Raw genomic sequence first — 144,179 nt, forward strand, 5'->3', positions numbered from 1 at the left:
TTGGTCCTTGCGTCTTAAAAAATTAATTTGGCCACGATAACATCTCCTTTTTTAGGTCTTGTGTGCGATAGTTTTGAGTAGGCTTTTATCGATAGTTTCCTTTGAGAAGTTCTAAGGGGTCTAGTCATCCTGGCTGACCCGTCACCTCCCGGTACAAGTGACTTAGGTTCTCAATCCTCTGTTGCTCCTGAGGTACCAGTTGAAGGCGGTACTCTTCCCATTGTACCGAGTGTACAGCCTATTAACGTACGGTCCCCCAGCAACCCAGATTACTTGGAGGATTGGAATCCCGTCTGGGAAGAAGATTGGGATACCCCCCAAACCCCCCGTACCCCTTTAGGTATGTCATCTCCGATGGAGGGGGCAGCTTCCAGCACGGGTGAAACACCCGCGGTCACAGACACCGAGACCCCCGCGGTCACAGACATTGAGACTCCGATCCCCTCTTCATCTCCCCTCCCTCCGCGATATCAATCGCTAAGGGATAGGTATGATGCTAGAACAACTTCTACCACCATATGGGATCCTACTCTCGCGGCCTCGATCGGCCCTTTTGTTTCACAGCCTCTTTTCCCACCACTCACCTCAGAACTCAACCCGATCGTCACCTCAGTTCCCGCTCAACCTACTGTTTGTGTAGCACGTTCGACTCCGGTCGTCAGTGCTGCGCCGATTCCCTCGTCTGAAGTTCCTCAAGCTGGTTCTTTTGTTGGAGGCATTCCAGGATCAGGACCGTATGATGCTTATGGGGAACCTATAACAGACCCAGATTACGATGGTCCTGTTTTCTTCTTCGATGCAAATGGTGAGTTCCTTGAGGAAATCTCAGGTCTCCCTCGTCACCCTTTCGAAGAGAACGAGGAATCCTTGAATGTCATGTATGACAACGCTACTAAGTACTTTGGAAACCGAGACCCTCCTCGGCAGCCCATAGGACCACCCAATCAGGACCCGTCATTCTACGGGCAGCCCCCTCAAGGGCAACCGTTATATGGCCCGCCTGACCCAGGACAATCTGGGCATCCTCAAGGTCAACCTTACCAAGAACAACCTATGGACATGGGAGGTCCGCCGTACCCATATCAGAATCAACCTACTGGGCAGCCAGAGCAACCGTCTTTTCAAGACCAGCTTGGTTTCCAGCCAGGGTACCCCTCTGGACCAACTGGCTCAGTTTATAATCCCTCGAATCAACCAGCCGTCCAGCAAGGGTATCCTTATGGCCAGGGTGGACAACCCTATATTCAACAGGGCCCACCTACCCCTCGAAACGCAAACCCTTCTGGGCAAGGGGGGCTACCCTCTGCCCAGCCTATATACCCAAGAGGGCAGCCTGCCGTACAGCAAGCCCAACCCTCTTCCCAACCCGGTTACGGTGGAGGACAAACGGGCCAACCGTCTATACAGCCGAATCAACCCGGGGTCTACCCTCACCGTCAACCTGGACCAGCTGGCCAGCCTCGGCGTCAACCAGCTATCCAACCCATTCGACCACCCGTTCCGCGAAGACAACCCTTGATGGCACATGGGCCACCTGGCGTTCAGCAAGGCTATCCTGCTGGCCAACCAGGCCCATCTCGAATCCGACCAAGTCAACCTTCGGGACGTGTGGTCCAACCTCAACCGGTTCAAGGACAATACTCTGGGCCTCAGACTCAAACAGGTTATCAACCTCCATATCAAACGCAGCCTGCCTACCAGGCTCCGTATGCGACCCAGCAGTCACATGGCTACCAGCAACCCCAGGGGCAAAATCAGTATGCTCCTTACCAAAATTATCAGCGACCACAGGTCACTCCCTATCAAAATTATCAATATGGTCAACCTGGTGGGCAAGCTGCTAATTCATGGGGAGCTGGGGGGCAAACACAGGGACAGTCGTCCGCACACGGACAAAACTCCTACGGACAAACTCCCTATGTGCCAGGTCCTTTCGGACCAGGTCCATCGGGACAAAATTCCTATGCGGCCGGTCCTTTCGGGCCAGGTCCGTCTGGACAAAGTTCGTGGGGGCAACCCCAATCTGGGTGGAACCCTTATATCGCCTCGAACCCTCAGCCACAGATGTCCTTCAACCCGCAGCTTCCATTTTTGGCTACGTTGGAACTACCCGATGTGTCCAAGTTAACAAATGATCCTATTTTGCATAACTCATGGTGGCCGTCGGTTCCGACCAAAATACCAGGTGACTGTCCAAAGTTCGACGGCAAAGCCGGAGAGGATCCTCAAGCCCACGTAATGACATATCACCTTTGGTGTTCATCTAACTCATGGCTTGATGATTCCATCCGACTGCGCCTCTTCCAGAGGACCCTCACTGGTTCAGCCGCAAAATGGTACATCGAACTTAATCGCGGTATGTTTTCAGACTTTAACTCGTTGGCTATGGCCTTTCTTACTCATTTTCAGTTACCCATTCGGTACGAGACTGGGACCCATTTGCTCACGTCTCTGAAACAGGATACGGCAACGCACATCTCTGATCATATACATGAATGGAGAAGGCGCCGTCGTTTGATTAAATTTTGGATTCCCGATCAACTCCTGACCGACTGGTTTACCACGTCCTTTGTCCCTAAAATTGCCAAAGATATTGCAATGGGGGCGTGTGTAACTGAAGAGCAAGCGATTGCGCGAGCTCAATACCTTGACTTAGTATATTCTCAGTCAGGTACTTTGTATGACTATTTGCCAGATGCCCCGAGGCCCGGACAAGCCAAAACTCCACCGAAACCGTCTGTCGATGGAGTTATCGGCTCCGTGAATTCACCAAGTAAGAAATCAACCGCAAACTCTGGGAAGCAGAAACAAAGCACCTCTAACGAGAATGCTTCTCAAAGTCCATCTATTCCTGGGAATACCTCCGAGGTAAATGCCGTTCAGTCCACCGCGGCAGACAAATCCTCAAAAGGCAAAAAGAAAGGAAAGGCCAAAGAAAAATCCGGACAACCTAAGCAAAATTCTCCTAAACCTCCCACCGAGGACGGAGCCAAGCGGAAGCCTAAGTATCCCTGCCTCATTTGCGAGGAGGATCACTACACCAAGGACTGCCCCAGGCGGTCCGAGGTTAGTCGGCTTTTAAAAGGTGCTTCAGGGTCCCCCGCCGTGCTTAAAGAGCCTTTCCCATCCCAGCAGACGCATCAGGTGGCAGACCCTTCTCAATCCTCTTCCTCGTTCGGTTCTCAAGTTTTCATGGCAGGAACCGTCCCCGTCCACGTCACGACTCGAACGAAAGATTATCCATCTTCAGCCGGGAAGGAGCCGGAGGTCCCCTCCAGCGCTCCCGCGTCTAGTTCTGGCCCTCTTCACATTGAACGGCCCAGCACCGAGACGATCCCCCGACCCCCTCCCAAAGGTGTACTCAGGAAGTCATCTTATAACCCCAATGCTCGTGCCGCACAGCATTATAGCATTGTCGAGGACTTAGCTCAGGCTCCGTCTGCTATGTCCGCGTTAGAAGTCCTCCAGAGCTGCCCCTCCCAGAGGAAGTCCCTGCTATCAGCAATTGGTGGCATCGACCCGGCAGATTCGGATCTCATTTCTTTCGACCTCGAAGGTTTCACGCAGAGATTACCTCATCAGGTGGCCTTCCTTATACAAGTTCTCATCAAAGGCAAGACGATTCACCGTACTGTCATTGATGAGGGAGCCTCAACCTGCATCATGTCAGTTGCTTGTTGGAAGGCTCTTGGTTCGCCTGCTCTGAACCAGTCTCCCACCACCCTAGAGGCGTTCGATGGAAGAGAATCTCGTCCACTTGGTATCCTCCCGCGTTTACCTATCTCTTTAGAAGGGAAAACTGTAGAAGTCGAGGTTGAAGTCGTTGACGCTAACCTCACTTACAACCTCCTTCTAGGACGAAGCTGGACTTATGCCATGCAGGCCGTGGCTTCCTCTTTATTCCGTGTCGTTCGTTTTCCCCATCAAGGAAAAATCGTCACGGTGGACCAGCTGTCCTTTTTTGCTTCCTCTTCTGAAGGGAATGTACCATTCGTGGAGCATACCTTCAAATCGCTCGAGAGTGTGGGTGCCGGATTATTTAAAGATCCCTCCTTGATGGGAGTCTTTCCCCTCCCACCTCCAAATCTCGCCTCCGTTAACATGATCAGGACGCATTCTGATCCATGGGTTCTCCCTCCCGTGAATCAAGAAGACTCATGGGGCGAGATGATGCCGTTGAGCCCAGCCGAGCTCAACTACATCGAAATAGTTGCTGCATCGGCTTCACCCTCCGGACCTGCTTTTCCAGGCAGCGTTCCCGATTCACCTCAAACCTTCCCCTGGTTGGGAGAGAAGGCCACCTCGGACCCCCTGAAGGAATCATTCCCATCCGACGAGGCTATTATCGAGACTATGTCTCTCGAAGAGCTCCCTTGGTTTGATCACCACCATCGCTCTTCGTTCCTCCCTCCTTATTCGGAAATGGCCACGTGTCTCGGAAAGTTTGCTTCATGTCTCCCACATATCCCTCTCCAAACACCTATCCAGTTATATCAAGTGTCCTCGGAAGGGAACATGGGTAACATTACGCAGACTTTGGCTATCGACATCTCCGTCAAAACCGGAGTTGTCGAAAATATTCACATTGGAGTCACATGTACTCCTCAGGAAATTCAAATCTATACAGATCTATTTCGTGAATTTCGTGATGTTTTCGCATGGTCTTACGAAGAAATGCCCGGCATTGACCCCAGTATCGTGGAGCACGAAATTCCTACCTATCCTGGGGCTAAGCCTGTTCGTCAGCGTTTACGCCCGGTGCACCCTCGAAAGGCTGCAGCCATCAAGGCCGAAGTTGAAAAGCTTTTTCGAGCTGGTTTTATTTATGCCATTCCCCTCACGGAATGGGTATCTAATATAGTTCCTGTAAATAAAAAACAGGGCACTATTCGGGTTTGTGTTGACTATCGCGATATCAATCGCGCCTGTCCAAAAGATAACTTTCCTACGCCCTTTATTGATCAGCTTATCGATGATTGCGCAGGGAGCGAAATTTATTCGTTCATGGACGGCTTTTCTGGTTACAACCAGATCAACATAGCCCCCGCAGACCAGCACAAGACTGCTTTCATTTGTCCTTGGGGCACCTTCGCTTACAAGAAGCTACCTTTCGGTCTTAAAAATGCCGGCGCCACTTTCCAGCGTGCGATGTCGTATGCTTTTCATGATATCCGAAACATCGTACAACCTTACCTGGATGATCTACCCGCTCATTCAGCTAAACGTCAAGACCATCCATCTCATTTACGCGAAATCTTCCTTCGCTGTCGACACTACCGTATTCGACTCAATCCGCATAAGTGTGTCTTCTGCGTGGAATCTGGCCGACTACTCGGGTTTATCGTCTCCCGAGAAGGCATCCGTTTGGATCCCCTTAAAGTCGAGGCCATTGTGAATCTTCCTCCCCCTGCCACTCTACAGCAATTACAAAGCTTGCAGGGAAAAGCCAATTTTCTCAGACGATTCATCCCAAATTATGCCGAGGTGGCCAAGGGTTTCACGCGATTACTAAAGCGAGACACGCCCTTTCATTGGGACGCTATCGCTCAGCAATCTTTTGAGCATCTTAAAGACCTTCTGGTCTCAGCTCCGCTCCTAAGACCTCCAAATTACCACCGTGACTACACCCTTTATCTGGCCGCTACCGATACCACCATCGGCATGGTTTTAGTGCAAGATGATGACGATGGCTCAGAGCACGTTGTATACTATCTTAGTCGCAACCTCCTTGATACGGAGACTCGCTATGCATATGTCGAAAAGTTGGCATTGGCTGCTGTATGTGCCGTCCAACGTTTCCGTCATTACATCCTGTTGCGCACAACGACCGTGATCTCTGACTGCAACCCCATGACCTATATTTTATCACGTCAGTTGCTGGGGGCAAATACTCGAAGTGGATCGTAATCCTCCAAGAGTTCGACTTGGAATTTACTGCCGCCAAGTCCAAGAAATCACTGGTCTTTGCTGAACTGCTCTGTTCCTTACCATCTCAATCTGCACCATCTCATTTAGAGGAGCGAATTCCGGATGAAACACTCTTTCTCATCAGCACTCTCGACCCATGGTACGGGGACATCATTGTATATTTACAAACGTCTTCGTTTCGTCCTAATACATCAAAAGAAGCCCGACGACGGATACGTCATCAGGCTCAACCGTATCGCATTTTAGGCGACACCCTGTACCGCCTCGGCGTCGATTCCCTTCTTCGCCGATGCTTAACTCTCGAGGAAGCTGAGCGAGTCATGAATGACTGCCACTCCGGCGCTTGTGGCGGCCACATGTCCGGATACGCTACCGCTCAAAAGATCCTCCGCGCTGGTTATTTCTGGCCTTCTATATTCAAGGATTGTATCCTTGCTGTACGCGCATGCCATGAATGCCAGGTTTACCACCGGAAGATGCGTGCACCGGTTGCACCACTGCACCCTGTTGTAACCGTAGGTCCCTTTGCCAAATGGGGCATCGATTATACGTCCTGTAACCCTCGTTCGGCCGGGGGGCATGGGTACATTATCGTTGCCGTGGATTATTTCACCAAGTGGGCTGAAGCAATGCCTACATTAAACGAAGACGGTCACACAGCGGCGCAGTTTTTATTCAATCATATCATCACTCGCTTCGGAGTCCCTCAGGCTATCGTTACAGATCATGGAAAGCATTTCCGAAATCATATGATGACAGAGTTAACAAACCAGTTAGGCTTGCGTCAAGATGGTTCGTCACCCTACTATCCTCAATCTAACGGTCAAGTTGAAGCTGTGAACAAAGTTTTGATCACCATGCTTCAACGCACCGTCAATACGCACAAGTCAAACTGGCATCTAATGCTTTTCCCAGCCTTGTGGGCCTACCGGACTTCTGTGAAGGATGCCACCGGTTTCACCCCGTTTCAACTGGTCTATGGACTGGAGGCTACCCTTCCCGTCGAATGTGAAATTCCTTCATTAAAATTAGCTGTCGAGTTGCTTCCCAACACCACTTCGGTGGAGGAACGACTTCTTTACCTAGAACGGTTAGACGAGACTCGTCGTTTGGCCTCTCTGGCTATTGAAGCGCAGAAGAAGAGAGTCAAGGCTCACTTCGATCAGAATATTCATCCTCGTTCCTTTGTTGAGGGAGATTTAGTACTGCTCTACGATCAGGCTAAAGATAAGCTGGGGGCAGGAAAACTCGAATCCATGTGGTTAGGCCCCTACATCGTGAAACGTGTTTTACAAAAGGGCGCATATGAGTTGATTGATTATGAAGGGACTCCTCTTGACAAGCCCCGGAATGGGCTCTATCTGAAGAAGTACTATGCATAACTGCTCACAGTCACTTTGTATATACGTGTGTTTTGAGTTTTTATTGCATGAGTTTCTTTTGCTTTGGTGTGAAGGCGTGTTTTTGCCCCTTATTATGCTTTCTCTTTCCTGCGCAGATGTCTCGTACTCCTTATGTTGGTTTCGCTGATGGTGCCTGCCGTAGTACTTGTAATTTGTCTTCGGCAGCGTGGGTGATCTACGATCCTCACGGGGAGTTGATAAACCTACAGGGTGTGTGCCTAGGTCGTACCACTAACAATGTTGCCGAGTACAGTGCTGTAATAGAATTACTTGCCGAAGCAGTTGACCTCGGCATCCGAGAGCTAGTGGTGAACCTGGACTCCCAGTTGGTGGTCCATCAACTAAACAGGCAATATTCCGTCAGAGACCAGCGCATATTAAGGTTATACCTACGTGTGAGATTGTTAGAACGGAGTTTTGATTTCATTACTTATCAGCATATTCCGAGACGATTAAATACGTTGACTGATGCATTGGCAAATCGTGTATTAGACAGACATTTGCGAAACAGATAAACATCATACAAAGAAGGAAAGAACAGCATAGTAAGACCATAAGCATATGTAAATAAGTCATTCCAAGCATAGTTTGCACGTGTGTTTTCAAGCTTGCATTAAACATATAAAATCCATGAGTCGAGTGTCATGCAAATCCATACATAAGATCACAAATTGTACTGAACAAACGCATAATACAGATAACACATCATCACATGTAACAACGACTCATCCAAAAACCGGTATGTATATATATATATATCGTGTGGCGCACTGAGGCGCTCAAAAATAGAAGTACGTGTCCCAAAATCTCAGTACATCCGAGTCATAATGTCTCAAAATAAACAGTGGAAATAAAACCTAGGTGACTAATCGGCTGGGTGGTGCTCTCTGTAGTACACGGCCGTTCGTGCTACCCGCCTCAGAAGGCGGTGCACTCTGGGTTCCACACCCACTGTGTGGATCTGATGCTCCACAGGGACCTCCTCAACCCCCTGGAAATCCGGCACCCCCTCCAGCAACCCCTCAAGGTTGCGAGCCACAACCTCTGGCGTGTTGGCCTCTGGAGGGGCTAAGGCCAAAGCTCCGGCTCCTGGGCCCTCTCTCCGTGCCGTGACAGCCAGGCCAATCGGTCTAGTAGGCCCCACATCTGCGTGACAAGACATTTATTAGGACATGTACATAATAAAAAAATATACAAAACTCAAAAAGACAAAAAGTGTCATACCTGCATCATCCCACTGTTCACCCGGAGGCAGCACCAAGTCAGGATCATTGCGGAAATCCATCCCCGCATATGGCCAATCCTGTACGAAGATCTCCTGTTGGTCCAACCAGTCTCTGAAGTATACCCCCCAGCTATGTGGTCGGCCGCCACCCCCACGTGGCATAATCCGAGCCCATCGAGTGGCCCTCGTCTCTCGAGGATCTCTGGGGGCATCCACAGCCATAGACTGCAGCCGCATGGCTGGTACTCGCTCCAGAATAAGCGGGACCAGGATCGATCCATACCCAAACTGCTTCGTCTCTCCGCGACGGCAGTTGCTCAACTGCCTTTTCATATTGTTGCACACTGCAGTGCACCAGTCAAACACGGTAGGCTCGAGGCACTCGAGGGCTAGTAGGAGATGAGTCTTGGACGCCTCATGGTTCGCCATGCTGCCCGCTGCCCGGGTCACCATGAACAGGATGGTGCGCAGCACTATGTCTCTCACTGTGGGGATCGAGCACTTCCCACTCCGCGTCTTTACCGCCCCTGGGCAAACCTCAGCCATTAAGTCATCCAGGGTACCACCGCTAGGTCGCTGCCCCTCTAAGATGGGCCTCCCACCTCGGCGCGACAGCCCAGTCAAGAAGAAGATATCCATATGATCAAACTCGATGTCGTGACCGCGGATGGTGAATTTTTGGTCCACCGGGTTCCATGCCCTGATCAGCAGCTCCAGCAGATCATGTTGGGCCCTTAGACGCGGCGTCAGGAAGAATTTCATGAATCCACACGCCCGCATGGCGTTGCAACAATTTACGTCTCCCCAAGCAGCCACATCCTCCACATCGTGAACTCTCTCTTGCCATTGAAAAGCCATGATGTCCTGCATGAACAATAAAAACCGATCAGAAGTGCTTCCAGGTAAAAATTCACGTTCATTTTCAAAAAAAACAAAATTTTTCCGCGCCAGCGCGGCTGTTTTAGAAACAGCCGCGCTGACAATGGCAGCTCTTTGTTAAAAATGCGAGGTCAGCGCGGAAGAACACGCCTTTTCCGCGCTGACCCGAAGTTGGTTACATTGACTATTTTTCGATCAGCGCGACCCCGTGGGCAATTTCCGCGCTGACCGAGGGCGCACCCATGCAAATAAAAAGTGCCCAATTGGGCCTATTCGACCGTTAAAAAACTCCTCAAATAAACCAGAATGCAGGGCAACGGAATGGGAACCTACCTGGAAGAAGCAGATCTGGAAATGGTCTCCGGATGGGCTGCAAATCGCTCCGTCAACTTTTTGGTTTCTCCACGTTCTTCGCACTCCAAATAGTAAAATGGTGAAAATGATTTATTACCATTCTCTATTTATAGAAAATTCCTAAGTTATCATACTTTTTGGGTTTTTACCATTTTTAGCTATAAAACTAGCCTTGGTTTTGTTTGTTAAGCATGTTTTTGTACGCATATCGAATGGATTTATGCGGGTAATGCCCTTGTGCAGGTACAGGTATCGCAGCTTGGTCATGACAATTCACGGTTCATGTGATTCCCAAAGTGTCGTCTCTAAGCTCTTTTCCGACGCTAAACAAGAGAAGATGGCCGAGCTCCCTTTCAGCTCGTTAAAAGGAACGAAAGGCGGTCGTTTTTAAGCTCTTTTTCCGACCGTGAAACCAAAAAGATCGCCGGGTGTTTGTCGTTTCACACTCGATATTGGCTCTAAAACGACGTGTCTTCAACCACTTTTTTACTTTTTCCGGTCGGCGACACTATTTATGAAAAGTACTCCTCGGTTGTAATGGCCGGGCGGTTCTTTCGAGCACAGTTTTATACTTTTTCGGGCTCGAGAGACACAACTGTACGAAAAAGGACCCCCCTGGAGTCTCCTTTTCCGCCTTCTTTTCAGACTCTCTAAATAAGAAAAGACGCCGAGTTTTCCCTTTGTCAGGCTCGTTAAACACTTGATGACATCGGACATCGTCGGAATGACACTCTTCAAGCATATGCTATCCCCGTCAAGCTTGTCACCCAAAAATAATCGGGGTACCTGCCTGCAAAGGTGGGGAAAATGGAACTTTGATTACAGTCCTCTCGGCAGTACGTCACTCTTGAACATGGCACTCCGCTGTTTCGTGTCTGGGTGGGGTCATCTCATCTCGTTTTCACTAACCTCCATGGGTTTGGGACATCCTATTTGACCTCTCATCTGTTCATTGCCGTCATCATCCTACCCGCTGCTCATTTGATGTCAAGTACTGCCAAATCCGTTATAGTGCCGTTATGTGTTCAAGAGAAGTTGTCCTCTGCCACAAAGCAACCTCGTTCGCTATCTCATCACAAATTATTATACCTCTGTCTCGTGTCGCTGATGTGGGAATCATCATGGCCCACCTTCGATCAAGGCCACTTCTCGTCGACTTCAACTCATTATCCGAGAAAGTGACTTAGAGACTCCTTCCAGGTGCCTTGGAGCCTGCATGCCTCAATGGCAGGTTCCTCGTGTTCGACGCAAGGTTTACATCATTGACCTACGATCGAATGATTCCGTGGGTGTTCGACACCAACTCATTGATTCGCACGCTACGGATTGTACCTATAGTACCTTGAGGGCCATTGTCATTATTGGTGGTACCTCTCGCGTCTGTTAACGGTTCTCATCATTGACCGGTAATCAGGCGATGTTCATACATGTTCGACTCCAACCCCTGTATTCACATGTGTGGACTTGTACTCTGTTCGGGTCGAGATGGAGCGCAAGACCCTGGATCCTTGCTCACTGTGGTCCAGGTTGCGATTTTGTGGATAATCATTACATGACTCATTGATGGATGGCTGCGCCCATACCTGAGTCTTCATGGATGGCTGCGACCATACCTTATCATTATTATGGTCTCTTTAGCTGGGTGGCTGCGTCCATACCATAGACCGATCTTGCATGTCTTTTGGATGGCTGCGCCCATGCCTAGACTGCGTGTACATGATTGTCAGAGATTTTTCGGTACTTCCTGGTGGTGTTCCAGTTCGGCGTGTATTGTAAAGCATTTCACCCCTCCCACTCTCTCGGTCTTCATGCTTTAGGGGGCATCTGTTACACAGTAATTTATCACTGCCTTCCTGTCAGTCACCCTGCTGTGTCCAAGAAGTCACAATCACTAAGTGTTTGCTCCCTGAACTGGCTAAAAAACCATTTTTCCAAAGTTTTGTGCATCAGCGCGACTGTTCCTAAAATAACCGCGATGACCAGCGCCCCACAGTCTATTTCGTGCGCTGCCATCGCGGAAGAACATCACTTTTCTGCGATGACGCACAGCGCGGCTCTCACGTGTTCTTCCGCGCTGACATGGCTTGTTCAGTTATTGTCATGTGCTGACAGCGCGGCAGTCTCCATATAATCCGCGCTGATCCAGTTTGGGCGAATTTGTTCGAACAACCAGCCTTCCAGATCTCTCCAGGCTTGGTTGTTAGCTTTGTGAATGTCGACTCCCTTCTATGGCATGTCTGTTCGACCCTTTGCAACTACTCCCCTTGAAGATAAGCTCATCCTTCCACCTTTTTAGGAGACTCCTTCTCCTATATAAACTTCCACCATTACCATGAGCAGCTGGTTAGAAAATAGCTAGACTTAGCTTGGATTATACAAGAGCTTGTAGTGCTCAGATTGCTGCTATAGGTGTGGTGTGTTAGGAGTGGAAGTGATTGATTGCTTTGGGAAGTTTGTTTGTGACATTTGTGTGAGAGAGAGAGAGTAGTTTGTCTTGGGAGAACCATCCTCAAAGGTGAATGCTTGAGATACATGCTGACTGATCCCTTCTGAGAAGTTTATCGACGTCAGAACATTTGGTTGTACTCTTCTCTATTCTGATTAATAATAGATGACTGCTATTATTGTTCCATTCCCGTTTGTTTATGCAATGGATAAATGTGAATTATGTCTTTTCTGACTGGCATATAGTTACTTTTACTAGATTTCACGCTTGCGTTTGCTTTCTCTTCGTGTGTGCAGGTGTCCGTTCGCGGGGATCGCAGAGGACTGTGACCAGCTGAAGCGAAGGAGCAAGGGAAACATCTCCTCGACAAACGACAGCGCAGGAATCCAAGTAGGTGCTCTTTACTTCTTGTCTAATTGTAACTAGGAACATGCGTGGCAGCATTGTGTGATTGTTGCTAGACCCCTGTTGGGCTAGTAGGGATCGCCTCTATCCGTAGAGGGGATTTACCTTCTCAACACCCCCTTCCGGACCCGACGGAATTATCAACCCAAATACATTTATTTCAGGTCCAGAAACCATATCGCACATCGCCATTTGTAGGTCTAGGGCTTATATATATATATATATATATATATATATATATATATATATATATATATATATATATATATATATATATATATATATATATATATATATAGCGCACCACCCTTCCGGACCCGATGGCTTCATTAACCGCAATATATACATTATTGGGTCCAGAAACCATATCGCATATCGCAATCGGTGGGGTCTGGGGCCTATATATACGGCACACCCGCCGCTGATTATAGAGCTTGGCATATAACATTTCAGGTTCGGCCTAATGGCGGATGTGGGTTTTCCCATATATTCTTATGTTTTCCGGAAAACGTTGAAGTCGGGGTTTTTCAAAGGGAGGCTTACATTGCGGACACGCCGTGTTATTAAATATAACATATATATATATATATATATATATATATATATATATATATATATATATATATATATAGGGGATATTGGGTCCAACCTAATTACATATCGCAATCGGCGGAGCCCTAGGCTTGTGCAAATTGCGATATGCGATATGGCGGACCCGATAGGGTATAGGTTCCCACCTATAGTATTTCAAGTCCGGGTTTTGCATTCCGCTATGTGTTTTGCAAGGATTTTCCATGTAAATCAGATTTACATTCACGGGACTTAATCAGTGCATAAATTAAAAAGAAAGGGGGATTCTTTCACATTCGATGATATAAATGTAAGATTCATTTTTTGCAGGCATGTTCACCATATTTCTCATAGTCATAGCTGATATAAATTATTTTTGCAGAAAATCTAAGCACACCTGGTAACGCATAAATGTGAGTTATGTTAAGATGATACCTCTACTCCATCGGTGTCAGTATTGCAAAACACACTCTGCGAAAGGGAAGACAGACCATCATAGCGCATAATGGAGGCACTCCTTCAGTTCAGTGGAAGCATTCATGACTGCACCGATCCATCAAGATGTCATCACTGCCAAATACATCACAAAGAATGCCAGGTGTGGGATGAGGAGCGCAACATCTTTGGTTTCCTTCAGGAAATGACAGAGAATGATAGCCATTCCACACAGGTGCAAATAAATGATACGCAGTCCTTCTCTGTTCCCAAAGGCATCCATTCGTTCCCCCAGGAAGTAGAATGCTCCACCAAAGGTGACCTCGGCTTGTCATCAGTTTCACCAACCGTTCTCATCTGTATATGTTGATCTGTGTAATGAAAAGAGGGGAAATGAAAGGTCATGGAGGACCGAGGGTCATTCGGGAATTCATAACTAGTACCTCCGGATGGGAGAGAAGGGCTTTTTTGTTGGAAAAGGACAACTTTGATTTGTGAAAAAAGAAAGATTGTTTAGCTCAATAAGGAGCCTGTGTTTCAAATTGATTTTCCTCTTTTATTATGTGTTTTGATCAGAATGTTGTCGCTGGTATAAATGCAAATGCATATTTTTTTTTATGCATATTGATAACTTACAGTTCATGGTTATGACTGGTTATTTGAATATGATTCAATATCATGGTTAAATCATGAAAGGTTGCTGACTCAAAACTGTATTGGACATCAGTTGCAAGCTTTTCTCCCATAAAATGGAATGTGTATTCCTGTATGGATTATTGGATTGTAATTAAGAATTAATGTAGCCTTGTTCTTATGAGAACCATTTACTGATTCACTTAGACTTGGTATTCATATATGACGTTTAACCTCTCTTTGTTTTGCTCCTGCAGGATAGGTTAGGATAGTTAAGACATAGACTAGAGGAGTTAGAAATAACTTAGATAGGATTTGATACATATAGGTTAGTTGTTTTATTTTGTTGATTTAATTTTTATGGGGTCCCTTGAAACCTGTTGGAACTAGCCATTCCAAACGAAAGCAGGTATAATTGGGGCTTGCGATTGGGTTAGTTCCCCTTGTTGGTATAGCGAAATTTTGCCATGTCAACAATTTGGTGCTAGATGGAGGGCCTGAACTGCCGTCCACAAGTTTTCAAGGTTTCATCTATAAGTGCCACGCATGGATTCAAAAGGATTAATGTATGGATCGTAGAGGCCGAAAATACCTTTCTGCCCATTTGAAAGAGCCTCATTTTGAAGAAACAGAGACCCTCCTAAGCTCCGTTCCTGGGTCACCCAAGGAAGAGAGACTGTGGGAGTATCCTATCGCTCAGGAGCAACCAGTCAGAAGACTTACTCGGGCTTGCGCTTGTTCTCTAGCACAACTCCCTATCTTTCAGTCCTTACCTCCTACAGCAAAAAGAAATCCTAGGGTCTATCACATAAATGAAGAGACATCTGCAGCCCCTTCCCTTGAAGATATTGTGCTTGATTCTTTGCAAAGTATCAACTCGCCTTGGGAAGATATCCCTGAGGATTCCCCTTTGGAAGGCAATCCCTGGCTTGATTTGGAAAATCCTAATGAAGAAACCCTCAATCACAACCTCCATATCCATAACATGGCTAATGTTCCCCTTCCAGGTGGGAATCAACTTCCACCACCCCCTCCAAGGGGGAATCAACCACCACCTCCTCTAGGAGCACTCCCTCCCTCGCTTGCACAAGATGCCGTAGCGGTGCCTGGGAAACAATATCCCTTACCCAAAAATGCAGAAAGAGTATTGCCTAAATTCGAACCTGAGAGGGGGGACACTACTGATAACCATATTCACTCTTTCTTCCTAGCCATGCGCATGTTAGGGGTAGGCGATGAGGATTTGGTATGTCGGTTGTTCCCTTTTACTCTTATTGGTTTAGCTTCCACATGGTACTTCAACTTGAGAATAGGATCGATCACCTCATGGGCAGCTTTTTAGCAGGCCTTCTTAGACAAGTTTAGCGATGACAAAACACCTTCGGCCTTAGTTTTAGAACTATCCCATTTGAAAATGGACACCAAAGAAAGAGTCAAGGATTTTAACATCTGGTTCAATACTTTATTCAATAGAATCCCGGCTATTGCTATACCCACTGATGAGTTGCTCATGGAATTCTACATCTCTGCTCTCCTTATCCCTATGGTGATGTGGGTCAAGAGAAGTAACGCACAAACCTTACAAGGTGCTATCGATGAAGCAATAAAAGTCGAAAATGAAATGATCAGTCTCACAACATGTCATCAAATGACTGAAGGAAAGAAAGCCTCTCTGTCATCCAAGAAAGGTAGTGGGAATGCTAACAAAGGGGCTGAGGGCAAAGAAAGGGACACCATGGATGTGGAAGGTTTGCATCGGATCATTAAGAAACTAAAAAACACAGTCATCGATATGAAAAGGAATCATGGAGAGAGTACTAGTGGTAGTGGAGGAGACTATAACAACAGAAAGCCCTTCAAGCCTTTCTATCGTAAGAAAACAGAAGGTGGTCATGGTCAACTTGCGCTGCCTGCTCCACCCAATGAAGGGAATTTAAATATGGAAGAGCTGGCTCTTATTGGGTCGCTCCTTAACAAAGAAGAACCTATAGTGGAGCTGGAGCCAGAACAAGAAAATGAGGAAGAATATCAAGTAGAAGAGCCCATGGACGAAGAATCTCAGATCAATGTACTGTGGGATTTCTATACAAATGAAAATGATGATGACGAAGAAGATTGTATGGTAGAAATCCACACCAATGAAATCCACACACGAAGTAAAGGGCCACTTCCAGGTGCGATGAAGCCTGTTGACCAAACAAAGAAAGATGTCCACCCTTTGAAGGCACCCACTCCCAAAGTTCCTGTTGAGAAGGGTAGACCAAGTGGTCAGTCCAAGAATACCCCAGTGGCAAACCATCCAGAGAAAGAGAACACAGCTCCCACTGCAATGAAGGCGACTCCAAATGGTAAACTCCCACCTAAGAATAGAAAAACTGGTATGTTTACTCTACCCTATCCTGTTTATAACATTGATTACAATATTGTGGATGATCTTAAGAAATCTAGAGCCAACATCACATACTTTGATTTTATGAAATTAAGGCAACAAAGATATCTACTCCTGAAAGCTATGAATTAGCGAAATTCCAAAACTCCCACCATCCCAAGTAGCCAAACCAAGAAGTCAGTTTCCAGACCTGTCAACACCTCCAATACAACCCAAATACCATCAACTATAGAAGCCACTCTGTCTAAAATGAATAGAAACCCCCAAGATGTCAATGTATCCATGATAGGGAGGAAATAAAAATCCATGACTCCACCTTTCCTTATCACATTTGAAATCCTCAACATGAACGTACACAATTGCTTCATAGATTCCGATGCCTCATCCACTGTGATGCCTTATGTTGTTGCCAAAAGACTGCATCCTATACCTGAGAAAACTGGGACTCGAATTATGCAATTAGACAAGACAAATGTGAAAGTGATTGGGGAACTAAAAGATGTGTTGATTCAGATGGCTGCCAAAACAACAGTACACACAAGTCATTGATATAGTGGTAGTCGATATACCCGAGTCTTATGGAAGGCTACTTAGTAGGGATTGGTCAGAAAAACTCAATAGATATTTCTCAACTGATTGGTCCCATCTCTTGCTACCTTAGAAGGGAAAAGGTGATATGCTGAGAGTTGATCAAGAAAGATACATGAAGTATGTGGTAACGGAACTAAATTGTCCCAATGAACCTGTAATGTTTACCAACTCCATCCTGGGGAACTATAGTTTCAATTTTTATGCTACAGAAACCTGTTTTGGAGAATTCCATGCAAAAATAGTTGAAGAAACTTTGACATACACATGGTTGGAAGCTCCCTCCCATAATCCAACTGGTGAACTATCCTGTATTATAGTAGATGATAGGACTAATTTCTTAGATAGTAGTTCAATTGATGTAACATTAGATTCTTTATTTTGGACACTCTATTTTGATGGCTCTAACTTCCTTGAAGGTGCAGGTGTTGGGAGTATTCTCATTGACCCACAAGGGAACCAACATTTGATGGCCAGCTAGTTGGACTTTCCATGCACCAACAACACAACAGAATATAAAGGCTTGTTGTAAGGCCTGAAGAAAGCCATTGACATGAAGGTGAAAAATCTTAAAGTTTTTGGCGACTCATAGGTAATTGTGGATCAGGTAAGGAAAAGGATAAACTGCAATTCCCCACACCTGGTAAGGTACCAGCACGAGGTATGGAGCTTAATTGACAATTTTGATTCCTTTAATATCACATACATACCTCGAGGTCAAAACTAAGATGCTGATCTGATGGCTAGTGTGGCTGCTAAACTTTTGCCTGATTTCAGATTAAAGAAGAATAAATGTTATGTTGAATTAATTTCCATACCATCTGTACCTGATAACATCTCAAATTGGCAGGTGTTTGAAGATTATGAGCAAATCCTTGAGTTCTTGCATTGCGAGAAGACATTCAAGAATGCAGTCATTGATGATAAAGAACACGACAGGCTTATGAACGAGAGGGAAGATGAGGAAAAGGATCAGCCCAATGAGATTTCCAAATCAGTTGTTAAGATGGAGCACTTGTATGACTTTCATGATAAATTCAAGAAGCCGATTAACTGCAAAATGCATAGCTCATCCATGAAGTATGAAGCGGTCAACCTTGGGACCAAAGAAGACCCAAAAAATTTCAATCTGGGCCTGGGGTGCTCTCTATAGGAAAAGGCTGAATTTGTCAAGCTATTTAAAGAATACAAGGACGTCTTTGCATGCACATATGAAGACCTAAAAACCTTTGATACCAATGCTATGCAGCATTTAATCCCTTTGGAAAAGGAGGCTAAGCCCTACCAAACAAAAACTTCGCAAGATGCATCCAAGCCTGGAACCGTTGTTGAAGAAAGAATTGAACAAAATGTTGGATGCTAAAATCATTTTCTTGGTCAGACACACCCGCTGGGTAGCCAATCTCGTGCTAGTAAGGAATAAAAATGGAGATATTAGGCTATGTATCGATTTTAGAAACCTAAACAAAGCATCGCAAAAGGATAACTATCTTGTCCCCTCCATTGAACACATCCTTCAGTGCGTTTCTAGGTCTTAAATGTTGTCCCTATTAGATGGGTTTTCAAGATATAATCAAGTGTTGGTATCTAGTGGCGATTAGTTGAAGACAACCTTCAACACTAAATGGGGTACCTGCACATATCTTAAAATGCCTTTTGGACTTATTAATGCAGGCGCCACATTCCAGAGAGCTATGGACATAGCCTTCCGAGGGTTGATTAAAAAATCAGTAGTGGTTTACATGGATGACATCACTGTGTATTCATATCACAGAAGGGATCATATTTATCACATGAGATAGATTTTTGAAAGATGCAGAAGGTATGGAATATCATTGAATCCCAAGAAGAGCATATTCGCACTCATAGAGGGGAAACTACTAGGTCATATCCTCTCTAAAGAAGGGATTGTTATTGACCCTGAAAGAATAGAGACTATCATGAGAATACAACCCCCTGCAAATAAAGGGCAATACAATCTTTCTTTGGGAAGATCAATTTTGTCAGGAAATTTATCTTAGGTTTCGCTGAAATAGTGTGCCCTATGCATCTAATGATGAATAAAGACGTTATGTATAAGTGGAGCGCTGAAGCCAACAAAGCATTTCAGCGAATCAAGGAAGCCATCGCTGAAGCTCCTGCATTGGTGAGCCCTGATTTCGGAAAGGAATTCTTCTTGTACACTTTTGCTTCTGATGTTTCATATGCCGCAATACTCACTTAGAAAAATAACGAAGGCAACAAAGTCCCTATTTCTTATATGAGCTCCAATCTCTAAGGGGAAGAACTCAACTACCTGGATGTGGAGAAATAGGGCTTTGCAGTTTTCAAGGCCATAAAACATTTCCGCCCTTATTTACTAAAGGCCAGGACCAAAGTAATCATTCCCCATCCTGCTGTAAGAGTCCTCTTCGTGCAGAAGGAAATGGGTGAACGAAGAGGGAATCAGATAACTGCCCTTCAAGAGTTTGACCTCGAGATTAAGCCGACACAAATAGTTTGAGGGCAGGGACTTTGCAGGCTAGCAGCAGAATCCTTGGCTGATAAAGAAGGGGCGTCTGAAGAATTAGAAATGAAGAACATGCAATATGCACAAATGGAATTCAGGGAGGAAACCTTATGGATTAACAAAGTGCTAATCTATGAGTGAGAAACGTTGGAAGCATTTTTGGACCCTAAGCCATGGTACTATGACATACTCTTATATATGATATGGGGATCATGTCTTGAACACATGGAAGCATCACAAAGGAGAGCACTCAGATTGAAATCCAATCAGTATCATTTGGCCAATAACATATTATACAGAAAAAATTATGATGGAATCTGGCTAAGATGTTTGGAAAAAGATGAGGCCAACCATGTCTTGAAAGAAATGCATGACGACCCAGCAGATGGTCACTATGGCAGAGATACCACTGCTCACAAAATATTAAGAGCCAGATATTGTTGGCCCATAGTGTTTAGAGACTCGCATGCCTATGCTCGCAAATGCAGGGTGTGTCAAACCGCCGCAGGACGAGAAAGAAAGCCTGCTGTCCCCCTCAGGCCCGTTATGATTTGTCACCCATTCCAGCAGTGGGGCATAGATGTCATAGGCGAGATCACTCCAAACTCTTTGCAACATCATAAGTATATACTCACAACGACCGACTACTTCACCAAATGGACCGAAGCCATCCCGCTTCGGAAGGTAAATGAAAATGATGTAATATCATTTATTGAGAAATTCATTATCAACAGGTATGGCATCCTTGACGCTCTCATATTTGATAATGCTTCTTACTTTTGATCATTGAAATTGACTGAGTTTACTATTGATAAATAAATTCACATGAGGTATTCATCAAACTATTACCCCCAAGGAAACGGAGTTGCACAGTCTTAAAAAAAAAAACCTTATCTGCATAATCTGCAAGTCTGTCGCTGACAACTAGAGGAACTGGCACAATGCCCTAGCAAATTCCCTTTGGGCCAATAGGGTCACCCTAAAAGTGGCCTTAGGAAACTCCCCATACTTCCTCATCTATGGACAAGAAGAAATACTACCTCCCAACGTCATCATTCCCTCTTTACAGCTCTCCCAAGCTTCAAGAGGAACCCCTTCAGCCTTACTCCAAGAAAGGATCAACCAACTGGTGAAGTTGGAGGAAGTGAGAGAGAAAGCCAGAAATAAATTCAAAAATCACCAAATGATTGTGAAAAAATAGTTTGATCATCATCTGGCAGGGGATAAAGACTTCCAAATAGGAGAGCTAGTCCTGAAATGGGACAATCTGAGTGAGCCAAAGGGTAAACACACAAAATTCCAACACTTATGGCTCGGCCCTTTCCAAGTTGTGGAAAAAATTGGCCAAGGAACTTATAGGTTGAAAACTTTACATGGAGGGACTGAAAATGTACCTGTTAATGGCCAACACCTAAAGAGATACTTCCAATAGCCACCACATGGTGGTTACCTCTTGAGTAGGTTAGAATCCATTTTAGTTTTGCTGCTAGTTTAGTTGCACTTCTGTCCTTTCCTTTCTGTTTTCTGCAAATTTTATTTTCTTGCTATTTTGAATTGCAATCCTTTTCAGCCAATCGATTTCAGTCCTCCTATCTTGTTTCTTTTTCCTTTCTCAGATTTGCCCGCATTCACCACCTTCAGCCTTGCCCTTCCTCCTTAACTTGCTGATGAGTCTGTTAATCCTAAATCCATCATTACCTTGCAAATCAAACAAATTTTCAATCAGCCCATGAGAACTTGAAAATCAACTATGGAATTCAAACCAAAACCACTCATTGGCATCTGTTGGGAACTAGGTAAGATCTGTTGATAACTTGGATATCTGGAGCATGTAGGGGCATCTTTATAAAACAAAATGTGTAACTACAACTAGACTGGCATGGAGGAACGCTGCATTTTAAGTAAATCCCACTCAGACCTAGCCTATACTTGCTTATAAGGTTTACAGTCATTCTCCATTGGTCCCATCCACCACACTAAATTGTCCAATACTTGTTATCTACAAGTAAACCTCCTTTCATGGGCTAAGCTCACTGTCATATACCCTGTGGCAAATCCAATTGTGCTCTAGTCCTTGTGCCTGAAACTAGAAGGACTTATTTAAAAGAAAATGAAATGTCAAGTCCTTGTGCTAATCTGGAAGGACAGGTTGTTTGGGAAGCCAGTTAGAGTAAGGACTGTTGCTGGGCTCATAGTACTGGTTGATACAGCAAGCCCAACCTTGCTTAAAAGGTTTTAAAAAATGGCATGATCCATGATTGCGCCTCATCCAATCATATGAAAATATAGTACTAAAATTCTCATAAAAAGTGCAGATAAAAATATCTACATCAAGTTTGATGAACAATAAAGAGTTTAGGTACACACCTAAATAGGTATTGACAAATTAGTGATGGTCCCAAAAGGATTTTTGAAAGTGGGAAACAGGTAAAGGAAGGTTAATAAATCCCAAAACACTGCCATTGGAGAATGCCTGTCAAAATCCTATCAGTAAGTAGAAGCTATTTGTCTCTATCCCACCTGAAGCAGTTGATGTTGAAGTGGAACCCATGCTTTTCCATATATATAGTTTGCATTTCAAGTTTATCTTAACACCCTAATGTTTTATTGATCTGAGGTTTATTTGGAAACAGAGATAACTGGTTCGCCCAGCGGTTCGCCATTTGTTGTGGCCACAACTACCACCCTATCAAAACCTGCCTTGGTATAAATTTTGAATGGGTCCCCTAAAGTTGATCTTCCACCTCTCCGAATGATCTGTTCTATTCCAAGAGACTTTATATCGTTTCCGAGCCAAATCTCCAATTCCTACTGGTTAAACCCCCCTTTCTAAACTTTTCCACATGATTCATTTCTAGCCCTTCCAAACCCTCCAAAACCTTCTATCGCACCCTATTCCTGTTATAGCCCTTTTACAATGGAAATACTCCAAAATATGCATAAATCACCCCTCTTTTAGCCTATCACAATTAACATTATGCATTGCCCCCTTCCGGACCTGACGATATTATCAACCCAAATACATATATTTCGGGTTCGGAAACCATATCACACATCGCTATCGGCACGTCTAGGGCTTATATATATATAGCACGCCACCCTTCCGGACCCGATGACTTCATTAACCGTAATATATACATTATTGGGTGCAGAAACCATATCGCATATCGCAATCAGCGGGGTCCAGGGCCTATATATAAGGCACATCGTTATACCCTAGACTCGCTGATGATTATAGAGCCTGGCATATAACATTTCAGGTCTGGCCTAACGGAAAACATGAGTTTTCCCATATATCCTTATGTTTTCTGGAAAACATTGAAGTCGGGGTTTTTCAAAGGGAGCCTTACATTGCGGACCCGCCGTGTTATTAAATATATATATATATATATATATATATATATATATATATATATGTGCATATCGCAATATCGCAATATCGCAATCGGCGGAGCCCTAGGCTTGTGCATATTGCAATATGAGATATGGCGGACCCGCCAATCCAATTAAACGTAATATATATGCTATCGGGTCTGCCCTTCCCCCATCGCAAATCGCTATCAGTGGGGTCTAGCACTCATGCATAAGGTGTGACACCATACGGCGGACCCACCGATGATTATAGGCTCTGATATATAATTTTTGAAATCCGTTGTACGGCCGAACGCGGGTTTTTCCCGTATTTTCCTATGTATTCGATAAAATGCCATAATCGCGGTTTTTCAAAGGGAAAGCCCATTAAAGTGATGTGATGCGATATGGCAGACCCGATAGGGTATAGGTTCCCACCTATAGTATTTCAAGTCCAGGTTTTGCATTCCGCTATGTGTTTTGCAAGGATTTTCCATGTAAATCGGATTTACATTCACAGGACTTAATCAGTGCATAAATTAAAAAGAAGGGGGGATTCTTTCACATTCGATGATATAAACACAAGATTCATTTTTTGTAGGCATGTTTACCATATTTCTCACAGTCATAGCTGATATAAATTATTTTTGTAAGCAAATACGAGCACACCCGATAATGGATAAATGTGAGTTATGTTAAGATGACACCTCTGCTCCACCGGTGTCAGTATTGCAAAACACACTTTGCGAAAGGGAAGACGAACCACCATAGCGCATAATGGAGGCACTCCTTCAGTTCAGTGGAAGCATTCATGACTGCACCGACCCATCAAGATGTCATCACTACCAAATACATCACAAAGAATGCCAGGTGTGGGATGAGGAGCGCAGCATCTTTGGTTTCCTTCAGGAAATGACAGAGAATGATAGCCATTCCACACAGGTGCAAAGAAATGAGACGTAATCCTTTTCTGTTCCCAAAGGCATCCATTCATTCCCCCAAGAAGTAGAACGCTCCACCAAAGGTAACCTCGGCTTGTCAGCAGTTTCACCAACCGTTCTCATCTGTATATGTTGATCTGTGTAATGAAAAGAGGGGAAATGAAATGTCATGGAAGACTGAGGGTCATTCAGGACTGCATAAGTAGTACCTCCAGATGTGAGAGAAGGGTGTTTGGTTGAGGGGAAAGTACCCCGAGGGTCCTTTGGGTTAAGACTCTACCAGACTGAAAATTGCTTATTCAAAGAAACACACACACAGCCATTATCTTTACTGTAAGCAAATTCTAATGTTTAGTGTACGTACATAAGGTCCTACGTTCGAGAACGCCTTAAGGGTCCAAACCCTTCTTGGAGTTTCCTTCTTCTCCTTTGACCTGTAAAACAAACAAATCAAAGAACACAACAGTACATGGACAAATACTTATACACAAACCATCTTCATGCTATAAAGTTAGTTATAAAAATCTTTAAGTAACTACTTGCATAATAATTCAAGACAAGAATCTCATAAGCATAAAGAAAGATTGTTTCGGGAACCAAGACGTGTTTCTTTATATAAAGGCAAGTAAAGTACATATAACGGAAAGATTTCACCTGAAACACCTTCAGCAGGCTCCAAGCAAAGCTTCCTCCCGGATTCGTTCCAGCCTCAAGCCTCCAACAAGAGCTCCTTCCAAGTCTTACTCAATGATGATATAGAGGATGAATGATCACCAATACACATGGAAACAAGGGTTTCCTATGCAATATGGGGGAAGTGCAGAAAGCACCAAGGACTTCAGACCTGGTCTAAGGGAAAAATCTCAGCATAATAATCTTGCTCTCTTTTCTCTCTCCTTTGGCCTTCCCTTTGATGTCTTTTTATACCATCTCCAAAGTAGTTTTTTAGTTAGGAGTTGGTTGGGAACAGTTGGGCCACGGGCACTAACAGGTGATTAGTAGGTAAAACCCGCGATCTCCACCCGAAAATAAGGAATTATTTTTTTTTTTAAGTGTTTTAATACATACACGTGGGTTGGGTATACACAGACCCGCGTGTACACGCGTTTAACTCAGGGAAATTTCGCGTATAGGGAATAAAACACTATTTTTTTAATTTTAGGACCAGGTCTGGAAGGAGGGGTTGCCCTAGGCCATGAGTGCAGCATCACAAACCATAAGAGTGAGATTTGGAGCTATAACAAATGCCCCCTAATGTATGAGGTTAGAAGGGGAACATGATGGCCGAAATATATTATGTAAGTACATGGAAAGGAACTCTGTCGAGAAACCGAGGAGGAGTTCACCAGAATTTAGCCTGCCAAGCCACCAAAAGGAGATCAGAAAGAAACACTGTCTGAGGCGGGCATACCCATGCTCAGAAAAAGTAAACCATGTCCGCATATCAAGTACAAGCGGATCCACTAAGTACACAAGTATAAAGGACTGGGAGATACATAATGGATCATCTGATCATAATGAGTAAGTACATGTCTGAATATCACATATAAGACTGTCAATTATGCTGAAAGATGCAACGGATCACTGATATCAAAGACTAATCCCAAAAGGTACCAACTAAATATGATGGAATAGGATGGTACTACACTGCAAACTCAGGTGCCAGCATATAGAATGTCTCCATGACTGACTGCAACATATAAGGTGGAGTGGTATCAACTAGCAGCAACAGGAGCAACTGTCAAGTGAACCAATGAATGCTGATATAACATGAGGTCTTCACCGACCGCCGTGGTACATTTCTACACCATGGGAATAAATGATCTGAAGTCGACCGTGTGAGAAATCGTTTCATTACCGGTCATTGATGTATACCGTTAACAAACGCGAGACTACTCACCGATAATGATAATGAGCGTCAAGGTACCCAGTACAATCTAACAAGTGTGAATAGATGAGCTGAAGTCGAACACCTGTAAGAATCTATCGATCAGGAGACAATGATGGTTTCCCACTGTCGATAGCGAGGAATCTGCCACTAATGACTGCAAACCCCAAGGTACTACCAAATGGACTCTAGATCTTTGCCCCAGAGCAATGAGTCGGAGTCGATAGGGAAAGATCCGCTAGAAGGAAGGCATTAAGGCATCCTCCATCAATCTAGCGCGAGTGTAACCCGTAGGCCAATAATGTGGAAGGAATCAGATGAAAAAGATGTAGTAACCCAACCGAAGTACGTTTCCGGCGTACACAAGATGTGGCTAGCGGACGACAGAAACCCTCTGAACCAACCAATAATGAAAGCCGACACAGAGGTGAGGCATCCACCAATAGGGTCAAATAGAAACCAAGGTACCGCACGAATCCCAATGTGTGATAATGTATGCTGATGTCGAACACAAGGGAAACCACTCAGTCAAAGACCCATGATACTGATCGATGCTGAGCACAAGGTGACCTATCAATAATGAAAATAGGGCCAGGGTGCAGCTCTAGGCCTGTCCTCAGAGCAAGGTGTTGTCGTTGATAAGGACAAGACCCGCCAGCAAGAAGTCAATGGGGACCTTCTCAAACCGGCACGAGTAAAGGACCAATATAGCTGATGTGATGATAGACATGATACTGACAACCAAGGATGGCCGACTGAAAAATGAGTCAAGAGACACCGCAGAGAGGCCGACTCAGGCTAACTTCCCTTGAACAAAAGCACGACTCAATGTGACTATGTGGCAGCATATGATGACTCTGTATAAGTTCGCCATGCAGGAGGCACGAACGAACCCTCCATATGATTGGAAGAGATAACCAATCGGCGGAGAACTGACTCAATAACAAGGTTATGGCATACCTAAGTCAAACTAAATCCCACCCATGCGGAGGAGACTTTGTTTTGAGTGCTTTGTTCAAGGGCGACACGACTGATTCTAGCTGCCAATAATAAATGGAAATAATGTCCCTGTTCCCGCTCTTTTTTGGAATATTTAATTTTTTTGTCTTTTTCTATTAAGCCGGAAAAAGAATAAAAGAATGCTATGGTACAGTGGAAAGAACGAGTGTCGGTGAAACAGATGATCTAGTTCCTGGGAAAGGAACGTTCCTATGCTCAATGCAGGGAGGTGAAAACTGGTCAGTGACACTCAGAGGTATGTTCCTTCCACGGATCAGGGTATGTCAAGCTGTAGAAGTCAAAGGTATGCAAGGTTGATTTTGCAGACGTCATGGTCAAAATTTGGCTTAAACACGAGTCCAAGTGAAGCCGGCTCTAGGCCAAAAGGTGCAAATGGTCAACATGCAATGCAGAAGTACAACTCGACACACATAGGAGCCTCTAGGGTATAAGGCCAGAACGAAGCGAAGAAGTAAAGAGGAATGAGTCTTCAACGCATAAGTCATGGCGGGACTACAGAGGACTCCCGAGCCTACTCAAAACGAAGCAGCATGGGCAACAAATGTCAGTGAGGTGCTAACTACGATGCCCATGTAAAGGGATGGCTCTACCATCGTGTCATGATTTAAAGAATCGGCGAGTGAAAATGGCTTACGAACCATAACACGATGGGGTGGACCCTACGGCAGATGTATCGGTCATGTGGAGGCTAGTATGCATAATGCAACGGAAAAAATGGTGTCCCTAACCTATATGCCAGTGAAAACACGATACCTGCCATGATGGGTCAGCGGTCATGGAACCGTCTCGAACTGTCGAAAAATGTCCAAAATGTCCTGAAAAACAAACCAAACTCGGCATTCCAAGCTCCCAAGTTAAAAGTCACATGAGGTCAAACAAAATAAAATTTTGAAAAAATTTTGCATTTTCAAAACTTATAAAAGGCATTTTTGACTTACCATTATCACCATTTGACTTGGAGAGAAAAAATTGTGGAGCAAAAGGAGCAAACTTCCCTGTGACCAATTCAACCATTCAAACTTGCCGAAAACTTCCAGGTAAGCCTCAAACTTGTCTTGCAATTAATTGTGATAGTTTTTAGGAATTTTAGTTGATGTTTTACCGTTGGTTTTTTGCAAAAAATTCCTTTGCGCCATACACGCGGGTTGGCTATATAGAACTCGCGTATACGGCGGCCCTACACGCGACTGTATACAAAGGAACCTGCGTGTGCGCAGCAAACTAATTTTATACACAAAACTAACGGATGAAAATGATTTTTTCTTCCAGGATGACTCTCACATGGCATGAAAGAGAGCACTCAGCCGTGGATAACGAAGTTATGGGCAATGATGAGGCATTAGAGGCCTTACGGGGATGCGGGTTGCTAAAATTCTTCAAATTGCCAAATATGAAAGCGAACACGCGTCTGCTCGAGAGGCTCATTGAATATTGGGATGTCGATGAGGAAGCATTCATTATTGATCAGATGCCACTCAGGATAGAAGTGGAAGATATATATTTTATCACGGGCCTTTCCTGAAGGGGAGAGGTAGTACATTCCCGGGGCAGAACACGGAATAGCCTTAGTGTAGATGACTATGTACAGATTTACTGCCTGGGTCATCGGAAGGTTGGGATTCAGATCTCTATCCCACATGTGGCAAGTTTGTCACTCAGGATAATCTTGTTCACCATAGCTCGAGTGAACGGATCATCCTCACTACATCAGGCGTCACGAGTAACCATGAGCGTGGCAGTGGACTGTCTCACTACTGTGTTTGACTGGTGTACTCCTCTTCTTGCCAACATGAAGGAACAACTCACTTCTATCAGGACGGGACAGACCAAGAACTTTGGGTTCGGAACCATCTTGTGCACTTTCTTCTTCGAGAAGGTTCCCGCACTCCACCCCAGGGTAGTAGTTGCCATCAGCAGTCCACGTGATCCACGCATGGGCCGGTGGGCTGACTTGATGAAACGTCGGGGGGTGGGGAAGTCCCAATGAATGCATTCGACAATGACTTCTTTGCCTGGTGGGAGCAGCAGATCATCGTCGTAGATGACTACCCCTATGCTGGGTTGGATTTCCGAGGAGATCCTGATCTAGTGTTACCATCGGACGCAGCATGTTGCGAGATTGGTAAGAATTTTTTATGATTTTATGATTTTTTTTTGGATTTTTCAAATATAATGATAAATTTTGAAAAATATTTTTGGTGAGACTCAAATGACAAATATGATGATCATGTTCCAGACATCGGGCCCGTACGACCAGATGGATTCCCGCGGCATGGACGGCGTGGCCGAGGAGAAGAAGAGGCAGCTGCCGATACGGAACGGACCCTCAACAACGTCCAACGACACTTGGTGAGACTGAGCTGCCGAGTACCAATGGCCGAGATAGAGGACCTTCCTCCGGATATGCAGCGTCATGTGGTTGGCATGCCACGTGACTGGGTTTGTGTCTTTCGGCGCGTGGCCAATGCCATAGTTACATATTTAGATGCTCATCCTGAGCCGAGGCGCTAGATATGCCTGACATGATTATGGGCATTTGAGTCCCAATTTTGTATATTTTTGGACACACATATGTACACTCGAGGCGCTTTATGATATATATATATATATATACAGTTTGAATTTTTGATGCATGATTTTATGATGATGAATGATTGATATGCCAGTCTAATGCTTGATTAGCGATAGAATCAGCTAACCAATTTTGAGATCTTGGAATGTGCAAATAATTAATGTAAATGAATGATCTTTGCAACAACCTCACCCTTAAATATTGGCGATATAATAATGGATCCCTAACGCGATAAATGTTATTTAATTGAGACACTATCAATTGAGAATCAAGATATACTACCAACGAGTCGATCCCATGAGAGATTTCCTCGGATAATAAATTGATCACAGCTGTATACTCGGCCATATTGTTTGAAGCAAGACCGATACATACGCCTCTCGATACGATCAATTGACCAGTTGGATAATAAAGTACCCAAGCTGCGGAAGCAAGATTCCGAGTGTGCCGACTAGCACCATCGGCGAACCCAAAATAGACCAAATCATCCATCAGCACCTGCCACAGTAGACCGAAAAGCACTGATATCAGAAAACGCTCGACGATATATGTATAAATATATACATAAAGTACAAAGAAGTCATTACCCAGCCTAAACTAAGCAAAGTACTTCTTTAGGTAGAGCCCATTTCGGGGCTTCGCCAGCTTGTTCCCTCCAAAGTCGATTAACTCATACGACCCTTTTTCTAAGACTCGTTTAACAATGAAAGGACCGTACCACATAGGCTTAAATTTGCCTGCCCCCAAGGTGTCTTTATCTTGGTCGTAGACTAAGACAAGGTCACCTTCAGAAAATACTCGAGGATGGACAGACTTATCATACTGCATTTTAACCCTTTTCTTATGGGCCTCATTCATCGTGGCGGCGTCTTGATGCTGCTCATCGAGATGTTCCAAGTGAACTAGGCGCTCTTCGAGACTCGAAGTCTCTGGAAGGAGTTCAACAGCCAACTTAAGAGATGGAATTTCACATTCGACCGGGAAGATGGATTCCATCCCATAAACCAGCTGAAAAGGTGTAAAACCAGTAGCCGTTTTGATGGAGGTTCGGTATACCCATAGAGCCGGATACAACATAATGTGCCAATTGCACCGATTTTTATCGATTGTCCGTTGGAGTATCGTCTTAAGAGTTTTATTAACTGCCTCGACCTACCCATTGGCCTGAGGATAATAAGGGGACGAATGTTCCTGACGAAAGCCTAGTTTACGAGCCAACTCGGACATTAGTTGATTTTGGAAATGATTGCCATGGTCAGTGACAATCTCCCTTGGGATACCGAATCTTGAGATGATCTGATTGAAAAGAAACAAAGCTATCATGTCACTATCGTTCTTATAAGTAGGCATGGCCTCAGCCCACTTTGTGAAGTAGTCTACAACCACGATAATGTACTTGTGATTCGCCGCTGAAGGCAGATTACAAGTCGGAAAGTCAATGCCCCACTTAGTAAAGGGACCGACAGTGACAACGGGGAAAAGAGGAGCTGGATGTGCATGAATCTTGTGAGTAAAGATTTGACATGGGTGGCAGCGTTTGACCGCTTCCACACAGTCCTTAAAAAGTGAAGGCCAAAAATAGCCGGCACGTAAGATGCATTGGGCTGTAGCAAGCCCTGATAGATGACCACCACAAGCTCCACTGTGGCAATCATTGAGTACAGACTCTGCTTCCTCTAAGGTTAAACAACGCCGAAGGATTGAGTCAACCCATCGACGATATAATGTGTCACCAACAATAACATAGTTCTTTGCCAGGTGACGGAATTTGCGACGTTCATCCTTGGAGAAAGTAGAGGGGCACTTCGAAGTCTGGAGATAAACAATGATATCTCCATACCAAGGGTCTTGTGCAGAGATGAGGAATATATGTTCGTCGGGTAAACTTTCCTCATAAACAATATCATCTCCACAAGGTAGCTCCGAGATAAGTTCTGCGAAAACCATGGATTTCTTAGATTTGGCAGACAAGAACTCGAGATCAAATTCTTGCAAAATGACTATCCATCTATTATATTTGCCCCCAATCACTCGCCTACTGAGGACAAATTGAAATGGATTGACTGCCGCTAAGACAAAATTTTTACGTAGCAAAATATAATGATGGAGCCGTTGGACAGCATGGACAGCTGCCAAGGCCAACTTCTCAACCGGAGAATAGCGAAGCTCAGGGCCTATCAAGCCTCGGCTCAAATAATAAATGACGTGCTCGGCGAGAGCATCGTCCTCCTGAACTAGAACCATACCAATGGTTGATTCTGCTGCAGCGAGATATAAAAGGAAGTCTCTACCATAATCCGGTGGACTCAAAAGCGGGGTAGAGACTAATGCTTTTTTCAAAGCATCAAACGACCGCTGCGCAAAGTCATCCCATATAAATGGAGCTCCTTTCTGTAGTAGACGCATGAACCCTTTAGTGATCTCGGCGTAATTTGCTATAAACCGTCTTAAGAAGTTAGCCTTCCCTTGAAGACTTTGAGGTTGCTGAAGTGAAGAGGGGGGAGGCAACTGAATTATTGCCTCAACCTTGAAGGGATCAACCTGAATCCCTTCATTGGACACAATGAACCCTAACAGCCGACCGGACGTAACCGCGAAAACACACTTGTTGGGATTCAACCGGATTTTATAAAAACGACATCTCTCAAAGACTAATCGAAGATGACTAGGGTGATCTGTTCTCTTTCGAGAACGAGCAGCGAGATCATCTAAGTATGCCTCGATGACATGTTTGATGTCGTGGAAAGCGTATGACATGGCCCGCTGAAACGTGGCTCCAGCATTTTTAAGACCAAAAGGCATCTTTCGATATGCAAAGGTACCCCAGGGACATATGAAGGTTGTCTTATGCTGATCCTCAGGACGGATAGAGATTTGATTATAACCTGAAAAACCATCCATGAAGGAAAAAATCTCGTTACCCGCACACTCGTCAATAATTTGATCAATAAATGGCGTGGGGTAATTGTCTTTTGGACAAGCCTTATTTAGATCCCTAAAATCGATGCATACACGGATTGTTCCTTGCTTTTTATCTACAGGGACTGGATTAGAAACCCAATCAGTAAGAGGAACAGGTTATATAAAACCTGCCTTTAGTAGCTTCTGGACTTCAGCTTTGATAGCTGCTTCTTTCCTAGGGTTAACCGGACGAAGTCTTTGACGAACAAGTTTCGCGTTTTCATATGTCTTGATCTCATGTTGAACTATAGAAGGATCAATGTCAGGCATTTCTTCATAAGACCAAGCAAATACGTCACGATATTCTTTAAAGAGGTCAGTGTAGATTTGAATTTCTTCAGGGGAACACTCAATTCCGATGAAGATATTCTCAATGATGTTAGGGTCCCTAGAGATATTGATGGGTATCATTTTTGACATTACCGACATATTACCTTCGGCGCGAATGTGTGCTGGAGCCAAAGGGTTCGACACCATATGAAAATCACTAGTACAGAGCTCGGAAAACCTAGATTCTACTTCCTGCAAAGGAGGAAGAAAGTACGAACGATGGTGTAAGTCTTCCCAAGGTTGATCTATACCCATCATTGCTTCAAGGATTGCTTCTTCAGAAGGTAAAATTGAATCCAAGCAATCCAAGGTAGAGATAGTATCTAGGCTCCAGGCCGGGGCCACATGACCATCCAACTCTTCTTCAGAAAAAGGAGTGGAGTGGTTATCTGCAGAGTCTACGATAGACTGATATCTAAGCTCAGCTGCAGATATAGGAAACGCCATTCCATTTACTTGTCCTTCAACTAATGTGGTCGTAGGTGAAGGCAAGGTCCAAGGGTCGGAAAAATGATGAGTTCGGAAGAACTCTTCTCGAGGAGATTCCTTGGATGATGAAATAGCATTGATTTTTGCGAAAGGAGAGGGAAAATCAAACGTACCCATCAATGAGGAATACATCCCTACTCCTAAATTCTCAATCGGCGGGCGAGGATTATCCACCAAAGGAACAGTAGAGTCAGAGATTGCTTGAGGATCGATTGGAGAATAGTCCAATTGATCAACCTTAACGATTTTCCCCTCATGAGGAAAGCAAATGACACGAAACAGAGTCGATACGACGGCTTCCATTTCGTATACCCAGTTCCTTCCTAATAGGAGATTATAGTCTAGGTTAGCATCTATGACTTCAACTTCGATATTAACGACCTTCCCTCCAACACATATAGGAAAGGCCGGGATAATCCCATGCGGCTTGTGAGAATGACCATCAAATGCAGTTAAGACGGTTGGTGAAGGAACAGCCGAAGGTGAACCAATAGCCTTCCAACATGACATCGACATGACACATGTGGAAGCTCCTTCATCTATAACGGTGCGAAAAATATTGATTTTCCGGTATGTAGACTTTATCTGAAAAGCCATATGATGAGGGAGTCGCTTTTTGACATTTAACATGTCAAAAGTGAGCACTAAAGAGTTAGCTGGATCAACTGCTCCAATTGCGGAGAGTAAAGCACTTCTCTGAGCCGGACACGACTGGAGAACCTCTAAAGCGGACATAGCACACGGGCTTTGAGCCAGATCCTCCACAATGGAGTAATTCTGAGCGGCCCTAGCATTAGGGTTAATCGTCGCGCGTTTGGCAGAACCTTTCGGTATCCGAGGTATAGTCTCAACAGGGGGTCGCTCAATATGAAGGTCAGTACCTCCTGGAACAGTTTTATCCTTAGACATTTCGGCTTCACCATAATCACATGACCGAGTAGTCACATGGACATTTGAACCCATCATAAAAACATTTGATGCTTTTTCCCCTTCCTGGTTGCCCCCTTAGGAGGTCCCAGGATTTGAACTTGCGCCAGCAAGAAGTTGCTGCCCTTGGGGAAATGGGTTAGTTAACACAGCTTGTGAACTAGAAGTCCCTTGCTGTCCTAACAAGCGCTGAGCGTCTTCAATCCTAGGGCAGAGATGAGTTAGATGGTCTCCTTTACATAACTTGCAAGGAAACTTAACTTTCTTTCTCGACTCACCTTTACCACCACCAGCGTTGTTACCGGATTTATTTGCATCGGGCTTCCCATCCAAATTCTTCTTCTTACCACGTCCTTTCTTTTTCCCATCGGAACTTTGATTTCCTTTGGGGTTATCGGATTGGACGGCGTTAATTGAAGAAGTTTGGGAAGCGAGAGGATTAGACAATGTGACTTGGTTGTTAGAAGCAATTTGCAAAGACAACTGCTGCAATTGATTCAACAAGTTCACTGTAGATGTGTCTACTGACCCAACGATACCATCCACGTGCAGACCTAGCTTCGGCTTAGCTAAATCAACCTTAGGTCCAGGAGCATTTGGAAAGTACTTTTGTAGGATCCCAGACTGAGAGTAGATCAATTCTAATTGATGAGCCCTAAAAATGGCTTGCTCCTCAGAATAGACCCCAGACATGGAGACATCCTTGGAGATCTCGGGTTGTAAAGACTTCAAAAACCACTCGAGACGATATTCGGGAGGAATTTCGGCTTTAATGAGCCTCTTTCTCCGTCTCCATTCCTGAATGTGATCGGAAATGTGAGTAGCCTTATCCTGACGAAAGGTGGCCAGAAGTTTAGTTCCGGCGTCATAGCGGACAGGCAACTGAAAGTTATTTAAGAAGATGTTGGCTAAGTCGACGAAGGATGTGAAGCTGCCCCCTGGCAACTCTATATACCACTTGGCCGCATTACCAGTCAAGGTGCGCTGAAAGAGTCTCAACCTAATCGAATCATCGATGAGGGAGTTGGATGAGCACCACAGATGGAATGTGGTTACGTGGTCGCCCGGGTCCTCACCACTTTTTCCTTCGAATTTTGGAATGTCCAAAGGGAGTTTGGTTGGGACTGGAGGCCAGGCCGGATTATACCTGATTGGGTCATTCGTTAACTTAGTGAGATCTGGCAAGTTTAACGTTGCCAGAAACGGAAGCCTAGGAGGACCTAGGGGATTCCACCCAGACTGGGCAGAACTCCCTAAGCTCTGAAAAGATTGTCCTGGAATTTGGGAGGCACCAGGCTGCCCGAAGTGACCAGTAGAACCGGCTGAACCAAAAGGCAAGCCTTGTGGTCCAGCAAAATTCAGAGTTTGACCAACTCCTGCCGTATAACCTCCATAACCTGCAAAGTTTCCTCCTAAAGAATGGTAAGGAGTTGATAACCCCTGATATGGATTCCAAGCCGAAGCAAGGGGAGGAATACTTTGAAACATGCTAACCGTGGAGTACGGCCTATTCCCTTGTTGGCCGCTAAACGAATTCCCAGTTCCTGCGCTACTAACCCCAGGGTTATTCCAACCTTGGAAAGGATTGCTGCTTTGTCCTATAGAAGAAAAAGGCATGGATCCTACCGTTGGGTTGGAATGTGGTATATGACCACTTCCGAAAGGAAAACCTTGGAATGAAGCCGATCCGCCCATCATGGACGTAGCGGCACTAAACGGAACCGATGGAATACCCTGTGATTGGGTGCCAAAAGGGAAGAGTCCAGTACCAAAAGCATTGGTTTGGGCATTTCCACTCGTGGACGGAATGGAGGTAGATCCCACTAATGATGTGCTAGCAAAAGATCCGAACAAGGAAGCGGAGGGGATGGAAATGGTTCCTCCCCCTTGCACCGATGTAGGGGTTTGCATAGTCGTAGCACTCGTAGAAGCCATGCTTCCAGTAGTGGTCATGAATGGTAAGCGCGTAGCGTAACCTGGACTTGATGGTCTATGTGACGGAGTCCCAACGTATTGCAATACGTCTGGATGACTAGATGGTAGTGGAGAATTTGGAGCCACTAATGACTCTGAAAGTTCTTCTACCTCTACGTTATTCTCCGCTTGAAAGCGAAATCGAGAAAGGACTGGAGTGTCCCTCTCTTGCTTAGAAATGCCAGGCCTTGCTTGGCCGCTAATGTCCCCGAAAGGAGGATCAATCCCCGATGCGTCAACCGGCGTGGGACGGACCCCACCGGTAGTATTTCCTCTGCGCCTTCTAGGAGAAGGCTCTAAACTTGGTGGCGAGAGACCACGAAGTCTTCGAGACCGTCTTGGAGATCGGTCAGCCACTTTGAATTTTTTGTTATGATCTAACTAAAGACTCAAAAAATTAAAAGCTAGGCCAACTAGGCGCTTAGAGCACACACTATAAAGTCCCTATAGATATAGCCAGTCAAACAACTTCCAAGTATTTCCGCTTTGGGTGATTAGGACCGGACACCAAAATATGAGAAAGTGAATCAAGGGGCCTTCCGAAGATAGTCTGGGATGATGAGGGCCCAGTCCTATCAGCGAAGGTATCAGAGGAAGTTACGCTGACCTCCTAACAACAGCCTGTGTCGGTGCAAGCCCCCAAGCTTCGCAAGGGTGCCCTCCAGTAGTACTGTTGAGAGTGATACAACGTCAACCTCAGGTGCCACGGGATTCCCCTCCGCAGCCACCTGTGTAGATCCCTAGGAGAGGCAACTATGGGTACCAACTCGTCGTAGAAGCCAGGCGGAACAGTCGTGAGGTAAGTTCAGACAAGTAGGAGAGGGGGTATCTCTCTTCCCTGTCTTCACAGACCTTCGTGCTTAACTCCCAGATCCGGAGCTTTCCTGGTCTTCCTAATGCTATTGGATTTACTCTCGTTAATCAGACTCTTATGCTTGACGTTTTATGTGGCCTTGGAGAGTTAACTCTCCACTCGCCTAATCCAAGGCCCTAAAATCCTGAAGTTGTTGGTGTAACTGACTAAAACAAAAAATTCTAATGGATTTTAATTAGCGCTTGATTTTATTAGGCTGTTCTTTAAGTCACAAGGTAATGGAGATGAAACTTGTGGTGTTTTTATAGACACAAAAGAAGTTAATAAAACTTAGCTACATGCACATGCACTTTTTGTTTTCTATGAAGAGCAATTTCTATGAGGTCCAGAAGGTACCTCTAATATAAAGAAATTTTACTTTTCTTTTCAGACTCCACACTCACAAAAACTAACAAAACTATATATGCCTAAAAAGAGATGCAAATCTATCCTAATGCAAGAACTATATGTGGATGCAAGATTCAAAGACTACTCTAAAAACAAAGAAGGAAAGTTGCTCACTTATCAAATTTGTCTTGCCACTAAAATGCTTAGATAGAAGATGATGTGTTACCAATCATTTTGTCCAAACAATAAAAACAAGTTCTAAGATAAACACAAAGCACTTTCACTTCACAAAAAAGGAAATCAAATGAAAAGCAAGTTCAAGAAAGCGAAACTCAAAACTTTCAAAAGATTTTCTTTCAATCAAACCAAAAAGTCTTTTTCAAAGAAGGCTCTCAAAAATACTGACACCAATGATTGACGAATAAGCAACCAAACACTTTTGTGAATTCACACCTTTCAAATGATGAAAATCCAACAAAAATAAATGCGTTTGAAATCGCTCTTGACAATCAAAAGCAGCAATGAAAGTCCAAAGATCAAAAGACAAGTTTCAAGAAGATGTTAATTAACAACTTTCCCGAAACGAAGGAGAAAATAGTCACAAAATGATTTCGTTAAGCAAACAAGAGGGTCACCGAAACAAAATGGACACAAAGATTGAATCCAATCTTCCTACTCTGCCAAAACAGAGCAGTCAAGACTCTTAACCAGAAATCTTGTGTGTCAAAAACAATGACGCTTGCAATCAATGAAAACATGACTGATACTCCTTATAACTAGAGAGAGTTCAAAACAAGATGCCCCCTGTTAAATAGAGGACTGTTATTGGAAAATGACTGCTTCAAACTGACCCAAACCACCAGACAAACATTCAGCAAAAAGTTAAATTTATAAATCTTGAAAATTATATAATATATGTGCCTACAGTGGTGTGCAGAATGCGTGTACACACGACTGTAACTGAGGAAACTCGCGTATACGCGGGTTCACTTAGTACAACTTGTGTATATACGCTTTTGTAATCCAGAAAAATAGCGTATCTGAAGATTTTCAAGAAAAATAAAAAATACAGACTGAAAAAACTGGAAAAGCTTAGAGTTCAAGAACAGATCAGATAGTCAGAGCCAACAAACAGAGGGGCTGAGCCTTGATTGGCTTGAAGACTACCCAAACTAGGAACAAAAAGAGTGTTGTTCCCCAGTGGAGTCGCCAATTCTGGTTGAGGGGAAAGTACCCCGAGGGTCCTTTGGGTTAAGACTCTACCAGACTGAAAATTTCTTATTCAAAGAAACACACACACAACCATTATCTTTACTGTAAGCAAATTCTAATGTTTAGGGTACGTACCTAAGGTCCTACGTTCGAGAAGGCCTTTAGGGTCCAAACCCTTCTTGGAGTTCCCTTCTTCTCCTTTGACCTGTAAAACAAACAAATCAAAGAACACAACAGTACATGGACAAATACTTATACACAAACCATCTTCATGCTATAAAGTTAGTTATAAAAATCTTTAAGTAACTACTTGCATAATAATTCAAGACAAGAATCTCATAAGCATAAAGAAAGATTGTTTCGGGAACCAAGACGTGTTTCTTTATATAAAGGCAAGTAAAGTACATATAACGGAAAGATTTCACCTGAAACATCTTCAGCAGGCTCCAAGCAAAGCTTCCTCCCGGATTCGTTCCAGCCTCAAGCCTCCAACAAGAGCTCCTTCCAAGTTTTACTCAATGGTGATATAAAGGATGAATGATCACCAATACACATGGAAACAAGGGTTTCCTATGCAATATGGGAGAAGTGCAGAAAGCACCAAGGACTTCAGACCTGGTCTAAGGGAAAAATCTCAACATAATAATCTTGCTCTCTTTTCTCTCTCCTTTGGCCTTCCCTTTGATGTCTTTTTATACCATCTCCAAAGTAGTCTTTTAGTTAGGAGTTGGTTGGGAACAGTTGGGCCACGGGCACTAATAGGTGATCAGCAGGTAAAACTCGCGATCTCCGCCTGAAAATAAGGAATTATTTATTTTTTTAAGTGTTTTAATACATACATGTGGGTTGGGTATACACAGACCCGCGTGTACACGCGTTTAACTCAGGGCAATGTCGCGTATAGGGAATAAAACACTGTTTTTTAAATTTTAGGATCAGGTCTGGAAGGAGGGGTTGCCCTAGGCCATGAGTGCAGCATCACAAACCATAAGAGTGAGATTTGGAGCTATAACAGTGTTTTTGTTGGAAAAGGATAGCTTTGATTTGTGAAAAAAGAAAGATTGTTTAGCTCAATAAGGAGCCTGTGTTTCAGATTGATTTTCCTCTTTTATTATGTGTTTTGATCATAATGTTGTCACTGGTATAAATGCAAATGTATATATATATATATATATATATATATATATATATATATATATATAGATATATATATATATATATATATATATATATTTATCCATATTGATAACTTACAGTTCATGGTTATGACTGGTTATTTGAATATTATTCAATATCATGGTTAAATCATGAAAGGTTGCTGACTCGAAACTCTATTGGACATCAGTTGCAAGCTTTCTCCCATAAAATAGAATGTGTATTCCTGTATGGATTATTGGATTGTAATTAAGAATTAATGCAGCCTTGTTCTTATGTGAACCATTAACTGATTGACATAGACTTGGTATTCATATATGATGTTTAACCTCTCTTTGTTTTTCTCTTGCAGGATAGGTTAGGACATAGACTAGAGGAGTTAGAAATAGCTTAGATAGGATTTGATACATATAGATTAGATATTTTATTTTGTTGATTTAATTGAAGTCTTCTTCCTAGAAGCAATCTTTCAACTCATTTAATAGTTTACGGGGTCCCTTGAAACCCGTTGGAACTAGCCATTCCAAACGAAAGCAGGTCTAATTAGGGCTTGTGATAGGGTTAGTTCCCCTTGTTGGTATAGCGAAAATCCACCATGTCAACAGGGAGAAATCTACAATATCCATAATATTTTCCTCAATATCCTCCATAACCAACTCCATGTTATCCTTACCATCCACCTCCACCACAATGACAACCCCCACCACATCCACCTCAAATATCCACTCCCACTCAATTACCTATACCACCATTCCCAAACCCACAAAATGAAGTAGCTTAACCCACATACAATTCTAAGTTACTGTTATCACTCAGGTTGTCCTTTAAGCTCTGGAGAAGGATACGGCCGAGGTAACCACAAACCAACTTTGGACTGCAGGTTCTAGCATACCTGCAGTCAGAGAGGGCTCTCTCTTTTAGATTTAGCTTTGTTTGAAAGGATTTTAGGCTAGGTATGATGCACAGGGGTTTTATATTGTTTTTGGTGGGAAGGAAGACGCTTCAAGTAGAGAGGCAAGACATAGTCTGGTAAGTTTTCGAACCATTGGGCGTGGAGTCAAGGAGTGGGACTGCTGGTGTGTTTTCTTAGTCACAAGAGAAATAAGGAGCAAGGTAGCTGCTCATGAAACAACACTTGAAGCTTAAAAGGATGGGATGAGGGATAAGGAATGAGAGGCAACAAAGAATCTCTCATTAAGCTTAAAAGGGGGAAAGTGAATGAGCTCTATCTAGGAGCAGTTAAGAATTCCTAGACAACTGTCAAAGATGAATGGATTAGGGGAAATATGAGCTGAAGGGAATTCATATTTATGACTGATCCAGAGGAAAACATAAAGAAACAGCAGAAAATGAGCATAGAGGGAATTTAAACCAATTCTAGACTATTCTTTCTTTCTGCTATTTAGACAGTATATCAATGAAAAAACAGAGATAGGAAAACTTATTGAGTCACATTGCAGCACAAGAATTCCAAATTCACTTCTTCAAACCATTAGACACAGAGCAGACAGTCTTTCCTCCAAGCTTTTCAGTAGTCTTTGATTATAGAAAACATGTCAGGTATACAGTGCGAGTCCATACTGAAAAACTATCAACCAACCAACCCTTAAAGCAATACAGAGGGTAGTATATATAGGGAAGATTTATCTGGAACCATCTATTACAGCTGACCTAACAGGTCTGACAGAAAATTGATTACTCTAACCTAATCCTATCCAGAGGTAAATGCCAGAAAATATCTTTGAGCTACGCTGGGGGCAGCTATATCCAAATGAGTTAATATCTGTCCAAGTGGCTTTGTGCTTTTCATCTGTCATAATTGTGCATTGGTCTTTGCACCATTGTTGTTCGCTGGTATTGAATGCTTCTGACTGTGATTTGAGAGCTAAGGTGGGCTTACTCGTCTTGATTTGACGTTCTGGGGGGCTCATCAATGTTCAAGTGCATCGAGCCCCTAAAAAATCTTCGGCGGATACTGTTCAACTCTCCTCTGATACTCTTTGGCAATAGATTGATGCTGTTCTGCCGTGCTGTGGGTCTTATTCATAATTTAATGGCCGCTTTTCGGCCTCTGTTTCTTTTTAAAATTGTTTTCTGCTCCTTCCGGCCAGCTTTGCGAAGAAAAATGAGTCTTTCGACGCCTTTCGGGCTTGCTAGGGGCCGCAGAATAAAAAGATTCCCTGAAGATTCCCCATTCAGGCCAAAAAAATCTAGCGATGAGCGATTTGTGCATCAAAAATTGCCTCAGAATCAGATTCCTGGGCTCCGAAGTGCGATTTTCGCGCTTTTGCGCCCAAAAAGTGCTGATGACATCAGCATTGTACGGCAGGTGACGTCAGCATGACGTCAGCAGGTTGACGTGGCGAGATGACGTCAGCATGACGTCATCATGTACGGACGATGGCATGGCAGGGACACGTGGCAGTGATGTGGCAGGAGGTCACGCAGGCAGGTGACTCGACATGGTGACTGGGCAAAGGGAATGACGTAAGCGGTGACTGGGCAGAGGGTGACGTGGGATGTGACATCACAGGCGGTAAGCGGTTTTGTTGCGCATCGCTTTTTGAGGATGGTGGTTTCGTGAGGGGGCGCTCCGCCACAGCCCAGAGCCTGATGTGTGGTGGGAGTACGGAGGCAATACCGCCCATCTCCCGGACGCTAAAGCTCGGGCGGTTCGGGGATGGGGCGGCCCACCCACCGTTGATTAGCGAGGCGGGCGATCCAACGGTTGGCGGTCGGGGCAAGGCGGCGGGTAGTTAGGGCGGGGAATATTCACAGGAATATTCCAAATTTAATGATATGCACGTGGTGGATTAAAAACTATAGGAAAAGTGGGTTCAGGTTTTTTAAAATAGGCTCGATTAATATTTACAGGCGGGACTTAGGGTAAGGGGTAAAATATGGTTTTTTGAGCGCGGGTTTTAGCAATTTGCGCCTGAAAAACTTAGGATATGGGCAAAAAGTGGGTTTTTTGAGGTATTTAGGGCTAGGAGAGAGGTTATTAACCTGGCCAGGTGTCATATTAATCCCTGTTTGGACAGGGATGGGCCAAAGACAGCCCCAGATGGACTGTGATTCCCCGGACTTGTTTTAGGAAATATGGCTATATTGCCAGGGAGGGGGTATTTTGCATAGGGGAGTTTTATATACATGATTTTAATAGGGAAAGGGAAAAACTGATAGGGAGTTATATAATAAAGTTAGTAGTTAATATGGAGATGAAAAGAGGGCACTAAGGTATGAGACCTTAGGCTTTTTTGGGGAAAATAAGGCTCACAGATGATGAGTGAGCAATCCTTGAGTGAAGCAAATCCTCACCAAGGCGAATGTCATGGAGACGATGAAACTGAGAGGCTCAAGCAGATCTTGACCTCTTGGGGGATGTTAGAAAGTGACCTGGGGGAAATGAGAAGAAGGGGAGGTTAGTGAATACCAGCTTAAGTACCTCCTTTGTCTGCAAAACTGCTTGATAACTGTGATAAAAAATGGAATACAGCAGTGGCATTTGGACCAGGATACTTCCATAGCATCTTCATTGGTCTGTTCTGGAAATATGGAACACTGCAGCCTGCAAAGTATGACATATTTGGCATGTGAAAATGTCAATCATGAAAAATGAATACCTGCTGCAGTAGGAGGCTAACAGTGGCTCCACTTGGGGATGGCTTTTCTTTGTGAAAAGCCAAGAACAACAGGTCAGACTGCCTTGTATTCAATCACTGCTGTATTCTGCAAAATTTGCTTGGTCGGTTGCCTTATTAATCCTACCTACCTACCCTAACCAGTACTTTCTTTGTCGTTAGGTGAAATGAAACAGCCAATGCAACCACTTAAGCATTATAAATATGAAAGGTCCCTGTTGCTTATGCTTGTTGTTACCTGGAATGGAGATCTTGCAATCTGATAAGGCTTTATTAATCTTTGAGAAGATCAGGAAGCTACTGACCTTTTCTGCTGAAACAAGAAACTGTACAAAAGGGTCTTGTAGCATATATACATTAGTGCCAGACTGACTTGAAGAACTGTACAAAAGTTTGGGATAGCTATCATGCTTTGAACTTGGGGAATCATCAAGAACTTGATTTTGAGTTTTGCAGCTTGCTAGCGGAGAAGAGCAGTGACTTACCTCATCACACAACTTATCATCAGATGGGTTATGCAAAACATGGAATGGAACCTGTAATTCTTTGAAAGTCTGCTCAGATGGCAGCTGACAGATTTGTGCTGATTGTTCTCTTTCTTCTTCAAATATCCGAGATGGCTGAAAATCAACAGGCAGGGAATCCAGTTGGATCTTTTGGTCACATGCTGCTGCTTCTGAGTCTTCCTCAATATGATGCTCACCGGCACTTTGGGGCTGAAAATCTAGTGTTAATGCATTAAGTGCGGGGTCTGGACTTTCCTCTAGCCGGTCAATATCAAAATATGGTGACACTTGATTATAAATGGCATGATTATTTCCCCTAATAAACTGAAAAGACTTGAAACTAAATGGTAAATTTCCTTCGCTGAACTCGACACCCTCTGCGTTTTCCTCCCTTTCTTTGCAGCTAAACTGGGCCGGCTGATCATTGGGTTCAAGCAAATGAGCCTGAACTGTGCTTTCTTCCAAAATAGGCTCTGATCCCTCTGCGAGGCTGATCTGATCGTTAGGTTCGTAATCATCGTCATACTGATCATATTTGGGCAGACAGTTGAAATAAGAGAAGCTATTATATTCATATATTACATCAGGAGATTGCTCCATCATGTATGGCTGCATGAATATGTCATCTGTTTTGTAGCAGGTTTGTTCAGGAATACCATTACTTTCCCTTTGCAAAACAGATTCTTTGTGGTGCTCTAAACCTTCAACTTCTATTGTGAATGTCTGCTTTAATTTCTCTGCTTTCTTTACCCAGGTATCCAATTTACCCTCTTTTTCTGCTTTCAACTTCCTCTCCCTAACTTCCAGATTAACCTCTACATCTACTGCCACATTCTACATCTGTTGCATAGTAGAGGGGCTCCTTTCTCTCAGACGAAATTCTATTTTGGGATCAAATGCTGCTGGATAATGTAGTAGAGCCAAATCAGGGGGAGTTCATATATTCAATGGTAAAGAGTGATAAAACTGATTGAATCGCTCAGAAAATTGTTGAACGGATTCAGTTGGAATCCTTTTTAACTGTTGATATTCTTTTATAAGCATGAGGAAATTGACTTTGGTCATCCATCTATCAAGGAAGAGTTTGAATAGCTGCTGGAGATTTAAGATGCTTGCCTCAGGCAATGCTTTAAACCAAGTCCTAACTTCACTTTGCAAAGAAAGGGCAAACAGCCTAAAACTAACATCCTCATCTTCTACCTCAAAAATGTTTAAATAATCTTCAAAAGCCTGGATATGCTTTTGGGTAGTAACTCCATTCTCTCCATCAAATTTTGGGAGCTTCATGGGATGATTTTTGGGCAAAGGATTAAGCAGGGGAGGAAAAATGAGAGGCTTGTATCTATCAGGAACCTTACGAGGCACGGGATTGTGTACAGGGGCTAAATGATTCGGTTCGGTATGAACAGGGATAGGATGATTTGATTTGACAGTAGTGTCCCCTTTGACTATGAGGTGAGCATCGGCTGCATTTAGAGGCTGTCGTTCTGATGTACAAGGAGGGCTTTCTTCAACATTTTCTAAAGGAAAATCATAAAGGTTAAATTTAAACAATATGTACAGCAAAATTTTATGGAAGAGAAAGAACATGACCTCTTGGATCAAAATCCAGGTCAAAAGCCTGATCTGCTCATAAATTTCTTTTGGGTCTATTTCTCCAGTGGAGGCTTTATTATGAGGATGATGTGGAGTCGCCAGGTGGATATATTAACTTTGAGTGCCTGATCTCTGTCCACCATCAAAGATCAGAACTAGACTTGAAGAATGGCTGTGAAGGTTTGGTTCCTCCTAGCAGAGCTTTCCAACTTTCTTCGTGAAACTTTGTGAAATTATCTGAGGAAGGTCCCCATCGGAGTCGCCATTATGTTATCACTCAGGTTGTCCTTTAAGCTCTGGAAAAGGATACGGTCGAGGTAACCACAAACCAACTTTGGACTGCAGGTTCTAGCCTACCTGCAGTCAAAGAGGGTTCTCTCTTTTATATTTAGCTTTGTTTGAAAGGATTTTAGGCTAGGTATGATGCACAGGGGTTTTATATTGTTTTTTGGTGGGAAGGAAGACGTTTCAAGTAGAGAGGCAAGACATAGTCTGGTAAGTTTTCGAACCATTGGGCGTGGAGTCAAGGAGTGGGACTGCTGGTGCATTTTCTTGGTCACAAGAGAAATAAGGAGCAAGGTAGCTGCTCATGAAACAACACTTGAAGCTTAAAAGGATGGGATGATGGATAAGGAATGAGAGGCAACAAAGAATCTCTCATTAAGCTTAAAAGGGGGAAAGTGAATGAGCTCTATCTAGGAGCAGTTAAGAATTCCTAGACAACTGTCAAAGATGAATGGATTAGGGGAAATATGAGCAGAAGGGAATTCATATTCATGACTGATCCAGAGGAAAACATAAAGAAACAGCAGAAAATGAGCATAGAGGGCAGTTAAACCAATTCTAGACTATTCTTTCTTTCTGCTATTTAGACGGTATATCAATGAAAAAACAGAGATAGGAAAACTTATTGAGTCACGTTGCAGCACAAGAATTCCAAATTCAATTCTTCAAACCATTAGACACAGAGAAGACAGTCTTTCCTCCAAGCTTTTCAGCAGTCTTTGATTATAGAAAACATGTCAGGTATAGAGTGCGAGTCCATACTGAAAAACTATCAACCAACCAACCCTTAAAGCAATACAGAGGGTGGTATATATAGGGAAGATTTATCTGGAACCATCTATTACAGCTGACCTAACAGGTCTGACAAAAAATTGATTACTCTAACCTAATCCTATCCAGAAGTAAATGCCAGAAAATATCTTTGAGCTACGCTGGGGGCAGCTGTATCCAAATGAGTTAATATCTATCGAAGTGGCTCTGTGCTTTTCATCTGTCATAATTGTGCATTGGTCTTTGCACCATTGCTGTTCGGTGGTATTGAATGCTTCTGACTGTGATTTGAGAGCTAAGGTGGGCTTACTCCTCTTGATTTGACTTTCTGGGGGCTCATCAATGTTCAAGTGCATCGAGCCCCTGAAAAATCTTCGGCGGATACTCTTCGGCTCTCCTCTGATACTCTTTGGCAATAAATTGATGTTGTTCTGCCGTGCTATGGGTCTTATTCATAATTTAATGGCCGCTGTTCGGCCTCTGTTTCTTTTTAAAACTGTTTTCTGCTCCTTCTGGCCAGCTTTGCGTAGAAAAATGAGTCTTTCGGCGCCTTTCGGGCTTGCTGGGGGCCGCAGAATAAAAAGATTCCCTGAAGATTCCCCATTCAGGCCCAAAAAAAAATCGCTCATCAAAAACTGCCTCAGAATCGGATTCCGGGGCTCCGAAGTGTGATTTTCGCGCCTTTGCGCCCAAAAAATGCTAATGACGTCAGCATTGTACGGCGAGTGACGTCAGCATGACGTCAACAGGTTGATGTGGCGAGATGACGTCAGCATGACTTCATCATGTACGGATGATGGCGTGGCAGGGACACGTGGCAGTGATGTGGCAGGAGGCCACGCAGGCAAGTGACTTGACATGGTGACTGGGCAAAGGGAATGACGTAAGCAGTGACTGGGCAGAGGGTGACGTAAGCGGTGACTGGGCAGAGGGTGATGTGGGATGTGACGTCACGGGCAGTAAGCAGTTTTGTGGCGTACCGCTTTTTGAGGATGGTGGTTTCGTGAGGGGGCGCTTCGCCACAACCTAGAGCTTGACGCGTGGTGGGAGTACGGTGGCAATACCGCCCATCTCCCGGACGCTAAAGCTCGGGTGGTTCGGGGATGGGGCGGCCCGCCCACCGTTGATCAACGAGGCGGGTGATCCAACGGTTGGCGGTCGGGGCGAGGCGGTGGGTAGTTAGGGCAGGGAATATTCACAGGAATATTCCAAATTTAATGATATGCACGCAGTGGGTTAAAAACTATAGGAAAAGTGGGTTCGGGTTTTTTAAAATAGGCGCGATTAATATTTACAGGCGGGACTTAGGGTAAGGGGTAAAATATGGTTTTTTGAGCGTGGGTTTTAGCAATTTGCGCCCGAAAAACTTAGGATATGGGCAAAAATTGGGTTTTTTGAGGTCTTTAGGGCTAAGAGAGAGGTTATTAACCTGGCTAGGTGTCAGATTAATCCCTGTTTGGACACAGATGGGCCAAACACAGCCCTAGATGGACTGTGATTCCCTGGACTTGTTTTAGGAAATATGGCTATATTGCCAGGGAGGGGGTATTTTGCATAGGGGAGTTTTATATACATGATTTTAATAGGGAAAGGGAAAAACTGATAGGGAGTTATATAATAAATTTAGTAGTTAATATGGAGATGAAAATAGGGCACTAAGGTATGAGACCTTAGGCTTTGTTGGGGAAAAGAAGGCTCACAGATGATGAGTGAGCAGTCCTTGAGTGAAGCAAATCCTCACCAAGGAGAATGTCATGGAGACGATGAAACTGAGAGGCTCAAGCAGATCTTGACCTCTTGGGGGATGTTAGAAAGTGACCTGGGGGAAATGAGAAGAAGGGGAGGTTAGTGAATACCAGCTTAAGTACCTCCTTTGTCTGCAAAACTGCCTGATAACTGTGATAAAAAAATGGAATACAACAGTGGCATTTGGACCAGGATACTTCCATAGCATCTTCATTGGTCTGTTCTGGAAATATGGAACACTGCAGCCTGCAAAGTATTACATATTTGGCATGTGAAAATGTCAATCATGAAAAATGAATACCTGCTGCAACAGGAGGCTAATAGTTACAACACTTCCTAACATATCCTCTTGATATAAATGCTATTCATCTTAGATCGGGAAGAGTATTGAAAAAATATATTCTCTTGATGTCACTGAAGGAAAACATTTAGAAAAAAGAAGATTCAAATGAGAAGTTGTGGGTTGCACTTGATGAATAGTAGACACCAGAATCAGAGATTGAGAATGTTCCCTCATGTTTACCATCATAACCTCCATATGTTCAAGAGAATATTCTTCAAAAAGAGGAAGATTTGAATTTCATGTTATAATAAGACATGAAGAATGATCCAAATGAGTAAGAGAGCCAAGGGCATCAAATATATATTGAGGTTTGGTTCCAGAAAATCAACAAGATGGAGCATCCCTCTCTTCTTCAACTGTGCATGCTATCGTCAAAGTCAAAGCATTTTGTCTCTGAAATTCAGGTACATGTCAAAGCATATATTGTGAGCCTACACTTTAGTTTATACGTCAGCTTTATGTGCACATGGCTCCATTAGAAGTATTCCTATACTTGAAAGAAATTTTGATTTTTCAAGTAGAGTAGGATAGAAAAAAAAAGAAATAAAAGAATGAAAAAATATGAGGAAAAATAAAATCTAAGGTGAAAACCTCCTTTGAGACACCTAATATTGGCTCATTGATTGAAAACCTCCATGAGGTGGTCAATGGGTTGGAAAAAGAGAAAAAAGAGAAAAAGAAAAGATCCTAGGTGAAAACCTCCTTTGAGGCACCTAGGCAGACCTACTAGTTGAAAAACTCATTGAGGAAACTAGTAGGCCTAAAAGAAAAAAAATAAAATATAAAAAAATTATTTTCTCCATGTGTCTCTCTTTGATGAATGCAAGTGCTCTCCAACCTCTACAAGAAACAAAAAAAAGTTAGCTACCAAAAGAAAAGTTGATCAAAATCCTAGTCAAAGAAAGTCAAACTTGGCCTTTTTTCTCCTTTGATCAGGTGCTTCAATGGGATCAAGGCCATGATAATCCATCACTCTCATCCATTTCCAACATCCAACCATAATTTCCAATCCTTTCCCATTCATTTTCCTTGTATAGGAGGGCTCTATTTTGCTACAGGAGGCCAAAATACACAGAGCAGAAAATTGTTTTTATCATATATTGAAAACCATGCATCTGTTGGCCAATTTGTTTCATGGGGAGATGCATATGGATGATGGTAACATGCTCAAGCAATTTCAGCAAATTCGAATGAACAATTTTCGGTAAATCAACCTCAGTCAACTAAGACCATTTTTAATTTATCTCGATATTCGTGCATCCATTGGCCAAACATGTTTATGCAGAGGGGCATAAGGATGATGGAAACATGCTCAAAATATTCCAGGTCAATCCAGTCTACTGTTTGAGAGATATGGATAAAATTTTTTTGCTATAGGAGGTTGTTCTGAAATGCTACAAGAGGGACCAGAATTGCTACAAGAGGAAAATCCAATTGGAGAAAGAGGCCAAAAGGTCATGTATTCTTTAAGAAATGTTGAGATAGGTTCACCATAGCCTCATCATTCAATTTCCACACCACTTGAACTCTTGTGCACTCTCATTTTCATCCCCGTCCATGGAAAGAACCCATTTTCACCCCTTCCTCCATCCCTTCCACCACAAAAAAATCCTTTAATCATTGTCAAAAAATTACTCATGGATTATCAGTATTTTTAAAGGTATCGCCTGAAGGAAATAATGATCCTAGAAGCGTCTATCTTATTGCTACAGGAAGACACACAGTCCTGTAGCAGTTTGCACAAGCCCTCTAGAACCACAATCAAAAGCACTTAGAAGCACCAAAATGAAGAATTGACCAACATGAAGCATTGAGGGATCATCTCTTTGATCTTGGGAAGCCACAAAATTTCTGCAAGGCTACTATAGTGTCACTGGTCATCTCAAACAGCGGCAACTTGATCCACCATTAACAAGACCTATAGTGATAACTTCAATTAGTCAATTACATTTCAATAGAAAAATTTGAGTGCAAAGCCAATGCATGGATAAACAAGCATAAGAAGATGCCACCTCAAGAAGCTAACAAATCAGTGATTACCTTTTTTCATAAGTAGCATGCAAACATCAAAGGATCATTACTAGAATCTTTAGAACCACCAAAGGCAGCTTCAATAGTCATATCAACAACCTCAATATCATCTACAAAAATACATCAAGGGTAAGGACCAGGTATGCAATCCTCAAAACCTCTCCTATAGACTTATTTTATCTCAAAAAAATGTTGTAAGTGTACGAAGGAAAAGGTTTTATATAGCCAAACTTAGTAGCAGAGAATCCTTGGTCGTATCTAACAAATTAACTTCACCTTTCCACCAACACACCCACATGTGTAGGAGAGGAACAAGACAAGTGTTATGCAACTAGCTCACAAAATATAATAAAATATAGATCAACGACTTGAAAATAAGCCTCTTTGAGGGGGAAACCTTCTTTACATTACACAAATGAACAATTCTTGGATTATATAAATGACAAGACCTCCTTTCTATATATAGGAGTCTAAGGGGTCACAATATAATCAATTACGGCATAACAATAATAATGTAAGGGAACAACAATAACAATAGTGGGCTTCTATGTCACACAATAATAATAATATGGGGACTACATGGGCACAACAATACAATAAGGGGGTTTCACTAATAACAATAAGGGGCTACACTAGTAGTACAGGAACCTAACATGCCCCTCTCTTTCAAAAAAGTGTTTTCCTCAATGCTTGAGTAGTTCTGGATGCTTCAGTATAAAATTATCATCCTCCCATGCAAAATCTTCAGCGGTTAATTTCTTCCACTTGATGAGATACTATGAAATTGATCAATTTCGTAGCTGTCAGGTTCTTGATTATGTAACTACTTTAGGTTCCAATATTATTTTTACTTCCTCATCAAGTTCTGATAATATTGTTTGAACTAGGATCTTGTCACTTATAACCTTATTTAAGCATGAAACATGGAAAGCTCGACGCACTCAGGAAGATGTAGGAAGCTCCAATTTGTATGCCATAGTACCACTCTTTCACAACACCTTGTAAGGACCATAGTACTTTGGTGATAATTTATTATACTTCTTAGCTTGCTTGAGGGACATTTGTTTGTATGGTTGTAGCCGTAAAATACCGAGTCGCCTACATCAAAACTTATTTCGCTGCAATGTTGATCTGCCTGTTGTTTCTTTCAATTTTTCCCCAGAATGAGGTTATCCTTTAAGACTTGGATAACTTGTTGTTGATGCTCGATGTGATCTTCCACTATTTGAACCTTAGAATGATTGTCCAAGACTTTTTGTAGATCTATAGAAATGGATGATTTCACTATTTTAACCTCTAGTGGACATAATTGTGCAATTACACCCCATTTTTCTTTCTTTAGAAGCCTTGTCATGCCATTAGAGCTGATTATATTTCCTGGTTTCCCTGTGATACCACTTAATTCAACTTCCTTTCCTTCAGATTTTTTTTTTTTAAGAAAAGTTCTTTAAAATTAAAAGCTATCGTACCCAAAGATTGTAACCATTGGGCTGCTAGTACCACATCAGCACCACCCATTGGAATGGAAAGCATTGGACTATTCAATACACGTTCTCCCATGGATAGCTTGATATTATGGCACTTTCCAGAGCAATTTATGGTTCTGATGAGCCTCATCATTGGGTAATTATATGGGCCTTAATTCACCTCCTAGCTTAGTCAAACCAACTATTCTCATAACTTATTGCATACTTTTGATTATATTTTGTTTATGAGATGAGTTAGAGTTGGATATTTTGCTTTGTGGTCTAATGTGCATTTAATGCAAAATTAAAGGATAAAAGCAAGGAATTTTGGCAAATACCTTGGTCAAAACTTGAATGGGACAATGGAGAGGAATTATAGGAGGGAAATCCTCCTCATTTACTACCCCTCCATTCGAATATTCCTCCATTAGCTCAGAGTGCAAACAACCAAATCATGAGGACTAGAAGGTAGCCGAGCAAGTGAAAGACAAAGCACCAGTTTATCTTGAGCTTGGGAGCCGAGCCTCCCTAATTTTAAGGAATTCGTTAGAGACTTCATATGTATAAGTAGAGAGGCCTAGGACCTCAAGAGGATTGGGATTTTTTATTGTAAAACTCTATTCTATTTTCGAGTTGCAAGACTTGTGACATTTTTTGATGTAATCCATTGTTTTGATAATAAGAATGAGTTTTGTTTTGAGCCAGCACTGAGTTAACTCAGAGGGCTGAAGCTCTTGGGTTAGGGCCCAACCCTAGCAGCCAAGGATCCTCTTTATTGTACATGTATACTAGCATAGATTCATAGTTTAATTGTTCATTTGCTTAGTAGCTGCATTTCCATTATAGCAGTGTAGATTAGATTGGTTGTATGTTAGTTTGCTTCCATTTGTTCCTTCTTTCAATTAGCAGGTTAGCAAGGAGAAACATGATCACCATAAGGTTGTTAGCAGGTGTCTTAGCCACACTTCCTCCCTCTGGGACCATGACTTGAGGAAGAGACCCTTAAGAAGCCCCAAAAACACAAATTTCTAGTTTTTGCATGAGATTTGGAGTTTGTTGTCTTGATTCAGCATTTGGTTCATTTCATTGTCATCTTTTTCCATTACTCCATTTCTACAATAATATCTCACTCATGCTTTCATTCCCTTCATCACTTTCTTCATGCATAATATAGGCAATTGATTCATGCTTTTCTAGTTTACGAAAATGTATCTTGTTGCATAGTTCTTGGAAACACACACATGTTTTAAGAAAATTAGGTACTTTAGGAGGATGCCCAGACTTCATCACCAATAGCCACTTTCCAATTCATCCACCCTAGCCATCTTTTGTTCCACCATCACCCTCACTAGTTTTTTTTGTCATTTTTAATTAAACTTCCCCTAGATACATTGAGGGAATCTAGCCATCTCTGATATTGGATATTGACTCCTGAGTGTTCCTAGACCTTCTAACATCCCATCCCACTCATCAAACACCTTTTCCAAGCTTCACAACACCTCCAACACCTCACAATTAGCTCTCGCCCATATCCTGTAGGTTTCCTATAATTCCTACAAGACCATCCTGTAGATTTCTAGTACATCCTATAGGTTTTCCTGAAATGGCCTGTTTTGAGGCTAAATAGATGGGGAATCTATAGGAAGTCATAAAAATCCTCCTAGGACCCTTCCACACCATCCAACCACTCCATAAGCGTTTTAGCCATCCTCAATCACCTTCCATCCACCTGTCACATCCACAAGAACAATTAATTTTCATACTCAATTTTGCCGAAAAAACCAAAAAAGTGAAAACATATTTAGTTTAGTTTTCTTTCTTACACATTAGTATGGTTTGATGCTCTTTACTTCTATAACTTAGATAGCAACATTAGTTTAGTGATGAATTAGCAATTCTACTGAGCACAACTGTTTAAATGGTTAATTAGGATATGGTGCGATTTAGCATTACATGTTTCTTTCTTCATTACTACAGTAGTGTAGCTCTCTTAGAATAGATTTTCTCTTCTTCCATCAAGGAATCAAGCTTCTTATGACTCTATAGAAGTCTGGCTTGGAACCCCTAGGGTCTCTCGCTAGATGAATAGTGACAACAGGCATGACCTTCACTTTTACTTGTCCATATAACACTGTCACCTCCAAGTTTGTATGAACCCCGAGTTGATAAGTGAAGCTGGTAGCCTAGGAGTTGCAACATCCTTTTTGCAATACTGGTGCTCATCACTTTTTAGTGCCGTTGCTGGGGAGGTGTCTGAGTAGAATGTGATTATTGTTTTCTTTTCTTCCACTTCTTGTCTTCAATTTTCTGCCATGAGTTTATTTCTGCAAAAATAATCTAGTAGCTTCCTTCCTTTGATTTTTCATTATCTTCTTTCGTTTCCATTCTGCAAGTAGAAGTTCAATTCAGCAAGTGGTTTTTTCATTTTATCAATGATTTTCATTCAGTCAACACTTTCATTTATGCAAAGTACTTCCTGCTTAAAAAAAATTACAAAACCAACCCAAAAACATTTCCTTTCATGCCTCGTAGGAATATGGACAATTTAGGGAAATTTTGGCCAAATATCCCCACTACATCCAACAAACAATATTCTCTCTTGTTCGGTGGCTGTGAACTGGAGGAACCTTTAGGCGAGAAACCTGAAATATTTGAAGAACCTACACGGGAAGAAGAAGAAGAGGAACCCATTCCTACTGAAGCAATGGCTAAAAAATGAAATGACAAAGGGAATAGAGAGAGAGTTGAGGGTGTCTTCTCTGTCAGGGAAACAATGGGGACACTAAGATGAAGAATATAAGCCCCTCTACCCTACCTCCTTTCCATGGCCTGACCATAGAAGACCCCAACAATTTTGTATTTGAGTTTTCCGTTATATGCCAAACCTATGACTATACGGATGATGAGAAAAAGTTAAAACTATTTCCATCTACCCTCAAGGATGCAACATTGTGCTGGTTCATGGGCTTACCTAGAGATAGCATCACAACCTGGGCTCAGATGCAGCATGCTTTTAACAACAAATATCGGGACTACTGTAGGTCAAAGGATACTAAAGAATAAATTTTCAGGATGACCATAGGCCAGGATGAATCCTTAGAAGACTACAAAGAAATATTCTAGCTCAGTTACAAAAGGGCCAGGTGCACACTTGACCCTGAGTCACTAAAGCTGGTCCTGCTCAAGGGAGTAAGAGAAGACCTTCTGGATACCTTACACTTGTTAGCAGGAGGAGATATCTACCAATTACCCTATGAGGATATCAAGACTATCTTTAGAAACCATTCTAGGGAAGCCAGGAAAAAGGGTAGGGGTAGTCAACCTATGGCCAATACATCATCTTCCAACTCATCCATCAAGGGTGAAATTGGAAATATGCTGGAAGATTTCAAAATTGAGATGCTACAAACCCTTGCCTTGCAAATGGACACCATGAACATCAAAAGGAAGCAAGAGGAAGCAGAGAGAGCCTTGGCCATCTTTTGTCCTAGATGCACCAGGAGGCATCCTAGGAATGAATTTCCATTGAACTGTATTGAATTTTTCTCAGTCTGTGAAGATAACCACCCCATAGAAAAGTGCCCTTCGTTACCCACACTCAAAGCTATATATCAAGGAGCTAAAGGGGTCACTGAGCAACTTTGCTACATTAACCAAAGGAGGCCTCCTGGGCCTAGACCATACCAACAGGGCATGCAAGGGTCATCCCATGCATATTACAACCCCAACCAAAACACAACTATACCTTCTTGGGGACCCCCTGCTCATCCTTCCTAGTCTATACCCCCTCCTTGGTTCTATCCATCTCAGTATCATTCCTAGCCAGCCAGCCAGTCATTTCAACCTTATGCTTCGCCACAACCTCAGTGGAATACACCACTCTAGGGGTGGAGGCCACAATACAATAATGCTTCAGCTCTATTTCCTCCACCGCCTACCCAACCACAACTCCTACACTCTGCTCCACCGAAGCAACCCCAGATGCATGCCCGACCAAATCTGAAGCCGAACAATAGTCAGGCTCAACAAGTATACAATGCAGAGACATCATATCCAGCTTATGCTGTGGAAATCCAAGAGATTAACCTAAGATCTGGGAGAGTCCTCCAAGATAAACAAACTCCCCCTCCACATAGGGAGGTTGAGAAAGAAAGAGAGGAAAACAACCATAAAGTAAATCCACCCTTTCCTGAGAGATTAGCCCAACCACTCTAGCCTACCCCAGAAGAAACTGAACCTCTGGGAGAATTGAAAAATATCTGTGTAAAGATCCCCCTTCTCCAGGCCATAAAAGATGTTCCCATTTATAATAAGTTAATTAAGAAGCAATTATTCAAGCATCCAATAAGAATAAAAATGGATGCCTCTACCATTAATGTCATTGGGTAGTTTTCCAACTTAATGCTAGGGCAGGTAATATGTCTGACATATTTGGACCCTAGAAGCCCTGTAGTATATGTGCACATCAATGGCACCATTGTACCACACACTCTGATCAATCTTGGGGCTTCCATTAATGTGATGACCAAGGACACCATGCTCAAACTCAACCTCCAAGTGTCATTGAGGAAGACCACAACAGTTCTGTAACTTGTAGACCATTCCATAGTCACCCCTGAGGGAATTGTGGAGGATGTGATGGTCTCCATTGACTCCTGGGAGTACCTTGCAGATTTTCTAGTTCTCCAGCCTAAAGCTAAGCTCATTGGTTATCCTCTCATCCTTGGGAGGCCATGGTTGGCCACAACCGATGCTTACATTAGCTGTAGAGTTGGGAATATGACCATCAAGAACGGGCATATGTCCAAGCAGTTAGTCCTATACCCTCCTGCTCAACCTTCTCTAGAGCATGATTTACCTTTATGGTTGGAGGAGGAGGAAGAAGATGAGGTTTATTCCGCCCAACTTTATGCTTTAGAAGCAACCATGGGAGGAGGACAACAAGATGAGGATGACTTTATTGAACACTTGCTCCAAAGTCCAACTCCTGGTTCGTTACCATTAGAAGAAGAAGTAAGGGAAACCCAGAAAAATAATCCAATTGAATTATTCTTGGCCGATTCCAACCCACTCCATGTCAAAACCATAGAATTTGGCCCAAAGAAAACCTTGAAAATTAATCCATCCCTTTTTTCTCTCAAAGAGGAAAAGCTATGCAACATGTTAAAAGAAAACCTAGAAGCCTTCGCTTGGAGTTACAAGGAAATGAAGGGAGTACACCCCTTAGTGTGTACTCACCACATATACATCAAAGAAGGTTGTAAGCTGGTCCGACAACCACAAAGGAGGATGAATCCAGCTCTTAAAGATATAGTCAAAGAAGAACTGCAAAAACTGCTAGATGTAGGATTCATTTACCCTATATCCCACTGTGAGTGGGTCTTCCCTTTAGTGTTAGTTCGCAAGAAAAATGGTAAGTGGAGGATTTGTGTCGATTATAGGTAGTTGAACAAAGCCACAAAGAAAGATCATTTTCCCCTACCCTTCATTGACTAAGTGCTAGACAGCCTGGCAGGGAATTTTGTTTTTTCTTTCCTAGATGGATTCAGTGGGTACAACCAAATCTAAATCTGCCCATAAGACCAGGATAAGACCACATTCACCTATCCTTGGGGTAATTATTCCTATAGGGTCCTTCCTTTTGGCCTATGCAATGCTCCTGCCACTTTCTAGAGAGCAGTCTTGAGTCACTAGTACAAAATGGATAATTAATTACTAAAAAAATGACTAAAATCTGCATTTTTAAATGACCATTTTTCAATCGGTGACCAGTAGTAGCTAATTTACAGTATCTTATAATGCGACCAACTTTTAGTCGATTTTAACTTAGTCATTAATTTGGTCATTAATTTAGTCATTGATTTAGTCGTTAATTGCCACAATTAATGACCAAATAAAGAAATATGACCAAAATGTTGGTCGTGTTATAAGACACTGTAAATTAGCTACTAATAGTCATATATATGCAAATTTTAGTCATTGTTTAAAACCAATTAATCACCAGAGAAATATGACTAAATTTTGATCGTGTTATAAGATACTGTAAATTAGCTACTAATAGTCGTATATATGCAAAAATTTAGTCATCATTTGCAATCAAAAATTTATCATTTTCACTAGTCATTTATCTTCTTTTGGTAGTTTCATATTCATTATATAGACAACTAATTTAGTAGTTTATATTCATTTCATTTACTTTCATTAATAATCATTATAAATGACTAATTTAGTCGTATATTCATTTTATTTGTGTTCATTATTAATAAATATAAACTACTAATTTAGTAGTTTTAGATTAATTTTATGTGTTCATTATTAATCAACATAAATTAATTTGTATGATTTTGTGACTGAATTTAAAAAATATCATACACTGTACATGTTCGTCTAATATGAAAACGTTAAGTTGCATGTTAATTACAATACTAAACAATATCAAATGCAATTATAAATAATTTCAACTACAAATTATATTATATGAAATGTTAAAGTATTACAATATGAGTTTCCAACATAATATTGGTTGGACTACAATTTACACATGAAATGATGTTTGATCACTTCAAAACATTATCATTGTGTTGTCAAGGCATTGCAGGTGAATTCATCAAAGCTGAAGACTTGAACATTAGTCTCTATGTGTTTGTCTTATGTGGGATATTGACTCTAATGGTATCACAATACAGGCTCTCTTCTCTCTCTCTTTTTTCATTTGTTGCTCAATTGTTATTGCGCTCAGCCTCTTTCTTCAATTCCTGCTTCTTACCATCAATATTGAATTCCTTTTCTAAAAACAAAAAAAAAAAATATTGTGAAAAGTGTAAGACATGAACTACAATGAAAACTAGAATATAAACTAAAGTAGACTATAACGAGTTTATACGACATATACCTCAACATCAACAATGTCAAAGTCATTTTTCCCCATACAAGTAAGAAACTCGAACAAGTTTTCTTCAGTTGGGTGATAGTAGCCACTATAATGTGGCGAGATGACCTGTATAAATAAAGAAAATAAAATGTCACCTTATAAAATAACACCTTAGTAACTTAGTATTCAACCTTCAAGGAAAGCTTAGGCACAATCATGCCAACTAGGTTATATGCTAAAAAGCTCAAGTTGTAGATAACATATGAAAACAAATAATCTGAGGTGTGATGTTTAATCCTTGTCATTTTATTCGCAACAACATTTCATTTTCTAATGCATGAACTTGGTCAAGTATATAAACAACATGTGCTCAAATAACAACATGAAAGTAAACTTTTATGATAGTCATGAAAATATTTTAACACAAAATAGCTATAAGGATTTCAATCAATATCGTGTAATACTAATTTCAACTTCAAGATTTGGTTATTGTTTAAATGGACATGATACGAAGTATTTTCAATTTCCCAGTTAATAGATTACAAAATCAAAAGAAACATTCAAAATATAATCAAACAATAAAGAGAGGATATCATGGAATGGACATTGCAATTATAAAAAAAATTGTTTACTTGTCCACCAATGTCTTGTCTGGCATTCCTAAAACATTTTCTTTCCCAAAATAACCATGAGGTGAAAGAACCACAACATTAAAAACCATAGGAATCCCTACTAGAAACATTTCCAAAGTCGATGGCTCAGGTGCTTGAAGGATCTCTAACAACAAATGAATCATATCCAAGACATGCTTTGCATTGTCTCTCCATCCTTTTTCCAATCATATTTCCTGTAACCTACCCACAACAAAGTCAAGTTACAATCAAACGAAGGCATGGACATTTGTTTTATCTTTTATATCTTTAAAATTTGAATCTGATTTGTTTCAAGAACATATTAATTCATATTTAAAGTCTTCCTGACATATGAGAAGTTATCAATCAAGCATGACATTAGAAAAATTGACCTCAATGAGGTCCTAAAACTTGCGAGGAAATATTTGTTTTTCTCAAAAGGGAGGGATCCCTCTCTTTCAATTATATCAAGTTTCTCTACTATTTCCTCCTTGTTTTCTTGGATATTATTTGATCATCCATAACCTGCAACACAAGAAAATGCTAGTCAGTTCATTATATTGTAGTTCTTGCCAATGAAAATGACATATAATTCTTTACAAATGCAATGAAGACAGGCTTAAAATGAAAAATCCCAATATAAGTGAAGTGTTTTTTGTTTCTTAGCTTACAAATTGGAACATTTCCTAGGTAATTGTCAGAGAATCGAACATCGACTAAGAAGTTCCCTTACCAAGTTAAAATGAAAGATCTCAATGTAAGTGAAGTGTTTTTTTCTTTTTAGCTTACAAATTGGAACATTCCTTGGGTAATTGTCAGAGAATCAAAAATTGACTAGGAAGTTCCCTTACCAAGTGATAAAGTTTACTAGGATAAAAAGGCAAGGTTCTAAGAGTGGCTAAGATAATGGGGTCCTGAAAGGGTTTTAACTTCACCAAGGTATGTTCTTGAAAGATTATCAAAATTAGACTTGCATCTAGTTTTCGAAGTAAAAAGAGGGAGACCTAAAATACTTTTTGCAAGCAAAAATATGAAGGAATGGGTTTAAAATATACCCTTATATTGGATTTGACAGATCAAGATGACCTTTTGACAGTTTTGGGGGATGGGTGATGGAAAAATTGATATCTAAGGATGGAATGCAAATGCAGTCAGTAAAATAAAATCTTGGAAGGCCTAATAATAAAAACTAAACCAAGTAATCACAAACAAATCAATGATATCCAAAAGGTTTGTTACTAGGCCCTAAAGTAAGAACAAAATTGGGTTGTGATAAGAAAGTGTTAGTAAGTAGTCATGCAAACGTGAAGAGTATCTATATCTTTCTTAGCAATTTCATTCTTGGGTATCTAGGTAGTCAATGTCTTGAGAGGAACTCAAACAAGGAACCTTATAATTATAACAACTCATTTGTTCCATTTTAAAAGGAGATGCTTAGCTCTTTGACACTAGTTAAGGTGCAAGCTTGAGTAAAAAAGATTCAAATCTATTATTTAAAGTGACAAGTATAGAGAAAAGATGAATAGATACTTGGATCCTCTTGTGTAAGAACCTTTGTTTGAGCAAAATGAAAATCATAGTTGTGGTGACCAATTAGCTGGTAATAAGAATTCATTGCATGTGTAGCATGTGCCACAACAATATTTGGAGTAAAGCATGGACCACCTGCTTGAATGGCATTGCAGTCTACTCCCTGTCCACATGCATAATCTATATTGTCTTGGAGTACTTTGGGATCTTCATTTGGTTTAGCAACACACCAAGACTTATCTATTCTTGTAACTAGTGCAGGGGTGGTTGGTGTAGCATTGAATGTGCTCTAGCCACGAAAATTGGTGGAGAGGCTAAGGAACATGAGATATCCAATACCGAGAAAGGGTTTGGGTAGATTCTAAACAGTTTGGGAGATATTAAAATAATTAATATTTTTAATGGAGTCCCTATGTCTAAACTTAGGGAAATTAAAATATTAATGTGAATTAATATAAAACTATGTTAGAATGGTCCAAAAGTCATGGATCAAGACATATATAATAGTAGCCATTGATTAGGGATTTAATCTTGGCCATTGATTTGTCAACGAGAATAGTATAAGAGGAGGCTTGAGGGTCACTTGGAGAACACACAGAGTTGATCAAGACTTTTACTTTCTGGGGCAGGGTTTTCTAAGGAAGTCAGGGGAATGATCAGGGTTGCAGCTGAGGGGCATTGAATACAGAAGCAGAGAGGCAGAGATAGTGTTGGGAGGATCAGCGCAGTAGCGAGGATTGAGGGATGCAAAGCCAATCATAGGTTCACACAGAGCCAACCAGGGCTCATGTAGAGACATCAAGGAGTTGCGCAGTGCCTCAGAGAGCCAGTGTGGGTGACACAGAGGCTCTAAGGGCTGACGCAGTGCCTCCAGAGGCCGATGCAGGCTAAGCCAGAGTGACGCTAGGTAGACGCTGGGCCAGAAAGGGCTGACGCAATACCTAGACGTTGACACTGGGGTTTTCGTGGGGCAGATTAGAGCTGAGGCTCTGTTGGAGTGTTTATCGGGGTTTTAGCCAGAGAATCTGTCTCTGAAGGAGAGGTACTAATGCTGAGATTTTTCTCTGTTGGGTGAGCTGGATTTGGCACCAATATTGTATTCTGAAACTGATTAATAATTAAAAACCTCAGATAGTTGCACTAGTTATCTTGCATTGGGTTTTTTTGGGGACATTAGTCCAAAAACAATGGTGTCACTTGTGTGCTTGTTTTGTTTCTTTTAGTTGATGATCTGTAATTGGTTGAGCATGTACTTGTATTTATTTTCAGTATTTACATGGTAAATAACTTGTTAATTAATCAGAACAAGTACGCAGAAATAAATTAGAAAGTGCATGAAGGGTTTCTAATAGTTAGACTTAAAAATTCCAACAATGATGTCAAAATATTTCTCTTGATAACAAAAAGATATTCCTCCTTTCTGTTGATTTAGAGTTGGTTCTAGAAAGAAGTAGTGGCGAACAGTCAAAGATATGATATTAGAGACAAAAATGTGACTATCATTTCCATTGAAAAACAATTTTTTGAATATAACCCATACTTCTGAAGGCTACTTTTCCATGTAGGATAGGTCCATCACTTTTCTCAAAATTTGAGCAATCTCTTGACCCTATCTTTTGCTAGAATATGCTCAGAGATGATACAAGTTTCTACTGCAATATCTTTGTTATCATCTCTATATGCTCTATCCTTGGCTCTTTCATCTTTGTCAAATTCTAGAAAACTACAAATGTTACAGATTTTTTAATAAATTTAATGGAAAGTTTCATTTGGAATGATGAGTTGAGATTATCATTTATTTGTGGATGAAAAAGAGAAACAAAAAATGGCATAAAAAATAGCTACGATTTTTTTTTGATATAGACAATAATGTTACAGTGCCAAAGCGCAATGTTTCCTATACCCAGGTTTTTGATTTTGTTGAGAAGTATACAGCCCCGTTGGCTACCACCCCACCTCTAGACCTTTCTTTGCCTTTATGGAAAATCCATGTTTTGAATTACAAATCAGCAGAAGCTGAGGCCAATGTCATTCTTAAAATACATTACTGCATAGGAGACTGCATATCTCTCATGTCCCTATTATTAGATTTTACCAGAAAAAATTGGCAGTCTGAATCCATACCCTCTATACCATATATTACTGATACATTGGAAGCAACTTGCCCATATGGAATGTAACCGGAATTCTGCAGGCATTATGGGGTGTGATGTTTTTGGTTTGGTGTATAGTTTTGGATATTTTTCAATTTATGGTTATGTTCTTGTGGATGAAAGACAACAAAATGCTCATAGGTCCTCCAAGAGTAACTTAGCATCTAAAGACCCTTGCTCATGTCAAGATTGATCTTGAAGACACTACCATCATGAGAAAGGCTATTAACGAGGTTTTTATATGTGTTTCCATACTCAACTATTGCATTGCTTTTGCCCTTGCGTTTTGAAATCTTTTGGGTAATAATAGCATCTGATCTAATAATCAACGTTTCATTACTGTGCAGACAATTAATGATGGTTTTTATTGGGATTCTTAGTGCAATATTTGCACAATATTTATATGGTAAGTTGTCATTAATTTGGGGTTATTATTCACATGTCATTTTAATTTATCTGTAAACTGTGTTACCAAAAATGGGAAAATGAACGAGAAATGGGACTAGAGGGTTTCATGGGATAAATATGTCTCAACCTTGTTATGTATATAAAATGTTTAACAATATAAATAATAGTGTCAAGATAGGAAAGGAAACTAGAACAGAATGAAAAACAAGGTCTCTTGATCAAGTTTCTTGTACTATGATATGTTCATAAGTTTATACATTAATGTACCACTACCAAGCATTACATGCCCTTTTCATGTTGGGCATCCTTACTATAAGTGATCAAGAGTTACATTCCCTTTTTATACTTGTTTCCCTCCCCATATGGCTTAGCTAGCTACACGCCCTTTTCATCCTGGGTACCCTTATGTATTGTTGGGCTAGGAACATGCCCTTTTATACTGGGAAGTGGGAACCCTTGTGTATTATTGAGCTAAATGCATGCCCTTTTCAGGTTGGACACCCTCATTGTACAATTATGCTGCCACATGCCCATTTGAAGCTAGAAACTATGAACACACTGCTAAGCTACATGCCCTTTTCATACTAGGTAACCTTGCTAAGTTCCTTACCAATCAGCCACATTCCTCTTTCATGTCATGCATCCTTACCATACGATCATGCCCTTTTAATTCTAAGCACCCTTAATCTACCACTACCAGATTAGTTATATGTCATCCTTAATGGCAGTAACCGTTATAACAAAATCTAATTTTGTGCCAATTTCACACCAAATACCCATATGGTACCATGACCATTGAGATCCATGCCCGTTCATTGTTGAGTACCTTTCTATATGCCATTTTCATATAGGGCACCCTTACTATACCACTGAATATAACATGATAGATCAAAGTTTTATTAACATCCATGACACTGCTTGGTCTGTGGGACAGAAAGTTATTTCCTTTTGAGGCCAAACCTTTACAGAAGTATGAAAAGTTAAATGTAGGTATGTTATATTAAGGAAGTAGATAAAGTCTATAAAGCCCCTTTTTAAGTATTTTTGAATAAAAACATTTGACTACTTATCTGGGAAACCCCCTTGGGGTACGTCAACAACTCTATTTGGGTGCTCCTATACCAATTTGTTCATGACATGCATCACCATTGATGCCCTTCCTCCAATATCATCCATTTTGTTGTCATGAGATACCTTTTTCCCACCGATTATTTATGTTGGAAATCATACTGAGAGGGGGGGTGAATCAGTATTTACAAATCAATAAATTTTTCATTTCCATAATCATATTTCTATACGCCACTTTAGTGAAGAGAACTCGTGTGTGCATGCAATTGTTCTTAAGGCAACCATCGTATATCCAGTGAACTTATGATTTAGTTAATTCATCATATGTTGATCTTTAATCAATGCATCAATACTTTATTAAACATTAAACAATAACGATGTGCAGTAATAACAGAATAAACCATCACACATAAGCAACACACATGAACACCAAGATTTAAGGTGGAAACCCAATGTGGGTGAAAACCACATGTTGTTGTCGTCTTTGTCTTCTTTTAATAATAAGAAAATTTGTTTACAATCTTGTACTGGTGCAGACTCATACCAGTACGTATGCACCCACCTGTAGAAGGCTACAACCTTCTCTCATTTTCCAACTTCTACTGGAAGGGAGCTACGACCCCCTAGCTCTTTTATTAGCCGATATGTTTACTCATACATAGGCACCGGCCTACTGAAGGCTCCAACCTTCACTCATTTTCCAGCTACTACTGGAAGGGAGCTCCAAATCCCCGACTCTTGTACTAGCTAATATGTTTACTAGTACATAAGCATCGGCATGTAGAAGGCTATGACCTTCTCTCTTCCTCCAGGGACCACATTTCATAAATTTTCAGACTGGATGCTCCTGGTACACAGCAATACACATGAAGGCCTCGTTTCATCAAATTTTCATACGGGACCCATCAACAACATTGAAGCTCAAAATCATAACTAAAATACAACATCAAATACATTTGCATCAACCAATCACTGAAACTCAATCATCACTCTCTGAATCAGCCATAACTCAATCAATTACTGACAACCTCTGAACCTCTGGCACAACTGAATCATTCGATTATACTTAATCAACTTCAACCAATCAACTGGAACAGATAGATCACTATAACCAGTACACAGATCTAAACCCAAAACACTGCATCATCATTCATAACCAACAATAACCTCAAAACCATGAATCAAAGTGTATACACTACTTGGATGAATGCAAACTGCGTGTATATGCCACTTCCTTTAGCCCAACCTGCGTATATCTCTAAAGATATTGAATCATAAAACTTATGAACCACAAACTGTACCAATCAGTGACATTATGAAGATCTACTATCATATTACTGAGTTCTAAATAGATAGCAACAAGGATCACCCTTCCTTCTCAATCAATCAATCAATCAGACTCAATTTCCTTATATATTCAGTTCTACTTTTAGATCTAAGAAGACATCATTGACAAATAACAGTAAAACAGTAGTACTGATCTGATAGATCAATCATCCTTGAACATCAAACTTTTCTCTTGCATACGCTACTTGGAAGAGCCGAACCAGCGTGTATATGCAACTTCACCAAAGTGAACCAACGTATAGATCTGCAAATACTTACTTATAACTTCACTGCACTTCTGGACTTCAGACATACCCAGATCATCATATATAAAGGATAAAACATGTGTTAGCAATCAGATCTATCCCATCCATTATTAGATAACACAATTATAAGTCATTATGATCTTGATCCATCATTAGATCTCATCCATCATCACTGAAGCAAATCATAATCAATAAATATGAACATTCAGAACACTATCACCAGAATACAGTCACCAGAACACAGAGCAGAGCTCAGAACTCTGCAATAAATACCAGATCCAACTGCAACTTCAAATATCATACTTCATAATGTATACGCTACTTGGATGTGACTAACCAGCGTGTATAGTGCTTTTACCAAAGAGAAACAGTGTACAGATCTACAAATACTAACTTAAAACTTCACAACTATTCTAGACTTCAGCCATACCCAGATCATAACATTTACAGAATAAAACATGCGTCATTATTCAGATCTAGGCTATCCTTGATCAAACTACACAATGATACTCCATTTCAGGCCTTATGATCCTGATCCATTATCCATCATCAACCACATAGGTGCATCCTTCGTTCAGATCAAGCAAAGCATCAAAAACCCACCACTTGCATATTTGATCTAACACTTCATAAGATATTCAATACTTGCACACATTGGCCTAATGATCTTCTCCTCCTTATATAGTTTTAGGCCTTCTCAATACTTTCGACCAAAACCACTTAGGACCAATGCCTTGGACCAAATACCGAGGGCCAATACCTCAAAGAAAATACCTTGGATCAATACCTTGGACTAAATACCTCGGACCAAAACCTTGGTTTTCCAACATGTACGCGCTTTTCCACCTGTGAAAGTGAGTGTATACATATACTCTCCTTTTGTTCTGTTAACCCATGTGTATATGCTCTTTTTGTACAGTGATCCTGAGTATACAACTTAACATACATGAAATTGTCATTTTTATTCAACTTCTTGATTCTGATATGTAGTCCTTTATTCCTTCATCCTATTATTTTGTACCATGACTTTGTTACTTCTGAATAGATATGTTATAATGACATTTTCCATTGTACATTACTTCTGAACTGATTCCTTTGAACTGCCCTGCATTTTGTCACATCTGATATCTCTCCTATTGATTCATCTAGTTACGTAGATTCATCTAGTTACCATATACAAGTGAGTTGTTCTACTACAAGTGGGTTTCCATTAAGTACAACACATACATCATAATGCCAACAATCTCCCCCTTTGGACTTGATTGCAACCATGTTGGTATTGATTACTACAAGCTATAGAAACTGTTAGAGATAACAACCAACACCAAAATACTCTCCCCCTTCGACATCAAGGGCAAAGGGCAGACCAAGATATTCTCCCCCTTTGATATCAAGGGAAAAAAGGGCTGACCAAAGTGAAGTATTTCATATATGAACAACTGAATATAAACATTGATCATGCTCCCCCTAGGCACATGTTGAATTCGTTGATTAAACTCCCCCTTTGTACATGCTGTGATGCACTAAACCATCCATGCTCCCCCTAAGCACATGCAAAGTCTGCAAAAATATTTTCCAAAAGAATAACATGACTCTATGACTCACCTATGTGAGTTTGACCTTCCTATCACCAATGACTCATACATACATCAATCTCCCAACCAAGTGGGGATATACCAAATTTGACTCATCGACCCAACCCAGTGGGGATATACCAATTGTTTATACATGATTGAAATATAGCAATTATTACATCATTCTTCCCATGCGTAGTGGGGGTACAAATTACATCATATGACCAAAAAGGACTCATCAAAAGACTGTGACAGATAGGGACATACTATTACATCATGAGCCTTTACATGACCTTTACATCAAATGATATACATGGCATTTTTACCAAAGAACAAAGACCTAAAAAAGACCATGATAGTCATCAGCAACTATCATACACCATATATGATCTTCACCATAAGCATCTGTCAGCAGCATCCAGACCAACAACCTGTATATGTCCATCATGACAATGTAAATTTCATCAACCTGTGACAAAGTATGTCGTATATAGATATCAACTCATCCTCTTGATCTTATCAAGATCAACTTGCTCTGTTTCCTTAGTAGAAAGAGCCTTATCATAACCTTTCATGAATCAACTAAGAATATGTCATATCTCTAGGCAGTAACACAAAATCATTCACATCATATCTTATGTATGTGAAAACACCATAGTCATCATCTATGATCATAACATCATCATCAAGAACTGAATGATCTTTCCATAAGAGCCCTCAATATATCAACCATGTATCATCACTATGGAAAATCCCACATCTGATAAGCATCAACCATGATAATCAACATATGTGAATATCAAACTATCAATATGAAGCTTAAGTAATCATCCATGTATTCAATCATAATGTATATCCATCAATGAGATAGAAATATGTATCTAGCAAACCATGAGCTCATAGTCATGCGTCAAGCTTTCTTGATACCATCAACAACAACAATCCTCAACGATGTGACAGCCAAGAACTATAGGAATCCTGCATCATAACTACACCATATGAATTTTATGCATCTTTGAAGGTATGATGACACCAACATAAAAGAAATGAGTGGCTCATCATCAAATAATGAGGTTGTGTACTCAAGCTTTGTACTTCTCCTTGTCCTTATGAATATGTAAGAAACATATACGTACTATATGTATCATTAGAAATTCATCCACAATCATCCATAAATATGAATAACAACTATGTAACCCCAAGAAATATAAGTATCATCTGAGATTTCATCATGGGCAACTCATAACCGTAACATAGCATGATGTATCATTTTAACACTTTAGCCACATAAGCATCATCACCATTGATAAGAATCATTAGGTACCAAAGACTTCTAAACATAATGCCAACAATGCATTATTATAAGTATATGCTCCCCGTGAACCTGTACCAATTGTTCATTATTAGATCTAATCATTGCAAATATCAGTAAGAATCATCAAGGCATCATCATAAATCAGATATACATCAATTTTTTAATAGCTTATGAGGACCAACACATTTCCACATATCATAAGTATATTGTAACCATCATCAAACAGAGTAGATAGTTGACTGAACCATATCAGACCCCTTTTCCTAAGTCTATCCTGCTGCTTTTTCCTCAAACCAACATATACGCGATTGTGCAACTACAAACTCGCGTATATATGTGACTTGTCTTCATGAAAATTGTCTATGAGATTTAGAACACTAAAGTTTCACACTTCCAGCTTCCCCTGAGTCTGTTATGTCTGTACACTGTGCTATGCCACAACTTTCTTACTGTACTTCCTTCTTCTTCCATATCTTCGAGTGTGATGATGTTTTCTCCTTTTGGTATGGTGCCCAGAATTTTCTCTTGCAATCCTTTGCTATATGTCCAAACTTGTTACATGCATAACATCTTACATTATTCCTTAGATAGAAGCCAATGGCATTGTGCCCAAACATATTGCAAGAAAAACAATATCCATTAAAGTACCTGGAAGCTGATGATATTTCTGTGTGATGGTCTTGAACCATTCTACTTCTACATCTCGCTGCAACATGTCCAAAATTATGACATATAAAACATTCAACATTATTCATTGGAGGAAATAACCGACTATATTTTCTTTGAAAAATTTCTTTCCTTGGTTGTTGATGGGGTTGACCTCTCATCTCCTTGTTGAGCATTTCAAATTTTGCATTAGAGTTCCTTGCCTCACCTTGTGAGCTAGATTCACCTTCAATAGATTCATGAAAATCAAGACTAGATTTGATGGCAGGAGACCTTTGACTACTAAGAATATCATCCAAAACCTTAGTACTATCTTGAAATAATAATTTCTTATCCTTTTCTTCTAATTTACCTTTTAGGATATTTACCTCAACTTGATATTGCTCTTCCTTTTCAAGGTACTGCTTCTTCATGATTTCTTCAGCTTTTCTTCCTTCTTCCACTTGTTTCCTTAATTAGAGAACTTCATTTTCTTGTTCTTCAAGTGCTTGGAGTAGTTCTTCATTCTGGTTATTTGATTTATCAATTTCTTCTTTTAGAGAGAGGATCTTAGCTTCAAGACTTTCATATTAACTGGATCTATCTTTAAGTTTCTTGATTGTTGTACTCTTTTTGTTTACTCCATTTCTTAATGATGTCACTTCATCCTGTAGCTTTTGACATTGATCTTCCTTTTCCTTGTGTTTCTTCCTTACTTTTTTCCCTTCCCCCAGTTGAGCTTTTAGTCTGGTAGCTTCTTCTTTGAAGGCACATTCCCTTTTGTCTAATAGATCTTATTGATCTCTAATTTTGTCTGTGAGATTTTAAGTTCTGCCTCTATTTGATATCTTTCTCTTTCACCCATAAGAGAAAATTCAATTTTTCGCTATCACTTTCATCATCTTCAAATGAACAGAGAAATGTATCACCAGAGGACAACAAATTCATACCTGATAGTTCTTTTGCTTGTTCATCTTCATTCTAATGTGATTCTGAATCTGAAGAATCGCTTCCACATAATCCCTAATCATCTCTCCCACTATCATAGTTCCTTTGAGATGCCTTCTTCTTTTGAGGTGCTTTCTTCTTTAGCTTCTTTCCCATTGTTTCTCCGGATCTCCTTCAAGTGATCAAGCTTCTGCCAAAGGACCTGCTCTGATACCAATTGTTGGAAATAATACTGAGAGGGGGGTGAATCAATATTTACAAATCAATAACTTCTTCATTTCCATGATCAGATTTATTTACGCCACTTCAGTGAAGGGAACTCGTGTGTGCATGCAACTGTTCTCAAGGAAAACATTGTATATCTAGTGAACTTATGTTTCATTTAATTCATCATATGTTGATATTTAATTAGTGTATAAATACTTTATTAAAAATTAAACAACAACCATGTGCAGTAATAACAGAATAAACCATCACACATAAGCAACACACATGAACACCAATATTTAAGGTGGAAACCCAATGTGGGTGAAAACCACCTGCTGCTATCATCTCTATCTTCTTTTAATAATAAGAAAATCTACTTACAATCTTGTACTGGTGCAAACTCATACTAGTATGCAGGCACCCACCTGGAGAAGGCTAAAACCTTCTCTCGTTTTCCAGCTTCTACTGGAAGGGAGCTACAACCCCCTAGCTCTTGTACTAGTCAATATGTTTACTAGTATGTAGGCGTTGGCCTACTAAAGGATCCAACCTTCACTCGTTTTCCAACTACTACTGGAAGGGAGCTCCAACCTCCTAGATATTGTACTGGCTAATATGTTTACCAGTACGTAGGCGCCAGCCTACAGAAGGCTATGACCTTCTCCCTTCCTCCAGGGACCACGTTTCATAAATTTTCAGATTGGATGCTCCTAGTACACAACAATACACATGAAGGCCTCGTTTCATCAAAATTTCATACTGGACCCATCAACAACATTGAAGCTCAAAATCATAACTGCAATACAACATCAAATACATCTACATCAACCAATCATTGAAACTCAATCATCACTCTCTGAATCAGCCACAACTCAATCAATTACTGACAACCTCTGAACCTCTGGCACTATTGAATCATTCATTTATACTTAATCTACTTCAACCAATCAACTGGAACAGATAGATCACTATAACGAGTACATAGATCTGAACCCAGAACACTGCATCATCATTCAGAACCAGCTGTAACCTCAAAACCATGCATCAGAGTGTATATGCTACTTGGATGAACACAAACTACGTGTATATGCTACTTCCTTTAGCCCAACCTGCGTATATCTCTAAAGATACTGAATCATAAAACTTCTGAACCACAAACTGTACCAATCAGTGACATTCTGAAGATTTACTGTCATATTACTGAGTTCTAAACAGATAGCAACAAGGATCACTCTTCCTTCTCAATCAATCAATCAATCAAACTCAATTTCCTTATATATTTAGTTCTACTTTCAGATCTATGAAGACATCATTGACAAATAGTAGTAAAACAGTAGTACTGATCTAATAGATCAATCAACCTTGAACATCAAACTTTTTTCTTGCATACGCTACTTGGAAGAGCTGAACCAATGTGTATATGCAGCTTCACCAAAGTGAACTAGTGTATAGATCTGCAAATATTTACTTATAACTTCGTTGCACTTCCCGATTTCAGACATACCCAGATCATCATATTTAAAGGATAAAACATGTGTTAGCAATTAGATCTAGCCCATCCATTATTAGATCACATAATGATAAGCCATTATGATCCTGATCCATCATTAGATCTCATCCATCATCACTGAAGCAAATCACAATCAATAAATATGAACATTCAGAACACTGTCACCAAAACAAAGTCACCAGAACACAGAGCAGAACTTGGAACTCTGCAATAATAACCAAATCCAACTGCAACTTCAAATATCATACTTAATAATGTATATGCTACTTGGATGTGACTAACCAACGTGTATACACGCTTTTACCAAAGCGAAACAACGTACAGATCTGCAAATACTAACTTAAAACTTCACAGCTATTCCAGACTTTAGTCATACCCAGATCATAACATTTACAGAATAAAACATGCGTCAGTATTCAAATCTAGACTATCCTTGATCGAACCACATAATGATACTCCATTTCAGGCCTTATGATCCCGATCCATCATCCATCATCAACTACATAGGTGTATCCTTAGTTCAGATCAAGAAAAGCATCAGAAACCCATAACTTGCATATTTGATCTAACATTTCATAAGATATTCAATACTTGCACACATTGGCCTAATGATCTTCTCCTCCTTATATAGTTTTAGGCCTTTCTCAATACCTTGGACCAAAACCACTTAGGACCAATACCTTGGACCAAATACCTAGGGTCAATACCTCAGACCAAATACCTTTATCAATAACTTGGACCAAAATACCTTGGATTAAATACCTGGGACCAAAACCTTGGTTTTCCAACATGTACATGCTTTTCCTCCTGTGAAAGTGCGTCTATACATATATGCTCCTTTTGTTCTGTTAACCCTAGTGTATATGCTCTTTTTGTACAGTGAACTTGCGTATACAACTTAACATACTTGAAATTGTCCTTTTTATTCAATTTCTTGATTCTGATATGTAGTCCACTGTTCCTTCATCCTATTCTTTTGTACCATGACTTTGTTACTTCTGAATAGACCTATTATAATGAGATTTTCCGTTGTACATTACTTCTGAACTGCTTTGAACTACCCTGCATTTTGTCACATCTAATATCTATCCTGTAGATTCATCTAGTTACGTAGATTCATCTAGTTACCATATACAAGTGGGTTGCCATCAAGTACAACACATACATCATAATGCCAACAATTTCCAATATCATGCATTTTTTTATTGTGGTTATATGCCTTCAATTGGAGAAAACGATGTCATTTGATCTCTACTTCCCCCACTTGAGGAAACAAGTCGTGAAGTTTCCCAGTAAGAAGTTGAAGAACGAAAAAGTCACAAACCTAACAAATCCTATTGTCCCATTCCTCTTTGGGTTCGCTCTATCTACTTGTCTCAGACCGTAACTTTAACCTGTGAGCTTTTCCTCAATTTACCTAACACATGTTTTGCTCCCCATGGTATATTTAATTTAGATATCTTTGTATCTCAATATAGCATATTGCGGGGTTGAACTGGTTGATATGCTATTGTTACCTTTTCTATAGTTTAACTATCCTATGGCAGCGTTTCATGCAGTTTTTCATCTCCTTTTTGTAGTTGAGCATTCTCTCCTTTATGAACCAGATTTTGATCCATTTTTTGCATTGTATCTCCCATTTGTTTTTCATTCTATGAAGGAATTACTTGATGATCTTACATGGGAGATTATTTCTACGTGTATTATCCACTCTTTGTCTATAAAAAATCAATAGCTTTATTGCTTCCAGTGCAAGCGGGTATGAATTTAACAATGTTGGTTTATCTATATCGACTTCCCAAGCAGAAAGCTTCTAGTGCTATGAGGTGCTCTATTAAGCTTCAGAGTGTTCTTGCTGCTAAGATGGCATCATCTGCACACAATAATATTTTTAATATTACTGTGATGTTCAGCCCTTCCCCACTTTCTCATTGATCCATATCTCTAGTTGGTTGATGTATAGTTAGAACAATGTTGGGAAGAATAGGTACCCTTGCTTCACTCCTATAACATTGCTAAAACAGTGCAACACACCCTCCTTGGTTCAAATTTTGGCCTCATCCTTATCATGCAAATCGTGAACTGCTGCTTTCCCTATCGGCTAGGAAGCCTATCTTGGAAAGTTGATCCTATATCTCTAGGGACCACATTAAAAGATTTTCTAAAGTCTACTAAGTAACACCACAAGTCATCCTTTGCTGTCACTGAACTTAACTGGATTGCAGATTCTGAGAATATTATGGAATCTAATGGAAAGGAATGAGTCAATTCTTTGACCTCGCTCCTGTTCAGTAGATTCTGGAACATTTCCAGAATCTACAATCAAGATAAGGATGGTCCTCACCTGCCATGTCATCTCTATCATGTACCATCACCGCTGAGCTATACATCCTTTTCATGTCGGGTACCCTTGCCAGTTCAATGTAAAGGCTAGCAATAGAAAAAATATAAATTAGTAAATTGAAGAAAATTGGTTGAGTACTCTGCAGCTTTTGTTTTCTCAACAGTCCTAAATTGCATTACTTTGGATTCCAGAGCAGATGATGTTATGGAAATATTTGTTTTGATGTTCAGGAAATATATCTAACATCAAAACACTTGACTTTTTGTAAAATCAACAGCCAAGGATAGATCATCCTACCAAAAAGCATCAAACCTTCGAATCCAAGCACTCATTCTAGTGAATATGAGACCATCACCAGGACTCCATGTGAGAGCACACTGCATCATGAATACTCTGTTCAAATTCTTTTGCTTCTATCATTCACTTCATTCATGTTTTTGATTTTCTTTTAGCAGAAGCTTGAATACATGATGGAGAATCCCCAAGAAGAAAGATGGGGGAATGAATTTGCCTTTTGGATGCTCCTTGTTCAATTATAGAAGCACTAGTAGGAGGATGTCTTCCTCAAGTGTTGCCTTGTGGCGAGAGCCGAATTAAAGAGGAAGAAAGCATCTTACTAGCCTTGATTCAACTTGTTTCTCAAAGGCTTATTTCCCCACATTTTTGGAGTTGATGTATTCACTGACCATTGCATTAAATGTTATCCAATGCATTTTGTTCATTGATTTATGGATCAAATTTGATAAACTAATAAAATATTATCAATCTATTGATGATAGACTATAATGAAGGCACTATACAGAGTATTCCAGAACACGACTCTTCTATTTTCAAACATAATGGGCCCAGTGGGACCAGTTCAATTCCTTAACAACCCGGTAACTCATATCGTCACCATTGTCACTGGAATGCCTCAGGTGGATCTTTAAATCTGAGTTCCATACATAATTTTCAAGGTTTTAGGACAAATGATAATTATACATGGTGTATCTTTTTTAAAATTTTTGATAATTATATTGGTGTCTCTTTTTTCAAATTTTCCTTTCTAGTTTTAGGGCCTGATAGTACATTTTCAGAGTTATGCTAGGAAAGAAAAGCTTATATCAAAGGTTGCAGAGGATATTAGCACTTTGTTTCCTGTGGAAAGAATCTCATTTCCCACAGATATGGCGATTATATTTGTACCTGGAACGAAAGGAGCCACATTTTTCTACACCCAATCTTGTGCTGCAGACAATTTGTTAAGGCCACATGAGACCCCACGAAGTCGACACTCCAATAAGTAGTGATATATTGACAATATTTGGGCAGATCATACCTACTCCCACGTATGTTGTGCTCAAATCGAAGTAAAAACTGCAATGGGTAACATATATCACATATTGCATAAAGCCCAATTTGGAAAACATTTTGATCAGCTTTGTAATCAGAAAATTTACCTCTGTTTCCAAGCTTTCAGGCCAAAGGCAGGGAAATTTATGAAGTTGCAATTATCACCACTAGTGAAGAACCACTGGAAAAAATCCGCAGAGGAAACTGAATGTGAAGTATTTAGCAAAGCATTTTATTTGTTTCCTGCATATAGATCAACAATGGCATAAAAAATATCATATGATTAATCTCGTGACTTAAACACTTTCATTAGACAAAGGGATTGAACTCGATTTCAATCTCATAAACACATGCTACTTCTAACTACTCTACCTGGATTCATGTTAAACTTGAATTTTATTAATCACAATGAACAATTAGAAAAAATAAGAATCCATCTTAACTCCAAATATCTGAATCTATTAAGCACTAAGAGGGATTTTAAAAAATCAGGACCAAAACCTCTCTATATGAATCTATACCAGATCCCCCATTAGAGAAGCAACGATAAAAATTATATAAACCTTACCTTACTAATTTGTCTCCATGAGGTGTGTGGAAACCATTGATGAGCACAGTTGTTGTAGTACCACTTGGATAAGTTAGCTTGTTGTTAATAATCAGTACTTGAAACTAGTACAATCCACTAAATTCAAACAATCTGGCAATGCCATTCATAACCAACATTAATATGTTGTGAAAATTGAGTTCATGGCTAGTAATCATCATCTTTCTTAGAGGTACCAAAAGTAAAATACCATCGAAAGTGACTAGGAAAAGGAACCACCAAATAATTATCCAATAATGGTGCTAGAGGATCCACTTACTTCTGTGGATTAATGCTCCCATACAAAGGATATTGTGCTGAAAAATACTCAAATTCATAATAGTGGAGATTATGTATGAATTTCTTAAATTGGAAGAAATAAGCAGAATCATCCATCACAAAAATTCATCTTTCTTCCTTCTCACCTTGAGAGTTTCAACAACTCATGCCCTGATTGGAATTACACTAGATTTTAGATATATAATGAAAATGAAAGCTAGAAGGTTCCCTACAAATACAAAGGGAAAACCTACCTACCTACCCTAATTGAGATAAATGTTGATCAAATAAGAAACATGAGATCACCAATGGAGTTGAGCCAACAAATTGTTTAATGTATGGGACTAAATCATACATTTGATTGCTTGGTAAACATTCACATGAAGGGATAAAGTGTAGAATGAATGAGAAATCCATACATGCCACTTATAAAAGCTACCCCAAAAGGCCCAAAAATACTTAAGGCCTTAACTTAAATGACTCTAAAAATGACCAAACATGATCAATGAAAACATGAGAGTGGTGTGGGTGAAGAACATAAATAAAAAGTGAAGATACCTTTCCCTAAGATGCCTTTGTCATTCTTGTATGAAAACATGTTTTCCTTTCCCTTTATTCCTGCAAGTGAATGCATCATAGGTATGTTGTTGTCTTAGAATAGAAGCCTCCTCAAGTATCTCATTCATGGAGTGGATGTTTCCTTGACCCAGAACCTCATGGAAACCAATCACTGAATCTGATGTTGGTATGGGATTGTGAAGATAACAACCTCTTCATTCCTTTTGAAGATTGGCACCAAGTATCAAAAATGAATCAGACTGCAATTTGAGTTGCACCCTTTTACATTACTTTGTATTAGTGTCATAAAAAAAATATATCAAGATGAAAATCAGAACTGTCCTTTTCCAAAGTTGGGGAAATGTCAATGAGAACCTTAGTCACAAGTTACAACTTCTAGGAGATTCCCAAAACAATTTTGAGTCAACTGTTGCATCATGAACAACATGATTTGCTCATAATTCAACACTGTTTTCCAGCATTTGAGAAATAATCTTGACCATAATCTTCAGCCCGATAGAGACTTCTGAGCTTATTAACAACCATACCCTTAGCATAAAAATCATACATAGGTTGGCTAACTATGTTTGATAATGACCACTCTTTCTTTCCTTATTTACATCCTAGGGTTGATTCTTGGCTATCATTATTTTAGTTTTGATCATCATCCACATTAAAAACATGATCAGATATAATCATATAAACAATGAGGGTTGATTCTGAAGGCATATTGGGTCAATGAAATGTGAGGTTTCTTCATCTCCTAATATTCATCGGCTTCATTTAGTTGTGCTTGAGACGAGTCCTCAATCATGTCACAAGAAGGGATGCCACCCACTGGCTTAATGCTAACTCTAAGGGAATTTGAAAATGAAAATTGTAAATATATACCCCCCTTTGCACTAAAATAAGACATTTGATTCTTCCAATCCCCCTTTGGCTTGAAGAGAGCTCTCTTTTCATTCTCCTTCTTATTACCATTTAGACAACCATCAAAGACCCCGTGAATATGTCCCTCATTGACACATTCAACATGTTCCTCTATCAACTGCTCTATCTTAAGTAAACAACATGTAAGAGTAAGGTTGTTGCAATTGACGTCAGACTTATATGGTATATGTGGTGTTGCAGGAGGTCTTACAACTTGGTCTTTGTGCCCAATCATGTCTTCATCATAATGCTCATTTTGGTAAAAGGCTTCTAGAATATTAACATTTGAGGGTGGGAAGTCTCGACTCTTGGGCATATTCATCCTCATTCTCAGCAAGGCTAGTAGTTTCATGGTCCTAAAGTACTCATCAGGCATGTAACTATTTGGATCTGCAAAAGTATCTTCTAAAGAAACACCACCTTTATGAGAACATGTTTGGGCAACATTTTATTTTCTTTAAAATTCTTGATTGTATTTCATGAGAAAAAGTTGTTGACCCTTCATTTCATTCATTATTTTCCCCAAGTCAATTTCCTGAACTTCTGAAGGAGAGGAAGATTCTATAGCTTCATATTATGCAAGAACACCATCATCCTCACAAAAATAGCATGGTTGCGTAGTAAGCTGATATTGTTCAGATCCTTGAATCTCCTTCTTAGAAAGAGAATTTGGCCCTCCAGTTCATGCATCAATTGTATTAACTCAAACTCATGCATATCATTCTTTAGAAAATGAAATTGAGTTGTTGTCTCCTCACATCAAAGCCCCCATGCTCTCTTCTTGGTTAGGAAGGGACGACAACACACAAGCCATTTTTAATGGGTCCGGATTCCAGTAATTTTGGAATTACCATATGATAATTTCTTGCCTTAATTCTATTCGTTTTTCTCACCACAAGTAGTAGGAGATTGCATTCAATGGGATAAAGGTTTATTCCTTGGTGGAGTTTATAGGAAATATTTAGCTGTGTTTCCCAAAATATATTAAGATTATACACATAACAAGAAATAAGAATGGCATGAGAATGTTCTCCTTTCCCTCAAGACTATTCCATAAACATTTTTATCGTCCCAAGGAGAAAAACTCTCCCTGGAAACAATTCCAATTTAGATGTTTCCCATCTATCAATTTTCTCCAATGCTTTCTCAGGCGATTATTAAGCAAACTCTGGCTCAAGAATTAAGATGATTTCTCTAGTAAAGAGGGAACTACAATTCCAAAGATTTCACTTGGTTAACTGGTCTATTGTCTAAGAACCCAAATCTCATGGTGGGCTTGGAATCAAGGATTCTAGCAATGGGTGTTAAAATCTTATGAAGGCTAGTGTCAGGGAAGTATGAATGGTAGAAAAAGGTTTTGCAGTTGCACAAAAAATATTTCATATGGGAAAGAAAGTAGTCTCCAAATGAGATGATGGCCATCCATTTGGAGACTTATGAAATCTACCATTCCAATAATAATGGATCAATTTACCTAGATTCTAGGAAATGGTAAAAATATCAATATTTGGAAGAATAACATCATGGGTCACTAGTTGCTTGACTCTCAAGATCTCACTCCTTTAAATATATGACTGGACAACAATGAGAAAATTCCCTCTTTGACATTTCTTCATGGGACAAAGATTTAGATTATTTAGAGGATGGGACATTGGGGCTCCACCTTCACACTTGTTCCATTTGGTGGCCTCAATGGAACAAAAATTTCATGTTTGTGCCCTAAAGAACCTCGAGGAATCAGACTGTAGAGGGTGGGTTTTAGCCGAGTATTTAGTTAAGAAGAGCTATGCCCAACAACTTACTCAATCTTCACTTCCCCACAAAACCTTGATCTAGAAAAAAATGCAGCATTCAGATGCCTTGCGGAATTAGAGATTTGAATAGTGCACAATGATGTGCTATTTATCTACCCTTCAAATAACACCCTGCCAATTTTCAGAAACCCTTGAATGAATTCTTACTTTTCAAAATAAGTAGAGATTATTCAAATTGTATGAGAAAGGAAAGAAAAAATGTAGTTTAAGAAAGTATGAATGAAGAAAGAGAGTCTAAAGACACCTACAACTCACATGATAATTCCAAAGATGGTGTGTGAAGAAGCAACATGATATTTTGATTTTACTTGCAATGTCAAAAGATATAGTTTCATGGTAAACAGACAAATATGTTACATAAAAGTTACAACTTACAAGACATCATATGAAGTCCAAGATTCTCTACATATTTACTCAGACTCCTTTTCTTTACAATTTTTCTCATAATGTTGAGGATCTCTGATAAAATAGTAGCCCGGAGAAGGGTTGGCTAGCTTTTATCATAATATGATAAATTCACTTCACTCACCATAGGCAGTGCAATAAAATAGGTCAGATTAATGGTTTGGATTGATATTGCACGTCTCCTCCATGCTTAAAGAACCTCATAAAATTAATATGTATTTTATCTCAAATGTACCTATGTGTCCTATAAAAGTATGAAGACATTTTGAACCTCTCCAGAGCTTCACAATGGTATTAGTTGAGCCTGTAGAAACTTCTCCAGAAGGTAACTTCAAGATTGCCTGAATGGGTGCTTGATGAGCCAGCCAGGATTCAATAACCCAGGAGGCAAGTTTGAGTTTAGAGCTTTGAATTTGAATTGCCTCAAACCCAAGGCCAGCTTATAGGGTAGATAAATTAGAGATTTTAAGGGTAGTGATAGGTAAAGTAGAGGAGATAAATTAGAGATTTGAAGGACTGTGAGGGCACAATGACATGATTTTAATTGGCACTAAATATTCATATCATGCAACCTCATTCTATTTAGATTCTAGAGACTAGAATACTTCCAAATGATACTTGAGATAAATTTATGCTCTACACAGACTCCATCAAAGTGAGTTGTCAGTTAAAAAATCTATCATGGCACAATGAAAATCCCTGAGCCACAGTTGATAAATTCACCAATTGTGGCACATGAAGGGAGTGGAAATAAAATTAAATTCTATGGAACCAACAAGAAAAGAAATGTTTGACAATAACAGTCTTCCATCTTACCTCTGATTATATTAGGTAAGTAATTGTGTTCTTCAGAACCTCCATAGGATTCCATAGAAAAACAAATTCCTTTAACTCTGTCTGAGATAAGAAGCCACCAAATAAAATGGATCCAATGGATAATGAAGAAAATAAATGACAGAACTAATACTGTATCAAATTATCAATAAGAAACAAAGTTTTTCCATAATGGCATACATAAATCATCATGGAATTCACTCATCAAACACCAACAATCTTGCAAATACAAGCTTTGTCATCAAACAAAGTATACCATTGTTCTCTACCATTCATCTCTGTAATCAGAACAAAATATTTTCTACTACACTGACTTATCTTAGATATGGAGGCATCCACATGAGTTACAATATTTAAAGCGTACATCTCGAGCACCTTGTCTTACTAGATTATGGCCATACTCACAGTTCATCAATCATTTTCATGAATAGTTATGCACAAGTCTGTGGCCTAAACCTTATCACCATAACACAAGTACTGTTAAACCCTAGTAGCCAACTTGATCAACACAAGTTCTAGACAGAAATAATGATGGCCTAGCTATGCAAGTGGACATAGATTTGTTGAAAATAGAAACAAGAAACGGTAAAAATAGAAATGATATAAATAACATTGCTATAGATAGAATTTTAGGTACCAGTGTGGAAAATAGCAACACGGAATGTTAAAAATAAAAATGCTAAAAATAGCATTTCTATAAATAGCATTTCAGGATATATTCCAATTTTGATTTGTCCTTGAATCAAAATTGAGAATTAAAATTCGAATTTAGTCTCATCAGCTGTTTGAAAAATAATTAATTAATTCATCTTGAGTTAATTAGTTGGAGAAAATCAAACATGAAGTCTTTCTGAAGACATGCAATAGTTATCCCTTTGATTGAGGAAGTTATCCCTTAATTAAGGAGATAATGATGAGTTGTATTTGAGTTGTAATTAGTTAGCTTAGTTAACTGAGTTAACTCCAGTTAAATTAGTTCCAAACATTTTGTGGAACTAATTTTGAGTTCAGTCAGTTAATGCATGCATGCATGCAACTGGTGTTCTCTAGATAACTAAATATTCTCTCATAAATAACTCATGCATGTTAGTTCAGACAAAGACCCAGTTGAGATTAAAGGTAGGGACAGTGTACTATCAATTGCTAGGATTTTCCTATAAGAAAATATCTTGCATGCAGAAGGAATTCATTCCTTCAGGATTGCGCAGTTATTTCAGAGGTCAGAGTAGTGTGTGAGGTGATTTACACATAGGTGGCAGCTTGAGGGCCCAGGAGAAACTGCAGAAGGAAATAGGAGACTTGGAGGACTGAAGGAAGGCATATGTGTTGTCTATTCTGTCTATGAGCAGTAGTGAGGGATTGTACTGATAGCTGGATAGCTTGAGAGCTAAAGCTTTGTGTAATCCTAAGATATTTCCACTTGTATGATCATACAGATAGTGGGGTTTTTATTCAAGGCTTTCCCGAGAGTATTCTTCTTTTTTTCATGTGTGATTGAATCTTCTTCTCTATTATATGTGTTCTATTTGATCTTTCTCAAAATTGATTAAGCTTCCGCAAGTTTGATTGTAGAAGTAGATTAAGTATTTTGCTTTAGGACATTACATAATCAATTTAATCTACAGTGAAATTTCTACAAGATTTTTGATCTCTAAACACAATGTGATATACACTTCAATGTACCTCAATCAATCAAAATGCACATATGATGTCCAATACTTCAAACTAGTCCAAGTTTCAATAATAGCTCAAATTCAGTTGTATCATCATAACTCATATCTATTGATAAATATTGCTACACAACAACTCTATCTTATATCTTGGCAAGCTTTGTTGGTGAAGATATGGATCTTCAAGCTGACCCAATGAAACCTTTACTGTCAAGGATCAAATTTTAATGCTTCAATTTGAGCCCTCATGAGAAAATTTTATTTTGTCTTCAAGTTCAATACAACAAGTATATTCTCGAGCATGGATTACCACCTCTTGCCACATCTGGACTTTGCAGTATGGTTCACAAAGATGCCATAGGAATGATCTGTAGATATGCACCTTGAATCACTAAAAATACTATTTATGTCCATTAATGATCAATATAGGTCATTGTCCTCAAGAGTAAAAGATACATTTAGAGTGATCAATTTTAATTCCAAAATCTAAATTAAAATAAGGTATTTCCCAGAAATCCCAAAAAAGAGGAGAAAAAATGAAATAGAATTTATATTATATTGCACCAAATACCAAACTAGGTCCAAGGGACTGGAGATTACAGTAATGATAAGAAATCCATAAAATGACAGGGGACTGCAAGAGGCCCCTTAAAATGAAAATGCTACACAAAAAAAAAAAAAAAAAAAAAAAAAAAAAAAAACAAAAACAAAAAAAAAAAACAAAAAACAAAAAAACAAAAACAAACAAAAACAAAAACAAAAACAAAAACAAAAACAAAAACAAAAACAAAAACAAAAACAAACAAACAAACAAACAAACAAAAACAAACAAACAAACAAAAAAAGCAAACAAACAAATAAACAAAACAAACAAACAAAACAAACAAAACAAACAAACAAAACAAAACAAAACAAAACAAAAACAAAACAAAACGAAAACAAAAAAAGAAAACAAAAAAAAAAGAACAAAAAAAAAAACAACATAACATGAGCCTACAAGTATGTTATTCAGGGAGGGAAACCCCTAGAGAGTAAAAGTGAAAAAGATTTGGATGTAGGTGTATCTGCAACACACAGAAGTTAATTTTTAATTTTAAACATAAATTAAAGTATCAGTGAGCAAAGTTATAACTAGAAGGGAGCTAATGGCCCTCATCATCTGCAGGTGTTGAAATGAGACTGTCAAATAATATCCTTGGGTGACTGGCCTAGGTTGGTGACCCATTGGTTTAAAAAAAATTGAAAGTAAAATTCCAATATGGAAAAAACACCCATATGGAAAAAACATGCTTATTCTTAATTTAAAAATTAGAAAAATAGAAATTATTGTCAATTTAAAAATTTTAAAATGCAAATTCTTGTCAAAATTAAAAATAAAAAAATACAAATTCTTGTCAAATTTAAAAATTAAATTGTTGTGAAATCAGATCTAGAAATACAAGTTTTACAATGTTGAGTTCACAAAATAATGAGATGAGTGAATGAAGAAAAAGTGCTAACCCAAAAAGGCTATGAACAAAACCAATGATCACAGAAATGATGCAAGAGAAAGGTCTGCAAAATTGTTTTATGGAGTTGCTACTTAATATATCAATACCAGTCAAATACTAACCCTAGGAGCTCTGTAATGTACCACCGTATGAACCTTAAGAGTGTTGAATATGTAATCAAGGGAGAGAAATTATGTGCTATAATTAAGTCTGTCCTTCTACACAAATATAGGCTTCAGATCATCTAGAAAAGGATGCAAACATACCATACTCAAGGCTGCAACAATTTCACTTGAAATTGTGTGACAATTACAGTGAGAAACCTAAAATTGCATAGGAGTGACTTCAGAGGAACATGTCTTCCCAAAAACATAAATTAGCCCTTTGTCAAAAATACCTTAGAACAATTACTAAGTCTGCACACATAAACTATGTTAGGTGTTAAAATGGGTCTCCATGTGTGCCCAAATTTGAGCCTTAAGAGGGCCACAAATCTTTCCTGGAAGAAGATTCCACCAATTCAAAATAAAAGACTACCATAAAAATTCCAGATCAGCCTAATGAGAGTCACATACATGCTACAGAAGGGCAGTGTATATAACCCATAGATCAACTTGAAAACTTGTGTTCAGACATTTCATTTCAGTCACTTTGTAAGGCCAGACTTAAGCCTTAGGATCTGCATTGGAATAACCTCCATAAAAACATGTCAAAGATAAGCATCAGACCTCAGATAAGGGAAAGTGACCTCAGACAATGCTCCAGTGAAACCATAAGCTAAAATAGAAAGATTAAATACCAAGAAGTGTTTCAGAACTTTGACCTCCTCCCACGAATTTTCTTGACTACCCAAAGGCCATAGAGAATTAGAGATGTCTCAATGCATTAGATGTCACTGCACCATTAGCATGTCCATGCATATATTAATATCCAGTTTTTGGAAAAATAGTAGGGTGAAAGGAAGTAATCTGGAACATATATTTTAATGAGGCAGAAAGGCACATGATCCTTTTGAGAGACCTTCCCTTTGGATATATCTAAATCTGTAAATCAACTCCATCCCATGAATGAGAAAACAATAAAGATATGGAGGGACTCCATTATGGGAAATATTCCCTTAGCCCAAAGGCCTTTGCAGAAAATAATGGTGTTCAGATTCTTGTTGATATCTCCATTTGAAGTGAATATGATAAAACAGTTTGGAAAGGATGGAAGTAGCCTTCAAATCTTCCTCTTCATTTGATAAAGCACTGGAAGGAAATGACCCTAGCCCTAAAAGATTCAGCTCCAATTGCTTTCAGAAAAGAGAAATACCCCTCACAAGGAAACACAAGGACAATACACTATAAAGCAAGTTTACCTTACTATTTTGAAATGGTCTACTTATGGATTCTATGTGTTTCCATCATGTGGAACAAGATATTGCTCAAAACATAGATTTCTTATGCCTCATAGTGCATATGAAGCTGCTAATTGTTGAGAACTAGTTCAAAAACTATATACTCTATCCACCCTAGTGGGTTTGTTGCAAAGATCATGACGTATCCATGACCCATCTTTTCCATGACTACCCTTTAATGATCTCATTATGGAACTTTATTATCTCTGAGATAAATATCCCTCTATCTTCTAGACCATCCAGTTGGGATCAAGTTTTTTTTGTCTAGTATAAGAACTACCCTAGAGTCATGACAGGAAATACCATAAACAAATCCCTCTTACCCATCATCCCTAGGTTTGCTTTGTGGCAAGCCTAGCTGGGAAAATTAAATCCCATTTAGTTGAGCACTTAAAAAGTTCCATGTGTTGACATAATCAGAGAATTGATTATGACATATTACCAAAGAATAAAGGACATAGAGAGGCTCAATCCCAAAGTGAAACAGTGGATCAATGACTGGCAACCTCTGCAGAATGGACAGTGGAAGATGTGAAGCAAGAAATAGTTAGAAAAACCTTCATTTCATCTTAACCTCTCTGGGAAAAGCATAAGAGACACAACTACAATCTTACATTGAGGAATGTACACAACTACAATCTTACATTGAGGAATGGACACAATACTAAAAGCATAAAATTCAGTAATCAAGGTTTGTACCTCAAATTGGAAATTCTCCAAATGAAGCAAAAGAAAATGGATGGAATTCTTTACCTTCCATAATATAATTTTCAAACCAAAAATTTTAAATGTTTCACCTTCAAATCAAGAACTTTTTCAAGGCCTATAGGAAATAAGGGTATGCTTTTTCTAGGGATCAATCAATGTATAGTCTTCCCCTGCACCCTCCTGTAACATAGAACCATCATAAAATAATGTCTAGAAGTTAGTTTCTAATTAGGTTAGAAGATCTAGCACTATCTATATCCATTATCATACAATTGTGCAAAATTAGTGGACCATCATTTACCTTATGAAACAAACTCCATCAAAGGTTTGAGCTTTGACTTCCTATAGATTATAATGTCTGCCTTTCTATCTTGAACAACCTTGCCTACTAGTACTGCATATTTCTTTCCATTGTGCACCAAACTTCTAACATTCCAAGAATTTATTTTTGTTTTCATGATCAAAGATTTGTTGATTCATTAAATCATTGAAAGCGTTGTGAAAAGGAATTGTAGAAGGTATAACTGTGTCCTTGGGCTCACTTTTGTCTATATCCAACCTATTTTCACCATTTATCCTTGTAGCATGGTATACTTATTGTGTCACAGGTCTTGAAATTTTTTCATATTAAAGTGATAGGAAGAAGTGGCTTCTATATGTTGACCATGACAAACTATAAACTGCATCATGTTTTCTCTTCTTCTCCACCCCCTTGGATGTTATGAGAGTTGTGCTTCCTGACTCTTGTTTTCCCGATAGTATCTGTTGGAGAGGTAAATCCCCTCTGCGGATAGAGGCGATCCCACTAGCCCAAAATGGGACTAGCAACAATCAAAACATCCTACTACGCAAGTTCCTAATTGTATATTAAAAGCGGATGACGAGAACCAACCTGGAGTCCAACACTAATGTCAAAGACGAGTTGACAATCCCGTTCCCTTGCTTCGGTAGGTCACAATCCTTGCGATCCCCGCGTATGGATACCTGCACATGAAAAGAACGAAACGAGAACAAGCATAAAATCCACTAACATACAACTATATTTCAATCAGAAAGGAAATAAACCAAACATTATCATGATGAACAATGAGATTGGAACCATAACAGTAGTCGTTTATTAATGAAATAATAAGCAGAGAAAGATACAACCAAGGTTCTGACGTTGAACCTATCCTCTGGCTGGGCGAGCAGCTGTGTATGTCTTGCAATAAACCTTCTCTCTCTCAGGATTCCGACAGCATAACCTCCCTATGCTTCAAGATTCTTACTATCACTCAGGACAAGCATAATCACAACTAGCATTACTCCAAAAACTAGCTTGTCTAATGCATGAGGACAGACTTTTATAGATGAGGAAGGGAGGAAGATACAATGCACCAGGACACTCATTGTGGATCGACATTATCTCCGAAAAGCCACTGTGGATAGATATAAAGGATAGATGATGACTCTCGACCTCTATCAGATGGATTTTACCCTCAAAATACTTCGTGATCTGAAGGGAAAAAACATATGGGTGCGCGTTTGTCAAAAATCATTACCAAACTTGGTTGGCGCGAGTGTTGTTCTAAGACAGAGCGCCAATGGTCGCACCCCCTTTTGAGGATCTCAGTGACTGGCGCGGATAAGACACTGTGGACCCGCGCCAATGGAAAAAGGGCACTTTTTAGGGATAATTTGCAGAAGGTGTCTTCAGGGAACATGAAGTACAAACTCAGGGGAACATAATACAAGTGTTTTTAGACTATGTCACTGCTCACAGGTCCCGGAATGCGTCCTCCAATGTATGGAAATAGGGGTAACAGGGACGGTGACCAATGGTGACAAATTACTGTGTAACAGATGCCCCCTAAAGCATGAGGCCCGAGAGAGAGAGAGGGGTGAAATGCTTTACAAGAACACATGTAGCTGCCGCCGAGAATCTGCATTGAGAAATACAATTGATAGCTCAAATACATGATGTACGTGGTATGGTCGCAGCCATCCATAAGAGAGTACATGATAATCCAGATCCATAGTATGGGCGCAACCATCTGGTTAGGATCAACGAATTGACTCAGGTATGGTCGCAGCCATCCAGTGAATGAGTCATATATCAAGAATCACACCTGGATTACAACAGACACAATCCAGGGTCTTGCGCTCCATCTCGACCCGAACAGAAGTACAAGTTCAAGCATGTGAATATGTGAGCTGAAGTCGAACATGCATGAACATCGTCTGATTACCAGTCAATATTAGAAATTGTTAACAGATGCGAGAGGTACCACCAATAATGTCAATGGCCCTCAAGGTACTATAGGTACAATCTACGGCGTGTGAATTAGTGATCTGAAGTCGAACACCCGTAGAATAATTCGATCGGAGGTCAATGATGAAAACCTCACGTCGAAAAAGAAGAACCTGCCATTGAGGCATGCAGGCTCCAAGGCACTGGCAGGGAGTCTCTAGATCAGCTTCCTGGATAATGAGCTGAGGTCGACACGAAGTGGCCTTGATCGAAGGTGGGCCATAATGTTTCCCACATCATCGACACGAGACAGAGAGATAATATTGTGAATCAAGATTGTGTGAGCTATCAGAGGGAGGTTGTTTCATTGCAGTGGTCAACTTCTCTTGAACATATCGGCGGCACGTTAATGGAATTGGCAGTATTTGACATCAATGTATCAAAGATCATGATGACGAGGCAATGAGTAGATGAGAGGTCAAATAGAGGTACCCAAGTCCACGGAAGCAAGTGAAAAATATGAGATGAGATATCCCCACCCGGACACGAAAGCAAAGAAGTGCCATGTTCAAGAGCGACATACTGCCGACACGACGGTAATTATGGTTCCTTTTTTTTTTCCCCCGCCATTTCTGGCGAGTACCCCAATTATTTTTAACAAGCTTGATGGGGATAGCATATGCTTGTGGTGCGTCATTTCGACAAAATCTGATGTCATTAGGTTTTAATGAGTCTGACAAAGGAAGAACTCGGTGTCTTTTCATGTTTAGAGAGTTTGAAAAGACAGCAGAAAAGGAAACTCCAGGGGTGTCCTTTTTCGTAAAGTTGTGTCTCTCGGGCCCGAAAAAGTATAAAATAATGCCCGAAAGAACCGCCCGACCATTACGATCGAGGAGTACTTTTCATAAATAGTGATTTCGACCTGAAAAAGTAAAAAAGCGATCAAAATCACGTCGTTTCGTAACATTAATGAGTTTTAAACGACAAAAACCCGGTAATCTTTTTATGTTTTAACGGTTGACAAAAAGAACTTAAAACGACCGCCCCTTATTAACGTTTAACGAGTCAAGAGGAGTGACTCGGCAATCTTTTCCTCTTTAAATGGTCAGAAAAGAGTTGAAAGCAGACCTTAAAGTAACCTTTTCTCATGTTTTACTGAGCTTGAAAAAGTAAAAAAGGAGCTCGTTTGATTGCTTTGAATTGCACCAACCCCTGCCATCATACAAAAACATCGTAAAACCCACTTTGACATAAAAATATCCCAAAAATACTCAAAAAATATCATTTCTAATGTATTTTTAGGGCAAAAAATGCTATAAATAGTGAAATGGTAAAAAATAAAATTACTTTTCACTTTTTACCTTGTGAGTTTACCATTGGAGGGTTTTGGGTGCAAATTTCAACTGCTGATTGCGATCAATCCAGGAGAACATTCGAGCCACCATCTGGAACAGGTAAGAGGCCTCATCCTTAGCTTTGTTTTCATTCCATTTTTTAATATTTTCATCCGTAATTTAGTCCCCTGCAAGAGGATTTGCAATTTCATAGGGTTCCGCCATTGGCGCGAGTTTCCCGCACGGGATCGCGCCAATGGCATTTTTTACCCAAAGGGGTCGCGACCTTGGCGCGACTGTTTTAGAAACAGTCGCGCCAACCGCGCGATCTCAATTTGTCACAAATTTGACCGGTAAAATTGCAAATTCTCTTCAATTTTGTCTTCACCAATGATCTAATGGTGGAAATTTCAACTTTGTGGTTGCAGGGATTCGTCAGAATGTCTATAGAATGGAGAGAAAGAGAGCATGATGCCGTGGATGCCATGGCAATGGAGGATGATGCATGCATGGATGCTCTGAGAGACTGTGGCTTGAAAAGGTTCTTCCTCACCTCATACTTGCGTGCACAACCTGAGTTGCTGCGATTCATCATGGATGCTTGGGATACAGAGGATCAGGGATTTCGCCTGAAAGACCAGACATTAGAATTAGATGTTTCAGATGTCTATTTTATTACTGGTCTATCACAGCGAGGTGCACGGCCCATCTTGACTGGTAGCAGGCCTTCTGGTGAGAAGATGGGAGAGGTGATGGAAAGAGATTGTCCTAGGGCACATTTTGGATCAAACAGTGCCAAAGTTAACATTATCACGGTTCCCGACTTGGTACTCCGAGTGATTTTATTCACTATTACCCACGCAGCTGGGGTACAGGCGCCCCATGAGGCCAGCAAAAATCATTTGCTGCTGGCAACTGAGTGTCTCCAGCCTACATTGTTTGATTGGGCCACGGCAGTGACAACAAACATCAAAAGGCAGCTTACCAAGTGTAAGCGTGATGGAAACAAACAGTTCGGCTATGGATATATTATAGTGGATTTCTTCTTGGAGCGACTGCCGATATTCCAGGTACCGGGAGGCATAGTGGCAGATCCAGTGCCACGGGAGCCGAGGTTAAATCGATGGGCAGAACTCATGCCCAGAGGAGGAGGGGGCCAGCAGATGGCCTGGAGGCCCGAGTTCTTTATCTGGCTCCGTCACCAGATGATTGTCGTCGAGGACTGGCCCTATGCAGGCATGGATTTTACTGGAGATCCAGACCTCCCATTGCCTGAGGGAGAGGACTGGGGCGAGGAGCTAGGTAAGAACTCTTTGTGTTTTTTGATGTTTTTACATATTTAAGTTTTTTTTTTGTTATAATACATGTCTGTCTCTGACAACTTCTATATATATGCAGATGTTGGTGCAGAGCGACCAGCTGACTTGCCTCATAACGTACGGAGAACACAACTTGTAGCTGACCTTCAAGCAGAGGGTGATGAGGGCGACGACCTAGTACAGAACCTTGAGGCACTGACTCGAGGTATTCCAGATTATGGCAGGTTGGCAGACATGCCTAGAGCGTACCAGAGGCACACGGTGGGAGTATCTACTCGCGTCCATCGTCTGTTGAGATGTGTGGTGCGAGTGGTGACATGCTATCATGAGCATCACCGTGATTAGACGCCTAGATTTCATTTTTGCACGTTTTTGAGGAACATGTTGCCAGCAGCTGTATGAGTTTTGGACATGTATTATTTTTTGGATTATGTAATGCACGGGGCGCAAACATTATGACATACCTGTATATATATACATATGCCTATGGTTTATTATTGTGTTTTTCATGTGCTTGCTTGTATAATGTTTTAATTACAAATTACGCAAATGTCTATCTAATACATGATTAGCCAATGCATCAGATAATGTGTTTAATTGTCATGGAATATGTTGATATGTGATAAAATCAAAGTTCCTTTCTAACAATCTCACACGTAAATACAACCTTAAAATATGATGGTCTCTGACGGAATATTGCCTGTTGAGCTGGTGGACGACAAGTTGAGAGTCCAGGTTCACTACCAATGCACAAATGCCACGATTAATTGCTTCAGCAAGTAACTCGATTACAGCACAATATTCAACGACATTGTTAGTAGTACGACCCAAACACACACCCTGACAATCTATCAACTCGCCATGAGGATCGTAGATCACCCATGCCGCAGAGAACAAGTTGCGAGTACTGCGGCAGGCACCATCAGCAAAACCAACATAAGGTGTATTTGACATCTGCACAAGAAGCGAGAAACACAATAAGTGGAAGTTACGCCTTTAAAATTGACACACACACACACACAACACTAGTTAGAGTACATGTATGTACAAAATAAAATGCACTAGCATCACGCATAGTACTTTTTCAAATAAAGCCCATTTCGGGGCTTCCCAAGAGGGTTACCTTCATAATCAATCAGCTCGTAGGCCCCTTTATGCAAAACTTTCTTGACAATGTAAGGACCTAGCCACATAGACTCGAGCTTTCCTGCTCCTAGCTTATCTTTTGCCTGATCATAGAGCAGGACTAAGTCTCCCTCAACAAAAGAACACGGACGTACGGTCTGATCGAAGTGAGCCTTGACTCGCTTCTTTTGCGTTTCGATAGCCAAGGAAGCCAGGCGACGAGTTTCATCCAATCATTCTAAGTAAAGAAGGCGTTCTTCTAACGGAGTGGTGTTGGGAAGTAGCTCAACATCTAACTTTAATGAAGGGATTTCACATTCAATCGGAAGGGTAGCCTCTAGTCCATAAACTAGCTGGAATGGAGTGAAACCAGTGGCATCCTTCACAAAGGTTCGGTAGGCCCACAAAGCCGGGAACAACATCAAATGCCAGTTGGACTTATGCATGCCAACGGTACGTTGAAGCATCGTGACCAAAACTTTATTGATAGCTTCAACTTGGCCATTGGACTGAGGGTAGTACGGAGTTGAACTATCATGTTGCAAGCCTAGCTGGGTTGTTAATTCCGACATCATATGATTACGGAAATGCTTCTCGTGATCAGTAACGATGGCTTGAGGAACACCGAATCGCGAAATAACATGATTAAATAAAAATTGCGCCGCTGTGTGACCGTCTTCAGTTAATGTAGGCATCGCCTCGGCCCATTTAGTAAAGTAATCGACAGCAACGATGATAAACCCATGCCCCCCGGCCGAGCAAGGGTTATAGGTCATATAATCAATGCCCCATTTGGCAAAAGGGCCTACGGTGACAACAGGGTGCAACGGAGTAGGAGGCGCTCGCATCTTCCGTTGGTATATCTGGCACTCATGACAAGAGCGGACAGCAAGGATGCAATCTTTAAAGATCGAGGGCCAAAAATAGCCAGCACGGAGGATTTTTTGGGCAATAGCATATCCGGACATGTGACCGCCACAGGCACCAGAGTGGCAGTCATTCAAGACCCACTCAGCTTCCTCGAGAGTAAGACAATGGCGGAGAACAGAGTCGGCGCCAAGACGATATAATGTATCGCCAATGATACGGTATGGTTGAGATTGATGACGAATCCTTCGCCGAGCGTCTTTGGACACGCCCGGGCGAAAGGAGGACGTTTGCAGATATATGATTATATCTCCGTACCATGGATCGAGGGTGCTAATGAGAAATAGGGTCTCATCCGGAATTTGATCCTCGATGTGAGAGGTCGGGGAAGAGGATGGCAAAGAGCAAATTAACTCAGCAAATACAAGTGATTTCTTGGACTTGGCAGTGGTAAATTCCAGGTCAAACTCTTGGAGGATAACAATCCACTTTGAGTACTTGCCCTACAGCAACTGGCGTGACAATATATACGTCATGGGGTTGCAATCAGAAATCACAGTAGTAGTACGCAAAAGAATATAATGACGGAAGCATTGTACAACACAGACTACGGCTAATGCCAACTTCTCGACATAAGCATATCGAGTTTCCGTGTCTAATAGGTTGCGGCTGAGATAATAGATAACATGCTCAGTGTCATCATCATCAGTTTGGACAAGAACCATGCCGATAGTGGTGTCGGCGGCAGCCAAATACAAGGTGTAGTCGCGATAATAATTCGGGGGACGGAGCAATGGAGCAGAAACAAGGAAGCCCTTGAGAGGCTCAAAAGATTCCTGAGCTGTAGCATCCCAATGAAAAGGGACATCGCGCTTTAGTAATCGTGTAAAAACTTTGGCCACTTCGGCATAGTTTGGAACAAAACGACGTAAAAAATTGGCTTTACCCTGCAAACTCTGCAATTGATGCAAAGAAGCGGGGGGAGGAATATTCACGATAGCCTCGACTTTAAGGGGATCCAAACGGATGCCCTCTCGGGAAACGACAAACCCGAGAAGTCTGCCAGATTCAACACAGAAGACACATTTGTGAGGATTGAGCCTGATTCGATAGTATCGACAGCGAAGAAAGATTTCGCGAAGGTGTTTAGGGTGGTCTTGACGTTTAGCTGAGTGAGCAGGAAGGTCATCCAAGTAAGGCTGTACAATGTGTCGAATGTCATGAAACGCGTAAGACATTGCACGCTGGAAGGTAGCACTGGCATTTTTAAGACCGAAAGGGAGCTTCTTATAGGCAAAAGTGCCCCATGGACAGATAAAGGCAGTTTTGTGTTGGTCAGCGGGAGCAATATTGATCTGGTTATAGCCAGAAAAACCGTCCATAAAAGAATACATTTCACTTCCAGCACACTCGTCAATAATCTGATCAATGAATGGTGTGGGAAAATTATCTTTAGGAAAGGCTCGATTTATATCATGATAATCAACACAAACGTGGATTGTACCCTGTTTTTTAGTCATAGGTACGATATTTGAAACCCAATCTGTGAGCGGAATAGGATAAATAAAACCGGCTTTAAGAAGCTTCTCTACCTCGGCCTTAATCGCTGCAGCCTTTCTGGGGTGTACAGGGCGTAAACGTTGACGTACAGGTTTAGCACCTGGGTACGTGATTATTTCATGCACCACTATGCTAGGATCAATGCCAGGCATTTCTTCGTAGGACCATGCGAAAACATCACGAAATTCGCGAAAGAGGTTTGAATAAAGTTGAATCTCCTTAGGAGTACAAGTGACTCCAATATGAATATGCTCGACAATCCCTGGTTTGACAGAGATGTCGATGGGTTGGGTTTGCGTAATATTTTCCATATTCCCTTCAGAAGACACCTGATCAATCTGAATAGGTGTTTGCAGTGGGAGACAAGGAGCAAACCGTTCAAGGCAAGTGAGAATATCCTGAGGGGCAGGGAGGAACGAGGAACGATGATGAGAGTCATGCCAAGGAAGTTCCTCGAGAGACATAGTCTCAATGATGGCTTCATCGGACGAGAATGTTTCTTGCAAAGGATCCAAAGAAGTCTCATCTACAAGCCCTGAGGATACATCGAATGGATGGAGAACCATGCTCGAAAGAGCAAGTTCGGAAGAGGGAGCCGATGCAGCAATAATCTCAATGTAGTTGAGTTCGGCAGGACTCAACGGCATTTTGTCGCCCCAAGAGTCTACTTGGTTGATGGGAGGAATGATCCATGGATCAGAACAAGTAGTGATCATATTAACGGAGGCGACGTTAGGAGGTGGGAGCGTAAAAACACCCATAAGGGCAGGATCTTTAAAAAGTCCGGCTCCCGAACTCTCAGATAATTTCGAGGTATGCTCCACAAAAGGGATGTTACCTTCAGAAGAAGAAGCGAAGAAAGATAGCTGGTCTATGGTAACAATCTTCCCTTGATGGGGGAAACGGATGATACAAAACAGTGATGAAGCAACAGCTTTCATCGCGTAGATCCAGCTACGTCCGAGAAGGAGGTTGTAGGTAAGAGTAGCATCAACTACTTCAACCTCCATTTCGAATGTCTTCCCTTCTAAAGTGATGGCAAACGTTGGAGTATACCATAAGGACGAGAGGCTCTTCCATCAAAGGCTTCCAAGGTTGTGGGAGACTGACTCAAGGTAGGAGATCCAATAGCTTTCCAAAAGGCGACAGACATGATGCAAGTTGAAGCACCTTCATCGATGACTGTACGGTGAATTGTTTTGGAATCAATGATAACCTGTATAAGGAATGCGATTTGAGGAGGCAATCTTTGTGTATGGCGTTCCAAGTCAAAAGTAATTAAATCCGAATCTGTCGGGTCTATGCTACCAATAGCGGATAGCAACGACTTCCTCTGAGAAGGGCAGCTCTGGAGAACTTCTAAAGCAGACATAGCCGATGGAGTCTGCGCTAAGTCCTCAACGATATTGTAGTGCTGTGCAGCACGAGCATTCGGGTTGTAAGAAGATTTCCAGAGTACTCCTTTTGGAGGGGGTCGAAGAGGTGTCTCAGTTGTAGGTCTCTCAATATGGAGTGGACCTGAACTGAACGGAAGAGCATTAGAGGTGTTATCTCAAAATCAGATCCTGATAGGCTGCTGGTCAGGTTGACTCTAAGTAACTATTTCAACCTACTTTAGGCTGAGGCTTAGCCTCCTCAACCTGAGAGGGCTCTCTCTTGATGGATTAATGATTTTGATTAAAGATAAGATGGCTAACTCTTATAGAACAACTTTGAAAAATATGAATGGTGGAAACACATTAAACAAAACTATCCATTGGGCTTATGGAGTCAACAACACCTCAATATAACAATGAACTCAACCTTACATGGAAGTCAGGGCATTCAGCATTTAAACATTCAGAACATAAACTCATATGGGACCACACAGTTTATAAATGTATACAGGAAGTCAGAGCACATTCAGTGAATTCTGAGTGATTATACATCCATACCACTGTAAGAATTAAGAAAAGGACAACATCACATATTTTGAACATAAAAAATCCTTCATGAATCCTGAGAAGTAAAGTCCAGCATGTATATTACTGAAAATGAGTCTTACATAGGCCAAATACCAGCTTTTTCATAAAATTTCCAACCCTGATTACATTGTTGTTTCAGCTATATATAGAGCTCTTATTCTAACTGATCGAGATTCCTCCTCCAGCATGAGGGGAATTCGAAAACTACTTCTATTACTGACAACTCTTAAACTCTAACTACTTAATAAATACAACAAAGTGTTGACTGGAGTTTTTAGAGATCTAAATCAAGTAGGATTCTAACACCGTGTTATGCTAATAATAGAATTGATTACAATGGTTCTCGTTCTTTGACATCTGCTCCCCTTTAGTTTGGCTGTAATGGATGTTCAAGGCTCCATGTTTGATCTTTAATGACACATCTTTTCCATTGCCCTGAAACATAGGAAACTACCCCTGTTTGTCGGTCCTTGGTTTGCCTCAAAATGTTCGAATCCAAAGAAGCATGCCTTTTATCTTTGATTACCCAAATAGAACAGATTGCCACGTCCATGATGTGCTGGCCACCCTTTTCATGTGTGAAGGCACCAAGCTGTTATGAAATATCTTGAACTGTGGTAAATATGTTCACTTTATGACAAAAAATTTAAAATTGGATTCGAATACATATCTTCTCCACCTATCTTGTCCTGGTTTAATGTTAATAGTTTCAGATGATGCCTTATATGCCTTATATATATTTCCTTTTCAAAATTCCCGCTTCAACTTCAAAACTGCTTGATTTATGTTGAAATCATCACTTTCAGCAGTTTCGTAGCGCACTACGAAACTGCTGAGTTATTTAAAACAGCTTGTTTTTAACCTGAGACCTTTATTAATCGAGTGCTTGATTGCCAAAAACTTCTTTAGACTTTCCAAAGGGCGAATAGGGATTTAGATTTCTTCAGAAAGATAAGATCAAGCAAACTTATCAAAATTTTTGAAACAGAATCTTACTTGAAATGAAAACTCATTTAGCAGGTCCTTTAAGCTGGCTTAACTGTGCCTTCAGCTCTTCAATTTGTTTCTTCATAACCTTATTCCCAGCTCTCAGTTGCATATTGATCCTTTTGATGTACTTGGCTTCTTTGATTGCTGGTACTATCCAGGTGTGAAATTGTGAATGGCCATCAACCACTGAATTCAACTAGGCTTCTACAGTTGCATTCCCTTGAATCCATAGAGCTTTATAATAGTTTGCGTGTATGACTGCATGTCTTCTAACATCTTTCTTCAATTTGGCGATCTCATGCTTAGCTGATTCTAATTGGCTCTTCATGGCTGCTATGTTATCTTCTTTAGATGTGATGACTGTTTTGCCTATGTTTTTCTTTTGCCAACGCTGTGTCCCTTCCCCTGTTTCCTCTGTTCTTGACAGTGCTTCCTGTACTTGCTGGAATCTCCTTGTCATAGGTCTTCTAGGTTTAAAAACAAACTCTTCAGCTGGCTCATCAAATTTAAGCCTTTTTGAGGCCTTGGCTTTCTTGGTGCTTTCTTGTTCTGACTGTATCAACTCAATTTGAACTGGTAGAGATTGCTCAAAGTCAATAGCTTGTAATAAGGCATTTAAACTTCCCTTGGACACTGGACTTTCTTCGACTGCTACAGCTTTACCTTTTTCCTTATTCATCTGGCTTCTTGTTCTTATCCTTGAGACTACTTCAGATGTGCTTGTTTTAGGTACAGTCTTTTTACCATGAGCTTTTTCCTTAGTTGATTGCTGAGGTTGATCTTGGATGATGAATGGCTTCACTTGTTTTCCTACTTGTAAATTTGGAACTCTTTTAGCTCTTGCTTCTGTTTGGAGCTCAGCTATTGTAGAATCTCTAGTAGGTAGAGGAGTGAGGCCAGTCTGGCTTTTGAAGCCAGCCATAAAAATGAATGAATTCCAATCTCTGTCTACCTTTTGGAGCCCATCTAAAACCAGTAGTTTGATCAAACCATGATGAAACAAAGAGGTTTCACAATCCTCTTTCCTCAGCTGTACCTTATCACACATCTTACTCAAACTACGGAAAAGATAAAAAGGTAAGTCTATGGAGACCTTCCCGGTGAAATGCAAAAGGAGTTTAAAATGGTAAGAGTAAACCTTGTTATACCTTCCTTCACAAGTCAGATATTTCTGTATGCAGGTGAGTAACTGAGCATAATATTCTTTGACATAACTCCTGGGCACTGCCTTACTTAAATCTTCATTTACAAATTCATCCTTCAAAAACTCCTTGCAAGGATTCATGTCAAACATGAAATTTTTAAACCATTGCTCTTGTCCTCGTGGTATCTCTGTCACAGTAGATATCACTTCTGGCGAAACCTGCAATTCTATCATGGCTACTTTTGAATTCAAGCCTGTGAAGTTAAGTGCAAATTCTTTGGTTACCTGTGCGTGCCCTCCTTGTAACTTTTTGCAAAAATTCCATCACTCGGCCTTTTTAAATGCTTTCTCCACCTCTTTATTTCTCAGCGTTATATCTAAGCCTTCAGGCTCAGTCCTTAGACATTTGCCGGATCTGTGCTCCTTTTTCTCCATTGATTCTTCCAAATCTTCGTAGACAATGACTACCAGCTCCGGTTGGAATTGTGATTCAGCTTCTATTTGAATTCAGCCTCGCTTGATTATCAGCCTCGCTTGATTATCTTTGCAGTTGAATTTTAATTTTTTCCGTTTAAAATCTTTCAAGTTGTAATCTTGCAGATTTGTCATTTCATGCAAGACTTACGACCATCATTAAGTTTTATGCACGATGGTCTTTCTTGGAAATGATGATTCATGCGTATCAACAGATCTAGTGGTGGTGATAGTGGCAATGAGTGGTGAAATGTGATAAGAGAGGTACATGAGCTGACATGAGAAGACACGGCCTATGACTCACCTAACGGATTTGACATTTCGGGAAAGATTCGCTGCGAAATGTACGAATCCTTGATTTCGCAGTGCTGTCAGTTTTAAATTTGAATGATGTGCTGCGAAACTGCCTAAGCATGATGCGCTGTGAAACTGCCTAATCAGGATTGCGCTGCGAAATTACAAAAAGGCACGGTGACTGACATAAGATAACAGGTGGCTATAAAACAATGGTAGATGGAGGGGAACCAATGGGAGCTGAGAATAACTTGACTCAAAAACTCTTCAAAACTTCAGATTCTAAGGGAAGAAAATTAAAACAAAAATAAACTAGCACTGACCCTTGTCATCGGGCTAGGATGAAAAGTTACATATATCAATTTTAGTTCTAAGTGATAACAAGAGGGTATCTCAGGATCCTTCCCGGTAGATGGCGGATAATCTTTTGTTCGAGTACTGATATTGATAGGTATCGTTCCAGCCATAAACACTTGAGAACCAAAGGAAGAGGGAGGTTGAGATGGGTCAGCCACCATTTGAGTTTTTTGAGTTTGTTGTGAGGGAAAGGGTTCTTTAAGCACCGGAGGAGTCCCGGAAGCGCCTTTCAACAAACGACTAACTTCGGACCGCTTGGGGCAGTCCTTCGTATAGTGATCCTCATCACAGATAAGACAAGGATACTTGGGTTTGCGTTTGGCACCATCCTTGGGCGGAGGTTTAGGGGCTTCCTGCTTGGGTTGATCTGGCTTATTCTTCGCTTTCCCTTTCTTCTTTGCTTTCGAGGTTTTGTCTGCCATGGTGGATTGGACGACATTGACCTTGGAAGTAACATTTGAAGTGGGTATTACCTGGGAGGTGGGTTCATTCGAAACAGGTGGTTTTTGCTTCCCAGGGTTCACGAAATTTTTCTTTGAGGATGAACTAACAGTACCAATAATACCGTCAACATTTGGTGTTGGCGGGGCTTTGGACGTTCCTGGTCTAGGGGCATCAGGTAGATAATCATACAATGTACCTGACTAAGAGTAAAACAAGTCAAGGTACTGAGCTCGCGCGATAGCTTGCTCTTCAGTTACACACGCTTCCATGGCGATATCCCGAGCTATTGGAGGCACGAACGAAGTCGTAAACCAATCAGTAAGCAGCTAGTCGGGAATCCAAAATTTGATCATACGTCTAAGCCGTCTCCATTCATGGATATGATTAGAGATATGCGTAGCCATCGTTTGTCTCAAGGATGTGAGGAGGTGTGTACCCGTCTCATATCGAACAAGCAACTGAAAATGAGTAAGAAATGCCATAGCCAAGGAGTTAAAATCCTGAAAGGATCCGCGATTGAGTTCAATATACCACTTAGCGGCAGAGCCGGTGAGAGTCCGTTGAAAAAGGCGAAGCCGAATGGAATCATCAAGCCATGAATTGGATGAGCACCATAGGTGATAATTCATGACATGAGCTTGTGGATCTTCATTAGGCTTACCATCGAATTTTGGACAGTCACCGGGAATTTTTGTTGGAACCGGAGGCCAATATGGATTATGCAGAATAGGATCATTAGTCAATTTAGACACATCCGGTAATTCTAAAGTCTCTAAGAAAGGTAATTGAGGATTAAAGGACATCTGGGGCTGCTGTTGGGATGGAGCACCAGGGTTCCAACCAACTGCAGTTGCCCCCAAGGGCTTGGTCCAGACAGATTTGGCCCCATAGGGTTTTGTCTGTAAGGATTTGGGTTTTTCCCCCCAGCACTCCATGGATTACCAAACGGTCCTGCAGAAGCACCATATGGTTGCGAATAATAAGGATTCGTCTGCGGTTGTTGGTAATTTTGGTACGGGGCAAACATAGGTTGCCCTTGGGGTTGCTGGTAACCATAGGGTGGCTGGACTCCAAATTGAGGTGGAGGAGTAGGTGGAGGATAATAAGGCAGTTGGGATTGAACCCCAGCTTGCGTTTGAAAACCAGACGGGGGCTAGGGTCCAGCCTGGGGCAGAAAACTAGGTTGAGCAGTACCAGAAAGATGTCCTATAGGCTGGGCTATCTGGCCGGAAGGATAACCTTGTTGATATTGGGGTTGACCTCCTTGCCCAGAAGGTGGTACCTGCAGGGAATGGAGTTGTTGTTGTTGCACGATTGAAGGTTGTCCTAAGGAACCAGATGGCTGAGTGGGCTGGGCAGTTGGTTGGCTTGATTGGATTTGAGGCTGACTGACTTGCCCAGAAGGTTGATTATACTAGACGGTAGGCCGACCATGTGGTTGAATAGCTGGTCTAGATATTGAAGGATACTGGACATTGGGTTGGTTTGGATTAACAATTTGTTGACCAATTTGTCCTGGAGGATAACCTTGTTGGATACCAGGTTGGGCTTGTTGAACAGACGACTGACCTGAGCTACCAGAAGGTTGCACATAAGAAGAGAAAAAGGGACCACCAGTAGCCAAAGGGTTTCCATGAAAGGATTTCCCTTGTTGGTCTTGAGGGGGTTGTCTTGGAGACTGCGCAGATGAAACTTGACCACCATGAAAAGAGGTGGAGGTCCAATCAATTGACAATGGAACTAATACCTCAATAACCGGTTGAGGTGACAAATACGGATCGTATGGCCCCTGTATTGGGACATTTGTCATGTGATCAAAGAATCCGAACAAGGAAACCGAAGGACGACTAAAAATAGGAGTCGAAGAGGCTGCACAGACCGTTGGAGCGGTTGTGACTAAGGTAACAGCTGGACTGCGACTTTGCGGAGTAAAAGGCTCCGTAGTAGGAAGAGTGTGTGGTGACCAAATGGAACCCGTAAAAGGAGTTACAGAGGGCATAGTATCCCTTAAAGCTTTATAGCCTGGTGGTAAATTTGTAGTAGTAGGAGTACTACTAACATGTATAGGGTCCGTTGCAGTGGGAATTTCACCGCTCGTCGCAACGGACTCATCAGTCGTTGTAGGGGACAAATCATCCATGTCAGAGGAAAAAGGTGGGATTGACACACGAGGAGAAGTATAGTCCCAAAAAGGGACACTGTCCTCAGAAGGTTCCCACGTAGGGTTCCATTGAAACTGGTAAGTCTCGCCGCCTGGGGCACGAGAACTAAGTGGTTCTATACTTGGAACCACAGGAAGACTCACAACCGGTATCTCGACAGAAGACGAAATTGGTAATTCCGCCAGGATGAAACTTCACAAACCTAAGGAATCTACCGAGACAACCCCTACTCAAACTAACGCAAACAAAATCTAATTGGGTAAATGTTATCGTGGCCAAATAAATTTTAGGACGCAAAGACACAACTTGACCTTTTCATGTTTTAAGAGTCGAGAAAAGGACAAAAGATGACTCTAGTCTCCTTCGAATGTTTAATGAGCACGAAGTGACAAGACGCTCACAGGCACCTTTTCTTTTAAGGAGTCCGAAAAGGATCAAAAGTGACTACTCTGGAGACTCTAGGCAAAAAGGTTTACCAAACAATCCGTAAAACTGCTTATACACCTCGGCAATCAGATGAAAACCAAGGACTTCCCGTACTGCAGTCAATCTTTCCGAATGCTGTGTTCAGTGCATTACGGCTTGTAAGGCGGCAGACTCGGCTTCCTATGGATAAAGGATGATAGCCTAGTGGGGTCTCCTGTATATACGCGACGGTACGTGGGAGCTCAGTCCGTACTGGTACTTATTGTCTCTCAGGAGGAATCACCCAACCATCAACGAGGCAATAGTTACTAGGTTTAAAGACGCCGGAACACGTCTCTGGCCTAGACCTCTAGAATATGTGCGTTAGGTTCCAATACGTTGTTAGGTTCATTTGGTTTATTTTATAGTTGATCTTCAATTAAGTTTCAGTTTTTTGGTCCTACCGCATGTGATATCTCAAAACTTCCTAAATGCACACTATATGCCAAAATCATATCATTTAGTTCAATGAATTCTAAATATAAGAGAGTTGAGATTTTCAAACAAACAAAATGCATAATAAGCAAACAACAAAGATCCTAATGCAGCTAATAACAAGAAATAAAACTTTTTCTTTTCTTTTTAAAAGCAACAAATAACAACAAATGCTAACTAATAGAATGCAAAAAGATCTTTTGTTTTTCTCTTTTTAAAATGGCATAAGGAATTTAAACAAATTTCATGAGATATTAACAAGCATAAACAAACAAAAATCACTCAATGTAAGGAGAACCAAATCTGAAATACCAAAATGAACTGTCAAAGCAACGAAAAGCGCACAGACCTTTAATGAACCATGTGATCTAAGTTCAAATGAAGTCAAGCAAAATACAAACAAGCTAGAAGTGAATTGCCCAGAAGCACGGAATAACAAGCTTTAACAACTACTAGACCGGTGTGGAAAACAACCAAAAAGTTGACTGGGTAATCAAACCAAAACTTCCCACAGAAGGCTTGACATGCAAAGCCCCTAGATGCTCTAGGGCTGGGATACAAAATCAATAGAAATAAGCAAACAACTGAAGGATAAAGGTAACAACCAGTCACACAGAGGTCCAACACACTTCCAGAAGCTGTAAAAGATGTACAAAAACCAAAATCTGAGCTTAAGGAGCTTTCAACTAACAAACTGGAAAAATTCACAGAGCTGGCGCGACTGTGAGCCTGCAACTTGCGCTATTCAGGAATTGGCACGAGTTGCTATTGTGCAACATGCGCCAACTGGCGCGACTGTCAGAGGAAAAAACGCGCCAACCGTGTTTGCTGACCCAAAAAATAAATACAATAGCTCAGGGTCTGGTCAATAGTACTCAGACAGGTCTAAGAGTAGAAAACAACTTCAAAGCTGACCCAGAAAACTCATTTATCCAAGCAGGCAAGAGAAAACTAACATGCAAGACAAAACTCCAAGCCGTTCGGTTCATAAACCAAACCAGAGATCGACTGAAGTGGCGTTGATCTACTCCGCTAATGCAAAGCAATAGCATTTCAAAGGCTGCCTGGCCGTGCTTCAGACTCCGTCCAAGGTTTATGAATCAAACAACAAATAGCTCCTCCCCAGTGGAGTCGCCAAATTGTTGGAGAGGTAAATCCCCTCTGCGGACAGAGGCGATCCCACTAGCCCAAAATGGGACTAGCAACAATCAAAACACGCTACTACGCAAGTTCCTAGTTGTATATTAAAAGCGGATGACGAGAACCAACCTGGAGTCCAACACTAATGTCAAAGACGAGTTGACAATCCCATTCCCTTGCTCTGGCAGGTCACAATCCTTGCGATCCCCGCATATGGATACCTGCACATGCAAAGAACGAAACGAGAACAAGCATAAAATCCACTAACATACAACTATATTTCAGTCAGAAAGGAAATAAACCAAACATTATCATGATGAACAATGAGATTGGAACCATAACAGTAGTCGTTTATTATTGAAATAATAAGCAGAGAAAGATACAACCAAGGTTCTGACGTTGAACCTATCCTCTAGCTGGGCAAGCAGCTATGTATGTCTTGCAATAAACCTTCTCTCTCTCAGGATTCCGGCAGCATAACCTCCCTACGCTTCAAGATTCTTACTATCACTCAGGACAAGCATAATCACAACTAGCATTACTCCAAAAACTAGCTTGTCTAATGCATGAGGACAAACTTTTATAGATGAGGAAGGGAGGAAGATACAATGCACCAGGACACTCATTGTGGATCGACATTATCTCCGAAAAGCCACTGTGGATAGATGTCAAGGATAGATGATGACTCTCGACCTCTATCAGATGGATTTTACCCTCAAAAGACTTCGTGATCTGAAGGGAAAAAACATATGGGTGCGCGTTTGTCAAAAATCATTACCAAACTTGGTTGGCGCGAGTGTTGTTCTAAGACAGAGAGCCAATGGTCGCACCCCCTTTTGAGGATCTCAGTGATTGGCACGGATAAGACACTGTGGACCCGTGCCAATGGAAAAAGGGCACTTTTCAGGGATAATTTGTAGAAGGTGTCTTCAAGGAACATGAAGTACAAACTCAAGGGAACATAATACAAGTGTTTTTAGACTATGTCACTGCTCACAGGTCCCAGAATGCGTCCTCCAATGTATGGAAACAGGGGTAACAGGGACGGTGACCAATGGTGACAAATTACTGTGTAACAGTATCGTGTAGTCACTTCCCTGAGGACATCATTTTCTAGTACATCAGCCCTTTTACAGTGATTGATGACTCCAATGAGGAGCTTGCCTCTCACTCTATTCATTTGGCCTCAACAGCTAGCTTCAACGTCCCTGGACATACTCTCTATTGTATTTCACCCATTCACCCAGATTTAGTTGTTAGCATTTCTCTTGTACTCCAATCTTCTCTTAAAGTTTATTTTAGATAGAGAATTGATACTTATCTTTATCTGCTTTTTGGTAGCATTGATTTGGGAGTTTCTTTCACAATCCCACTTTTTAATTACATTGGATATCCTCTCTTAGTCCCATTGACTTACTTTTGTGATGATTAATTAGAAACAAATAAAATCATCTTACCTTATTCTATTTGATTCCAACACCAAGAATTTTCCCAAAGGCTTCATAATGTGTTCCATGCAATGAACTCTATAATCCAATCAAGAAAGTTTATTCTATCCACATAGAATATCTCTTTTGAATATCATTGTTTATGTGGCATATCACTCATGTTCCACATCCCAGCTTGTACAATTTCTTTAGTACTACTCTCATTTAAAAGTTGCACCGATGCTGGCACTTCCTAAGCTACACATTGATTCCACATTCCAAGAGTTGGCCCTTTTCCACTTTTTCACTGTCTTCATAAGAAGCCATTCTTCTCATGGATTGAAAAATTATTGCCTACTTGGTTAATTTGTCATAGATTTCCCGAGCTATAGGAACCTCAGAAATCACCCATGTAGTAAGCGCTGCTCATAGAACCTTATTTTCTTGATCATTATAGAATATTCCTGAACTACAACAGAGGCTTTTGCCTCATTAAACTCCTTAAAGTCATCATTGCCTGCTAAAGAGTTAAGATGATACTCTTATTTAGTATATTCAACAAACGACCTGAACTTTCTTTTGTCTTTCATCTCGAGTAAACAATACTCCATGATCCAATGTATCCTAGAGTCATTAGAAAATGTCATAATTTTATTTATGTTTCCATTAATTTTAACTTTTGTTGTCTTAATTTTCTTCAAAGAAGATATTTTTGAAGATGTGACAAACATGTCATTCTAGGGAACAAAACTTTCCACCCAATTATCATTAGACAGGAAAACATGCTTGTTGAAGGAAATGAGCAAAAAGAAAGCCTTCTGTGTTGTTTACTTTCATTAACCCCATTTGAGATACAGTCCCAACTTTTTTCCATGTGGAAGCTATGGTTCATGAATGATATGGAACCTTGGATGAGTTTGCTAAACCATGAGTAATTTTCTTTATTTTTCTTCCCCTCTTAATATGTTGTCTTGAGTGCATGCAACTGAGAAAACAGGCAGAAAAAGCAAGAGATATTACCTGTATCAAGTGATGGCTTGCTGGGAGAATCTTGGAGGGTATCCTCATGGAGACGTTCACTCATTTCATGAGCAAGATATTTTATCTATTAGTGGCTCCCATTGAGAGCCTTGGGATTTATCACTGGTGTCAAAGATTCAATGTCATGTATGAAGATCTCTTCCCTACATAAGTCAAATAAATAGAAGTCTATGTAGCCCTGTAATGACAAGCACACAATCCTCTCTTCATGTCAGCTTCCAAATAAGGTGACAAACTCATGTCATCTCACATTAAGGAGAACCACCCACTCGGATGCTCAAGTCAGCTTAAGTATATGGAGGAATCACTATATACAGGAGGTTAGGCTCTTTGCATTACCATAGAACATACTTCGCATACCTCTGAAATTTTCGGTGGATAAGACAGTAAAACAGTTTCATATCTCCATAGAAAGGTCTCTTTGTATTTCGAATAGTATGGGTGACAAAATGTTGAAGGGAATCGGATCCCTATAGAAGGTCGGATCATAGTGGAAACAAGTCTAGGGTGCTAGCAAGGCAGAAGCTCAGATCACAGGGACAACAAGTCTAAGGTGGTAGCAAGACTAAAGCTCAGATCACAGTGGTAGTAATCTCAGTTAATAAGTTCAGATCTATGAAGTGGATATATTCACAGTGAATATAATCACAGTATAGATTCTTCTCTACAATACTTATGTCTCAGTGTTATATCAAGTGCAAGTAAGGCACCATTGATGACATAACAGTTCATTTTTGGTAATCCTATTGTGATAAGGGCTCATGAAGGAAACAAATTTGTGAAGGCAGTAATGAAGATCTCGGTATCAAGACAATGATGAAGATCTTGGTGGAAGAGGAGTCAAGAAGAAAATTGTCAAGAGAACGTGTGTCTTGGTCTTGGAGTGGCTACTAGGTCAAGGGTCTTGGTCTTGGTATTCATCAATTGGAATCTCTATAAGAAGAATTTGTGCGTGTTTTCCTCTCAAAGAGTGAGAGGTTTTTTCCCTGGCTCATAGCCTACATGTTGTGTCTCTTTTCTATTTATGTTCATGCATTGGTTACTGTTTGATGAAGAAGAACATTAAGAATCTAACATAAAGAAGATCCTAATCTAAACAAGTAAAAAGCATTCACAAGTAGTCACTAATAGAAGAGAAATCAACTAATACTAATGCCCTAGATTTCTCAACATGGTAGTAATATCAATGAAGAAGTTTGGATCTATGAACTGGATATATTCACAATGAATATAATCACAGTATAGATGCTTCTCTACGATACTGTTGTCTCGGTGTTATATCAAGTGCAAGTAAGGAATCATTGATGACATAACAGTTCGTTGTTGGTAATCCTATTGTGATAAGGGCTCATGAAGGAAACAGAGTTGTCAAGGCAGTAATGAAGATCTCAGAATGGAAACAATACTAAACACATAAAATTCAGTAATCAAGGTTTGTAGCTCAAATTGGAAATTCTCCAAATGAAGCAAAAGTAAATGGATGGAATTCATTTCCTTCCATAATCTAATTTTCAAACAAAAACTTTTAAATGTTTCACCTTCAAATCAATAATTATTTCAAGGCATACAGGAAATAAGGCTATTGTTTTTCTAGGGATTGATCAATGTAGAGTCTTCCCTTGCACCCTCATGTAACATAGAACCATCATAAAACAATGTCTAAAAGATAGGTTCTAATTAGGTTAGAAGATCTAGCACTATCTATATCCACTATCGTACAATTGTACAGAACTAGTGGACCATCATTTACCTTATGAAACAAACTCCATCAAAGGTTTGAGCTTTGACTTCCTATAGATTATAATGTCTTCCCTTCTATCTTGAACAACCTTGCCTGCTAGTATTGCATATTTCTTTCCTTTATGTGTTGAAATGTGGCAACAAGAATATTCCAATTTTAATTTGTCCTTGAATTAAAATTGAGAATTAAAATTCGAATTTAGTCTCACCAGATGCTTGGAAAATAATTAATTAAGTCATTATGGATTGATTAGTTGGAGAAATTCAAGCTAGAAGTATTTGTGAATTCATGCAACAGTTATTCCTTTGCTTGAGGAGATTATCCCTTAATTAAGTACATAAGGATGAGTTGTAATTAGATAGCTCACTTAACTGAGTTAAGTCCAATTAGATTAGTTCCAAGCAGTGTGAGGAACTAATTGTGAGTTCAGTCAGTTAATGCATGCACGCATGAAACTAGTGTACTCCATATAACTGAATATTCTCTCATAAATAACTCATGCATGTCAGTTCATACAAAGACCCAGTTGAGATTAAAGGTAGGGACAATGTACTATCAGTTGCAAGAATTTTCCTATAAGAAAATCTCTTGCATGCAGAAGGAATTCATTCCTTGAGATTTGCACAGTTTTACAGTGTGTTGGATCAGTGTGTGAGATCAGTGTCACACAAGGTTACAGCAGGAACACCCAGGGAAAACTGTGCAAGGAAATAGAAGGCTTGGAGGGTAGAGGAAAGGCATATGAGCTGTCTATTATGTCTATGAGAAGCAATGAGGGACTGTACTGAGAGTTGGATAGCTGTGAGAGCTAAAGCTGTGTGTAATCCTGAGATATTTCCACTTGTATGATCATACAGATAGCGGGGTTTTTAGCTGAGGCATTCCCCAGAGTATTCTTCTGTGTTTCATGTGTATTCATTCTTCTTCTTTGTTATATGTGTTCTATTTGATCTTACTCAAATCGATTAAGCTTCTGCAAGTTTGATTGTAGAAGTAGATTAAGTATTTTGATTTAGTATATTGTATTATTAGGTTAATCTACAGTGAGAATTTCTACATGGTATCGGAGCAAAGGTGATCGAAGCTGTGAACAATATACTAAAGAAGGGAAATTTGAAGTTTGAAGTTCTTGGTTGGAGGAGTTAAAATTGAATTCTTATCATACTTCTAAATTCACCAATGGAGTTCAATGGCTTGAGACTCGAGTATGCTCTGGATGGCAGCTCAAATTACATAGCATGGAAGGATCGCATGGAAGTGGTATTAGGAGACAATGGTTTGAAGGATTTCATTGATCAAGAAATCCCCAAGCCAGCTGCAGCTAATGCACAAGAATTGGCTGAATGGAAGAAGTGTGTGGCAAAGACGAGGCAGATTCTTCTAAAGGGAGTTCGAGAGCATATTGTCTCGAGTCTCCATGGGAAGGAGACTCTGTTCTCAATGTGGAAGACATTGAAGGATCTCTATCAGAACAACAACGACCAGAGGAAACTGGTGCTGAAGGATAAGCTTCCGGAAATCAAGATGGAAAAGGGCGATACTATTTCTACATATCTGAAAAAGCTCACCACCTATAGAGATGAGCTTGGTAGTGTAGGAATAACTACATCCGACGATGATATGGTGAGTCTTTCTCTCCTTGGCCTTCCTAAGAGCTGGCATAGCTACCAGGACTCTGTGAATGGAAGAGAGAAACTGCCAGATTGGGAATGACTGTGGTTGGATCTGATGCAAGAGGAGATCAAGAGGAGCACTAGAGATGGTTCTTCATCTATGCATGATGATGAAGAAAACCTAGCCTTAGAAAGTAAGGCAAGTGAAGGGAAAGGGAAGGCTTCCCATTCCAAATCGAATTCTTCTCATGGAGGGAAGAAGATTGACAAATCTAAAGTGAGATGCTTTAATTGTCATGAGGTGGGCCATTATGCAACTAATTTCCCATTGAAGAAATCCAAGAAGGGATCCTCGAAAGGATCAGAAGGTGAGGCATTAGCCTCTCAGTTCGAATTGGATTTTACCCTCATCGCATGTATGGTTTCATCGATGGTGGGTTGTGTTTGGTATCTTGATAGTGGAGCCTCATTCCACATGATCGGCGACAAAAATTTGTTCAGTACCTTGGAGGAGAAAGACCTCAAGATCCGCATAGAGATGGGTGACAACGGGAAGTACAATGTTTCAGGAGTGGGCATAGTTACTTTTTAGAGGGAGCATGGAGCTCCTCTCACCTTGACAAATGTGAAGTATGTGCCTGAACTGATGAAGAACTTGGTATTGTTCGCGATGTTGGAAGACAAAGGCTACAGTGTTGTCTTGAGTAAAGGAAAGGCATTCCTGAGACACATAGCACGGGTCAGACCAAGAGGATTGGGATTCGAGTGAAGAATCTCTATAAATTAGAGGTAGATGACTGTGCTGCATTGAGTTCGAAGAAGAATTGGTGCAAAGCCAAGACATTGGCAAGTTATGGCATAGACGGTTGGGCCACTTGCATCTTGGGGCCTTGAAGATAATGCAGCAGATCTATACCAGACATCCCAAAGGTAAACTTGAGCAAGTAGACACATGAAAAGGTTGTACCTTGGGAAAGTACACCAATTCTTCCTTTCATGATCGAGACAGTCGAGCTAAGGAAATCTTAGAGTGAGTTTATAGTGATGTGTGTGGACCATTCTCGACAGTATCCATCACGAAGGAAAATGTATTATGTGATTTTCAATGATGATATTTCTCGTAAATGCTAGATTTATTTCATGCAGAAGAAGGATCAAACCTTCTCAAAGTTTTGTGAGTTCAAAGCTTTGGTTGAGAAAGAATCAGGGAAGAATATCAAGGCCTTGAGAAGCGTCAATGGTGGAGAGTATGTCTCTCAAGAGTTTAAGGACTTCTGTGTAGCAGAAGGAATTAAACGAGAATTGATGGAACCTCATAACCCACAGTAGAATAAGGTGACCGAGAGGAAGAATAGAATGATTGTGGGGGCAGCTCGGGCGATGTTGCATGACCAAGGCCTACCACTTCATTTGTGGGCTAAGGCATGCAACATAGCAGTCTATTTTTAGAATAGAAGCCCACATCACATACTTAGGATGAAGACACCAGAAGAAGCTTTCTCTGGGAAGAGACCAGATGTGAGTCACTTCAGGATCTTTGGCTCATTGGTATTTTTCCGTGTGACCAAGGATGCCCGGAAGAAACTTGAGTTGACATATGAGTTGGGGATACTTGTGGGGTACACTGATACACCTCACAAATATTGAGTTTACTTGCCTACCAGTCGGAGGACAGTGGTACGCAAATATCTAAAGTTTGATGAGTATAAGGCCATGCGAGTTTCCCTTGAGAGGGAGCTCCATCTACAGGTTGTGGAGGAACTTTTGGTTCCTAAGGAGGAGGAGCCTTAGAGAGATGCAGAGCAGCCGCATGCAGAGGTTCTGGGAGTGGAGGCATCCACTCAAGCAGAGTCTTCCAAAGATGGGCGGAAGCGCACAAGAGAAGTTGACAAATTTTTGTCAGATGCGAGAGAGAATGTGGGAGAACCATCTTCTCAGTGCAAACAGAGTAGGTCACCTGATAGGTACACTGGATACATGGCCCTTGTTGGGGAATGTATTGAGACTAAGCCATCTTCCTTTGAGGAAGTAGTGCAGCAGCCGATTTGGGTTGATGCTATGGTGGAGGAGTATGGATCCATAGTTCGGAATAGTGTTTGGGATGTGGTTCCAAGACTAGAGAACAAATCAGTTGTGAGTTCCTGTTGGCTTTACAAGGTAAAGCAAGCTGCTGATGGTAGTGTGGAGAAACATAAGGCAGGATTTCTTGCCCGTGGTTTCTCACAGGTCGAGGGGATCGACTATGATGAGAATTTTGCTCCTGTAGCAAGCTACTCATCTATTAGATCGATGTTGACACTATCAGCACAGATGGGTTGGAAGATCCATCAGATGGATGTGAAGACTGCATTCCTCAATGGCAAGATTGAGGAAGAGGTGTACATAGAGCAGCTGGAAGGTTTTGAGACCTTTGATCGTAAGTCGCATGTGTGTCGACTCAAGAGAGATTTATATGGGCTGAAGCAATTACCTCGTGCTTGGTACACCAGGATCGATAACTACTTCATCGGGTTGGGCTTCACAAAGAGTGAAGTGGATGTGAACCTGTACCACATCATGGTGAAAGGTAAGAAGTTGATCATTGTTCTTTATGTTGATTATCTCATATTGATAGGTGATGATTAGTTGATCATGTCTTGCAAGGAGAACCTTGCAAGATAATTCAAGATGAAAGACATGGGTCTCATACACTGCTTCCTTGGCATGGAAGTGTGGCAGAAGGATGGGGAGTTGTTTGTGTCTTAGGGAAAGTATGCTAATGAGATACTCAGGAGATTCCACATGGAGAAGTGCAAGCCCATGTAGAATCCTCTAGCAGGTAACTGGAGGATGGAGGATTCTACTTCAGGAGAAGTAGTAGAAGCTACTGTGTACAGGTAGCTTGTGGGTTCACTGATGTACTTAGTGAACACATGACTAGATTTGTGCTATGCGGTGAACCAGCTGAGTCAAGCTATGGTTCAACCTATCAAGCTGTTTTGGAAGGTGGCTAAGCATGTTTTGAGATACCTCAGAGGCACATCTCAATATGGATTATCGTACAGACGGATAGAGGGAGTGAAGCTACAGGGATTCACTGATGTAGACTGGGTAGGGAGTCCATCAGATTGGAAGAGCACATCAGGAGGAATTTTCAACCTTGGGTTAGTGACAATTTCTTGGTACAACAGGAAACAGAGGTCGGTTGCACTCAACTCGGCAGAGGCTGAATACATGGCTGCAAGTCAGGCAACATGTGAGGCCATCTGGATGCGGAAAATTCTAGTTGGTTTGTTTTATCAGAGGATGGATCCAACTGTCATCTATTGTGATAATTAGAGTTGTATCAAACTCTCTGAGAATCCAGTATTTTATGACAGGTCCTAGCATATCGACATTCAGTACCGTCATCTCAGAGACTGTGTGGCGAGGAGGATCATGTTATTGAAGTATATTTTGACTGAGGAGCAAGATGCTGGCATTTTGACTAAGGCATTGTCAAAGTGTAAATTCGAGTTCCATAGAGATAGGATCGGGGTGGCAGATAATCCCTTTCTTGTTGAGAGGGAGTCTTGAAATGTGGCAACAAGAATATTCCAATTTTAATTTGTCCTTGAATTAAAATTGATAATTAAAATTCGAATTTAGTCTCACCAGATGCTTGGAAAATAATTAATTAATTCATTATGGATTAATTTGTTGGATAAATTCAAGCTAGAAGTCTTTGTGAAGTCATGCAACAGGTATTCCTTTGATTGAGGAGATTATCCCTTAATTAAGGAGATAAGGATGAGTTGTATTTGAGTTGTAACTAGTTAGCTCAGTTAACTAAGTTAAGTCCAGTTAGATTAGTTCCAAATAGTTTGAGGAACTAATTGCGAGTTCAGTCAGTTAATGCATGCATGCATGAAACTAGTGTACTCGAGATAACTAAATATTCTCTCATAAATAACTCATGCATGTCAGTTCAGATAAAGACCTAATTGATATTAAAGGGAGGGACATGATACCATCAGTTGCAATTATTTTCCTATAAGAAAATCTCTTGCATGCAGAAGGAAATCATTCATTGATATTTGCGCAGTTTTATAGTGTTTTGGACCAGTGTGTGAGATTAGTGTCACACAAGGTTACAACAGGAACACCCAGGGAAAACTGTGCAAGGAAATAGGAGGCTTGGAGGGTAGAGGAAAGGCATATGAGTTGTATATTCTCTCCATGAGCAGCAGTGAGGGATTGTACTGAGAGCTGGATAGCTATGAGAGGTAAAGTTGTGTGTAATCTTGAGATATTTCCACTTGTATGATAATAAAGATAGAGGGGTTTTTAGCTGAGGCTTTCCCTAGAGTATTCTTATGTGTTTCATGTGTATTGATTCTTCTTCTCTGTTATATGTGTTCTATTTCATCTTTCTCAAGTCGATTAAGCTTCCACAAGTTTGATTGTAGAAGTAGATTAAGTATTTTTCTTTAGTATATTTCATTATCAGGTTAATATACAGTGAGAATTTCTACACTATGCACCAAACTTCTAACATTCCAAGAATTTAATTTTGTTTTCATGATCAAAGATTTTTTGATTCATTAAATCATTGAAAGTGTTCTGAAAAGGAATTGTAGAAGGTATAACTATGTCCTTGGGCTCACTTTTATCTATATCCAACCTATTTTCACCAGTTATGCTCGTAGCATGTTATACTTATTGTGTCACAGTTCTTGACATTTTTTCATATTAAAGTGATAGGAATAAGTGGCTTCTATATGTTGACCAAGACAAACTCTAAAATGTGCCACATTTTCTCTTCTTCTTCACCCACCTTGGATGTTATGAGGGTTGTGCTTCCTCGCTCTTTTGTTCCCGATAGTATAGTGCACTCACTTCCTTGAGGACATCATTTGCCAGTACATCAGCCCTTTTAGAATGATTGATGACTCCAATGAGGAGCCTGCCTCTCACTCTATTCATTTGGCCTCAACAGCTAGCTTCAACATCCTCAGACATACTCTCTATTGTATTTCACCCATTCAACCAGATTTAGTTGTTATCATTTCTCCATTCTACATTCCAGGAGTTTTCCTTTGTCCACCCTTTCACTCTCTTCATAAGAATGCATTCTTCTCATGGATTGAGAAATTATTGCCTGCTTAGTTAATTTGTCATAGATTTCTTGAGCTATAGGAACCTCAAAAAAATCACCCATGTAGTAAGCGTTGCTCATAAAACCTTCTTTTCTTGATCATTATAGAATATTTATAAACTACAACAAAGGATTTTACCTCATTAAACTCCTTAAAGTCATCATTGTCTACTAAAGAGTTAAGAGGATAATCATTTTCAGTACATTCAATAGACAACTTGAACTTTCTTTTGTCTTTCATCTCCAGTAAACCCTACTCCATGATCCAATGGATCCTAGATTCATTAGAAAATTTCATAATTTTATTTATATTTCCATTAATTTTAACTTCTTTTGTCTTAATTTTCTTCAAAGAAGATATTTTTGAAGATGTGACAAACATGTCATTCTAGGGAACAAAATTTTTCACCCAATTATCATTAGACTGGAAACCATGCTTGTTGAAGGAAATGAGAAAAAAGAAAGCCTTCTATGTTGTTGGCTTTCATTAACCCCATTTGAGATATAGTCCCAACTATTTTCCATGTGGAAGCTATGGTTCATGAATGATATGGAACCTTGGCTGAGTTTGCTAGACAATGAGTAACTGTCTTTATTTTTCTTCCCCTCTTAATATGTTGTCTTGAGTGCATGCAGTTGAGAAAACAGGCAGAAAAAGAAAGAGATATTACCTATATCAAGGGATGGCTTGCTGGGAGAATCTTGGAGGGAAGCCTCATGGAGATGTTCACTCATTTCAATCTATTGCCTCATGGAGATGTTCACTCGTTTAAATCTAATCGGCATGCACTTACCATCGATAGAAAATATTCCATGTCATCTTTGGAAAGCTTGTGAATGGCATGAAGGCCCTTCCGAATGAAGAGGAATGGAGCCCAACCAAAAGGGAAATCCTCACATGTGTTTCCTCATCTTTCGCTGCACTAAAGGCTGGACTCGCCTAAGGGATCACTGCGGCAACCTCCACTGGCAACATCTCAATGTAAGGCACCCTCAACTTATCCCTCAGGCAGGGGTCGATCTAGTTTCACTCTTCTGGGAAGAGGTTGGAAATGGATTCAACAAGCTTGAGGATTTTATCGGAGAGAGGAGGCCTCAACCCATATGGGATCACAATGTGATGGAAATTTCAGTTTTTGGGATTTGGTTTCCATAGAAAAATAGTTTGGAGTGTCAGATTGGGCTCCAAATGGAATGTACAAAAGTAATATTTGGTATTTATCTGCGGCTTCATGTCTGGAAGTGAGAATGTGGGATAGTTTTTACAGTATAAATCAAACCCAAATCTGTACTAGAATGGTAGTCTCGTGCTTTTAAAGATGAAGTAAAATCTGGGAATGACTTACCAGATTTTTTTTATATCCAAAAGAGAATAGTTGCTTCAAGAAGATAGATATTGCCAACGACAACGAGAATAGATGCCTTCGAGTTTTTGAATGAAGATTCGATGGTGACATTCGATATTGGATCTGCCATGATCAATGGACTGAATATTGGAGGCATTCGATATTGGGTCTTCCGTGATCAATGCACTGAAGATTCGATGGTGGCATTCGATATTGGGTTAGCTAGTCGTAAAACCATAATAATTCACAACTCTCTCAGATGTCATTTTCCCGCACTATGAAACGTTTGTAGTTTGGAGGGGTATTGTAAAGCAAAATTAAAGTTTGAATTTTTAAAAAGTGTTAAAATTTTCCAATGCTAAAAAAATAGATACAATATTTTATTTGCAGTACTATATTTTAGTTGTATTTGGAAAACTAATAGGTTTTTACATTTTTTTGTTGTGATATTAGGTTGTATTTATTATAATAATAAAAATAAAAATAATTTAATTGTAAAGTTATGTTTTTATGTAATGATTTTTCTATTAAAGTTTATGGAGGAAAAGAGTGAGATGTTGTTTTTAAACTGGTTGTATTGAAAACATTTAGGTGTTTTTTCACATTAGGTGGGTAAAAATAAAAATAGAGTATATAGTAAATGGATTTAACAGTTAAAAACAAATGTTAGTTTATTAAAATTCATATGTCAAATTTGGAAGGAGTAGGATATAGATATGTCTTCAGGTTAAATATATTCAAATTGTTGCGTGAATGGGTTTGTAAGATCCTGTGTTTTCATCTTGAGAAAATGGATTTCTCTCCTAGTCATCAACATAGTTTAGGTTGTTATAAGAAAAGTAGTTGTTTTTCCTTAAGACGTGAACATTTAATTTTAGGAAGTGCAATAATGTGGTTTCAATCATGCATTAAAATAGGGAATGAGAATGCACATTCAGGATGCTAGTGTTAGGTTTTTCTTCGGGTATGAGTGCACATCTAAGAAGACTCTAACAAAGGTTGAAGAGTTTGAATAGTTAGAGATGATGGAGGGTTGTAGTCTCCATTATAGGCTTAGACAAGTAATTTAAGCACCATGAGAAGTTGTGAAGAAAATGTAAGACATTTGACAAGTTGCACGAAGGAAACTCAGTAGTTGTACTATGTGAACATTCCTTGATCAAAGTTCATACCCTCTCCTTAGCACTACCACTTTGCAAGATGAAGAAGAAATGTGAAATAGATGTGCAACTATATTTCTTAGTGTTCGTATGCAGAACACTTGTACTTTTGCAGCTCCACTTTCATTTCTAGCAGGGATGTACTTGGATTGATTCAAATAATGAATTTTGGTGCCATTTTAAGCTTCTAAAACTTGGTATCCTTCATAAGAATCTGAGTATTCTTGGGCTTGGCCATCCTAGGAGCCTCAGATCCCTTTTGTATGATTTTATTTTCTTCTTTTCACTTCTTATTCACATGCATCTCTTATTCTTGTCTTTCATATTTCTGCATTTACTATTGATGCTTGTTTTACTGTAGGATTGGTTCAATTGATTGAAGTGAGTTGTTTTGCAGGTTATTTACAGATTCATGAGTATGATTCCTCCTTACAATAGCTTTTAAAATTCATATTCATCATTGAGTTACTTTTGTTGGTTTACTGGTTCACAAATCTAGAATTTCTGGAAGTCCCTTGCAGCAAAAAGTAGTAATTTTTTGCTATTTTTTAGAACATGTTAATGAGCTTCAATTGAGTTGATTCAACTTTTATTAGGTCATAAAAACATTCAATTTAATAAAAAAAAATTCCCCAATGCATTTTCACTTGATTGGGTTAGGAATTTGATAGGTTAACTAGCCCATTAGTTCTTAAATTTCTAGTTTTTAGAGTAGTAATGTTTTGCTATTTTTTAGCAGATATTAACAAGGATATTTTGGAGTGGTTCCACTTGGAATGGAGTCTGTTGTAGCAGCTACAACACCCTCTAAAATTTGGCCTACTCTCAAATTTTGGAGCCTACTGTGAATACTGTGATTAGTCATTCCTTAGTCACTTATTGGTAAGCTCATGATTTCAAACTCCCTTCTTCGATCTCAAGAATTGTTCATGCTTTTATCATTATATAGCAAGTGTCGTCCTTGGTCATGGGAGTTTTTGCTTGTCATGCAAAGGGAAGTTAGGTTTTCTTGAGGGGGTAATAGGGGTAATAGACATGTTTCACACTCATTTCCAAAGTTTCACGCACTATTACACAAGTGTTTTCATTATCCTCACAAAGTATATCATCAGAGCCACACTTGTCATAAGCTGCCACAAAGGTTGTTGCATTAAGAAAAGTATATTTTCATATGATCTAGATGATCTATTTTGTATCACTAAGTGTCCAAGTGTGTGGTCACAATCAAGTTCTATGATTGTGCACATTGGTTCCATTGATCCCACACTTAGCCCAATTCTGGAGGATCCTAAACTATGCACTTCGCATCTGCAACCCTCAATATTTCTCCTTGCATGTTGGAATTACACAACACGCATAAAGCTCAACATCCATTGGCATCCAAAACTAAATATAGGTTACCTCTAGTGACCTTCCCTCTGCTGGTGTTCATTGCCTTCAAGAACTACGCAAATTTTTCCTCCAGGCCTCTCTACTACCTAATCCCCCTTGCCTTTGAAAACTGTGTAGATTAATCCTCCAAGGCCTCATCCTACAGTAGCCACTGCCTTCTTGAACAACGCAATTCTATTCCTTAGTGGGCACTGCAAATTTTTTTTCCCTTAGTTGCCACTTTGCAGTCTTACCCATTAGTCCAGCCCAGTCACTAAGACTTCTCCCTCTTGACCTTATACCAGTTCCAACTCAGTTAGTGGATTATCATGCAAAATATTATACTATGGGTTTATCTGATTAATGTCATCTTGTCATGAGTTGATTACAGATACATGAATTATACCAGGATATGGCAAGATGATTAATAAGGAGATTAAGAAGGAGGACACGCTAGACGATACCTAAGGAGCTGAGGATAGAAGATGATTACGGATAAGAAGATCAAGGAACCCAAGGTATGATAGAAGATCAAGACTGCATGACGACTCCATCTGATTCATGACCCTTTGGAGGGTAGGTATGAAAAACAAAGCACATTTTTCATGAAGTTGAAATACACCTCTTAGCATAGTATGAATGAAAACTTATCATTGTCATATCATTATGTCTTCAATAACATGTATAGTCACAAACACTGAAAGTCATTCCATGTGTCTTCTCTAAGTATTTTTCTCCCTCTCACATGTTTGTGAGCCTTATTTGGTGATTTCAAAGGTCGACCTCTGTGTAAATGAGTTGTCTTAACCATCTAAACACCTGTCACACTCATACACAAATTCTTGAGCATTGTCGCACAAGTGTCATCACAGTCACCCTAAATATTATCTTAAGTGTTGCACTTGTCACTTCTTGGCCTGAGACAGACACATATAGGGAAATGATTTGTTTTTTGTCCCGGTGGTGTATGTTTTCTTGTCGTCAAAGAATTTTAAGTGTGTGATCACATCACAAGTCAATCTCCCTCCTGCACTTAGCCATTTTCTGGAAATTATTCGTAGTCGAGAAACTCAGCTTCACCCGGCCCCAAATGAGCTGTGACCTGTGTAGTCTCAGCCCTTAGTGATGTTACCTTGCTGCATGGAACTATGAAGTCATTGTCCTCCAGGGAAGTTGTACTACGCAAGGCTAGAGACCAACATCCTTCCTTCACTCCCAAAATTTCTTGAGAGTTCCTCCCAGTCTAACTTGACCTTCACATTTCACACTTTAAGTCCTCAAGATTTTCGCCTTACCTATTGGAACCCCATAGTTTTCAGAGATCCTAGCCTCCCTTGACATCGAAAACTGCAAAAATGTGTCCTCTAGTGGCCCTCCCTCAACCAAATCCCATTGTCCTAAAAATATGTGCAGATTGGTCCTATGGTCCTCTCTACTAACCAATCCTCCTTGCCTCTTGAAACTACTTAGATTTGTCTCCTAGGGTCTTATCGTGCATGAGCCACTATCTGCCTAAAATGCCTAATCCTAAATCCCAACGGCCACTACACAATTTTCCTCTTCAATGGGGAATATGCTAAAAATTTCCTCAGTCAAGCATGAGCTACGCTCTATGCAGTATCAATGATTAAGCTCTCTCCATATCACATGGAACTATGCAATGCACATTTACTAGGCCTTCTCTCACATCCTATCACCTATCTTGGGCTCAATTCATAGATAGTAATGCATCATCTTAGAGTAGGGATTTTTTGGATTGATGTCATCCTGTCATGAGTGAATTGTAGGAACAGGTAAAATATCAAGTCATGGCGAGATGAAGAAGAAGGAGAAGAAGGAGGGAAGCGTACTTAGAGACTGACTTGTAGCTAAACAGATGAGTAAACCTATCAAGAGCAAGCAAAGGGACACATGTTTGCAACCACCTCCCAAGACCGTAAATCATTGAAGGCCTCGCATAATCAAACTATGTGGAGGAGAAGAGAAAGCATATCCAAGAACACATCTATCACTCAAAAACAATAGTGAATTGACATTTCCACACCATCAAGTCAGTCCATGTCATCAGTGTTGTTTCAAGTCATATCACGAGTTTCCATATGCCACATCACTATTGTGGGCCAAGTATATTGTAAATCAGATGTATTGTAAAGTGAGAGTCCAATGGACACACAATAGTATGAAGAGTCATGTAAGTTTAAAAGCCATAGGAAGTTGAACAATCATGAGATTAGTCAAAAATTCACAAGGGGAAGGCATTACCCTTGCTTACATATACCCCCTCATTGTATGAGAAAGGGACTTTTCACCTTGGATCCTCCCGCAAGGAATTATAGAGACCAACTAGTTCTTTGAGGAGCAAGGAGTGGCTCCAATGTCCCACTACTAGGGCTAGTGATGTACAATGTAAATATGTGCCTGGGAAAGTTTTCTTAATAACATAAAGCCTTTTAAGGCCAACACGTTCTTTATGCATGACTTATGATTGTTTGTAAGACTATTCCGTAGACGTTTCTATTTCATGTTTTCTTTCACATCTACAAATATAGTTGAACTATTTCGGTTTACTTTAGTGATTATCTTGTTGAGAATGTGTTGTAATGGTTGTAATTGATCTCTTATCCTTGTGGAATATTCTGCAGGATACTAGACATACCTTTCCTCACTTATCAGTTATAACGTCCATCACATCCGTTGTGGACTATTCCACTGGATGTTAGATAGATCTTCCCTTGTTTATTGGTTGTAACGACTGTCACATCCATTTTGGACTATTCCATTGGATGTTAGACATGTCTTTCTCATTCATGTGTGTCTCTTCCCGGATGGTACTATTACCTCTCACTTAGAGGCTCACTATTTTCCGCCTTTTTTGCAGTAAGAGAAGCTAGACACAGTTGCGTTGCACACTCACCAGGCACACTCACCTTGTTGTTCAAAGACACCATTGTAGCACTCTCCTGTGCTGACACCTAGGGCCAAGTTAGTCTTTAAGTATTTGGAAACTGGGCCTTTATACCATATGGGACTCCTACACCAAATGGTGTGAGATCTGATTGGGACTTCATATCAGGGAGATCCCCTTTGTTGATGGATTTCTAGCACTATCAACAAAATGGCACTAGAAGGAGGTCCATACAATAGGCTACCCATTGAGTCTGGTTTGAATCTCTTATTTAAAATGGCTCTTACCCAAATCATAATCTCAGGATGTTTTTCTAATGAACTTAATTGTACCATCCCTACGGAAGTTATTTATGACCTGTCTGAATTTAAGTTTGATGGTGAGGGTGGATAAACACTTTATGAACATCTGTTTCAAGTTATTTGTCTTTGTCTTTCTCAAAGAATATTTTCCAAATATTTCATGGTGTTGATGGTGCTCGATCCGCCAACATGTAAGGGGATCTCCTCGGTAAGAAGTCCCAATTAGACCTTAGACCGTTTGGTGTAGGAGTCCCAGCAGTGGATCATAAAGAAATGCCTTGACCTCGATGTCACATAGAGCCAAGCAAGAAAAATCTGTTGGTAGCAAGGGTGTGACTGCTACAGCAACTCAAGGAAGGTGCATGAGAGGTTCCTAACATAGGTGGGTTGAGATGAGAGCGCCCCTTGGCAACTTGTAAGTGTACTCAGTTGGGAAGCGAACACACGAGCGAAGATGCATCACAAGATGAAAAGCAGGTCAATCCGGAAATCCAAAGTGATGGTTAAACCAACAACACATCTGCAACAAGATTCATATAATTTCATACAAAACTGTTCATACACAACTATGTAAGTTAAATAACATACATTGCTACAACAACCGGAACAGTCCAACTACAATAACAACATATGCATGAAAACATGTTGGACCTTATTATATAAAGAAGTATAAGTTCCAATCATACAATACATCCATGTAAACCCGCTAGCCCCAACAGTGTAACATTACAACCACATCCGTCTACTCCTCCAGAGAGATGAACTAGCTCCGTGTAGTGGAGAAGCCAAGGCACATTACAATACTATCCAAGCTCTTCCCAAGATAGTCTTATCATAAGCTTGGTTGACCAAAAGCCCTTACAATGAGTTATGAGGGACTATTTATAGCAAAGGGTGGGGTGACCCTTGACATTCCCCTTTGTGACCATTCAACTACCCTCATGACCCTTCTCCTATTCTATCACTGTTACATCCGACTATTGACACTTGACTTACACTTGACATGACTTAACATTAAAATGCACATGTTCCCATGTGAGACAAAATGGCTTGAGCAAGCCGTGCAAGACATCACTAACACTTGGTCCATTGTGATGAGACCAACTCTTTGACATGCTTGTGATGGTGAAGGTGGTGAGCTAATTCCAAGCATGGTCATTCGTGATGGTGTGTATGCACCCCATGGTGACATCTTGCTTAAGCGAACTCTTGCCTCTATTGCAACTAGTGCATTGGTTCAGCTCTTTCATCCAACTCGTCTGCTAACATGCACATGGTATTCTTGGGTGTGAATGAACTGGCAACAAACTGATGCATAGTGTCCATGTTTATCTTCAAGTGTGTGCTGGTGCTCATGTGCATCAACTTTCTGAAGTACATGTTTAGCTCCAGTTGGACTTTATTCTTGTCTTCACCTTGGTGAGTGTGCTGAATGGGTTGGATCTCATGCATGCACACAATGACATGCAATATGCTAAATCCCTTGCATGCGATCAAAAACACTGCTCACCATGTATGCTTTGTGCCAGCTGATGGGATAGATCTAAAACTTGTATAGGCACAGCTTCATCCATGAGTGCATGTTGCACCCACTGTTGTTCCTGTTCCTGCTGCAACTCATTCATCTGTCTGTGTAGCTTCATGTTATTCATTGAGTTGCTACTTCAGCACATGGAGCTCCTTATTTGTTCCATTCTCTATCTTCACGTGATATTCATGTCGTGCCATCACTTCATAGCCCGAGTCTCCAAAATTGCTTTCAAATTCAGTGTATCTGCTTGATCTTGCAACTTTGTTCCACCTCTGTGTTGTCAACAAACTTCATCTTTCATTCATTGCATTCGCTGCATTCGTTGTGTTCGTTGCATACGTTGTGTTCGCTACATTCACTGCATTCACTACATTCGTTGTGTTCACTGCATTCATTGTGTTCGCTGTTGTTATCACTCAGAATTTTCTCTAGAAGTTACAAGAAGAAAGAAAATGACCAAGGTAACCACAAACCAACTTTTAGGCTTAGGCTCTAGCCAACCTAAGTCCAGAGAGGGCTCTCTCTATATGATTTAACTTTGTTTTGCTGGGATATTAGGCTAGTTCTTAAGGTTCAGGGGGGTTTTTATTTGTATTGAAGATTGGGTGGTGGGGTTCTTTAAACAGATGGATAGAATGATGTCTCTAGACCATTGGGCATATGGAGTCAAAAGAAGGGCAACAAAACTAGATCAACTCACTAAAGGGAATGTTCAAAGGGCAAGATAGCAGAGTAGAGTGCAAGTCTTTAGGCCAGAGGGATGGAAAAGGTTTTAACCAGGGTGAGAGAGAAATTAAGAATTCTCAGACCAGGATTGAAATGAAGAATAGGGGGGTAATCGGAAACAAAGGGCAATTAAGAATCCTTTTCTATAGATTAAAAGAAATAACCTAAACTAAAGATCAATTAAGAATTCCTTAACTTAGATTATCTGTAGAAAACATATATTTGCCTAATTATTATAGCAGAGTGTAATTAAACAAATCCTAATCCAATATTCCAATTATGGCATTCAGATTTAGATCAATAATATGTAAAACTTTAAGAGATAACAACAACATGAGAAAATACTTGTCTACACTTCGCTCTGCACATGAATCCTTTGAAATATCTTGTCTTTATTCATCAATCCAGCTTACTGGCTCAGTCAATGCTCCAATAGCTTTTATAGTCTTTCAATCAAGAAGTCTATAGAAATGTCTAAGAATCCACCCTACATACTTCAAATTGTGAAGTATTTATACTAAGGTGTTATTACAAATATCTCAAACTAACTCGAGATTTAATCTAGGAAATACAAAATATCTTCTCGCAAGAAGATAGAGGAAGCTAATGAACTGCTTTCGTGATGTCCCTTTTATTGTGGTATTACTGGCTATTATGGTTTGTTTTAGCTCTTTATGCTTTGGTTGTTTGAATCATCTCACTGGAGGCTTTAGTTACCTGTGTCTTTCATCTGATACTCTCTATCACTGATACTCTTTCACTCTGATGACTTGTCTTTATCCTTTACTATGTTTCTTCGTTTTACTACATAATTAACCTTTTTACTATGTGTTTGAACAGTAAATTCTTTTATTTTTATGTGAATCAACATTGGGAAGTGGATTTTGATCAGGTTTCAGTGTGTTTTGTTTGTTTGTCTTCTGAGTGCATCTCTGGTTTGGTTACTCTGTTTTAATTGTCACTGCTCTCTGTAGTTGTCTTCTTCTTGGCTCTATGTGTATCGGTCTTCATCTTCAGTTCCTCGTATAATTGGTCTTCTTCTTCTGAATATGGTCTTTTAAGAGGTTTCTAGTTCGATTCTTGGAGTAAATAGGTTCTTTGACTAGTATCAGAACTGTTTATCCAAGCTCTGGCTTTGGCTGATTCTCTGTAAAATCCAACAATAATTAAGAAAATATTTGTCTGCTATGGAAGGTGATTGATAGCTTTATTTGCATAGGGATGCCTGAGAAAGGTATTTGGGAATTTTTTTAGACATAAACAAAGGTGTAATCGCATCGCAGATGTTTAAGGGTGGCGATGAGGGTTTTATGGGTTTACACTATAAAACTTGCGAAAGGCAAGAAAACATGGGTTCTCAGGGTTTAAAACTTTAACGGGCAAATTTTCAAAAATGGTGCGGAAATTCATATTTTGGAGGATAAGTGGTTTATCGGAATGATGGGGAGGTGGTTTTGAAGGTTGTCACACCGCTTTTAGGCATGGACAGTTTTGAGAAGGGGTCACCTAATGTGTGTTAGAACATGATACATAGCCATCAGGGGTCGGGGGAAAACCGCCTTGTCAGGCGGGTAAAGGCAATCCATCGGGCGTGACCGACATGGCTTTGGGCCATTGGATCTGCTGGATTGCAATCTGACAGTAGTCGGGCAGAAGAGCTGTGCAAAGGGAAATGAATGGGAGTTGAGGGGGGCTCAGGGGTTTAATCACGGTGGTTTGGGATTAGCTTAGGCTTTAATCACAGGTTTAAAGTGATGAGGCCAGGCTTAATGAGGGATTAGGGAGTTGGGTGAGTTTTAACTACAGGATTAACTTAGTTTTACCGGGGTTAGGTAAAATAAGTAAAGTTGTAGCGAGATATGGGTATTCATATAGTTTTTATTTAAAACTAAGGGGTAGGGTATTTTATATAGGGATTTAGTTTAATACGAGAAAAGGGTTAATATCGGGATTTATATAATAATGTTAAGAATTAATATGAAAGTGATGGTGGAGGATGGGTTTTTTCCTAAGTAAAAAGGTAAAGTGTAAGTGTCTGCGCACTTAGCTTTATATATACTCAATACTTAGGATAAAAGCTTTTTAGCGGGTTTTTTGTGCGAAAGGGATTTATATGGGGGGGTATTGTTTTTCCTAGGTAAAAGGTGTTTAACCTTAGGAAAAAGGGTTTTCTTAGGTTAATGAGGGGAAATGGCTTGTATGAAGGGGAAATGTGTTTATGAAGGGAATTCTAGTACTTGCATCCATAAATCATTAAGCGAGGGTCCGGTCCCTCCAAAATTCAGAGAAATGCTCTGAGCCTCTTTGACTTGTAGGGTTAAAATTACTTAGAATATAACTGTTGATAGGAAATTAGTAAGTAAAAGGGGAAAAGTGAATGAGGGGAAGTTAATTACATGAACTTCTAACTCTTTGTCTTTGCCTTCATAGTTGACCATAAGATGTATCTAAGCATGATGCATGTGTTTTGATCCAAGTATCTTTGTAGTTCAGCAATCTTTCTTCTACTTACCCATTTCTTACCTCTAACATATTTTCTTCATTTCTTGGGGTGCATTTAGGCTAGCAAACCCTTATTCATCTATTTTTCTTCTGAAAAGTAATCTATTTAATTCTAACCTTATATCATCCAAGGGCTCAGATTAAGCTTATGAGCTCCTTTTATTTTCTCTACCTAACTATGATCTGCCAAGATTAAACTGTTTGGTCAGATTTTTTCTCTAATCTATAAACACAAAATTCAAATCACGGAATAACCAAGATTAAACAGTTTGATTACCATGGATCATGGCATGAATAACAAGTTGCACACAATCATTATTATGCATAAAATTAAATAGTAGTGGCATTTTGACTTGCACACTTTCATGGTTTTTTTGTTTTTGGGGTTCATATTCTTTCATTTTTTTTTACCTTCTCTTATTATTTTTGTCCTTTGATTTTTCTTTTAGGACATACCCTCTTTACATTTTTTACTTTTTTATAATATGGAAAACATTTGCAGAAAGCAAAGGTATGTACAATATTACAAGGCTTAACCTTAGCCATTCAAAATTATGAATCCTATTGGTATAGGAACCTAATAGTTGCATTGGTTTTGTTCGCTGCATTGGCTGCGTTTGGTATGTTGCCTTCAGATGTTGTTTGTGATGTTTCTCACTGTGATATCTTGATGTTCTTGTCTACGAACAACTTGATATCTTCGTGAGTAGGCAAGCTCATAGACATTTGATCGACTGCATCTCCAGGTGTACTCTAAATGGTGTCTTCGACTCTGTTCTCATGGGAACCATTGTACCTGCACTACTGAGAGGCAGATGAACACCTACAATACCAAGCGACATGGCAACACTAATGACAAGCAATCTATTAGTTGAAAACCAAAATGAACTTAGGAACTCACTTGCAACATACGTGTGTGACTAATCATGAAGGTTGCGCAATTTTGGCCGGGAGGTCGGGAGACTGATTGCCAAGACTACACAAGGCATAGTTTAGGCTACTGAGAGATTGACTAACTACTAGGACTGCGTAATGCATAGTCTAGTCTGGCTGTTGACTGCTGGAATTGCGCAATGCACAATCTCTGCAAGAAAAATTTGAAGGATGAAAATTTTTCTTGAAGTTTAAAAACATTGGCGAATCTCACTAATCCCTAATATGAAAACTATAAAAAAAAATTTGATATATTTGTAAAATTATTAAAATTTATAATGATTTTATATACAGTCTCTATATAATGTTCGCGATTTTTAAGGTAAAATAATTTTATATTCTAAAATTTGGGTGAATCGCCTTTTATAAAAATTGGAAATTGGCGAATCTTATTTGTGGAAAAATCATGGAAAATTGGCCCACTAGGCGAACATTATCCCCTGAAATTTTCCATGAATCTCAGCTGGAAATGCTTGCAAGCTCAGTGACTACATTGTGCAATTTTTTGGGCCAATAATCACTGTCCCTCAGAAATGCACAAAACAGTCCTGGAGGACATTGCATGGGTAGAAATGCGCATTTCCTAAGAGGGAGACAGAGCCTTCCCTCTCAGGATTGTGCAATGCTATCTTGGTGAGGCAGAGTCTAGGCCAAGGCTGCCCAGACTCGCCGACAGTACACTAATCATGAATGTGAGTAAAAATTCATGGTGATACTGAGTGTAAGAATAAGTTAATTATCATTTATGAAAATTGTGAATGACATATTCAGAAAATGGAATAACATGCATGTGGGTGAAATAAGTCGTCGAATCGGCCACTGTTCGTGAAAAATAGTTTCATGCACGCAACAAAAATGAGATAGAAATGAAAATTGAAATAGTGCTAAGACACGCTATTATACACATAAACGAAAACAATCACTCACTGAAATCAAGCAGACAACGTTCATAGGAAGTGAAACACAAAAAGTGCCAGAAATGCAACACAAGTCATGGAAGGTAGGTTTACCCCAAAAAAAATGAGTTGAGTGTGCCGAAAACTCCTAGATGTGATGTGGGATGTCAGAGATGCAAGGTTGATGTGAGGAATGAGCTCTACAGTGTCTAGTTGATGCAATTTCATAACATCGAGGTTGTGACATGCATGCAATAAATTTTGGAAAAGCGACACTTGGTGGGAGGTTTCTGAAATGATTCTTGCATGTAACCTCCAACTACTAAACATAGATCCCTAAGACAAGGGATGCCTTTGCATGTTACCTTGGGAGAAGGATCCCATGCATGCAAGTCTGTTTTTCTCTGTCCCGAAGGGAACCGGTCAACTCAGCTGCACGTGCAAGAGGCTATTCGACTGCTTGAAGGAAATGTGCATTTTCTAGCTGGGAGCTGGGCTGGTTGCCCAGGAGATTTGAGCAATTTATGGGTATAGTAGCTAACTACTTCCCATATTTGTGCAAATTATGGGATGAGCAACCCTGCTAGGGAAAATTGTACAATTTTCACAATGAGTGCTGACTACTAGAATTGCACAATTATGGAGCCCAGAAGGTTGCCAGTCAAGAATGCGTAATTTCTGGAGCGAAGGCTGGTTGCCCTCCACAATTGTCCAATTTCTTGGGGGAGCTGCTCAGGCTGTAGTTGGACCAAGTTCGCGTGATCAGCCTGTGAGGGGAATGCATCGAGCTGTGATCGAAAGGCAAGAAAAACATTTAAGCTTGTGAACTTAACGAAGCAAGTCAAGTTGCTGTGAAAAGTTGGAAGGGAGGCTCCAAAACGAAGCTAAGGAAAAATTTTGGATAGTGGTTTTAGCTGCTACAACACTTGGCGACACACTGGTAGAACTCGAGCTCTCTGAATGGACCTTGTTCGTGAAAAGCAAGTCTAACACCTCTGGAAGTATTGTTCACTTCTCAATTCGTCTTGGCTTCACACTAGCTTGATTGTAATATGTAGCATCTGCCAAGCTCTTGGTTGATTAACACACATTCCAAGCGAAGGCAACATAGTTGTTTTGATTAGGGTTGAGGGGTATATTGGTGCACAAGCAGTATAGTCATCAAAGTCTTAGTTTCATCTCTAGTGTTGCTCTGCTACCAATAGGCCTAGATAGTACCCCAGCGGAGTCACATAGGAACACAAGCATGGCTCTACTTCCAGTGATCCTAGTTAGTACCATGGCGGAGATACTTGCATCACCTTTATGTGCTAGAATCTTTTCTCTTCTTTCGTCTTATTCATTTTTCATTTTTTCAAACGTTTTTCAATTTTTTCATTTTTGTAATTATGCATAGCACTTAATTATTTTAGAGGTGGAAGAGAGATCCTGACTTATTGAGAGCAGAAGAGGTTGTTCCTACAGAGAATTAGTTTATTATACCTCTGACGTGCTTGTTAAGGTTTCCCCCCTCTCCTTACTCTACTTGACTAAGCTAACAAGGGTTAACCCAAAAACAACCAACTAGAGTAGGTCACACTAGTTAGCACGCAAGCATTGTGTTTTTACCAAGGCTCACTTCGAACAATACGTATTTTCCATCGACGTATCATGGACTGAAAGTAACAAGTTCTTCATACAGAGGTAGGATGACAGATAACCAAGTAGTGATAGATGCACAAGGCCTTTTGTACTTTACCCAGCTTGTTTCAAGAGTCATACATGGTTTCATGCGAAATTGTCCTACAAAACGAAACAAGCGAAGTAACAAACAACAAATCAAAGCAAGAGCAGAAGCAAGAGCAAAAGCAAAGCAATTAAGAAAACAAGAAAACAGACAAACAAACAAACAAGGCAAGCAAGCACACAAGCATGCAAGAAAACTGACTAAAAGCAAACACTACTCCTACTCCTAAGCTAGCGGTGCATGGGTCGTCTCACATGAAGTGATACTTCCAATGCAGCCACTGGCACATTGGTTGACCCATGTTTTTGAAGGCATGGTTCGCGAACAAGATAGCTATGTGAACCAACAAACAAGAAAGATATAAAAGTGAAGACAACCACACTCTGAGCTTATAAGTGACCACAGTACAAATATGAGTGAAAGCGCATGACATGCATTCTGTGGAGCTGCCATGATGTTGTTCTACACTACATGAAGATGTTGAGTGTATGCATTCTCTTGACTGTGACATGCAAGCAAACGTGAGAAAGGTAGACCACTTGTGTTGTGCTTGTGTGCTTGCTGTGTAAGATTCCTCCAATGCATGAGTTATGGAATCATGTAGTTCGAGTGGAGGAAGCGAAATATGGGTGTTTGGTTGATCTTCAGTGCAAAGCAGAGAGTGATCAGGAGCCTTGAGTGTTTCAAGATTTTTCTGACGAGAAGTGAAACCAACCTCAGGACAGCGAGGACCTGACATAACCATCAGCTTGGGCTGAAGTTACTCGACAGTCTGGGGGTTACGGCTTTGTTGATAGATAGATCACCCTAGACTAGTCTCTTGGATAGATTGACAATGATTGAATCAACATCGTGATCAGATGAGGAAGTGAATAGATCATAACACCCAAGATCATAAAATTCAGGATGTTTGTCGGCATCCTCATGATTTGATGAATCCGGCAAAGGGGTAGATGGGAAGCAAATATGTTCACCCTCTGTGTTTTCAAGAAAGATAGATGACGGATTGGACAGATTTTCCAAGGAAGATGTGTCCTCTCCACACTGTAATGATATACTGACATCCGACATGTCCTATGAATGATCGAAAGTAGAAACATCTGAAAATGGGTTTTCACAGGGGAAATCAGTAGTGGCAGAATCACAAGGGATGTCGAGATGAAGCAAATGAGGTGGCTAGAAGGGAGTCATCCCTCACCGTGAGTTATTCTTTAGATTCCCACACACACTCATCACGAATGATGGTGTAGGTTGGCTGCATAACACCAACTCTGTTGACAGCTTGATCCTTATTCACAACAGGTGACGAGTCTAGAATGGGAGAACACAAGACAGTACAATATGGAGGATCAAAAGAATGCTACGATGGAGGTCAAGGGAAAGAGTCCACATGAAAAACAACAGGCTTGCAAGTCAAATATACACAAATCTCAAGAGTAGGTGGGGTGGGAGAGTGTGACAGTTCAACAGAGGCATGTGCATGATCTCCCACATCACTCCACAGTGGTGGAGCTGTTTAATGAGGTGAAGGTGGATAGTCACTTGTGACAACGACTGTGCCTTCCTCTTATTGCGTAGCTCCATCACCAAAGTGTGCTAAGCGGGGTTTGGATATGTGAAGAAGATACTCTAATCTTCCATCAAGAAAGTCCCAATCAATATCATCTTCCAGGAACCGGTATGCAATATTACAAAAGCATGTGTGAAATTGTTCAACAGATTCATCGGGTGCTTTTCGTAATTCTAGAATTTCTTTGTTGAGTTCTTTATCATTAAAGTGATTGAAAGCATAGTCTATCTCTACAACCAGATGAGCAAGAGAATGAATAGATTTTTCAGGCAACGAGGAACATATTGGGTTGTGTTATATTAGGTAAGTAGACCTACCTATGGTTTTGTGCATGGTTTTCACACATGGTTTTGGTGCGATGGTTTTTGATCCATGGTATTGGATGCTTCTGCATGTGTATATATGTATTGTAACATTGAAAGGAACATAATGAAAAATCAAGCTCGTAGTCCCGGTTTTGGGATCCAGGGAAAAATCTCTATGTATATGTGTTTGATGTGTTATGCTCTCACATTGTTTGTTTTCTCTATTTTAGAATTCATATGCAGGTAATTTCTATACGGGGTTAAAATATACATTTGGTGTCAAAGTTTTTTTGGCTTCAAGGGGATGCCTTTGTTGCTGAGGGGTTTCGCTTGAGCCTATGGTAGACCCTTTTCAGTGGGAGATTTGCCGGATCAATCCTAGTGGTGAAAGAAGATGGCGAGCAGTGGAAAGATAGAGATCGAGAAATTTAATGGTCAGAGTTTTGAGTTGTGGAAACTCAAGATGGAGGATCTGTTGGTGGATAAAGATTAGTGGATCATTATAGATCCAGGTACTAAACCAACGGGAGTGTCCGATGAAGAATGGAAGAAGTTGGATTAGAACGCAAAGAGCACAATACGATTGTGTGTCTCAGATTCAGTATTGTTGAATGTATCAAGGGAAGCCACGGTGAAGGCTTTGTGGGACAAGTTAGGGACTTTGTAGCAATCTAAGTCTTTGGTGAATAAATTGTTCCTACGAAAAATATGTATATCTCGAGGATGAAAGATGGAGACTCAATGACAGAGCATCTTAATGCATTTAATAATATGTTAAGTCAGTTATTATATGTTCATATTAAAATTTCAGATGAAGATAAGTGCATTAGTTTGTTGTGTTCTCTACCAGATTTATGGGATAGTCTAGTTATTGCAATAGTTAGCAATGCAAATGCCTTGTAGTTTGATGAAATAGTCTCATCCTTGCTGACAGAGGAGATGAGATGGAAAATTATGGTGAGCTAGAATGGTGATGACTTGTCTGTACGATGGTCCCAGAGCAGAAACAAAAATAAGTCATCAAGTGGGAGATCTAAATCTAGAGAGAGATCTAAATATCCAAGAAAACTTGTAAAGGTGGTGTGCTCAAAATGCGGAAAGGAAGCACACTACAAAAGGGACTGTAAATCTAAAGCTCCTAACAAAGGAAAGGGATATGATGATGCTCCTTCTGCAGAGGTGAAAACCACCTCAATGAACATGAGGATGTGTACTTGGATTCTTCAAGTACACATGTAGATCATGAGGCATGGTTGATTGACTCAGGTGCATCCTTTCACTTCACTGCCCATAGGGAGTGGTTCTGTGAGTATGAGAAATATGATGGTGGCGATATCTTCATGGGGGATGACAGGAAGGCTAGAATCGTTGGTCATGGAAAAGGTAAGTTAAAGTTGCAAGGTGGAAGGTGGAAGGATTAGAACACTTCCAGGTGTTTTGTATATTCCTACATTAGCTAGAAATCTGATTTCTGTAAGCAAGATGGATTATGCAGGTGTAAAAAAAGTGTTTGAGAAAGATACCGGCAAGATGGTTTGGGAAGCGCTAGTATTGATGCGGGGAGTTTGGATTGGAACTATGTACAATCTAAAAGGTAGCATTGTTATTGATGGATGCAATAGTTTTGTGGTACCTGAAAGTGGAGCAGAAAATCTAGTGGTATCTGGAGAAAATACCATGATATGTCATCAATGGCTTAGACATATTGGTAAAGGTATGGTAGAGGTATGATTAATACTTCATGGTAAAGGTATAGTAGAAGGTATGACTAATAGCTCTCTGGATTTTGATTTTTGTGAAAATTGTGTATATGGGAAACAGAATTGGGTGAGTTTCCCCGCTGATGGTAAGAGGGCGAAACAGATATTAGAGCTTGTGCATAGTGATGTGTTTGGACCTGTGAAGGTTCTATCACTAGGTAAGTTTGTGTACTATGTATCATTTATAGATGACTTCTCAAGGAATACATGGATATATTTCCTCAGGAAGAAATCTAAAGTCTTTGATAGGTTTGATGGATTTAAGGCTCTAGTGGAAAACCAGAAAGAGAAGAAGATAATGGTGCTGAGGAAATATAACAGTGCAGAGTTTTGCAGCAAGGAATTTGAAGAATTTTGTAAGAAGTATGGTATAGCACAACAGAAGACTACTCCATACACACCTCAGCAAAATGGAGTTGCAGAAAGAATGAACAAGACGTTGATGGAAAGGGCAAGAAGCATGCTCAGTGGTGCCGAGTTAGGACAGGAATTTTGGGCAGAGGTGGTGGAGACAGCATGTTACCTGGTCAACAGATCACCTTCATCAGCATTGGAGGATAAGAATCCACAATAGGTATGGACTGGTAAGAAACCATCTCTTTCACATCTGAGGGTATTTGGATGTGATGCATTTGTACATGTTCCAAAGGAGAAAAGAACAAAGTTGGATAGTAAATCTGAAAAGCGCCTCTTTATTGGGTATAAGGATGGTTTAAAGGGTTATAAGCTTTGGAACCAAGTAAGAAGGAAGGTTGTGCACAACCGAGATGTGGTGTTCAGAGAGGTGAAAATTTTTATTAAACATGAAGTCCCATCAAAGGAACTGTTATCACAAAATCATGCACTGAAGGCTGCTAATCAGTCAGACTCTGTGTAACTATTTCAAACCAGACTTTCGACTAAGGCTTAGCCTCCTTAGCTTGAGAGGGCTCTCTCAAAGGGGTTACTGATTTTAAATATTGATGAGATGGCTAACTCTTGCAAAGTAAATTTAACATATGAATTGGCTGGACAGACCTTACAAATATTTCCATTGGGCTCATGGAGTTAATCATCATTTCAGCAAACTATAAAACCACTCATTCATAGAAGTCAGGGCATGTAATGTTTAAACACTCAAGACACCTCTCAAATAAACCTCAACTTACAAATACACACAGGAAATCAAAGCAGCAGAGTGAATTCTGAGTGATTGTGTATCTATAAAGCTGTAAAACATAAAGGATAAAACAAAACACATATATCTTGAGCATCTGAAACAATGTATGAATCCTGAGAAGAAAAAGCAGTCATTTGTATTACTGAAAACAAGTTCTTACATAAGCCAAATAAACTCTATTTCTCAAAAACATCCAACCCCCATTACATCAAAGTTTGATCTATATATAGAGGTACACCCTTAACTAATTTGAGCTTCCTCCTCCAGCATGAGGGGAGCTCGATGACTGCTACTAATTACCCCTATCTACCATTTAACTAACTCATTAAATACATTAAGTGCTGAGCTGTAATTACAAAGAGTCCTAACTAAACTAAAACTCTGATTTTATTCTCCTCGTAGCATGATTCTTTCTTGATCCTTGACACCTGTCTCCTTAAAGTTTGGACGAGATAGCTGAGAGAAGGATGCAATGAACAAGCTAGCTTTGGATACTAAATGCGCTGATGGTTCATTAATCATAAGGATAAAACCCCTGTTTTTCCAGTCCTTGTCTCCCACCATTCTTCAAAAATTAAGCAACATGTTCCCAGCTCTTTAATACCCCAAAAATAACGAGCATCACCATATTCCCAAATGTGCTGGAAGCTTTGTTGATTGAACAGGTGTACCAACCAACTTCTCGTATGCAGCTCCCTCAAAACCCTAATCACCGAGAATAAAGTGGCTTTATAACCAAAAATCTTAAACTTAGGTTAAAAGATTTCACCTTTTGTTAAAGGTACACTTGGCATATGTTGAATGGCTGTAGCAGCTTCCTTTGATCCCTTTCATGTCACTGAGGTGTTCCCTTTGCAAATTTCTGATTCTTCTTTCAAACTGTTTGCCTGCGTTTTTTAAAACAACACCTACAGCAGTTTCGCAATTTCGTAGCGCGCTACGAAACTGCGAAACTGTTTTAAACAATTTCCATTTTCCTTGAGATTTTTACTGCTCTGCCACCTGATTGCAAAACTCCTTTTTACCTTGGATATGTATAGCAGGGTCTACATGCCTTCAAAATAATGGAACTTAAACAAAATTTGACAAAATTTAGAATATGACCTTTCTCACCATCAATGAGCAGCCAGTTAACCTAGCTGTGCTTTTAAATCTGCAACCTCTCTCCTTAAAGCTTTGTTTTCAGCTCTTAAACGCATGTTCATTTTTCTGATGAGTTTAGCTTATTTAAGAGCTGGAACTGTCCATGTATATACATCAGCCACTGAATCTACTTGACCCACTAGGTTTTTACTACCTTTTAACACAGCTCTTCGATAGTTGGCATACCTGACTGCAAGCTCCCTAGTGACATTCTTTGCCTTGGCAATTACATCTTTTGCTGCCTCCATATGGTTCTTTATGGCTATGATATTACCCCCTTGGGAAATAATGACTGTTCTGTTCTTGCCTTTTTGCTTGATTTGTTTTGCCTCCTCTGTTCTAGACAGCTCTTCAACTACCTCTGTTCTGGGCATCTTTAAAACTTTCTCTCCTTTATGCAGCTTTTCAGCTTCCCTGACTTGTTTCCATGTAACCGACCTTCGTGGTTTGAAAATAAATTCCTCACCAGGTCCATCAAATTTTAGTCTCTTTGAAGCTTTGGACTTTTTAGTGTTCTCCGGTGATGATTGAGTTAAATCAATGTGCATTGGTTCAATGTGCACCGGTTCAACCTGCTCAAACTCAATTGCTTCAAGCAAATCACTCAAACTGGCCTTAGATATTGGACTTTCCTCAACATCTACTGATTTTCCCTTCTCTTTGCTTAATTGACTCCTTGTCTTAACTCTTGATACTTTTTCTGACCCACTTGATCCAGGTACATCTTTCTTGTGCTTGGCCTCTTCTTTTGATGATGGCTGAGGTGGCTCTTTAATAACCAAGGGCTTAACTGATTTATTTAATTTAGTCTTGGTCTTCTTTTTATCCTTTACCTCCTTTCTAAGCTCAGCTATTGTGGGTTCCTCAACTGATTCTTCTCTTTCTCTAACCGGCTGTGGAGTAAGGCCTGTTTTACTCTGGAAACTAGCCATAAAGATAAAAGAGTTCCAATCCCTACCAATTTTCTGAAGACCATCCAGCACTAACAGTTTCACTAAACCATGGTGAAATAATGATGTCTCATAGTCATCCTTTCTTAATTGCACTTTATCACACATTTTGCTGAGACTACGAAATAGGTAAAATGGAATATCTATGGATGCTTTACCAGTAAAGTGAAACAACAACTTAAAGTGATAGGATTAAACCTTGTTATATCTACCCTCACAGGTTAAATACTTTTGAATGCATGTAAGAAGCAGAGCATAGTGCTCCTTAACATAGCTTCTAGGCACAGCCTTTGTTAAATCCTCATTCACATATGCCTCTTTAAGAAATTCTTTGCAGGGGTTCAAATCAAATTTAAAGTTCTTAAACCACTCCTGCCCCCCTCTTGGAATCTCAGTTACATTAGCAATTGCCTCTGGAGATACTTGAAATTCTAACATAGATACTTTAGAACTTAAACCTGTAAAGTTCAAGGCAAACTCCTTTGTTACCTGAGCATGGCCACCCTGCAGCTTCTCACAGAAATTCCAACAGCCAGCATCCTTGAAAGCTTTCTTGACACCTTCGTCTCTCAATGCAAGGTCCAATCCTTCAGGCTCCATTCTCTGACATCTTCCAGACCTATGCTCCTTTCTCTCCATTTCGCTTTCGAAATTTTTGCACAGAGAATGACCTCCAACCTCAGCTCAAATGGCAAATTCAAATTTTTAGAACGTAGGCTCGCTTGAAAAAGAAACTCGGGCTCATTTGCAATTCGGATATCTTATCACACAAGCTGGCCACTTTATGCATCATTTACAAACATCATAAAACATCCATGCATGATAAAACCGTTAGAATGATTTTTATGTACATGCCTATGAATCTATTGGTGGAGTGATGGCTCATAAGTGTTTGGGAGGTACGCCAACTGACAATAACCGGACGGAGACAATGACTCATCCCCAGACGTGACCCTTTAGGAATCTGCGCTGCAAAATGCCCGAAACTATGATTTCGTAGCGCAGATAGTTATAAATTAGCAAAATGCGCTGCAAAATGGTTGGATGCTGACGTGCTGCGAAAAGGCTAAAACATAATTGCGCTGCAAAATCAACCAATAAGACTGCGCTGCGAAAATACGGAAAGGACCAGTGACATGTACAAGATAAGACATGGCTTATGCAATCATGATGGAAGATGACCAATAGTATTAGATAATGATTCACATCAAGACCCTTTAGAAACATGACCCCTAAGTAAGAAACATAGGACAAAACCCATTTGACACCAATTTTTGACAGTGAACTTTGGACAAAAATTATATACATGTGACTGTAGTTCTAGGTGATAACAGGAACCTGAGAAGATAGAGTTTGAGCTAAAGGAGGAAGAATCAGACTCTACAGCAGAAGAGGAATTAGAATATGAAGAGCCACAAAATCTGGTTGTGAGAAGATCAATTCGAGAAAGAAGGTAGCCAGAAAGGTATAGTACATCTGATTTCTATTCAAATTTTACTTTATCTATTACTAATGATGATCCTGGAACTGTGAAGGAAGCAATAGATTAAGAGGATGAAAAACTCTGGAAAGAGGCCATGGTTGCTGAAATGGCATCTTTGCACAAAAATGAGGCTTGGGATCTGGTGGAGTTTCCGACTGGAAGGAAACCCATTAGCAGCAAATGGGTGTTCAAGGAGAAGACAAATGCAGAAGGAAAGGTCGAGAAATACAAAGCTCGGTTGGTAGCAAAAGGTTATTCCCAGGTGTCGGGAATTGATTTTGGTGATATTTTTTCTCCTGTTGCCAAGGTAGCTTCTATTAAATTACTTTTGTCTATTGCCGCTGCTTTTGATTTTGAGGTAGAACAGATGGATGTGAAGACAACATTTCTTCATGGGGATCTAGAAGAGGAGATATACATGACGCAACCTGAAGGATTTGTAGTGAAGGGTAAGAAACAAATGGTATGCAAGTTAAAGAAGTCTTTATATGGGCTAAAACTGTCACCAAGGATGTGGTATCAAAAATTTGATACATTTATATGGGGACTTGGCTTCACCAGAAGAAAAGTAGATCACTGTGTGTATTTTGAATTAATTGGTGACCGTGTTATTTATCTAGTCTTGTATGTGGATGACATGTTGCTGGTTGGAAATGACAAAGAAATTATCTAGGATTTGAAGACCCAATTATCCTCCAAATTCGACATGAAAGATCTTGGTGGTACAAACTATATTTTGGGCATGGAAATTAAAAGAGATTGGGCAAAGAGGAAGCTCTGGTTAAACCAGAGGAGGTATGTTGAGACAATATTGCAGAGGTTTAATATGAAGGATAGTAAATCGGTGAAGGTTCATATTCCTGTAGGTGTAATGTTATATGTTGAACAGTGTCCCAAGACACAAGAAGAGGAAGATGACATGTCTCATGTTCCATATGCAACTGCAGTCGGTAGCCTGATGTATGCAATGGTCTATACTAGTCTAGACATTACACATGCAGTGGGAGTATTGAGTAGGTTTATGTCAAAACCAGGGAAGAAGCATTGGACATCAGTGAAGCGGGTTTTCAAGTATTTGCGTGGCACTAGTGATTATGGTTTGTGCTACCAAGGAAGACCAGGATTGGACAAAGTTTTGGATATTCGTGGCTTTGTTGATGCAGACTGGGCTGAAGATCTAGATTAGAGAAGATCTACAAGTGGGTATGTGTTTAACCTATTTGGAGATGCAGTCAATTGGATGAGTAAGAAACAATTTGTAGTGGCACTATCAACTACAGAGGCAGAATAGATGGCGGCCACTCATGCAAGCAAGGAAGTAGTTTGGTTGCAGAGATTGTGTTCAAATATGGGGTTAGTACAGGGAGCTATAAGGATAGACTGTGATAGCTAAAGTGCAATTTTCTTGGCAAAGAACCCTGCTTACCATTCAGAGACAAAGCACATTGATGTACAACATCACTTTGTGAGGGATATGATAGAAGACAAAAGGGTTTTGCTGGTAAAGGTGGCCACTTTGAAGAATACTGCAGATGCATTGACAAAATGTGTGAGCTTTGAGAAGTTCTCTTGGTGTAGAGAAACAATGGGCATTGCAGGGCTGGATAAATGACTAATCTCTCCTGTGGCCCCCTGTGGAAAGAAAACAACAAGTGGGAGAATAGTGGGTTGTGTTATATTATTTCCACGACTAGCCCCCCTAGCTAACCGCGGGGTTAGAGAGGGGTGGAGCGCCCCCTTCATTGCATCGATTGCACAACAGGGGGCTCACAGGGGGGTGGCAACCCCCCTTGGCCAGGGGGTCTGAGGGGGGCAGGGAAGCGCCCTGGGGAAAATGTTTTTGGACCCTATATTAGGTAGGCGGACCTACCTATGGTTTTGTGCATGGTTTTCATGGATGCTTTTGGGCACGATGGTTTCTGGTCCATGGTATTGGATGCTTTGGCATGTATACATATGTATTGTAACACTGAAAGGAGCATAATGAAAAATCAAGATGGTAGTCCCGGTTTTGGGATCTAGGGGAAAATATCTGTGTATATATGTAATATGTGTTATGCTCTCGTATTGTTTATTTTCTGTGTTTTAGAATTCGTATGCAGGTAATTTATGTACAGGGTTAAAACCTACAGCACACTAGTGCATTGGGTGTCCTCAAAGCATATAGATGAACATCACATAGTTCATGTATTCTTCAAAAAATCCACGCCTTTCACATGAGCCTACAACGATGACCGCATGCCTTATTAAGGCTATGTAGCCTCCACCATCAAATTTTTTATGAGACAAGTTATTCGAGAGCTTTTTTGGGATGTTGAAATCATTTCCATAAGACATACATTTCAGAAGAGCCTCTCGGTAGTGAGTCATGATAGATGTGAAGAGATTCAAAACAGATGTGAGGACTCATCTTGTCATCTAGCCCTCCTTCTAGCACCATAATGTTGATGGTGCTAGACCCGCCAACATGTAAGGGGACCCCCCCAGTAAGAAATCCCAATTAGCCCTAAGACTGTTTGGTGTAGGAGTTCCAACAGTGGTTCGTAAAGCAATTCCTTGACCATGATGTCACATAGGGCAAGAAAGATAACTCTGTTGGTAGCAAGGGTGAGAGCACTCCAGTGAGTCAAGGAAGGTGCATGAGAGGTTCCTAACACAGGTGGGTTGAGATGAGTGCGCCCATTTGCAACTTGTAAGTGTACTCAGCTGGGAAGGGAACACACGAGCGAAGATGCATCACAGGCTGGAAAGAAGGTCAATTTGGAAATCCAAAGTGATGGTTAAACCAACAACACATCTGCAACAAGATTCATATAATTGCATATAAAAGTGTTCATACACAACTACGTAAGTTAAACAACATACATTGCTACGGCAACCGGTACAGTCCAACTACAGTAAAAACATATGCATGAAAACGTGTTGGCTCTTATTATATAAATAAGTGTAAGTTCCAATCATACAATACATCCATGTAAACCCGTTAGCCCTGATAGTGGAATGTTACAACCACATCCTCCTACTCCTCTAAAGAGATGAACTATCTCCATGCAGTGGAGAGGCCAAGGCGTGTTACAATACTGTCCAAGCTCTTTCCAGGATAGTCTTATCAGAAGCTTGGTTGACCAAAAGCCCTTACAATGAGTTATGAGGGACTATTTATAGAAAAGGGTGGGGTGACCCTTGGCATTCCCCTTTTTTATCATTCAACTACCCTCATGACTCTTCACCTACTCTATGACTGTTACATCTGACTATTGACACTTGAATTACACTTGACATGACTTAACATTACAATGCATATGTTCCCATGTGAGATAAAATGGCTTGAGAAAGCCATGCAAGACATCACTAACACTCGGTCTGTTGTGATGAGACCAACTCTTTGACATGCTTGTGATGGTGAAGGTGGTGAGCTGATGCCAAGCTTGGTTGTCCGTGATGGTGTCCATGCACCCCATGGTGAGATATTGCTGAAGAAAACTCTTGCCTCCGTTACAACTAGTGCATTGGTTCGGCTCCTTCATCCAACTCGTCTATTAAAATGAACATGGTCTTCTTGGGTGTGGTTGAACCGGAAACACACTGATGTATAGTGTCCATGTTGATCTTCAAGTGTGTGTTGGTGCTCATGCACATCAACTTTCCAAAGTACACGTTCAGCTCTAGTTGGACTTGCTTCTTGTCCTCGCCTTGGTGAGTGTGTTGAAAGGGTTGGATCGCATGTGTGCACACAATAAAATGCATGCTGCTGAATCCCTTGCATGCGATCAACAATACTGCTGACCATGTCTTCTTCGTTCCAGTTGCTAGGATAGATCTAAAACTTGTATGGGAGCAGTTTCATCCATGAGTGCATGCTGCGCCCACAACTGTTCTTGTTCCTGCTGCAACTCATTCGCCTGTCTGTGCAGCTTCATGTTGTTCCTTGAGTTTCTACTTTAGCACATGCATTGTTAGGTCCCTATAATACTAGTGACTCCCCCATTACTATTGTTGTTTTATCCCTTATTATTGTTGTTGTGCCCCTATTGTCCACATATTGTTATTATTGTGACCCATAAAATCCCTTTATTGTTACTTTTGTGCCTATATATTATTATTGTTAGGACGGCTTGGTTATATTGTCACCCCTTAGACTCCTATATATAGAAAGGAGGTTTTTTCATTTGAATCATCCAAGAATTGTTCATTTGT

General features: G+C 40.4%; 1 pseudogene; it reads left to right on the forward strand.

Moving 5' to 3' along the window:
- Positions 1–16,322: 16,322 nt before the first annotated feature.
- Positions 16,323–76,253, forward strand: LOC149173674 (wax ester synthase/diacylglycerol acyltransferase 5-like; annotated as a pseudogene).
- Positions 76,254–144,179: the final 67,926 nt, after the last annotated feature.

Source organism: Pinus tabuliformis, chromosome 4_2 (genome assembly GCF_031772625.1).
Source record: "Pinus tabuliformis cultivar Carrire ecotype Pingquan chromosome 4_2, CPIR1, whole genome shotgun sequence".
In the NCBI taxonomy this organism is placed as follows: Eukaryota; Viridiplantae; Streptophyta; class Pinopsida; order Pinales; family Pinaceae; genus Pinus; species Pinus tabuliformis.